Below are 144,179 nucleotides of genomic sequence, written 5' to 3' on the forward strand. Positions count from 1 at the left end.
CTGACAGTGGTAGACACTCTCTAAATCTTACTTTTCTAAAGAAGCACCCAGTCAACAACAGCAATGTCCTTTCAATAGCCATTATGAGAACAAGATCATCACAATGATTTCCCCGTACTTAGTCGTCTACCTTTTGTAATTATTTTTTTCTTCAAACTCTTTAACAGCCGTTTTGTTTTTCCAGTTCAGAAAGTTTGTGAACTCCAAATAATTAATCAGACCATCTTTATCCAAATCACAACAGTCAAATAATGAATCCAGGAGCTCATCATCTAGATTCAAATTAAGCTGAAAACAGGACTTTTGTAGGTTGTCCTTGTCTATCATTCCGTCACGATTCTATTATAAATAAAACAAAACAGTTGCTACAACAGCCATTATAAAATGGCTCCACCAAAAGGAAAACGTACACATTCGTGTTTACATATATATATATATAAATACAGCACCAGACACATCATTTCAGAAGAGCAAATCTGCTGAATACAGAAAGAAACCCTTAGTAATTTAGAAATTAAGTGTCAAAAAATAATTTTCAACTTAATACAATGATTTGAGAGTAAAAGAGTATGACAGAGTATTATGACAAGATAACAATCTGATCATAAATGTTGAGGCAAAGCAAAGATTTCTTTTGAAAGTAGGGCATCAATCATTCCTTATACATTACAATTTATGTTGCATATGAAATGTCAATTACAAGCTTTCTTCCAGAGAGAAAAAATTATCTGAAATTCTGCTGCTTGGAGACTCAGTCAAAAAGTACAGCTTGGAAGAAAATATGAACATAATCCCTTCAACTGTTTTTCTTTTAAGAAGAAATACCAAATTTTGAAGAGCAAAAAATGCTAAGGTTATTCCTGCTCACATGTCCCTTGCTTGCTGCTAACATGGATATACCCGGAAGGCTGGAAATACTGTTGTGTTTAATTCCATAGCATATCGTAGATTGAATATAGGATAACTATTAAACGACCTTTTCTTTATGGTCTTCATCTATATTTGCCTTCCCATGCTTGTGTTTCTTCATGTCTGTATCTCCATAGCACAGATTGCTGTGTCACGCATTCCTTTACATTTATACTTCTTCAAAGCACTAACCCTATCATAATGCTTGAATGCTTCTGGTCAAAATTCTCATAGTTAGCTTTCTTCAAACTCTGCCAAACTTTAGTCAAAAGACTTCTCCCTTTGTCTTTACCATGGAGGATGTCACATGGAACCCCATGGTGAAGAAGTTCAGCAACTCCTATAAAAATGAATACTTCCTTGATTAGTTGTGCATATACAGAAAATGGACATTTTTCAAAAGGAACATTTCAGTTTCAGGATGCTGATTTTAAGCACTGCTAAACATCTGATACATTTCATTAAAAGATCAAACAGTCCACATGATGATTTCTCTACTCATATGCAGTAAATATCAAAGCTTTTGAAATATCTTAATATAGCTTCACAAATCCATCCACTGATTCCAAAAGCTTCTGACAGCAGTAAGAGTTACTCAATGTCCAAATAGTTGAGATCAAAAGAACATGTATAATTGATCTATCACTTCCAGTCTGTTGTATTGGATCTTACAAGAAACAATGTGAAAGTCAATGTAATATTTCAGATAACTATATACCATTTATTTCTATACAATCTACTGTTTTTGTGTTCTTCTTCCCATTTTCTACATATCCTAAGTTTATTACTATTTTTAAACACTTTGGCACACTGAGCTACAGTTCTCATCCGAGTTCCCGAGCACCAAGATCACTTTCTGGAGTAGAAGTACATTCAGAGTCCAATAAATATTAGTAGCTCATCTAATCCCCTTCTAACAGAAACGTATAAGCATTATTTTCTATTTGTTAATAATGAATTTTTTTTGTTCAGTTCTTCTGCTGTTCCTTATAGGACAGGCATACCTGCACACTTTAAATATTTAACTTTATTACACTACACAGTAAAGTGTGTATGAATGCTTATGCAGAATTTGAATAAGCCTTCTCTGGTATTGACTTATTAAATAACTTTGAGCCACTTACCTTTTTTGCTGCCTATCTATTCACTGTGTTCCCTAGTTATGAAACATAATGTTAAAACACCATCAATCCCAATATCAATTATTTGAGTTGACTAACTTGCAAAGTTTTGCCACAATGATAAGATCTTTTTAATTTTAATTTCCACTTTCTGTCTCTCTGTTACCTTCAAAAATGTGTCCTTATTTACTGCTAGTTATTTTTTCTCTTTTTATATAAGTGCAGGAAAAATCATTGAGAAGAAAGACACATCACTGTTTTAAATAACCATTTTAACTTTGCCACTTAGATGTCAATATGAGTTTTCTGCTGTTTCTCTATTTCTGACATTCATTTTTTTTTCCCCACTAGCAACTTCACCTCAAATTTTCCCTCCAAAACTTTACTATCACTGTTAAATTTCTATACCTTGCCTCCAAGATTTTAGGAAAATTTTATATTATACAACCAACAGTAATTAATTCAGCATAGTTTCAACATGATAATATTTTATTCTGCCCCTGAACTTACCATATATATATGGACAGAGTGACACTCCAAATGTATGGTCTGGGGGGACATTCTTAGTTTCTTCTATACTGTCAATAAGCACATTTCTTTGTTAATTTTCAAGTAGTTTAATAGCTAAAATAAACCCTGTGCTATTATTAAAAAAATAATTGGATCATCTGTTATGTAATAAGGGATGATACACATAGTTCACCTGAAATTTGTTTATCAGTACTTTGCTTTGAAGTTGCTATTCTGGAAAAGCATCCCATTATAAACCTGTTTGGAACATTTGCAGTTTGTAATATAACAGAACAATGTAAACATTTACCTTTTGAACATTGGTACTCATTAAAAGGAAAAACATTCTATGCTTTTCTATTTTTTTTTCCTAAGATGACAGAAATGAGTGAGAAAAGCCCTTGTAACTTACTAGTAAAATTATAGGAATATTTAGGACAAACCAGATCTTCAATTGAAATAATGTCTCCAATAAACTACTTTTGGCTAAAGTGGAATCACATCTCCACTTTTTCACATGCAATTTCATGTCTACCAAAACCAGAAACCAAGCCAAAATCCATCTGGAAAACTTGGCCCAGTTTTATTTACCAGAAAATTAAGACAATGTTGGCGACATTAAAGATCTGCTTGTCTATTAATTGGAAAAAGATGCAATATATTCATAGAATCATAGAACCGTTAGGGTTGGAAAGGACCTTAAGATCATCTAGTTCCAACCCCCCTGCCATGGGCAGGGACACCTTACGCTAAGTCATATCACCCAAGGCCTCGTCCAACCTGGTCTTGAACACTGCCAGGGATGGAGAATTCACAACCTCCCTGGGCAACCCATTCCAGTGCCTCACCACCCTAACAGGAAACAATTTCCTCCTTACATCCAATATAAACTTCCCCTGTTTAAGTTGTAACCCATTACCCCTTGTCCTGTCACTACAGTCCCTAATGAAGAGTCCCTCTCCAGCATCCCTATAGGCCCCCTTCAGATACCAAAAGGCTGCTATGAGGTCTCCACGCAGCCTTCTCTTCTCCAGGCTGAACAGCCCCAACTTTCTCAGCCTGTCTTCATATGGGAGGTGCTCCAGTCCTCTGATCATCCTGGTGGCCCTCCTCTGGACTTGTTCCAACAGTTCCATATCCTTTTTATGTTGATGACACCAGAACTGCTCACAATACTCCAGGTGAGGTCTCACAAGAGCAGAGTAGAGGGGCAGGATCACCTCCTTTGACCTGCTGGTCACCCTCCTTTTGATGCAGCCCAGGATACCGTTGGCTTTCTGGGCTGCAAGCACACGCTGCCAGCTCATGTTCATTTTCTCATCAACCAACACCCCCAAGTCTTTTTCCGCAGGGCTGCTTTGAATCTCTTCTTTGCCCAACGTGTAGCTGTGCCTGGGATTGCTCCGACCTAGGTGCAGGACCTTGCACTTGGCATGGTTAAACTTCATGAGGTTGGCATCAGCCCACCTCACAAGTGTGTCAAGGTCCCTCTGGATGGCATTCCTTTCCTCCAGCGTACCAACCGAACCACACAGCTTGGTGTCATCGGCAAACTTGCTGAGGGCGCACTCAATCCACTGTCCATGTCAGCGACAAAGATGTTAAACAAGACCTGTCCCAACACCGATCCCTGAGGGACACCACTCGTTAATGGTCTCCAGCTGGACATTGAGCCATTGATCACAACTCTTTGAGTGCGGCCATCTAGCCAGTTCTTTATTCACTGAGTGGTCCATCCATCAAATTGATGTCTCTCCAATTTAGAGACAAGGATGTCATGTGGGACAGTGTTGAACGCTTTACACAAGTCCAGGCAGATGACATCAACTGCCCTACCCCTGTCCATCAGTTCTGTAGCCCCATCATAGAAGTCCACCAAATTGGTCAGGCAGGATTTCCCCTTAATGAAGTATATTCATTTTATCTCTATGTTTAATAATTAAAACTGTCACATGAATCAGAAATCTCCATCAAAATTGAAAACAGAATCAGTGCTTTGTTCTAAAATACAAGACGAACACACACAAAAAAAACCCAACAAAACCACACAGAGATAGATGCACTGTGTGCTCTTTTTATCTTCATGTTACACATAGGATGTGGATGGTGAAAAATTCACTAAATAAAATTATGTTAGCTTGTACCTGTCTTGTAATATTAGTGCTGTGTTTAAGCCTGCACTGCAACACATATTCCCTGACTGACCATACGCCCTCACGTTGCTCTTACTCCCGGTCTACTTCACGTTATGCTGGGACACAGTGAAGTGGAGAGGAGAAACTGGCTGACATTTGTGTTCACTCCTTACCAGGTACCATTGGCATGTCCTCCAGAGTCACTTAAGCCTGTGATCTTGAGCTTAAAATTAAATTTTGCTACAAAGTCAGTAATGTTGGTTGTGAGTCTTCAAGTATGATTTTGCAGAAATCTAGAGCAACTGCAAAGACAGTTTTGTATATGTTCAGGAACTCTAGATTTGTGGCACAGCTGGATACTGACCACACAGTACCATAGGACTACTGTAGCCTTTCATAAGCACTGTTCTATAAAACTAAAAAGCTGTTCCTGATTACCTGAGGTTTTATGAGGCATTGCAATGATATGACTGAGATTGAGATATGATGCTAGATAACAACACAAGTTAGTTCCATGTCCTTTTCCAAGGAAGTAATAAAGTAAGAATATAGGTGATGTAACAAAGATGACCAAAAGTAGTGTAAGAGTAAGCAAAATGGTCAAGTAGATGAAATATTTCAGTTCTTTCAAACCTTCCTAACTACAAAAGACAGGGGAAATAAAGTGTGCTTGTAATTTGTAACATGTAAATTTGATCAATTCAGATACAGACCATTTCAACAGTAAGATACCACCACATAGACACAATACAGACCTCATTAGTAACTTGACAACTTATCAGCCTAATAAGGACAAGCAGAAAGTCCCTTCTTGCAACTGAGTGGTGCAGTGGAAGTACTGATAGCACAGTGATCATTTTTAACCAAGACAGAAAGAGATACTGGTGACTTGGCAAACATGAGTGAATTTTCTTCTCAGTTTTGCTTACGTATGGACTTTTTCAAGTTGAGGTTAAAATTTTTTCTCGGAAATCATGACTTTGTTTTGATATGATTTTTTTCTGCTGTCTTCCTACAAATTATAACACTAACTCTCATAAGTATTTGTTTAACAATACTCAACAATTTTTCAACAATATTAAAAATATTATATGTTAGAATGAAACAGCAACACCTTTGCAAGACAAACACAAATCTAGTAACTGGAAAATCTTCTAATTTAAAATCAAAAGTGTCTTTATGTAATGCTAAAGAAATAAAGTGTAATACTATGGTAGAACTGTTTTGGACAAACTATTCTGAAAATCATTCCTTGCGATGTCTATTCGGTTCAATATAGTTATGAACAGGATTCTGAGATGTAAAATTATCTTCAAACATGAAGACTCACTCTTCTTGAGAGCTCAAGCCACAATTTAACTAGTTAACTCATTGCAACTTACAATTCTGGAGCAGACTGCCAATTTAAGGATTTGGATACATATCGCCTGTCCTTAAAGTGAGGGTTTTTTATTCCATAAACAAAAGACTTGCTGAAGTTTGGAGACCCATACTTCCTATTTATTGCTTCTCCTGTGGAAAAAGAAAGCATTTCAACCTGTATTTCTGGGAAGAAAAATGTACTAAGTCTCTTCATTCTTAAGAACAATAAAGAATAGAAACAATAAAGAAACACAAGCAAATAACTAATTAACAATTCTGTTCAATGAAAGATAAGTAATTTGCATTCCTCATGTTTATTAAGTAGTTATGAATAATCTCACTGCTACAAGTGAAGATAAAAAGCAAAATAAAAAGCAAAAACTGCTTCAGTGGTAAAACAGTTGGATGTACTTTTATTTCTGAATGAAGGCAAGCTCAACAGAATTAATGAAAAAATACCAGGTAGCCTAAGTAGCAAGGGTCATGAAAACAAATCATTCTGATAATGTCCATAGCTGAGCAGAGATATGTACTGTTTAATTTATGATTTGTTAAAAAAAAAAAAAATGCTAAAAGGAAACAAAGTGGTTTTGAGGTGTTGCTCTTTCACATATATTCTTGCTATGTTGACTTCAATGGAAAATTTGCCACTGACTTCACTGTAAACAAGACACTACCTACTTGTTTACAAACAACAAACAAGAGTAACCACTCCTGAGCAGACTACTTCACACAGGTACAGCCCCCAGAGGCTGAAGCAGTGGACACACAGCCCACTCGAAGGGCAGAAAAAGAAGCCATGGGACAGACTCACAGGAAGGTGCTATAGCCTGAGGAATCTGCATTCCAGAGAGCCAGCCAGCAGCCTGAAATTCCTTGTAATCAGAGCTTGATGCTGAGCTCCCCATCGAAAAGTCTAGCTGCCCTGAAATTCTGTTTGCATCCTGACAAGGGAGGAACCAGAGGTGAAAGTACTGGAATGGGCTGTGGCTTTAAATCTGACATTGCTCTCAGTGGCATAAACAATGCCAAACCCAGAAAGCAACCAGGGCATCTATGAGTTTCTAGTTTCCTGGAAATACTTTGTTTTTCAAATAGCACCCAAAAGAAATCAGGTTTCCAACTCCTTCATTAAGTTCCTATACTGTCTAATGCACTCACTACAAAGTGATCTACATTTACAGAAACAGGTCATGCTCTCTCAGTTGCATGTATTTTCTTCACATCATTACTTTTAAAAAGAATTAATATTATATTAATACAGTAGTAAGTAGCAATAGTTTACATCTCAAAAATAGCAGTATGTGTTGAACACACAAAGAGGAAAAATTACCTTTATTTATATTAGAACTTTTTTTATCAGCTTTTGAACTTACCCACATAATAATCATCGTGTGACACAATGTACAGATCATGTCCTTCTCCAGCTTCTTTATCCACTTCCTCAAAAGTTTTTGGTGGATTTAGAAGCTCTCCACCTGATACATCTGGAAAGTAAGGAATAAATATATGGCTGGGGAAGGTAAGGGAGGTGGGTGTTTTGTCTGGTTTGCTCTTAAACACGATATTGTTATAGAATATGCTAATACTGTGGAAGAATGATACTCCTTACCACATTTTTAGTCAATCTATAGGAATCTTACATCATAATGACATGAGACTAGGGAAAAAAATAAAAATCACAGAAACTGAGAAGAACATAACTGTTGCAAGAGAGCTACATGGTCAACATTTGCTCCGATCTATAGAAGAAAGATTTACAGGTCAAGGTAGTATCTTTTACTAGACCTATTAAAATAGTTGGGAAGGTAAGTTGTCAGCTACCTAAACAGTTCCCCAGGTAAATCTCCAAAGACAGATCTGGAAAACAGCCAAAAGCCCCACTAGTTACCAAAGGTTCTCAGTTGCTTTTTTCTTTATTACAACTGAAAAGCACGAATACATTTTTATTCCTACCAATAACTGCTATAAAAAAAAAAAGCTTTTCTATTAAGCTGGAATTGTTGGAAGCATAGAATACATGCTATATATTAAAATGCAGATTATCTTGTATTTAGAAGAAAATTGTTTTAACACTGAATTTTCCTACCTTGGATGGTATTTGTTCCAAAAATAGTACTAAGTATATCTAAGTCCTTAGGTAACATAGCATCATGTGATTTGCCCAAGGGTGCTCTACGATTACGTAAGTAGATTGCTTCTAATTTGTCTTGTATTTCATGTTGAAAACTTGTTTTAGGAAGTGGATTTATCAATGAAGCTGCCTAAAGATATCATGAACAACATAAGAAGCAGAAAAAACAGCAAAATTCAATCATTCACACGTGAACATGGCTACCCCCTCATATACACACAAACAAAAGTTTGATCATAAGTGTTCTAATGAAATCTTACATGATTATACTGACATTTTACCTACTGAGTTGTAAAACAAAAATGAATTTTGAAAGACCAATAATAACAACCAAGACACCAATTCTTTCTCCAGTTAATACTTAATTAATAATGCAAAGTGAAACAGTATTTAACAGACAGTACAAGCTAAACAAATGAATCCATTGTAAAGCTTCTGAGAAGGGACACCAAATACTAGATTTTTCTTCATCTTGGTTATGCCTAGTAAATGTCCTACTCAACATCCTCTGGTATCAGGACTTGCGTGTTTGAACCTGAAGACTTCTTTTTTGAGACTTGAACTTTGTCGAAACTTCTTCATTTGTAAAACTGAAAACAATTCATTCACAAGCCCAGCAGATGAAATCATAGAATCATAGAATAGTTAGGGTTGGAAAGGACCTTAAGATCATCTAGTTCCAACCCCCCTGCCGTGGGCAGGGACACCTTACGCTAAGTCATATCACCCAAGGCCTCGTCCAACCTGGTCTTGAACACTGCCAGGGATGGAGCATCCACAGCCTCCCTGGGCAACCCATTCCAGTGCCTCACCACCCTAACAGGAAACAATTTCCTCTTTACATCCAATCTAAACTTCCCCTGTTTAAGTTGTAACCCGTTACCCCTTGTCCTGTCACTACAGTCCCTAATGAAGAGTCCCTCTCCAGCATCCCTATAGCCCCCCTTCAGATACTGGAAGGCTGCTATGAGGTCTCCATGCAGCCTTCTCTTCTCCAGGCTGAACAGCCCCAACTTTCTCAGCCTGTCTTCATACGGAAGGTGCTCCAGTCCTCTGATCATCCTCGTGGCCCTTCTCTGGACTTGTTCCAACAGTTCCATGTCCTTTTTATGTTGAGGAAACCAGAATTGCACACAATACTCCAGGTGAGGTCTCACAAAAGCAGAGTAGAGGGGCAGGATCACCTCCTTCGACCTGCTGGTCACCCTCCTTTTGATGCAGCCCAGGATACCGTTGGCTTTCTGGGCTGCAAGCGCACACTGCCAGCTCATGTTCATTTTCTCATCAACCAACACCCCCTTCTCTGCAGGCCTGCTCTGAATCTCTTCTCTGTTCAACCTGTAGCTGTGCCTGGGATTGCTCTGACCCAGGTGTAGGACCTTGCACTTGGCACGGTTAAACTTCATGAGGTTGGCATCAGCCCACCTCACAAGCTTGTCAAGGTCCCTCTGGATACCATTCCTTTCCTCCAGCATATCAACCAAACCACACAGCTTGGTGTCATTGGGAAACTCGCTGAGGGCACACTCAATCCCACTGTCCATGTCAGCGACAAAGATGTTGAACAAGACCGGTCCCAACACCGATCCCTGAGGGACACCACTCGTTAATGGTCTCCAGCTGGACATTGAGCCATTGATCACAACTCTTTGAGTGCAGCCATCCAGCCAGTTCTTTATCCACCGAGTGGTCCATCTGTCAAATTGATGTCTCTCCAATTTAGAGACAAGGATGTCGTGTGGGACAGTGTCGAACGCTTTACACAAGTCCGGGCAGATGACATCTACTGCCCTACCCCTGTCCATCAGTTCTGTAGCCCCATCATAGAAGGCCACCAAATTGGTCAGGCAGGATTTCCCCTTAGTGAAGCCATGCTGGCTGTCACCAAGCACCTTGTTGTTTTTCATGTGCCTTAGCATGCCTTCCAGGAGAATCTGCTCCAAGTTTTTGCCAGGCACAGAGGTGAGACTGCCTGGTCTGTAATTCCCCAGGTCATCCATTTTCCTCTTCTTGAAAATGGGGGTTATATTTCCCTTTTTCCAGTCATCAGGAACTTCACCTGACTGCCATGATTTCTCAAATATGATGGCCAGCGGCTTCGCAACTTCATTTGCCAGCTCCTTCAGGACCCACAGATGGATTTCATCAGGTCCCATGGACTTGTGCACTTTCAGATTTTTAAGATGGTCTCGAATCAGTTCCTCTCCTACAGTGGGCGCAAGGTCTTCATTCTCACAGTCCCTGCATCTGCCTTCCAAGACCTGGGTGGTTTGGTCAGAGCCTTTGCCAGTGAAGACTGAGGCAAAGAAGTCATTCAGAACCTCAGCCTTCTCCAAATCCTGTGTAGCCAGTTCTCCTGAGAGCTTCCTGAGGGGGCCTACATTCTCCCTAGTCTGTTTTTTATTTGCTGTGTGCTTGTAGAATCCCTTCCTGTTATCTTTAATACCTCTAGCCAAGTTTAATTCTAACTGGGCCTTAGCTTTCCTAACCTGGTCCCTAGCTTCCCGGACAACATCCCTGTACTCTTTCCATGCCACCTGTCCTTGCTTCCTCTTTTTTCGTTTGAATTTTCCTCAGGAGCTCCTTATTCATCCAAGGAGGTCTCCTGGCCCTCCTGCTGCACTTCCTTCTGGTTGGGATGCAGCACTTCTGAGCTTGTAGCAGGTGATCCTTGAATATCAACCAACAGTCTTGGGCCCCTCTGCCCTCTAGGGCTGTATCCCATGGAACCTTCCTAAGCAGGTTCCTGAAGAGGCCAAAGTCTGCTCTTTTGAAGTCCAGGGCAGTGAGCTTGCTGCACGCTCTTCTCACTGTCCTGAGGATCTCAAATTCGAGCATCTCATGATCGCTGCATCCAAGGCTGCCCTGGAGAGTCGCATTTCCAAAGAGCCCTTCCCTGTTGGTGAGCACGAGGTCAAGCATGGCACCTCTCCTTGCCGGCTCCTCTATTACTTGCAGAAGGATGTTGCCTTCCACACAATCGAGGAACCTCCTGGATTGCTTGTGCTGGGCCGTACCGTCCTTCCAACAGATGTCAGGGTGGTTGAAGTCCCCCATGAGAACAAGAGCCTGTGAGAGTGAGGCTTTTCCTATCTGTCTATGGAGTGCTTTATCCGCAAGTTCTCCTTGATCAGGCGGTCTGTAACAGATCCCCACAGTAATGTCTCCCATAGCTATATTCCCTTTAACCCTGACCCCCAAACCCTATGTGGACTGCCCACCTGTCCCCAGACAGAGTTCCATATCATAACAGTGTATTTTACTAACACAACTGTTATTTTCAGAGATTTTAACAATAATTATGTGATTAAAATCACCAATGACATCTTCAGTTGATTACAGATTACAAAAATAATTTCTGAAGAATACACACAAAATGGTCTGACATATACAAAACTTTTAACTACAAAATTAGTTTCAACCCAAACATAAGAAAAAATACATAGTACTTACACTGAACCATAATCATATTCTGAGCAGTTCTCTTGCCAAGAGCTCAACAGGTTTTACCTCTGCAATCAGTAAAGAAGAAAGCAGCAAAATTTGTGGGTAGAAGACTGTTCACTAACTTAGATGTTGAAATTAATGAATAATTCAGTAGTCATTGCAAAGCTGTCCCTGGTAGAAGTCACTGAACTTGAAGTGGTTTCCTATTTCAATCGTGCTAATTAAACCCTATTAATTGACCTCAGAATTCAGATAGTATCATAGAATCATAGAATAGTTAGGGTTGGAAAGGACCTTAAGATAATCCACAATAACAATGAAACACTGCAGTGTAAATCCCTCAACTATGTACCTATATCCCTGACTATGAAGAAATCAGTTGCTCTTATTAAGGGCATTCCTAAGCTGTCTATTCTTAAACAATAGTAAAAAAGTCACATTCTTACAGTGTGTGAAGGAGGTGACTCTACGCCATGTTTCAAGTGAGATGCAATGTCAGGATCATCTGCTCTGTCACAGAATATTCTTTCAACACCAGGAACTGGATTTGTTGTATTTTGAAACTTTTGCAAGGTAGGTGGAGTAATGGTCTATATATAAAGCAAAGTGAAAACAATATTACACCAGATATTCACAGTATATTAAAGAGAATGCACTGCAGCCATTTTAGTTTGATTTCACCAAGGTAAGAAGAAAATATGAGGATGTTTTAGGGCTGTAACACATGCAGATGTTCCTACAGATGCTGATCTTCCGATCATATGGTCAACATAGTCCAGCCGAAATTTTATCCAACCAGCAACAGAAGTGAGAGTTGCTAAGTTTCAACTATCAGGTTCCATTTTTAAGAAGGATAACCACTTCTTCATGTGTATTTCATGAAGCTTCATTTATATTGCATTTAATAACTTCAGAAACTTTAAACCTCATTTCACCATCAATGAAGCAATTTCAAAAATTATTTTAACCACACATTTAAAGGGAGAGCTATTATTCAAGGGATCCGTTTGTGTCTCAATGTCCTCTAACTCTTCAGAGGCATGTGGGAAGAACAATTCTGAGTGGCATCTTTGTAAAGAAGGACCTTCATCAGAAGTAATAACAATTCCTAATAATAATCATTATAATTGTGTTACTAAAGAAAAACTGTCTGAACCAATTCTACTTAGTCCCATCTAAGAAAGCATAATGAATTTTGTAAAACATGCAGAGTGAGAAAGAACTGCCAGAAGTGTTTGACATCCTGCCAGCTATTTTCTATGATCCCATGTGACAAAAACTAACATTGGAAAAAAAATAGTAGTTCCTAAGGAGAACGGATATTAAAAAAAAAAACAGTTTCACACGATCTCTAATGGGAAATCGTTACTAAAGTTCCACAAGGAGCATCTGAAAAACCAACTCGCTCTGGGTAAAATCTCGGTCAGGCACCTCACAGCCGTATCGCCAGTGAAAAGCAACTTTCCAGTCTAAACAACACAATCAAAAAATGAGGCATAACTAGGCAAATGGGGATCTGACACCTTGCACAAGATGTTGACCAGCTATCCCCCTTTTGATAAAAGGGAAAAAAAAGGAGCTACATGCATTGGGGAGGTAGGAGAAGAAGGAGATCTCAGGGAAAGGAGCCTGCCTGCCCCACATCCTCCAGCTTCTTCCCTCAGGCCACGGCGAGACCCCGGGCCCAGAAACGCGCAGAGAGCAGGCAGCCGGCTCCGCGGCAACGGCGGGACCCGTTCGGCGAAAGCTCTCACTGCCGACAGCTCGGGAAACCAGTCGGTGAACTTCCCCTCGTAGACGGTCCGAAGCTGCCCCTCCATGGCGACAAGAGACCTTGGAGGCCATTTGCCCCGCTCGCTTAGTAACGGGCGGCGAGCGGCGCCACCGCGCCCCCTGCAGGCAACGGAGGCGAGAGTCCCCCCCCGGGGCGGGCGCCCCCTCCCGGCCTTGCCGTCATCTCTATCGAAGCCCCTTGAGAAAGCATGTAAAGAAATTGCATTCAGGCTATTTTTTTAACCCTCATGATATAAGAAAGTAACTAGGATGCAACTGCCGCGATAGTATTTTTCTTAGGGCAATTAATTAAAGTCCTTGACAATCTACCAGCTTTCAGACACGTGGCTTGGTTTTGATTTGGGTTGAACGAAAGAAAGGTCTTACAAGGTCAGAAGTCTGACCAAACTAAATCTTTATTAATTATTCTAATAAAAAATGCAGCTCCTTTCACAAATGTTGTCACATGCATTAAGATATTAATAAAATATTTCACAGAGACTGTTGCTCTAAAGAAAACCGAGACTCCCATCAACATGACAGCACAAAGGTGGGTGACAGAAGCCTGTAAGCACTACTCACGTATTAGGACAACTGAATGCTCTTACCGTTTGTGTTCAATGCCTCAGCACATCATATAACTAAAGCACTGTGTCTTTTAGAAACAGATGTGCATTATTTCGGAAAAGCAGCATAGGTAAGACTAAACAAGTTTCACCCTGTTTAAAAGCCCCTAAACTCTTACAAAGACTTTTCCTTTCAGGTGACATTTAGTAACCTTGCCCCTTCTATCCAGCAAAACATCTAAATTTAATCACATCCTGCTGCATTCTCTATACCCCTATGATGGCAAAACCAATTTTAGATAAACATACAGAATTTAACCGTAATTAATTAACAAACATTACCAGCTGCTGCCATTTTATTCTCAATCTAACATTTGTTTGATAAGGATTTAAAATGAAGGAAATTAAATTAAAACTGAATTCTCAGGACCCTTTCCTACAAATGGAAGATGAGAGGCTGGGGCAGCAACTGCTCTCTGATAACTGGGCCACTAGGCACTAAGGGTACCTGACGACGTGTTCTGGCTGTCAGGGGCACTAGCAGCACACATCAGTAGTATGATCAGCTAGCTTCTAGTATGCGTGAACATAGCTTCATGCTCTTCAAGTAACAGCTGTTATCATCAGCTATTATTTAGCTGTGGCCATGCCGGTGCCCTTCTTCAAAACTAGGTGTGCTTTTCTGCTGTAGACATGGCTGTACTTTCCCGCTAATAGAGAACATCCACAACCAGTTGGGAAGTAAAGATGTTCCTGTACATTCTTAACATGTTCAGTTCATTTCATATTTCAACCATATTTATTGTTAAAGTTTAGACTGCTCCTGCCAAATAAAGCAGTAACTGTTGGCATTTAATAAACAAAATAAAATGATGGGTTATGTCTTCCCTTGTGAACCATTCCTCTGTCAGGTGCAACATCTAGTAAAGGCTAAATTGAGATTTGAACAGAAATCAGGGATGAATTTGATCTTGTTGAGAGAAGTAACTAGGTAAGGATAAAGCTATTGAAATGAGGGAACTATTTATACAGAGGAAAAGCAAAGTATAGTATTGTGAAAATTACATGGTAATAGCAGGGCACAGGAAACTGGGGCCTGAATTTTTAGTCTATCTACCTGTGTCTTGCCTTTTTTTTTTTTTTTTGTACAATCTGATACTTATTTTTACTTTTTTTTTCCCCAGTAGGTGGCCACAGTTGCTGACTGAATGAAATCTACTCGGCCCCTATGGAGTGAGTGGGTTGTGTCAAAGGCAGAAAAATAGGACCTGACCATGTAAAAAGAATGCCTATTGCAGAAACAAGTAGAGCAGAAGTTCTCAGTCCTCTCTGGTTTACCCCTCTGTGTTTTTTTCGGCAGAAATGTGGATCCCTATAAATCAGACTGAAACCTAGTAAAAACATACATGCTTCTCTTATCTTTCGCACATCTTTTGGAAGCGAACCCTAAACCCCCTCAGATCAAAAACCTGCTCTTAGAAATGCTCTTGTTTGCTAGCCTCTTTGTGGAACAGGGAGATGCCTCACTGACTGCTTTCCACAGGAGATGTATCCAGGTGCCAGAAAAAGCAGGAAAACATTTTTACCTACAGGAGCTGCTTCTATTACAAATTACTATAGCAGGGTGGATACTGTAGAAAACTAGCTAGTAAAAGGTAAATAATGAAAACAAACAACAAAAAATCCACACACCAAAATCTATTATTAGGCTGTAAAAACTGCATCAGTATTTTCAACCTATAGCAGGGAAAAAAAAAATAAAATTCTTAAACATGTTAATATTGAAGCCACAGAAATGAAACTAAAATAGTAGTGGATGAATTTGAAAATAATTTCCCTTCATATAAATTGTATTAAAAGTAGACAGGATTAAGCCTGGTCAGGCTAAATTCATTCTCAACACATTATGGGTGGATGCAGAGTATGATAAAGAGTAGTATAAGTTAAGAGTTTCTTACCTCTCTTTTCTAGGTGTTTTCCTAAAGTCCACAGTGCAAATACAAAATGTGAACTCCAAGTTCCATGTAGATATATCCAAGAAGGAGATGTACCTTCTCCCTATAGTTGTGCTCATTTTAGGAATTAATGCCATATTCATTCTTTCTTAGATTGAAAGCTAGTTGGTGTACAAGAATAATATTTGTAGGATAAGAAGGATTTATAAATTTTAAAGATAAATTGAAGATTAACAAAAAAAATACTCCATTTTAGAAAAGAAAAAAGATTAAAACTTTCTTGACTTGAGCATGAATTTTGTATCTCCTACAATAAAAAACTCAATCAAACAAACAAAAAAAAAACAAACACACACCTCTATAGAAATCTGTTTTGGAAAATAGTCAATAAAATATTCCCTTCTACAGCAGTAGTTGTCATTTGAAAGTTACCATTATTTGCTGGCATCCAGTTCCCCAAATACAGGGCCGCCTTCTGCCTTGTTCAGGCTAAAACTGAGGAATGGAAACTGCCTAAACCCCTTCATTTTACTTTCTTTATGAAGTACAAAGACCCCATGTTCTGCAACACAGTTCTCATTTTGAACATGGTGCTGGCATAGACGGCAGACAAAAGCACTATATTTAAAAATTTCTTGAGGTATCTGAAGGCATAAAACTCAATGTAAAAGGCTGCAAATGCTGTGAAACTCTTGAAGGATGTTAGCCATGCTGATAAACTTTGCTGTTGTTATTATCTGGTTACTTTCATGGTTTTTATTCCTGTTGTGGTTTAAACTCATTTTATTGGTAGAAATAAGCTGCACATTATATGCTATGATATGACCAAACCAATAGATGCACACGCACAATGCACACAAGCAGAAATAGAAGACAGATGGGGAAAAAAAGATACTATAGCAGATGGGCACATGAAAAGTAAAAAAAAAAAAAAAAAAAGGGGGGGAGAAGTTCAAACAGAATGAAGAGGTTCTGTGTTCTGTGTCGCCTCTAAAATCTATTTCTATTTGTTATTACATCTATGGAGTCAGATTTAAACACAAGAAGACTGAGCAGAGCATGTTATTAAACTCTGCAGAGAAATGCTGAAATAGATAGAAACCCATGAAATTATGAACCACTAACAAAATTTTTTTTGTTAACATCATCCAACACAGTTTCTACCTTTGGTATTTGACTTATGACCCAAAATGACATAAAATAAGAAAACATGATCACTGGTAGGGCTATCCAGTTGATTTCAAAATTTTTCTTTCAAACAGCTATTTCTCCAGACTACAACAAAAGAGACTCATCTTCATTGCTAACATTCACAGAGACCTGTAAAGACCAAATACAGTAACTGGAACTTGGTGATTTGATTACTGCCACACACTCACCTACCTCTATTTCATACATTCACAGAATCTTTGGTGTTTGCTCACACTCTATGTCAGTGTCAACTAGCAATGAACAATTTTGGAGTTTCTCAGAGCTGGAGAGACATAATATAGCTCTGTGTTGTGGTCAGGGAGTTAGCTAGCCAGTAGGACCCTCATGCATGAACACACTTTCTAGCAGCACACCAGCATCATAGCTGTGGTGCTGTGCATTTCACCACATTATCCAAAACATGGACCCCTATATACTTAACAGACAAAAGGCACGAGATTTGCATTCATGCTAGCAGGTTCAGCAAAATGGCCTGCAACGTACCCTAAATCTGCTAAATCCTAATTCTGCTGACAGGAATTTGAAAAGGAAAACCTCTCTCTAATCTCTCATGTGAAAGCAACACATTCTTTATCATTTTTGCTCTCTTTTCATTAGTGCAACTGTATCATGTAATTCCTGTAACAAAAATTCTGTTCATCCTTGAATTTCTTAATCTGAAAGACTATCCTGATTTTAGAAAGTATTTGTGTTAGAAATACAGAATATCTGATCCCTCATATATAATGTTACAGTTCTTCTTTTTGGAACATCACTTGATGGTTTTGTATTTTCTTTCACTCTTCCTGTGCAAACTGAGCATGTGGTTTCACATTACACCTAACCAAAGCTTGCTACAGGTGGTTCTTGGCTCTTTGTCTTCTCTGAACTCATACTCCTTTACTGTCATCTGCACTAGATCTAGACAGCCAGCAGCCAAAGATGAGTTGGTTCAGCCAGTGGAGCCACCATGAAACTATGTCTTTCAGTGAATAATTACTGCATGACATCAGGGGTTGATCCAACCCACCCTGCAGCTGTAAGGTATCACAATTTACTCAGGAGGTGTAAGCTTGCAGATGGAAAAGGGAACGAACTAGGATCATACCTTCCATGAATGGCTCTACATCTGAGTAGATTGAAATATAAAATGCCATGTATGACATGAGCATTTATCTCTAAATTAAAGTTCAAGACATTCTAAAGATTCAATGTAATTTTTTTTTTTTTTTAATCCAAAACTGTTCATGTATGCACTGGACCTGGCTGAATCAGAGTTAATTTTCTTCACAGCAGCCTGTATGGTGCTCTGGTTCGGATTTGTGACTAAAACAGTGTGGATAACAAAGCAATACTTCAGCTGCTACTGAACAGTGCTTGCACAGGGTCAAGGCTTTCTCTTCTTCCCCACTTCATCATCATCTCCAGCCAGGGAGGGTGGCCAAGAAAGTTAGGAGGGGACCACAGACAGAGCAGCTGACCCTAACTGATCAAACAGCTACCCTGTATAGTGTAACATCATGCTTAGCAATAAAAACTGGAGGTAGAGGAAGAAGGAGCTAGCTTCCAAGATGCCTACTGCTTGAAGGCTTGTGAGACATCGGTCTGCTTGTGGGACATGAGTGGGTGATTTTCCTGCTTCCTCTTTCCTTTATCTTTTAAACTGCCTTTATCTTGACTCACAAGTTTTCTTGCTTTTGTTCTTCCTAATCCATCCTGTCCCTCTGCAGGGAAGTGAGCGAGCAAGTGAGCAGCTGCCAGGTTGGCTGGGCGCTGGCTGGTGCTTGAATGTACATTCATAATGTATATAATAAAGAATATCTGCCTATCTGGATTCTGATGTTTTGCTCAGCAAATACTGCTGAACATGCTGAAACCAGCCAGAGGGTTATAGCAAATGAGGAGTGTATTAGGTCAAGGTTACCTGATTTAAACGGAAACTCTTACAAATATTCTTAAAGGCAGTCTTTACTGTAAGCTTTAGCAAATCCTCAGCTCAGAAAACTTGCATACTTTCAAACACGTTTCTCTGGAGCTATACTGGCTTGTCAGAGTCTTTTTCACTTTGTTATGTATCTGCCTTATAAAGATTAACTATTACTTAATAGTAGAATGGTGAAATTATTACTCTGAGACAAACCTGCTACCAACAGAAACGTACATGGAAAAGAAAAAGAATATTCTGGTTTTATTTCATTCACTTCAGTAATTTTTAAAAATTTTGATATAGCTGTACTAGGGAAGGGAAAAAAAGATCAAAAAACCCCAAACACTGAAAATGCAAAAGCAAACAGATATGAGATTTAATGATCTCCCTATCACACAACAAGTTCATAGGCTATAATATTTTCAAGTAGTGAGATTTTTGCAAAGCAGCACTAAAAGCAGAGGTTACTTTTAAAAAGGCTGTGACATGACTGATTTAACCTTTATTTCTGTTCTCAGCATATTTCTAAAGTGGCAGCAACAGCAGAAGATAAATGTGCATTGGCAAGAGAACTGACTAGACAACTAACACTGAAGACATTTTACGAATGAATGGCATAATGAGCCTCACCTCTGGTGTAACACTGGCCGCAGGCTCTCTGTATCTTAATTTTTCCTTCAATTAAATACATGTGGTTGAACTAAAGCATATTTTGAGGATATAGCAACATCAAATCTTGATTCAGTATTTCCAGTAATGGAGCATCTAAACTATCTTCATTACATTCTACCAATGATTAAAAAACATTACTGATAGATTTATTAAATGCCTTAACATCTTGGTTTGTTCCTTCAAATGCCAAGTATTAAACCTTGTTGAATCTGCTAGACTGAAGAAACACTTATGACTATTTTATACACTCTGTGACCAAGTGACCCTTCTCACAAGGTCAGCAGCTCTTCCCATCTTCCACCATGAGGCAAGTCTGCCAGTCTTCTAACCAATTTTATGATTTTCTGACAATTTATCCTCAATTTTTTCAGCATTCTCCCTCAGTTACTGACATAGGAGACCTGGGATTACAAAAGCCTCACAAAATACACCAGTAATACAGAAAATGGATGATGTTATGTCCAACAATCTCTAAAGCAATGCATGTTATTTAATAACTGCATGTATTAAGTTGGGTTGTTTGTATCCACCTACCAATCAAGATTTGTTCTGTGTTACCAACCTGTTCTCTTGGACTGATTACTGGGAGACTGCTGAAACCTGTTTAAGGCTATATCAGTGGCTGCTCACTCTCTTAAAAAGTTTGGTAAATTCCCAACTATAATTCAGATTTCCCTGTGCAGTTCCCTCTTTAAACTCATTTGACTAATAGCTTTGGAAACCAATTCTCAAAGCATTAAACCAGGCCCTTTCTGCCCGTGTTATACCTGGCACCCCAGTATCCCCTCAGGCTGCACTGCACCCGCAGTCCCTGCAGGATGGACATGGAAGGTGCTCCCGTGGAGAGGTGCAGCAGGGTACAGGACACACGTCGGACGAAGTTCCCACCCTGCTGTCGGGGTATCCTTATAGTGACTTACGCGCTCCTTCGGGCCTTACCCAGCCACAAAACAGAGGCCGAGAACCCAGGGCCGGGGGCAGACACGAAGACAACCGTCCCGCACTGCTGCCTCAGGAGGCGGCAGCACCTACCCAGGCCCCGCAGGCAGGCCGCACCATCTGGGGGGCATCCAGCTCCCCGCAACCGCGTGTTGCCATGGTAACGGCCGCGCCCTGGGGGGGGGGGGGGGGGGGGGGGACGGGGACGACAAAAGGAGGAGGAAAAGGTGGGAAAAGGTAGTCACGTGACGGGCAGGCGAACCGGAAGCGCATGCAGCGTGCGGGCCGTGACGTGGCGCCGGCGGCGGAAGTGCGTGTGTGTTTTGGTCGGGGCCGAGGCGGTGGCGGAAGTGGTGGCGGGCTGGGTGAGGCACGGCTGCGCCCCCGCCCCTCGCCCCCACCCGAGGAGCCACCTCCCCTCTTCCCCCTCTTCCGCCCATCCTGCCCCAGCTCCCCGCTACCCACGACAGACGGACGGACGGACGGAGAGACGTCGCTGCTCGTCGCCTGCTCCCCCGGCTCCCCCTCCTTCCCTCGCCCCACGCACGGCCGCCGTGGCTCGGCCAGGTGAGGAGGAGACGGCGACGGTGGCGGCTGGCGGGGGTCGTGGGCTGCGCTTGTGGGGCGGTGTGGCCCTGGCGATGGAGGGGGAGGAGGGGGCGTCTGTTGTTCGGGTTCCTGCCGGCTGCCGCCTCTCTGGTTCCCGCCGCCGGGCCCTGCGGGAGCTGTGGTACGGGCTGCCGGGGTGGGCAGCCCGGCGTGCGGGAAGGAGACTGGTCTTTCCCTTCCCGTCTCAAAATGGCGCCCCCGACTTTCCCACTTCCCCTTATTCCTGTGCCTGGAAGGGAGCCGCGGGGGAAGGGAGGTTGTGGTGGCGGGGCTTGGAGGGGCTGGGCCCGGGGCCGCGGCAAGAAGAGGGGAGCGGGGATCCTCCCCTGCGTGCGGTCTCTGCTGCAGTCAATTCTTAACTGACTGGGCCTAGCTACAGGGGCAGGGTTGTTCCTTTGGAGTCGCTTATGAGATATGGGAGGTAGGGTGGTAGGTTCCTCGCTTTCCCTTTTACTTGCGGCTGGAAGAGGAATGGTGAATAAGGTGGAAAGTAAAATACTGGGGCAACATGTCTCCATCCGGGGGATCACGGCAGGCCTAGTAAACTGGGTATGCCCTGCATAATTGTTGCTACCCACAAAGCTAGTATATAGTGAAGGAACAAACCTATGCTGCCTTATGGAGAGCTAAGTTGTTTAAGAACTATAAAAATGTTCCAAACGACAGGGCCATGAAAGGCTGTTCTGTCAGCATTTTCAATTTATTTTTTCTCCCTCATTACCTTATGTCTCTTTTCAGAGTCTGGGGATGGAAAAGAGGCTGAACAACTAATTAAGCAGCTGAAATTATTCAGCTTCTTTCACATAACATTCAGACAAGTGGAAAGCATGGTGTCTTTATTTTTTCCATTTTGGGAGTGACTTTTCAGAATTGCAGGCAGGCTAGATTGCATGTGTAGTAAGAAATATTAGGAGAAAAGTAGATGTTGGCTGAAGTCAGGTGGCTAGAGACAATGATAGTAGTCATCATTACTTACATGATAAACCAGTTTATCTAAAGTAATTGGTGCTATACATCATCCATATGAGTTTATGAGATGGTTGTCATCTTTAATGGGAAGGCTATGATTTTTTTGGAGTGACTGTGTTGATTTGTTTGTTTGACTGTCTCATTATGTTTCAATATAAACTGTTTTACATGTGACAAGCATTTGATAGTTGTACATATCACTGTCTTGAACACTTCAGTGAGAGGCCACAGTGATTCTGCCCAATCTGGAATAGAATGACAAAAATGCTGGTTAGTAGGAATGCCTAAAAATTAAGGGGGTTTTGATGCTGCTTTTTAAAACATTCAAGATAGCCCCGTATAAACAAATTTGAAGTAGATGATGGTTGCAGCTTCAGCGTTGTATGATCTGTCTCTGTTCATGAAGTGTGAAAAAGTTTATTAGGAATCACTAAACTAGTAACTGTGTTTGTGGTAAGAACCACTGTCATTTGCTCTAAAATATAAAAGTGATGGAATGTTCCGGTTTTAAATTTATCATGATACTTTGTTGTGGTGTTGGTATTTGGTAATGCAGTTAATCACATTCATTGCAGAAACAGTATGAACTGTCTTACTCTTTTCAGTAGGTTGGCTTTTGTCACTAGTGTTATTTTGATACTTCTGTGTTAGCTGTTTTGTAGTTTCAAGTAGGCATTGATCTGAACACTTACGTGACTGAACTATGCTATTAAATTGGGAGTTTGTAGGTATTGGCTAATTTTGTGCACTGACTCAAACATAATAAAATGTGTGGTGATTATTAAAATACATATGACTCTTCTTTCATAAATAAAACTTATTAACAGAGACTGTTTAGGATCATATAAATTTCTCTCCTAGACTGAGAATACCCAGTATCTGGTAAATTACTTGGTAGAATTAACTTTCCTACTATAGTGCTCCAGACTTCATTGTTCTGGCATTTCAGCATGGAGTTACTGTGCCTTTGGGGGATACTCACAACAAGAATGAAAGTTCCTACTTCTTAGGACCTAATATATTTGTAGTGGCCAAGACTGCAAAGTGGGCCTTATCTTTTTAAGGTATGATGGAGTTCTTCCATTACACTCCATAAAAGTAAGAAAATCTCCCTCATTTGTATACATATGTAGCCATCCGTCTAAGACACTTTCATAATATTTTCCTCAGCAGTATTTGATATAAGTAATTCCCTTAAATATCTTCCTTAAGAGCTTGATTCAAGTCATAGCTGTGTACTTGCTTTTGTGTAGATGAATGAAAATGCCTTATCTAGGTTTTATTTCTTCACGTGTTCCAAACACATTGATTACAAAAGTTTGCTTAGTATACAAAAATGGGGGTGGGTAGTGGGTCTTTTCCTGAAGATTTTCACCAAAAGTAAGGGTAAAAATATGTATGGCTACTAAGACCTTTAAGAAAATGTTCATAATTGTCTTGAAAGAGATTTGTCAGAAAAGACTTGAGTTTGCAGTGTATGTGTCCATGTAGGGTACTGAATGTGGTGTTCCTTTCTTCTGTGATGCTTTTTTTTATGGTTCTCAAAGTTAGTGTTTTACAAGTGGTTTAAGTAGTGGGAGAATGAATGTGACCTGAGGCTTGGAGTGGTATGTGGGGTTTGTAGTGTTGAAATCTACTTTTAAATTCTTGTGAGGCAGTATATTCAGCACAGAAATGTGAAAAGAACAGGCCAAAACCATTCCGTAATGGCTGTGTCGAACTGTAGTAGTGCTTCTCTTCAGATTAATATTTTCCTTATTTTTTGTGTTTGTATGCTGCCATGTTGTGAACTTAATGAAGAGTTTCAATATCATCTGAAACTTCAAAATATGATGATTTCTATGTACACTGATACGAAGTGTTAGTGACTTTTTTAATATATCAAAGTCATCTGGATATGCTTTACAGGTTTTCAGTCTTGCTTTTTTTTTATAAGTCTGAGCTGTTAAAAAGTGTGTGCTACAGCTGTCGTAGGCTTTATTACTAAGTTATTAGATACATTGATGTGATTATTGAATGAATGATGTTGCAGTACGTTTCTGGGACTTGCTGGCCTTCCTCTCAGGTAGTGTGATCTCTATGAGCTTGGCAGCTGGTTATTTTTTACATGGCATCTGAGTGTCTGAAATGATTTCTGGGGAGGGAGAAATGGTGTTACAAGGGTGTAAACTTTCAAGTTCTGGTAACTACAGCTTCTGTAGCTTGGGGATCTGTAAAAATTGATTTAGGTATTTTTCTTGACACCTTCTTTCAGCTTTGGGTTCTGAAGGAGTTTTGCAAGGGTAGTAATTACTGTTGTGTATGCAATATAAATCTAAATAACTAAAAGCTGTAAATGGCTAGTTGAAACAAATAGATATGTGAGTTAAATCAGTCTTGGCTATTCTTCTGTCATACCTTCTTTTGCTTTCAATATGGGAGTAGCAAAAAAACGTATAGTCGTATCAAGTAACGACTGTAGTGGGTTGATTTCCTCGCTGTATGTCATCTAGTAATCACTTGCTCCAAAGAGTACTAACTCTCATGGTCACTGGATATATCCTTATGTCTATTAATGTTGCAGAGTCTGGAAAAACATGGGATGAATTAAGATTAAAGGGGTTTTAATTTCAGGGTTATCCAAGCACACTAGAATGCTACAGCAAACATGTGTTTAACTTTAAAACAGAAACAACTTGTCTTCATTACTTCTCCAAAGGAAAAAATAAACAAATGTCTAACAGTGTTTGCAGCTACCTATATTTTGGCCATGCCTTGCTGCTTTCTCTCTTGTAGTAACAGTAGGGAGAGATCAACTGTTGTCACTGGTCTGTTTTTATCCAAATTGCTCCACAACTTCTGAAGCGTATTTCAGCAGCACATGGAGAGTGGGGGGAAGAGTCTTGCCTGAGAACCAGCACACCAGCTGGGCATTAATTGTTTTATGCTGTAAGGATGAAAGGTCTGGTATTTTAAAAATAATTAGATCCATTCCTGTATTCTAAAAGACTCAGCCAAAATTTAGCGAGTAAGAATTTTAGTATGCAGTTATCGTGGTACTTAAAAATAATGGTGGTGGGATATGGAGGGGCTTTTTTTTTTCCTTCATAGAAATGTTCTTTCACTGTGGTACATTTTCACATGCTTGTAAAAACACGCATCTAAAATTTGATATTTATTAGATCATGTGGTGCAAGTAAAATCTAAAATCTGGTGATTTAAGGATATTATAATAGTCAAACAGAACACAAATTTGGGACACACAGGATACAAGATTGGAATATCCTACCTGGAAGATGCTAAATTTTTTTTGAGAGGCGTGGGCAAAGAAGCTATCTGAGAAAATAGGCATGTCTTTAAGATGCTGAAAATGTTTTTTTCCAAGATCTATATTCAAGTTCTCTTTACAATGAGAAATAAAATAGCTGTTATGTTAGAGAATAAATAAGGGTAAGATTTCTTATTTACTGCATGGGAATTAGTTTGTAAGGGAGTATCTTAGTAGAAGATGGGGTTCTGCTAGAGTGGTAGAAGCACTCTTCAGAAGCGAAGATGCTTCGGACTTGGGCTGACTTTACAAAGGGGAGAGTTAAGAAGGAGAGTGAAGGCTTAGTATCTGAGCTGGGTGCATAGGAAACTGGAATGCTCAAGTGCCTGATGCATGTGCTGAGTGGCTTAAAATGAGAAGATGGCTAAAGACCACTGCTTGGTTTAAAATGTGGTTGCTTTATCCTAAAGAAGAAAGAGCAAGAAGTCATTTGAAAGTAGCAGGTTTGCTTACCTTTTTGCAACATATGTTTAAAGCCATTTTCTGCATTAAGAGAATGTGCTTTAAACTAACTTGCTTGCATCCTAGATGCTAGAAAACCTGTATCCCCATGAAGTGTGCACAATTGAAGTAAATAAGCAACTGGAGTAGGACAAAGTTATAGGCTGAGTTTGTTTTTTCATTTGTGGTTGGTTCTTGGGATAGGTTTTTTGTGTGTGTGCGTGTCTTGGGTTGGTGGGTTGTTGTTTTTTTGTTTTGGAAGGGGAGTTTTTTGGTTTTGTGATTATTTGTCTTATTTTTTTTTCCAGAAACACAGAACCAGATGTTTCTCTTACTGTGAGCTGAGAGACCATCACTTAGGTGTATTTCCTGTAGGCTCACTTGGAATTTTGGTTTGGGAACTGTGAGGGAAGAGAACATAGAAAATTATTATGCCAGTTTTTCATACAGCAATACCTACCTGCAAAAAGATTGATTTTTCTAACACTAAATGTGTAAAAGCATAAATAAATAGAAATAAAAGTTCAGAAGTGATACCAACAGTGACTAAAGGCTTCCCTATTCATAGGAATACATATTGTGACTTTTTTTTTAAGGAGTGTGAAAAAGGGGTAGGCAGACTAAGAAATACACTGTTTGTACTTGTTCTTAAAAAGATCTCTGTTGTGACTAGTGATCTGCTAGGACATGTGTTAGTATTGGAAATAGCAGTTTAACATCAAATAGTTCTGGTGGCTTGCACGAAGTGATCTAGAGTTTTTATTGGTGAAGACAGTCCATTTTTGTACATAAGGAATGCTTTGTATTTTTGCTTCGCAAAGTACAGTTGTTAACTAGAAAAGGTGCTAATGATTTGTATGTCAAGATCATCTGTAATTTAAGGAAATTTCATTTAATAGAATAGATTTGAGAAAGTATACTTGCAAACAACTTCATGTGGTTGATGATGAGTTTTCCCAGTTTGCTACATTTTCTAGCATCCCTTAGTGGTGCTGACTTCAGAATATTAGCAAAATTATAGAAAAATACTCTTTTTTTAGAATTTGATATTTTACCAGTAATGTGAAAGCCTGAATCTATGTTGTCTTATACTTCAGTCTTGATATGCTAAGAAATAAGAGACTGAAGTCTTCCAAAAGGAAACATAATTGGATTTTAATGCCCTCACTTAAAGCTTTAATGGGAAGACAAATTATTGAGGAAGGTAGCTGGTTCATTTGTCATAGATGTAGCCTATAGCTGTCAACAATGAGTAGCTGTACTCTGGACTACTGACTTTGGTAGATATTAGGACAATTTTTATGTAACCATGTTGCATTAGCAAATTGGATTTTTCTTACTTGATTTGTAAATATGATACCACCCGCTGTTTTTCCACAAACAGGTTATTCCTGGCAGAAGCATCACTGAGATCTGAATCCTGGAACTTGCTTTCAAGACCTTGAAACAAAGGACTTTCTAATTTGGGCATGGCTAATCGAGGAGCAACAAGACCCAATGGGCCAAATGCTGGAAATAAAATTTGCCAGTTCAAGCTAGTACTTTTAGGAGAGTCTGCAGTTGGCAAATCAAGTTTGGTGCTTCGTTTTGTAAAAGGACAGTTTCATGAGTTTCAAGAAAGTACGATTGGAGGTGAGAAATTTATCCTTTTAATTTGTTTCGTGTTGAGTTTATTTCATCATCGCTTTGGATAACCTTGAATGTAATGGCACTTCTAGAATGGGTAGTTGACAGCAGACCAAACCTGAGAGACCTGAGCCCCTTGTCTTTCATTGAGAACTATAACTTTCTAAGCTCAAAGTTGTATGCATAGTTTTAAACATTGGGCTTGATGGTACCATTAGTTGTGGATGGATGTGTGGCTATTTTGATTGTGCTGTCTGCTTAATGCATGAAATAACTGCTTAATACAAGTTAAGAACTTAGTTTCGGGGTGGGGGGAACCAACCCACAAACCTCGCCCCCCCCAAAAAAAAAAAAACAACAAAAAATACCAATACAGAAAACCCAAATCACTGCTCTGCTGTATCTTCCAAAAAGGTTGTGTTAACTGTGCATTCTGTCTTTGCTTTTGATTTGGGAGAACTTGCTACATTTCTGGATACACCTAACTTTGTTAGTAATCATAGATTTAATGTGCTGGTTTTAAACTTCTTGACTTGAAAAAAAAAGGTTCTGGCTACTAGAATAAAAAAAAATTAATAATTAAAAAAAATCTGTTTAACTGTCGGCAGATTTTATTTCCTCACTCCCAGCAGATTTCTTCTGCTATATTTGATGTTGAAGATGTTTGTGCTTTGAGCTGTATTCCTCCTTGGATAAATTTACTTATCCTAAAACTACCTAATGGCATACAGACTTTATTGATAAATATTCTCTAGTAGTGCCTGTTGCTGCTTGCATGAATCAGTCTGTTTCATAATATTTATGTGAAGCCCTTTCGGTGGCCTGTATGTTTCATTACTCATGAGCAGTCGTGGAAATGTAAAAAAAAAAATATACAAAGCTTGCAAGAATAAATACAAGATGAACTTCACTGCATCTTCTTTTTTTTTTTTTAACCTATTTTTAGCTGTTATGTGTATTTATTTTGCGTATCTGTCAGCTTAAATGGGGAACCCCTTTTTTTTCCTCCTTTAGCAGTCTTACTGGTACACACTTCTGGCTTTTTGCATTTTACAGTGGCTTTAGATAAGAGTTAGAGTGAAAGGTTTCATTATTTCATACAGCTATGTGGTAATATGGAGATCATTCTCAAAGATCTATAATGAATTAGCTTCCCAATATCAACACGGTTTTTAGTTGAAAAACATCTGTTAAAACTAAGTGAAATTGAACAAATTGTTCAATTTCAACAGGCTTCAATTTATTTAACCTCCTTTTTGTTTGTTCTTGTTTCAGTTCAGGTAAAACTAGGGATAATTCAAACACTGTTGCACACTTTAAAATTATGCAAAGATTAAACAAGAGCTTAAGTTCAACTTGAGATATATAGAGTTTAGTGCAATCTCTTTATTAACTTGTGCCTCTTCTATATAAAATAAAAACAAGGAAATACTGCATAATACAGCTGAGAGATATTAAATGGAGCAATGTTGGGATTCAGAAAAAGTTTGTTATAACGAAAGCTGTTGAACTCTGTAGCTTGTAGTTGCCTACGGCATAATTTTCTTTGTATACAGAAGGGCCTTTTAACAAAGAGAGGCTTATGTGCATTGTGCGTCTGAATAAAAACATCTGAAAGAGAGGGCAGTTAAAGGCAGACATGCTTGATGATGGTGGTGTGGTTTTGCCACTTCAGACAGTGTAGTAATGCTTAGTTGCTTAAGACAAAAGTATGGCTAGTAAGGATAGGCTTTCAGATAGTTAACACAGCTGATTGTCAATTTACTATGGCCTTGCAAGACAGAAGAAAGTTACTTTGTTTGCAGAAATTAACTGGCATTTTATGGTGGTTGAAATGTTCCTTTCAGCAAAAACACAAAGATGTCATAGAATAAACCCCTTGTTTTTATTTTCTTCTTGTGTACATCTCATCATTTGTGGAGCACTGGTACGTTCTTCTGTTGGAAAGAATGTCTGTAAGACAGATTCCACTTGTTAAACATCTTGACTGTGCCTTGGAGAAATAGAATATTGAGCTGGTTCTCAAGAGGAAGCCCTTAGTCATATGGTGGTTTGTCTTTATTTTGGATCTGGGCTGCTTAAGGAGCTACCAAGAGTAGCCTGTTTTACCAGTGCTTGGATATTGGTCATTTAGAGAGATTTATGATGATTTAACATTGGAACATCAAAGCCTTTACCTTCTCCAACCTGCCTATTCATCTGTGGTGGATGCTTATACTCCTCAAGCAGGAACACCTGACCACTTACAGCTAGTCAGCCTCTGTATGTGAGGTACAGTGTCCTTTATAAAGCAAGATTGACTTGCTTTTGGTTTACTGTAACAAGTTGAGTTGAAAGTTGCAGCAGTTTTTGAATGACTCATAAGCTATGATGCCTTGGAGTATGTGGAACAGGGTAACATCCCAGGTATGCAAGGGTTATGGGTCAGTGCCTCTTTAGACGTTTGATTTAAATCGGCCACAATTTGTCATTATGCTTAGTGATGACAGTTCCTAACTCAGCCAGGCAGGGGCCTTGGCATCTCATCAAGCCAAGGTCTGGAATTTGTGGAAGGAGCAAGAGCAAATCAGTCCACAGTATTTCACTAAATGTCTGTCATGACTGGAAAAATCACTCCAAGCATTTATGCTGGATTGCTCAAACTTTAATCTAAATTTTTGGAATTGTTTAATTTTCTGCTGTGTATGTACTATAACTGGGCAAGCAACATGACTATAAAGCAGGTAATCAAGACAGCTTGTCAGATAACTGTCATGCTTGTGTGCTTATTTTTAAACTTCAAAAGCTAAAGTAGAACAGACGGCTGAGTTAAAGGGTTAAGAGAACCCAGTAGAAGGAGATTCTTTCAGGTTTTTTCTTAGATTCTGCCTTAGTTTTGTAATACGGGTTTCTATATTGTGTGGGTACCCACCTTCATATTTCTCACACGTCCTTTAATCTGAATGGAAGATCTTTACTAGGAGTAACTGTTTGAAGACTTGGAATAAGTTGTCGGTTTCTGTAATTAGACCATTACTTATGGTAATGCATTCAGTTGTAGTGGCGATGCATGCATATTTGCCTCAAACTGTAGGCTGTCAAAATGATGCTTAAATTCCTGAGATCATTTGCAAAGTCAAAAATATGGCTGCTTTAAGAACAAGAACTTTTGAGAAGTGATTTTTTTTTTTTTCTCTTCCATACCCATTAGCTAAACTGGAGTTGTCAGGAGCTAAAAATCAAGGCTTTGAGATACTATTCAAGTAATGTAAATGTGTAGAACTGTAAATATCTGAACAGGTAGATTATAGCACGATGGGATGCTGTTACTGGTACTCTGCATAGTCTGTTGAAGTAGGATGAAATGTATGTAGAATACTTAAAGGAAGACTCGTGATTACTCTGATTCACTATTCTAAAAAAAACCCAAACCAATTGTTCCCAATTACCGCTTTCTTATGTCTTTAATTTGTGGAAAGACTGGTTGTTTAAATAACTGTTCTGTGTTCATCAGCTGCAGTCTATCAGCTAATGCTCACTTGAAACCTGCTGTGTTTTGATAATAGGCTTGAATTAAGGAAATCACTTGCATTGCTGAACATAATTTTGTATGAATATAGAGATATAAGTAGACTTCTGGTTTCAGCACCTCTGTCTTTTTTGTAGCTGCTTTTCTAACCCAGACTGTATGTCTCGACGATACAACAGTAAAATTTGAAATTTGGGATACAGCTGGGCAAGAGCGGTACCACAGTTTAGCACCCATGTACTACAGAGGAGCACAAGCAGCTATAGTGGTATACGACATAACAAATGAGGTAAGTACTCCCTCATGTGTGAGGGAGGCACAAAGGGGATTTGGAAGTTAGCAGTCTTGCACTGATCTTTCCTTAATTTTTCTTGCTGACTTCTGTGAATCAGTTTTGTCTGATTTTGTCTGTAATTTAATAGAATTGGTTCGATTGGAAGGGACCTTTAAAGGATATCTTGTCCAGTCCACCAGCCGTGGGCAGGGGTATCTCTCAGTAGATCAGGTTGTTCATTTCATATTGGACTATGTGATGCTAAATTGTGTAGATCAGATAGTTTCACTTTTTTTGGTAAAATGAGATTTCGAAACTTTCAAAAACCCCATAAGCCCTGTTCAGTAATGAACAGTGCTCAGTAGTGAGAAACTATTTTGAGACCCTTTCATAACCTTGATTCTTGTAGAGAAGAAATTAAAATTCCCATTTTCTTTCTTAACCACTTCTCTTTCTTTACTCTGCCTCCATAAAGATCTTTCTATCTTTACTTACTTTTTCAGCATTATCCCAGCTAAGCACACTTGAGGACTAAAGTAGGAATGTTTTGTTTAAACAGCTCAGTTGGCAAGTTGCAGTGTCCCTTTGGACAAAGGTAGCAGCTTTGCATTGACTTTTGGTTTGAAGTATAGATAAGAGATAGGGATAATAAGTGAGTACAAAAGCGTGGTAACACTGAGTTGCATCATTTTGCAATCATTAACAGGAGTCCTTTGCCAGAGCGAAAAATTGGGTCAAAGAACTTCAGCGACAAGCAAGTCCTAATATTGTAATAGCTTTAGCAGGAAACAAAGCTGATCTAGCTAACAAAAGAGCTGTGGATTTCCAGGTATGTACATAACTTCTGTTTATATAATAGCATTTTGTTGGAATAGAAAATAAACAAACCTAGGAGGAGCTTATATGCATAGCCTAGCTAGCTGTATAGAGGTCATGCTGTTAAATATAAATGTCAACTGAGACTAATTAGATTTTACATGCTACTGAAAAATCTATTTCTATACAAGTAATATGAAGCAATAGACTTTTTGAATAATTAAACTTGAAGAATAACTCATCTATTTGCATATCTTTAATGCTGATTGAAATTCTGTTCTTTGTGACCTCTTCCTATCTTCTACCTGAAATTACCAGTAACTAGATTTTCAATGGATGAGACAGCGGTAAACTCTCAGTGCAAACTGTTCTTGCTGACTTGTCAGCTGGGGAATTTTGATTATTATATGATACAAAGCTGATTTAATTTGCTTAACCTTCTTAGGCTATACAGTTGAAACAGTGTTCAAGATTTGTGCTTTTCATAGCATTTTTTTTTTTTAGTTTAGTGGATATATCTGTGCTTTCACATTTTATCTTCTGGGAAGTTTAAGCAAGTCATCAGAACATAACTTTCCAAGCATATAAAGCTTGCTGCTGGTGCTTCCAGCCCATTCATGATTCATTGAATTTGAAGTAAGATCATATTTATTACTTAGTTTATTCTCTTACAGTTTTAATCTGGTTTTGGTGTCACTGTATGAGATACTGCTATGTATAGTAATGAATTTTTTTGTAACTATAGGAGCTGAACTATGAAAGTTAGCAGTGCTCTAGGTATCTTTCTGCCAGAATTCAACAACTGTTATTTAATTTTATACTTCCGTGTCAATTTTTAGCACAAAGCTGTGTGATAGAAGACCTTTGTTTTGCAAAAAATTTGTGGTATTTAACAAATATCATACATACATAAAGTCAAATACATTCTCACAAATAATTACCAAAGTAGAAATACCTTTTACTATTTTTTGTACAATTACAAGAATAATATTTTTAACTACTCAGTTTTTTGTTAATGTAGCTTTATGGGCTCCTCAGGCTTGACAGTAATTTCTCTTTGCAAAGCACAGTTTAGATTTCTAGGTATTTGTTAGTGTGTTATTTCAGGTACAGTTACGTAGATCTTGGCAGATGTCACTTAAATGAATGCATATATAATGCTATAGATTTTTTTTCATCATAGGCATTCTACAGTTTAGCTTTTTTCAGCGCTCTTATTGAATGCAAAGGCAGTTACGTAACCATAAGAAGCTGGAGATTCTCAGCTGAATTGGCGAACAGGAAGTGGCAAAAATAGGAAACTATAAACTGTGTTTCAGATCAAATTCAGACTGAAAAGTATTTACAAGATATTTAATACTGCTTGTTTGTTTGATAGTTGTGCATTTCTGTCAGGATAATGAAACAGTTCTGATCCATCTGCCTCAGTGGTTGAAAGATTCAGGATAATTCACAAACTGCCTTCTCTCCCACATGATGATAAACTTTCTGGCATTTGATGGCACTTTCCAGAGCTTATTTGCTCTTTCTATCACAGCTAGTGTTCTGCATCAGGATTGTCTTTTTAATAAGTATATTTTTATTATTTAATTTTGCCTGAGATTTTTTCATCTGGATATTTTTAAGATGAGTAAGGATTTTTAAGATTGGATTTCTAAATGTTGAGCTGCTTGATGGAATTGTAACTTTCATAACTGATGAATAATGCATTGCCACACAAGTGTTTCAACAAACTTTCTTTAAAAATGGTATAGAAATTGTTCCTTAGTAGCAATAAAAGTACAATGTGTAATGACTGTGTGATTATTTTCTTCTTAATGAAGTAAGGCATTCTTATTCTCACTTTCAGGAAGCACAGGCTTACGCAGATGACAACAGCTTATTGTTCATGGAGACATCTGCCAAAACATCTATGAACGTAAATGAAATATTCATGGCAATTGGTGAGTTTATGAACAATCTGTGGATTAAAGGGAATTGTTTTCATGCTTTTTATACCATCACAATATTCCTAACCCAAGGTCTTTGTTTCTCACCCAAATTACTTCTGGCACTGAAGTTTCCTTAGGCCCTTTCATATCCTTTTTGATGTTTAGAAGTGTGAACATCTTCAACTTAGTTGAAGTACTGTTGCACAGCTCTTTTGTGAAGCACAAAACCACTTGGATTGGCTGAGATAGGTTACTTCTGAATTCTGTCAGCAAGTTCTATATACCTATTTTGATTTCATTATGAAAACTTGTACTGCTTCAAGTTCAAAGCTAAATCAAGCTTTAGTTGTTGTATACAGAAGCCACCTTTCCCATGGTATAGGTAAGCTGTGTAAAGCTATTTGGTTTTTTTAATTGTAAGATGTACTTGGCATTTGTTCAATTAATGTAAGAATATAAGTGAAAGTGTATAAATGTGCGCCTTTGATACGCTGTTTGCAGCAGATTCCACATGGCTTGGGATGGGTACAGAGTCTAGAATAATGTATCTTTTATGAGACAGTGGTAATTGAAGCTGGAAACATTTCAAAATGAGAGAATGATAATGGACTTTTTTTAAAAAAAAAAGTCAAGTATTCATTTTGGTCTAAACAAAATATTTGCAAAATATACTTTTGTGTTAAAATTTTGTTTGAATTCCAAATGCAGCTACCTGAAATCCAGAAGTTGTACCAAAGACAATAATGTGTGCTTAAATTTGATGTCCGAGTAAAGGACACTGCATATGAAAATTGAAGTTACTAGTATACTTATAGCGCTAACATAATCTTAGGGATTTCTGTAAAGATGCTAACATGTCATAGTAAGTATAAATTGTCAAGAAATTATGTGTATTCCATTGAAAGACATGAAATTGGAATTTACTGCTAATAATTTTTTCTAAGTGGAGGAAAAAGAAAGCATACATTTTTAGGCTTGTCACCAACCTATTTAATAATATTCTTAATCACAGTAATGGCTCTGCTACCAGGGAATAGCAATATGTAGAGTTAAATAACCTTATTAAATCTGTCCTGTATTTTGCACCACTATGACCTCTGTATTCTACTTCTTTCAGCATTGATCTCAAAATTAAATCTTTTTAAAGAGCACTTATCTTCTACTTTCCAGGGCAGTAAAGCAGAAGGTAATTTGTGGTGTTGGTTCAAACTTCCAGCAGATACAAATTAAATTATTGCTTTAGCAACACTTTATAACAAGTACTTCATATTAACTATAAATACTGGGGGGGAGAAGACATACCTGTGTGAGTGGAAAGTATATTTTTCTCATAAGGGCTCAAGATAGGCCTGCTCAATTACATTGTTCTGGTGAAATTTTAAAATGAAGCTCTTTAAGGGTGCACTTTGCATCTTGGTTTGTTTTTTTTAAAAAAAAACGCAGTAAAATTAATCCCTAAAATCTGATTATTTTTTTGTATTTGTTGTATCAGCAGTAATTCTTACCTCCCCATATTTTAATGAAGTATGCAAAGTAAATTTGAGAAAGCAATACCTAATTAGTGCCTGGGTCTTTTGTCTGCAAGGTTAGTTGTCCATGTGAGTATTCTTTCACATCAGTGGGTGAAATTCAGATTGTCAGTGCATCAGAACAAGATCTGTGCAGTAGTGGGCCCCAAAAGAAAATCTAATTGAGGATATAAGTATTGCATGAAACTTGGAATTGCCTTTTGAAAACATGGATGCAGTTCTCAGGACCATGTGTAAATATGATCTTCAAAAACGGGAGAAAAATGAAAAAGAACATGGATAGAATGGAGGGATACATGCTACAGTTGCTTATAAATAGCCCTCTTTAGAACTCATTCATAACTTAATTAATCTTAATTTACAGTTCTAGAATCAAAAAAGACAGTGCTATGATGGCATTTTTCTACTGGTGCTTTGTCCCTTTCTACTGTCAGCAGCTTAGTATCACTTGAACTCTTGGGGTCTGTCACAAAATTGTAGAACAGCCCTAAGTGTGTACTGTGTTGGTTATCTGGCTGTTACACTTGAGTTTTATTCCTTTTAGGAAAAGGTGTTCTTTAACAAGCTGGCCAAAGAAATTTGGAGTTGAAGCATGCAGCCAGGCTGTAGATCAGGCATGGTTGTTGGGTCTCAGTAGCATGGATGAGACAGCCCCATGGAAGTCCTTTATGTGGAACTTAGAAATTCTCTGGTGGAGAGAAAGCTAGGAAGAGCTACTGCTCAGAAGGGTAACGTTTGTCACCCTATTTTTCGTGTCAGGACTGAGGGGGGTATCCTGGAGCTACAAGGGCAACAAAGAAATTATCAGTCAATTGACTCGTAAGAGCTGAAGAAAAGACAGCTTGAAAAAGGCAGAGACTTGATCTAGTGCTGAGGGCCATTTTAAATGCAAATATTTATTCTGGCTAGAGAGTTGGGCAGTAGCTTGACCCATTTCTGTCTGTCTGCATTTTGTGCATTTTTAGTCTTGTATCTTTAGCACTAGTGTCCTGATCTTAAAGACTGTGTAGGTGGATTCCCACAAGAGCCATCGTTTACTGGCATAGCATACCTGAACAGATACACTTTACTGCTCAAGTTACTAATGCATTTCACTTGAAAATCATATATAAGGTAGTTAATCATTAAGAAGGTGTCATCTATCCTTACCAATACAGTGAATCAAACAAGATTTCATAGTGATTATATTGATATGGTTATAGAGTAATAAAGTGTTGACTGTGTATTCAGGTGACTTAATCCAATTTTAACTCTCCTTGTTTTGTTGATTTCATAGCAAAAAAACTGCCCAAGAGTGAACCACAGAATGCAGGAACCAATTCTGCCAGAGGAAGAGGAGTAGACCTTACTGAACCCACGCAACAGCCCAAGAGTCAATGTTGTAGTAACTAAAACATCAATTGCTTTAAACTGTTCTGAATATTCTTCTGCTTCCTAACTGTTAATAACCATGGAATTGGAGTGCTTAACCTGGCCCAGTACAGCTTCCAAACAGCGAAGAGACTTACGGTAATAGTCAAGTTCATGATACAGGGTTTTCTTTTGACCTAAATTTTTAACATGCATGTATCCACCACTGGCTGTAACGTTTCAGCAGCAGAGGAGAGAAGGAAGTGGAATAAACTTCCTTCAGTTGAAAGGTTTTAAAAATCACTTAGGGGTGTAGAAGAACTACTCTCCGTGGACCTGATTAGCCAGTTCCTTTAGCCTCAATACTGATTACTGTTATAACAAACAGAATTGGGACTTTTCATAATTCTGAATTGTGCTTTAAAACCTTTTTAGAAACAGAGTTTAAAAATTACTTAAACTTATTCACAGTATTCATGCAACCAGTTGTTTCTGCAGGTATCCACTGTTCAGTTATACATTCCATAGTTTAATAATTTAATTACAAATAATACTTGCATTAACAATTTTAAGAACCCTATGCTTGCAGGAAAGTGGAGTTTTAGTTGGTACACTGTATGTAAATTATATCAGTCCAGTTAGTTATCTAAAGGAATTAGCGATAAATCAAGTTTAACTTCATTTCTAATCTATTCAGAGGGTACAGACCAGTCAATTCAACTTTGACTTAGGAATTTTTTTTATTTTTTTTTTTTTTTCCCTCTACAAACTGTTAAGAGCTCTTCAATTAAAACCACAACAAACTTGGTGTCTGTGACTTCTTTCTTGGTTTTGATCCCTTGGTCAAACCTTGATTTCTTGGTTTTGGCTATTACAGTTTATTTTTCCCCTAAGGAAAAAAATAGTGCACTAATGATTATGTACATCCAGCTTGATTTTAAATTTGGATATTAATGTACTGTAAATAGGTACTCTGCATTGTAGTCTACATTTGTTTAATACTTTCTGTAATATTTAAGAGTTGCTTAAAGGTATACAGAATGTACAGTTACTTAAAGCTAACTTTTTTCCTCTCTAATCAAAGGGGGTTCTAAGTTCTTCCTTTATGGCTAGAACAGTAATAAATGATGCTCCTGTATCTGTAACATAAGTACTGCTGTCTGTCAGTAATGAACTTTGCAACTTTGTTTTCCAAAGTACATTTTATTTTGATCTGTCCAGTATATTGCACTAATTCTTTTAGTTATTTTCATTATATGAAATCTACCAAGTGTGTCAGAAGAGATGAATTAGTCTATTTAAATGTTGAACTGATAGCAGAAGCTTACTTGTGCAGATTTTAAATTTGCAGTAATCTGGGTTTAGCAAGGAAAATGGCAGTTCACCAGTGTTTAGTTTTATATTGAGGTGCTCAGGTTTGAATAAAATGGTTTAAAAAAAGAGGTTTTTGATTATTGTTTCTTACTGAGAATTTCAGAAGGTTTTATTGCATTTGCACAGTTCCAGACGAGGTGTCTGATTTACTATGTGGGTCAGCATTTAAGATGATTGCAAGTAAATTCATGACACAGATAAATAAAAGCTTGTATACCTATATATACTGTGGCAATCCAGTTATCCTATGATTATTTTTTAAGTGCTGAGGTAATTGGGTATCTTATCACACCCATTTAGAACTACCATCAAAATAGTAATATACATTGAACCTGCAGCTACTCCACTCTTTACCAGTTGGTCACTAACGTAGCTTCCTGCATTGTCATAGAGTGTCTCAGAGGTGCCTCTTCCTGCAGTTTGTGATTCGCAATTAGGCAGGTGTGTGTTTGTGTCCTCTTCAAACTGCGGTGGTGGTCTAGAACCCACTGATGATACGGTCATTAGCAGCTTTGGCCTTGCAGGTTTGTCACAAAATGTCTTGGAGTCCATTTTTTCTGCCAGTTGTGGACCTGAGTCATAATTAGATAGGTGTGCTTTTGTATCCCTGGGGAGCTGGTTGATGTCTTTAGACCCTATTGCCAGTATGTTCTCTCGCAGCTGTTTATGGGTGCAACTTTGAGCTGTTGCACAAAAAGCATTGGTGTCTGTTTCTTGCTCTGCAGCCTGTGACTGTGGCTAAAAACTGTTACATAGATGAACTTCTCTGTCCTCAAACTGTTTCAGTTCTTCAGAACTACTTTGTGCTCTAGAATCTGGCTGGTTTATATCTCTGTTCCATGAATTTACTTCATTCTTACTGAAAAGAGACAGTTCTGGATCAGGTTGTCTTTTTCGTTTTTTTTGGTGGTCATCAGTTTCCTAAGAAATTTCACTTTGCAAATAGTTCCTTCTAAAATGTGAGTGTGTGCTTTCAAAATACTATGGCTGAATGAACTAATCGAGAGTTTTGGATTCAAAGCTGTATATAGCAGTGTAAAATTTTTAGTACCTGAAAATAATTTGGACATCGTGTAGAATTTACAGTTTACTAACATGATGCCTTAAGCCTTTTCCCCAGTTAAGGGACACAAAGGAGCAAGAGTTCTCATGGTCATAAGAAGCCAAGGACTAACTTCTTTCCTTTAGTAGGGATAGGTACTTTAGCTTTCCATCGACACTGTTGAAATCTGCAGGATGAGAATGAAAAGTCTTAGAAACTGTATTGCTGCAGGTGACTAGTCTTGTCAAACTTCAGTGCAGAGCATAAAGGAAAGCAGCTCTGAAACAAAGTGCTGTATTGTTTGACATCCTCTATGACTATGCTGGGAGATCATTTTTGCTTTAGAGGAGGTTACTGATCTGCTCCCATGTGTTGGCATAAGGACAAAAGTGATGTCTTACAGGAGGAACTTGAGTGGGATGGCAGATTTCCAGACACTAAGCTGGCTTCAGTGTGTTCATTTATATTGTATTTTAATACCATCTGGCTAGACTAGGGCACAGATCTCTTGAAAAATATTTATAAGTAGGCACTGCTTATACAGTAGTTATATTTCTTGGGCAGTATTGGCATTGTCTTATGTACGAGAATGCTAAATGTAGTCTGCGAAGGCAGATTTCTCTGGGAGGTAATTGAGAATATCAAAATGGAGAACACACCTTTTTCAGTAATTATAGAGTGTAGATGCCTTAAGTTATACTATGTGAATGTTTCCTTGTGCTTACTCTCTCTTTCCTCTGATTTTGTTTGTGGAGAGCTAGGAGAGTGTCTAAAATTTCCTTTGAACCCTTGGAGTAAGACCACCAGCTATAAACCTGACAAAGGGCATAATATAACCCATGTGGAACAATTTCTATAAGGAAGAGTAAAATCTAAATACTTTTGGATGCAAGTCTCTTTTCTGCAAACCAGAGACAGGGCAAAAGAATTGACAAAACTTAGCTGACCTGTCAATGTGGAACTAAATGAAGAAGACAAAGTTGGCCAATGCCACCATCTCCTGCTCTGCCTATCTGACCATTCTTTTCAGTTGCTTACCCGGTGCTGAAGGAACACAGTTATACTTCTGTAAAAAAAACATTCCTGAGGGGTGGGAAAATGGAGCTTGATGTTGTATAATTTTTCTTTGATGTAATAACAGTTGGAAAATTAAGTGTATTAGATCAAATAAATGTGTATTAGCAGTGGTTCAAAAATGTGGACTTTAATCATAAAATGTTTAAAGTATCTCTTACCAACTGCAAGCCTTAACTCATTAGCAGAGATTGAGTTTATGATATCTTTTATTGCAACCAGCATAAAAACTTTATCTGGGAGGGAAGGAGGGAAGCTGGTAACTAGAACCAGAAAACTCTGGGTGAATTCTTTACCAATTTTTCTTACCTTTATCTTGCCTTTCAAGCTCATTGTAATAAAAGCAGGTTGCTTTCCCAATAAGATGAAAACATGCATCTGAAAACATTCCCACTTTTTATATGACAATATTATATTCCATTAAAGGTGTGACTGCATATCCTGAAAGAGTACCTGAGCTAGTGCTAAACCACCAGTTTTGGTACCTGTAGCGAAGTTCAGGTAGCTGCAAAATTGGTTGGTTGAGGTAGAAAAAGAATTATCATAGCAACAAGCACTGGGACAAGAGAGAGTAAGGGGGAGCGGGGACAAACCAGTTAGGTGGTTCAGGGTCAGTGCACATTCAAGCTGGTTTCTAGTGTTTCTCACACCGGCAGAGGGTTGCATGTTATTGTTATTAAAATACACTTTCTTCTGGAATAAGTTTTTCCAAATATGGAATATGATTATTTTTTGCCTCATGAAAAAAATGAAGCCTCTCAAATGGTTTTCACTTTCCCCACTGATTTTTGACCCTCTTAATTTCAGTCAAATTCATATGAAGAAATGTGAAGAAGTCTTTCAGGTTTTGTGAATGCACTCATCTGAGAAGGGAGTGCCCTGCTGCAGTATTAGCACGCTCCTTAATAACGCTTGGGGGGATGTGATAGAAAAGTATTACAGTGCTGGGCATGTGTTTCAGCAGAGACTGGAAGATGCTACAGAATGTAACTACAGTTAAAATACAAAATCATTTGAAACTATTCACCAGCTTTTAATATATATATAAATACATATATATTCTGTATAAACTATATAAATATATTTATTAATATATTATATAGAATATTAATATATATAAAACATATTCTGCTTCTATACTCCTTTATGGAATAGCAAGCATTTTGCTTGTAATCTTACAGCTGTCTAATGTACACAAGATAACTGGTAACAAAAATCACCAAATGGGAAGATACAATGACTAGGGTTGCTAAGAATTGCAAGAGCTTTATCTACTGTTGCCTGCAGCAGGGCTGGGTGGAGAAGCAGTATCAGTGTTTCTGATTGTAATTAATAACTGATTTTCCACACTATAGAAGGGCAAAGCAGAGTTGTACGTCTCATGGAAATAGGTCTTTGTTGAGAACAGTAAATAATAACCAATTCCTGTTTCAGAAATTGGCAATTGAGAACATCCCCACAGATCATGCTTCCAGTTTGCTGGTAGCAAAATGTAGTGGCACTTAGTCTCATGAAATAAATGAATAAACATAATATTTTAAGCATGTTTCATTGACACAAGAGATTTATCAGATCTAAAATAATCTGATTTCTGATAACTGTCTTTCATGTTAGTAAATTGACTTTACTGCTAAACTCATTTACTGAGGCTACTCATCTAATAAGCTTAAAACTTATTGTCTGATACCAATATCAGTTGCAAGGGAATTTGTCATGTCTCCTTCACGTTGTCAAGTTAAAGCATTTGCTCCTTTTTATCTCCAGCTATCTACTGCCAGCAAATCTCGGTCTTATTTTTTCTCCTGTTATTTGGTGGAGGAAAAAAAATCCTGGTGTGGAACGTACATATCTTCCAGCTATGGGCCATAAACCCGCAACACCTTTGGCTGTCCTGGCTAATGGGCTGTGTGTTGTTTTCGAAGTGTCTTCTTTCTTTTTCCTCAGTGCCATCTGTCTCTTTGCTGGGGATTCCTTCTGCCAAGCAGGTAACTGCTGAACAGCCACTACAGGGAACTTTGGAAACCTCATTCGTTCCCAGCGGTAAAAGCCTATGCATTCTCCAGAAGGGCTTGGCATACGCTTTGTGGATCCATTCGTAAGTATGGGTCTCGTCGTTGCCTGGTTTATCAGAGAAAAATCTCTTTCTCTCTGTAAGCTGCCCTGATCAGTGTGGCACAAGAATCTAGAACTTGCCGTTTATCCTTTCATAGGAGGAAGCCACTGGTGAAAGCTGGTCTAGAAATAAAAGTTGAAGCTTTGCTGCAACTGTTTGCAGCTGCCACACCATGAAAGCCATCAACTAACCCCCCAAAACATCTGACCTATTTCCATAATTGTCAAGCACAACAAACCTGTCTTCCTTGTCTCCCTGTCATGCGGAGTTTCTGTCTTAGCAAATTGATAATGCATTTATTAAAGAATTATTTATTTTCGTAAAAGTACTAGGATTGTTAATACTAGCAAGATCACAATATGATGTGGGAGTGTGGTTATCCGTAAAGAATTCAAATGAATAATCTTCTGCTTAATGTGTCTCAATATTTAGGAATCTGGATCAATTTTGAAACTAGTTCGTGTCTCTAAGCCAAAAGATTTTTGTTGTCAGTCTTCGAGGGTTATCAAAGCCTAGTAAAATTAGGGCTTTGTAGGTTCTTTTATGATAAAGAAGGTGGTATCGGATGTATAGTTTGCTGATATGGAGAGCAAGAAACCTAAATGTGCTTGGAATCTATAATTCTCATATATAATTGTGACCTTCTCCAGGTCATCTTCCTCATCTCCACAGAGTTCAAAATCAGGTGGGTTTGTTTTGTCCTGAGATTTTTACTCCTTTGTTATTCTATAGAGGAGTTGAATATGTGAAGAGTTCTCATATTTTCACATTTTGAATATTTTATTATTGGGTCATACTATGCTACCTAAGCTTTTTCTCACTCTTATAAAGTCTGAATTACATCATTGCATACTAATGCATATGTAGTCAAGAAACTGGGAAATGTGAGATTATAAAAAAAATAGTAACTAACAACTATGTTAAAAATCAGTAAATTCAGGAAGTGAAAATTTTGGAAATACGAAGTTCACAACAATTTAGATTATTCTTGTACCTAATAAAGTTTCAGTCATTTCCTCCTTGTGATTCAGTACATACCCCTATGCATTCACACTTAGAACTGTGAATACAATATAATTCCTCATCACCTTTTGTGTGTCTACTTACCACTTTCCAGACACGGTAAAGGGTAAACCCTGCCTGGGAGGGAAAAAAAAAAAAAAAAAATATTCAAGATTAAGATTAAAAAAAAAAAAGTACCAATTTTGCATGGAAAATATGAGATGGGGCCAGAAGCATTGGTATATCTCTTTAATCAAATCACACTCTGATTCCCATTGGTTTTAGTGGTGAGCTTTTTAGGAGTCAGAAAAAAACCCTGTTTTACACCATTGTATTTAGACACACAGATAAATTACATTTATGTGGACAATTTTCTATTGTTTTTCTTGCTTGCAAGAGATAGATTTCTCAATGTTCATGTTCGTTTAATGTAGGGTGGATTTTGAATGTGTCAGTTTCTCAATCAAGAAAGCATAATGAAGAACAAAAGTATTATCAAATGGGCCAAGTGTTTGACCTTTTTAGGTCTGTGGGAAACACCCCTGCTCCTTGAACTGTGAGACCTGCGAGTAGCAGCATGCTCCCTCTGTGTTCTCCAGCCATCAGGATGGAAGGAGAGACATGCTTTACAGCACAGCTCACTGAAGAGCAGTGCAGTTGAAAACATGGAATCAAGGCCAGATACTGCCAGGGCCATCATAGGGTCTCCTCAATGCAAACCTCTCTTCCCCTTCTGCAGCCAAAGCTAGTATCCTCCACCTGTTCCCATGCACCTCCTTCCTCCTGCTTTAGCTCCTTGCTCCAGTTTCCCTTTCCTCCCCAGCTCAGCCTCTCCTCGCTTTAATTCCTCGATGCTGTGCTACTGTTCTTGGGTCTGGCACCCGGTGCTACAAAGCCAAGAGTCAGAACTACAGAGCAAGTCCTGGCAAGGCACTCTCTGACAGGCCTGCCGGTGCAGAGGGGGCTGCCTGCATTTAGCACCTACAAGCTGGCATGTCTCCGCTCAGCACTGGGAAACTGATGCTGCTTTTTAACTATGCTCTGGTTTGGATACATTTACAATGATAAAAGGTGCACTACTGATGCCGTCTCAGCCAGATCTCCAAGCCCTAGCTGAAAACATGTCGTTCTTGGAGAGATTCTCTATAGAATAGCTATTAGCATTTTGGTTTAATACATACAAAACAACATATTTTCTAATAATAGAAACAGCTAAAACATACTGCCTGGCATTTTTACAAGTTATTCTGCTTCAGGCTCAGAAAATTTCTGTGTGAGCAGTTAATATCTGCAGAGTTATAAGTTACAGAAAACGTGAGGCACTCCTATTTGTAGACAGCACTGATAATTCTACCTGTAGTTTGAAATGGAGAAGAAACCTTGTAAACATCAATGTTGCTAAGGCAGCAGATGAAATTGATTGATAGTTTGAATTGCTGCTCTGTCCTATAATATGATGTACAGCTAAACCTTAACAGCTGCTTGCACAACATCCTCTTCCCCCTAGATCATCAGCACATGACACGCGTACAGGCACTATAATGACAGAAAATCCTGACGCCGTATGAGAAGCTCGGCTTGCTAGCCAATACATCATCTCTCTACTGAGTGTGAAAATACATTGTTTTTATTTAAGTTCACTATGTTTATTTCAGTGTTTAGTATTTATGTGCCTATGGATGAGAAATATCAGACAAAAATGCATATATTATAGGTTTTTATCATACTGTGTCTTCAGAGATTTCTGACTTCAGATTAATCTTTAACTGCTGTTAATCCAGCACCAGAGCAAATGGTAGTGGTTTAGCAGCAGTACTATCCCACAGCCACATTGCAAGAGTAGCCTTTGGTAATTTCATCCTGCTTCAAACTCACCCTTTTTCTGGGGCTCTCTCTTTACACTCGATACTTAAAGTAACTATTTTGCAACTGTTTTCTGTTACAGGGTTTCGTCTGGGAAGTGTATTTTCTTCTGTTCATCAGCTGTGGATTATGAGCATTTGGGTTTGAATGCACGCTCTTTTTATCCGTGATGACAATTGTTTCACAAAATTCTGCCAAAGACAAAGCCCCAGCCTCCTCCAGCCCCAATTAATGTGTCTTAAAGAACAGGCTGCCTCCAATCAATTATAATTATAGATCAATTATAAATTTTTAAGAAGAAAATCTCTTCTGCAGAGGATACCTACTGCAGTATTAGCAGAGTCACTTAAAACCCCCTTATGATGCTGTAACATGCCTTGTCCTTGCAGAGCTGAGCTGGCAGGTGGCTGCAGCTCTCAAATCCGCTGTAGGACCAGTTTATGGGAAAGTTCATACCTCCACAAGAGGTGAGCATGGGTCTCTTCTAGAAATGCTGCACCACTTCAACGGGGCAAGGTAAGGTGGTACATGATTTAAAAAACAGCAAAAATATGTTTGCATAGGTCCCTTCTTTATTCTACATAGTTTGAGAATGGGAGATGGCACGAATGTTTTCACTGTTGTCATTGTGATGGTGCATTCAGGCCTGAGAATAGTTAGGACTAATACACACATTAAAATCTGGGAAAGTGTTTTTTTTTTCAGTCAGCCTTTTACCTATTAACCCATTTTAAACCCTCCTTGGATTAGAGGCAGGAAATTGAAACTTTCAATAAAATGTTAGTTGATTTCAGTAAACTTAATCCTTTACACTCGCATACCTTATAGATGTTTATATCTCTTAAGTGGGTGTAAGTGCTCACAAATCACAATTTCACAGCACCAAAACAGTCCTACTTACTTACAAGGTGTAAATAACCAGGATAATATACATAATAATTAATGTAGAAGAACAAGATATACTACAACTCTTCATTGCAATCATTTTGCTTACATTTATTAAAAGGGCAGCCCTGATACTAATTTTTTATAGTATGTACACGTTGTTATATTAATCACTGAAAGCCTTGTAAAAAATAAAACATTTCCCTTGTTAATTTCTTACGAAGCAGAAGGATTGTTCTGTATTTCCTTCTCTCCTTGCATTTCCCTCATAAGAAACAGATAAGAGACTTGCAAGCTTTTCGCTGTCAGGTTAGAGGATACAGTGAGATAATGACAGCAGAATACATGAAGCTAAAGCTCTCTCAGCCTCAGAGAGCTAAGAAAATTCAGCTTTCTAGCTCACTGCAGTTTCTCTGTGCCTATTTAGGGAGCCAAAACCCAACACTGTGTAATGTTCTGAGCTGAAAATAGAAGCAGATCAAAAAAATTAGAAGATGTAGAAGAATAGGGAGCGAACCACAGTTTGAGACTGCGTATGTTTTCAAGGAGGGATACATCATATTTACTCTTTGTGTCACAACAAAGAGCCTCTTGGTAAGTTCTTTGTCCTGCTCCTAGGAAAGGGAGGCTGCTCTGCCTCTGCTGTACACTGCCCTGTCTGTAAAAGGGGCAAAGCATGATGCTGCAGACCACGGGCTCATATGGCAGAGGATACCATCACTCCAGTAAGCCTTTTGCAGTTTGACACTACATTCTCGTTTTTTAATTAGCAAAGGTGCCACTGAGCTTTGAGGATGCAGGGTCTGATTTGTATCCAAACAGAAGAGTCCCTTATGCAGTCATTTATCTTCCTCTGACACGTTGTTTCTGTCTCCACCCAGAGCATGCTTCTTCCTCACTTACAGTTGTCACAGTCAGCACTTAACTTACACAGTCTCTCATCCTGAGCTCCTTCCTCTGTGAGATCTGGTATTATTATTGCTTATTATTTGCTACATACTTGTGGTCTCAGAAAATGATGGCTGTTACCGCTGAAACCAGCACAGGGAAGATGCCTGCCCACCTTCGGGTGACAGGAGGCAAAGAAGGGCTGTGCCATGTAAAATGGAGGTCACAGTCTCCCTGAGCTTCTCATCACAATGTTATCAGCTAATACATATGAACAGCCCTCACTGCTCAAATTCTTGCTGAATGAACATTGACTTCTTTGCTTGTCTTTCCCCTCTTCCCTGCTTTACCTCATGCCTCAGTCAGCACTTCCCTCTAGGTTCTCCCCTTTCCCATGTGCCTGTGATGCCACAAGACAGCTTCATTGTCTCCATGTGTTCATCCCTGCTTCTCTTCCCCTGATTTCCTTCCTCTCTCACACAGTTAGCACCTCCTCTGCAAAACTGTTTGAGAATGCATCACTCCTGCTTACCGAAACCATGGCAGTGACTCTTGGCATAGCCGGGACTGCTTCCCTGAGCCGCACTGTGCCTGATGCCACCAGCCCCTGCCAAGCAGGCGCCATTTGCCGTGGTGCAGCTTGACAGTGCCCTGCAGTATGCCCTGTTTTACATGCTCACCTTTGGCCAGAGCAGCAAACAGCTAATATGTGAAACCCCTTACACAGCCTTCCTTAAGCTCATAATAAGATCTCTGAAAAACTCTTCACCTGAAAACCCAAATTCATTTGCTAGCCCAGCAGCCATGCTCTACACCTTCCACCAGTTCAGCAGAGCTGGCCCTCTCATCCTCCAAAACCAGCTGCAGAAGGAACAAGACATCTCCCAAGTGACTCAACTTAGGTGTGCATAGTAGCCTACTTACTGTATCCCCAGAAGCACTGCCACAGCTTCAAGGAAGTCTTGTTATGAAAGGTGTGGGAAGAGATAAAGATGAACCTGGTGAGTCACAGGAGCATGCTGGGGGCAGAGCCTGCCTTCAGGACTTGGGAACACTCCCACCTCTAAGACCTGGTAATAGGCAAGAAAGAAGGAAGCAATTAATAATTAAAATAATTGTGGAATAAATTAGGATAATTAGTATCCTTATTTATCTTCCTAAGTGTTGTCCAAAACTGGAATCTTGACATTCCAGGCCCACCAGTTTTGTGTCATTCTATGAAGTGGAAGCATTCCCTCATTAGATGAGTTATAATCTGTGGCACTGTCTGCCTGGGCAAAGGCGCAGCTCCTCAGTTGGAAGGATGCATTGAACTGGGAAATGGGGGGAGCAAAGCAACGGCAAAAACATTTGGCACTCCAGATATTTTGCACCCCTGCCCAGTAGATGGGTCTGTCTTGGTGGGCCAGAGGTGCCAGTTCATAACCCACTGAGCCCATACATAGGGCAGACAGGCTGTGAAGCACTGAGCCTGCTGGGCTTGGCATGGGAGAGGAGGTACATGAGGTTTTGGGATCCACAAAGAGAAAGCTGTGGCAGAAGATGGGTAAAGATAACATAACTGTGCCTCCTGCACTCTCCTCCCAGAGACACACTAACCCCACAAGCCCACATCTGGGGTTGCTGCTGTGCTCCTGAATTTCCTCTGCTTTTTCCAGTCACACCACAGTTACAGTTGGCCTAAATGAAGGGTTTTAACCTGTTTAGTCCTGCAGCTTAGCCACGTGGTTAGTAGTCTTGCATGCAGTTGTGTCTCTAGTTCTTAGGACTCCCAGGTGCTCTCCCACACCAGTATGGGGAGGGCCCAGGATTAGCTTGCACAGTCAGATGTGCTTAGGCCAGTGTAACTTCATCTTACAGAAATGTAAGGTATTTCCTATGCAGAGTTTTATTGCCTAAACCAGTGTCATATCAAGGGTGCCCAATCAGCAGCTATTTGGGTGCAGGTAGCAGAAAGGAAGACACCCCTTCCCTCCCACTCCTGCCAGCTGAACCTGTGCCAGTCACCCAGGGATCTATGAGGCTGCCAGCACCAACCAACCTGCCCTACACTGGCATGGGGTGGCTGGCAAAACCCCCAAAGCACAGCCAAAGTACACTAATGGGGTCCACAGAATTGCAGGGATCTCTGCCATGTGTTAAGTAACAGGAAACAGAGAAAAAGATGTTAGAGAAATAATGTGGGGAGGCAGAAGAGAGAAAAAGTAAGGGCAAAATAGGTAGTACATCCCATGTTTGCATGAAGCAATCTAGAGCTCTCACTACCACAAAACAACACAGTATATGCCTACATAGTGATTTCAGATGGCTAAAGAACTTTAACAGGCAGCTTCTGAACTTGGCATACACAGTTCACATTGTACTGGCAAAGGCAGTAAATTCTCTATGCTGCATGAGCCCAGCCTTTAGTTTTCTCACTCGGTTTGTGTTAAATCACAACTCTGACTACTGTCAGGAAGAGCATCCTCTGGGTAAGAAGTGAATAAAAACTGCCAAGTGCTCCATCACTAACGAGAAGTTTGTGTTACAAAAACAGCCATGAGCGTTGCAATGACATTTTCTCCATTATTTTTCCTGCGTGTTTTCCTTTAAAAATTACCCAACTTTTAGGAGTTAAAAAACCTCCTCTGCGAGGTTCCCTGCAGTAGACAAAGCTTAGTGGTGGGAAGGCCTGCCATCTGCATTATTAAAGTCACATGTAAGCACCATGGGAAGCTGACAAGATGCTGGAGACAGCATAATGAACTAAACTTTTGTACTGTTCATACTTCCAGTGATTCATAAAATATTGATAGCAGTCCTGAGCGTGTGGTGGCCAAGAGGGAGGCCACTTCACCCACAAGGAATGTGCTAATGAAAGGACACAATAGGATTTTATGCTCTGAGAAATTCCCCGGAGGGAAAATAGCTCCGCTTTTCACATTTGCATTGAATGGTAAGAATAAAAACAGGTGGGAGAGCAGGAAGAAAGTCCCATCTTGAACAAAAGAGAGGGACAGAGGGCTTCAAGTAGGCTGGGAGATGGAGATGAGGAGTAAAAAGGTAGGCTCCTAGAGCTCAGCCATGGGCTGGGTGGTCTATCTAAACATTCAGCATAAGGCTGCTATTAGTTGACTCATTCTTTATGAGACCGAGATAGGCCCCAAAACCCCTAAATGACAACTAGGCAACAACCAGGCATCAGGCACACCCTAAACTGCATTTTAATTTCCTCTTTTGTGACATCAAGAATGCAGCCACCTCCTTTGCTGGAATAGCACACACTCTTCTGCATTTAAGCCTGTTCAGTGTTAGCAGTGAATTCAGGGAGAGCAGCAAACACGAGATGCGTTTCTCCTGGGAGCAGTGAGCAGGGACCTCCTTGGGGCTACCAGCAGAACGACAGCGATCTGGGGAGAATCACACGGACTGGCATTCATGTTTCATCCCACTCCAGGCTTGCTTAATTCAATCCAGATGAGCAGTTTTCCTGAGGACACCCAGCCACTCACCTGAGACTGCGAGCGGAGCCGTAGAGGCAGGCAGCTCGTCTCACTCAGCTTCCACCATTGGTTCCAGAGTCAGTTCCACTTGTGCAAACCCACTGACATGCCCCCAAGGGCAGGAACTGAGCAACGTGGTGAGGGGTTTTCAGACAGCACATGGAGTTTGAGTCTAATTCAATATCTTCATAGTGCATGTTTAACATAAGCACTGGAGTGATTCTGTTGTGCTCAGAGTTACACACACATTGCAAGTAGAAAATTAACATGTACTTGCTTGTAAATTCAGTCAACAGAAAAAGCCAACCTGGATATATGAAATTGAGAATGTCATCTATACACTCAGCCATCAAACACTAAATTCTTCATTTTTTCCTAACTTAGTGTAACCTGTTACAGCCAAATTACATTTACTGAAGCTACCACCAGTCAACACAGCCCAGGTTATAGTCCCATCCAGCTGGCAACTGATCTTTTCCTTCCTTATTCATTTATGTTATTACTGAATGTAATATCTTACCTGTCACTGGAACAATTTAAGACAAAGTCAAGCTTTTTTCTTGTATCTTTATTATTTTAACAATGCATTTGCACACAGAATGAAAGTGATAATTTAAATAAGACTTAAAAAAGACAAAGACTTACCTATTTGAGCTGAAGAGTGATTTCTTTCTAAGCCACTTCCAGTAAGCAGTAGTTCTGCATGTGTAGTGAATTCCGTGTTTATAAATGTTACTATAGTAACTGTATCCCCAGCCATAGGCTGGTACTTACTGTTCTGGTTACCTAGTGAGCAGCAAGGTAAAAAGGGGATGAAAAAGAAACACAGTATTGCAGGACAGCTTTGCTCTTGAGGAGTCAAGAAAGGACTGCAGTAAAAGTATTTTTAATACGTATACTAGCTGGTGTCTTACAGTATGGAATAGGGCAATGTTTTTCCCACTAGACCCTCACAAACACCATGAAATGTAAACAAATATTCGGGTATTTAACCAAAGTATCTACTTTATGACAACTTCTCTTTGATTTTACTTACATGGAAGCAAAAGCTTCTTAGACTTTTAAGGACCCTGAAGAATAAGGTGAAAGGATAAGGCTGTTTACCTAGGCTGTAATGCCATGAACACCCTGCGTGCAGCTTCAGGCATAAATGCACACTGAGTGGTCTTAGCAAAGCATCAGGGGAGTTACACATCTGTGTGAAAACAGCAGTCGTATTTTCACAGTTGAAGCTAGTAATTCATTTGTGGGCAGCCTTAATGGTGGGTTAATTATCACTAGTTTGCTATTTAAAGGAGAAGCTGGCGCTGTCTTTTAATAAAAAGAAAAAGAAAAAGAAAAAATAAATCCCACACTTCGGGATGTAAAGGCTACAGCTCCCAGAAAAACTGCCTGTGTTCAGGCACGGATATTAAGTGGTCCACAGGAGGCAATACTTTGCTCCAGATGCACTCTTCACTTGTAACATTTGCTACCGAGGAAGCGCAGTGGGAAAGCTGAAAGTGAAGCTAAGCAAGAGCAGTTTCCTTTTCAAGCCGGAGAAGAAAGCCTAACCCTAACTGGCAAGAAATATGCAAGCGAAGAGGTTCTTAAGCGGCTGTTGCATACATCGCTAATCTGTTATTTGAAAATACGATTTAGGCACTCTAAAAAATAGTTAAACCCCCTATAATTCTCTCTCAAATTTACGACGAACTGGAGGGTTTGTTTCCCTTTATTTTCCGCGACGCTCGGGGCCGACGCCGCCGAGGGCAGCCTTCCCTCCACCTTAACAGTCTGTCTTAAAGCCCCGGGGATGGCAGCAGCCATTTTATGGGTCGCTGTCACGGCTGCTGCGAAGCCCGAAGCCAGCCCCGGCCTCCCCCCAGGGGCAGGTCCCAACCTCCCCCATCTCCCCCCCCCCCCCCCCCCCCCGTCAACCCCCTGTTGATTTTAAAACCTCAGCCAAAAAACACCAAACTACCAAGCCCAGATCCCCTTCTCATTAAAATACTACAGCGTTTATTCCACACACACCCCCCCCCCCTCCATCTATGCCAGCTCAATGAATAATCTGATGCTTGAAAACATCCCCAGGAGCTGAGAAAGGTGATGGAAGAGGGAGACCACGAGGAAAATGTTTTCTCCCTCTCTCCTCCACTCCAAATACTACTCCTAACTTCACACGAGTCTGGAGTCTTCGTTTCGTTTCCCATGCAAGGTGGCAAGGCCCTGGGTGTTCACACGCTGTGATTCCTTAAGGAATAATATTGCTACTCCAGGTTTACACATCAAAGAGCCGCAGATCCCAGGCAAACACGCCCAGCCTCAATCGTGACCTCCTAAACCGTGATGCCGCAGTACACAATTGTCATTTGCGGTTTCTCGCAGCTCGACCACGGGTTTTACATACGTGCAACGGAGCGTAACTGCCTCAAAACCAAAGCACTGTGCATAGCGTGCAGTTTCTGTGGCGGGATCACTTAATTTTGTCTTTCAATTAAAAGGTAATCCCTTTGCGACAACTTAAGTTGACCTGCTGTTAACACCTGTCCGTGAACAAATAAAACCCCCAAAGCAAAACAAACAAACAAGAAACAAGCCCCAAAACCATGATGAGAGGAGCTGGGCGAGAGCATTTGAAACTGACTGATGTTTATATATTGGATTAGAAGCCAGCTGCGCGAAAAACACACCATTTAAAGGCGGCTGCAAAGCACGCAGTGCGGAGGTGCAATGGTTAATTCAAACAAAGTAATGTCACTACAAGGGGGGGACCGAGGTTGGGCAGCCTCGCGGGCTCACCGGGCCTCAGGAGCGCCGCCTGTGCCGCCTCTTTCCAGGGCGACTTTGCCCGCAGCCCCCTGGGGCTGCCCTGTACCGGCCGCCGCTTACGAGTGCCACCGACATCCGCTCCTCCGCGGGGCGCAGGGCATCGCCCGCCACCGCGCAGCTCCCGCGCAGGGACGCGCGCAGCACCGGGTGCCGCCCCCCCCCCCCCCCCCCCCTCCCGGCGGGGCAGGAGCCGCCTGCGGAGCGGCGTGTCCCTCCTCCCGCCCCTCTCCCTCCCCCCCGCGGGGAGCAGCCGGCGGCGGCGCGGCGGAGGGGAGGGTCTAGGGCCGGGCGCTCCGCACCGCGCCGGCCGGCCGGACCGGCGGCTGCCGGCGCGCCGCGGGCATGGCGGAGCCTGGCGGCGCCGGGGCCGGAGCGGCGGGCGCCGGCGGCGGGCCGCAGCAGGGCTCCCCGGCCGCCGGAGGGGTGGCCGCCGGGGGGCCGGCCCGCAGCGCAGCAGAGAGCCCCGGGGGACCTGGCTCGGCGCGCACCGCCGGGAAGAAAGCGCAGCTGCGCGCCGCGCCGCGGGCTAAGAAGCTGGAGAAGCTGGGTGTCTACTCCGCTTGCAAGGTACCCGGCCGCGGGCGCCCACCCGCCCAAGGAGGGTGGGGATTGACGGGAGGGAGGGGAAGGAGGAAGGAAGGCGGTGGGGAAGGGCTGTGCCGGGCGGGGGAGGTGGCCCGGCTGCAGCCCTGCGCTCCCCGCGGAAGTGGCGGTGCCGGTGGATCCGTCGGCCGACGGCCGCAAAAATAAACCCCGAGCGCAGGGAACGCGGGTCCGCAGGCAGCGCCGCCCTCCCCCTGCCCGAGTCGGGCGGAGCGGAGGTGCCCGTCCCCGGCGTCCGTCTGTCCGCCCGTCCTTCCGCGGAGGCAGCGGCGAGCGGGGCGGCTCCCGGTGCCGGCGGTGAGCGCTGCGTTAGCAGCTGCCCGCCGCGTAAACATCCCGGCGGGGAGCGGGGACAGCCGTTGGGGTCTGTCCCGGCCTCGGAAGAGGAAGGAGCCGCCGGTTGGTCGGGGGAGCAGCGGCTGCCTCGCTGTTGACACCGCCAGAGCCTTTGCTCCGGGCTGGCACCGTCGCCAGCTGCTTTGGCAGAAGAGCGAAGGGGCGCGGCCTCCGGCTTTGGGAAAGTTGTGTCCCCGCCGGTCACGTAGCGCTGTCCCAGTGTCCGGGCGACCAGCGGGCATCACAGTCCACCTGCGCCCTGCCCCGGCGGGATCGCTCCTCCAGCGCCTGCCCTCGTACTCGGGAGAGCTGCCCTGGGCTTCCCTCCACCAGCGCTTTCCCCGCGGTTCTGTTCTCGGTGGGAGAAGTGGGACTTGCCTGCTTGTTGGAGGTAAGGGGGGGCTTGGTCAGAGCTGCTGGCCTCGGAGGTCTCTGACAGCACGGCTGTGCGTGCACATGCGGCATGCAGAGCAGGCCCAATGTGCTCTCTCTCAGCTTTGGCCGCGCTGCTGCTGTTAGGGCAATTCCTGGATGCACAGTGGGCCTGACGTGTTCAAGTTGGCAGTGCTGATGTCAGATCCCTTACTAATGCTTGCAGCATTGAAAATAGCTGATTGTGAGAAATGTGCATTTCATTTTCTCTGTTCTCTTACTGATGGCAAATCATAGAATCGCAGGATGGTTCGGGTTGGAAGGAACCTTAAAGATCATTTATTTCCAGCCCACTGTCATGGGCAGGGACACCTTGCACTAGACCAGTTTGCTCCAAGCTCCGTCCAGCCTGGCCTTGAACATTTCCATGGATGGGACAGTCACAGATTCTCTGGGCAACCTGTGCCAGTGTCTGAGTACCTTCACAATAAATAACTTCTTCCTAGTATCTAATATAGATCTACCCTCCTGCAGTTTAAATCCATTCCCCTTTGTCTTACCACTACATGCCCTCGTAAAAAGTGCCTCTCCAGATTCCTTGTAGGCCCCCTTTAGAAGGCTGCTGTAAGGTCTCCCTGGAGCCTTCTGTTCTCCAGGGTGAATAACAAATTTGTTGTTAAGCAACAAATGTTAAGTGAAAGGCAAAACTAAATGCTAATGTACATGAGGAAGCATCACAGTACAGCTCTATAGTCCTGCCTGGTGGTGCAAGGAGCTTTAACTGTGCTGAAGGCATGGTGCAATGCTGTCATGTGAGGGCAAATTGAGGAAGCCACATACATGTCAATTTTTTGGCTGTTGCCAAATGTGGAGGCAACTCTGCTTCAGCTTTGGTGCATACATGCACGTTGAAATATTACACTGGTGTCAGCAAGTTAAAAGAGCAGCTGGTGTACTTGAAACTGGTGGCTGTGTGGCGTAGGTGGAAGCTTTCCCAGTGCCTAGTCCCCTTTGCACCCCCATTTTTTATTGTTGCCAAGGCTTGCTGTTAAATGAAGCTGTCTGTCAGGAGTATGTTTGTGTGAATTGCTTTTTTTCTTCCCTGGTCAGTTCTCTTCCTGGTGTACCTCCAGATGATCTTTGTGAGGGCAAAAGCCTTCTCCTGAGGAGTGTTGCCCCAAAGGGTGGTGTTGTCCGCAAGGTGATAGCTTGTACTGCTGATGCTCTGCTGGGGTATCCTTGCTGGCCCTCTTCTGTAGGAAGTCCAGGGTGCATGCCCCATTGATGCTCTAGTGACAAATGGAGCAGGACCTGTGGCTGGGGATATCCCAGAACCTTTTCCTCCAGCCAGGATCTAGGCACAGCCACAGCTCTGAACACTGCTCTGTGTGCAGATTAAAGTGGAAAACCAACCTTTGCTATTTCATTTCTCTTCAGTAATTATCTGGCACATGGCTTGTTCAGATCTCAAAACAGAAGCAAGTAGACAGAGGGGAAGCTCCTTGTAAACTAATCAAGTGGCTGGTCCTGTGGGATAAAGGAGGAAGGATGGCGCGGGATGGGAGAATGTGTTATTTTTATTCCTGAACATCTGGCAGGTGCTCCAAAGAGACACTGCTTGGCTGGTAACATCAGTGATTTGCAAGAAACTGTAGCGGCGTGGAGTGTAACTTCAGACTTTTCGTTACTACGGGTTGCAACTTCTCTCCCATTTGTTTTGGGTTTCTGTGTGTGAGTGCAAAAGAATGCGAAAAGGCAAACGCCATCTCCGAAGGGGATGTCCGTGTCCATTCGTGTAGTGGCTGTATGTGAATCTTGTATAAATATACACAGAGCTGTACGAGTTGGAGTGCACAAAATATGTAATGGCACAAAGCATCCCGCAGTGTTGATCATCTTCTCCCACATGAATTTGTCACAGAATTCAGCACACAGAGATGCTGGCAGTAGCAGAGGCAGGGAGCCTGTGTTTGCTGGGGATGAAGAGCAGCAACACTAGAAGATGGAGAGGCTGCTGGTGGTGTAGAAGTGAGTGTCACAGGTGACAGCAGAAATGCTGAGCAGAAGAGGGTGGAAGACACTGCTCTGGGGTAGGTAGGGTGCTCAGTCCCCAGGAGGGACCTCGTGGACCTTCCTCAGTAATCCCTTTTCTTCATGGGAAATGCAGTCGAAGACTGCTGGCAAAGACGTATTCAGTGTGTGTGTATTCTGAGCAGAACAAAAATGAAGTTAAGGAAGCTGCTCTCCAGCCTAGAGAAATGTGGGGTTTGTTTCTTTTTCCTGGTAAAGAATTGGAGGCTTGTAGCTGTTGAGCTGCTCCACTTGTGTAAGAGAAAAGGTTGGGGTGGAAAGAAGGTAACAGGCTCTTCTGTGTAAGACAAATCTTCCTAAGCATCCAAGTTTGGGGAGAGTAAGATATATGTTAGGAGTTGGCACATTTCTCACAACATCACAGTAATGCTGTATGTTGTGCAGGTTTTGTATTTGGCATTTGCTGTATCTGTGCATGTATGAATGGCTATATACATCATTTTGGTTTCATCCAGTGTGAAATTGAGCATTAGGCATGCAAGCTTGCAGCACTTTTTTATATAAAAGCAACACTATGTGACTTGCACACATAAATATTTTTAATGAAGATGTAGGAGGAAGTCTCAGCTTTTTCTTTCCCCTATTGGTTTACAGTATGTGCAAATACAACTCCCTCCAGTCTCACTGGGAGTTTTTCTTATGAACAAATTGATATATGTACTATTAGTATACTAAGTTTTCTGTAAAATTGGTCATTTCTCAGTATATATCTTACAGTAATGTCTAGATGCTTATAAGTACTGTAGGCTAAGGCATTTGGGAATAAGACCTCCTTGAAGAAAGACTGTGCTTTAGATAAACAAAATGGACAGAGTGGGAAGGGTTATGGTGAGATGACTTGGCCAAGGCCCTATGGCAGATTAGTGAGTGGCAGAGGCTGCAGTAAACTCTAGAAGCACTTTTCCCCACTTCTCATCCTAGAGTGACCTCTGTGGAGTTTTCCTGATTCTACACAAATAGGAGTTCACAGGGTAAATAATTAAATATTTGTATTTACCTGGCTTTCGTAAGACAGATTAAGAGGAGGCAGACTTGGCTGTTACTGCTGGGCTCTGTATAGTGTGAGTACAGATCCTTGAATCTAAACTTGAAATGTATTAAAGTTGTTTTCTGCAGAAGTGCAGAAGAAGACATACACGACATCTAAAGCATCATCATATTGGGGTGAATCTGTTTTATAATGTCACAGGCCCAATTAAAGCATCTTCCTTTAAATTAAATAGGAAATCTTCCGTTACCTTTACAAGGTGGGAATTGGGCTGCTATTATTAATAAAAGCTTTATATGGTAGCCTAAGTGAAACTGGAAAATACAGGGAATAAGATACTTGGATTGATCAATAAAGAGCATGTCCTTAAAGCTGAACATTGAACTGATTATGGGCCACCTGATACATGAGTGGCTCGCCAAGCAGTGTCTAACTGTCTGGTTGCTGGGTACTGGACATATGAGTAAGAAAAAAATATGCCTTTTAAATTCATCCATGTTATTTGTTATAGTTTGTGTGACGTGCTTTGTTAAAAGCATCAATTTGAGATTCTTGCTTGCAGGAAAAAACTTGCATGGCTCTTGGGAAGAAAAATATTTTTTCTAGAATAATTATGCTTGCTGGAAATAGAAAGGTTTCTAATGTTGTGTATGTATAATCTGTTTGGTCTGCTTTGCATCTCATCTCGGTCATGAAACAGGGCAACCTGTATGATTTTGAGTTGGAAAGAGAGCCCAGCATAACAGTCGTTTTGAAAGTCAGTTTTAAAACTGCTGGTGTCTTCTACTTTGTAATTAAGTTAGCTTGAAGTTTGCATATTCACTACCTGAAAAGGGAGGAATGTTTTAGTCCATAAGTTACTGTAACATTCCTCATTTATTTATTGAGATACCTGAACCCCCCTTAAAACCAGTGCAATGTTGTAACTTTTTAAGGTGCATCCTTTTTAAATTAAAATGCTAACAATATATGTTAAAATGTGCTGGTTTGTTTTTTTTTCCACTGTTTATTTTTGACCTGCTATCAGTATATTCAGTATTTGAAAGGAAACGGTAACTTTAGTTTGTCCAGAGTTTCAGTTTTCACTGCCCAGAGATATCGGATAGTATGATTTCCCACTTTGTAACCTAACATGGAAGGGGTCAAAAAAAAGATTGAAACTTTATTGTACAATGCAAAATGTGCATAATTTTGGCACATTGGAGGGGGACAACAATGTTTAATTGTGTTTTATAACGCTGCACTCATCCAATTTTATTAAAAACTGCCGGTGAAGATGCAGTGTTGGTGATCCCTGGGCCTGCAAAGATGACAGTCATTACTTTGCAGGCTTCAATAAGGCAGAAGTCCCCAGCTTTCTCCAGCAGCTTTATCAAAACTATGCAGATGTCCCAGAAAACAGGGCTCCAAGGACTGGATGTGATAGTTCAAATGCTTCTTTTCCTTCCTCCCCTCAAAACTGTTTTGATCTTAAATTAAGTTTTTGAGGAGGTGAAGTCATACTTTATTTTGTAATGAAAAGCAGGTGAGTGGCACTTAAAAAAAGGAAGAAAGAAAGGGAAAAGCTGAAGATAGTCAACGAAAGGATTGAATGAACAAAACGCCATGGAAGCCTTAAAACAACTCAGCAATTTAAGCCACTGAGGAATGCACATTGCGTATTCACTGCAAAATACTTGCACTGTCAACATCTACAATGAAAGCTCAGTTCTAAAGAGGACCTTTTCGGGTTGTGTTTCCCCTTGGTTAACATTTATGCTGCTTCTGGTGTTTTATGGAGAGATTAACAAAAAAAAGCCACCCTAGTAGCTGTTTGAGAAAGGTCTCTGGAATAATTTGAACAATACAAATTAACAGCTGCTTCAAAAAGATCTGGTGAGGAAATACTACTGATGGCAGAAAAAATCTGCTGTTGAGCACGCTGTTTTTATTCTTCTGTGGGTGGGTTGATATTTATTTTTGGCAGTTTTACTGAGCTGCTATCATGATTCATACATCTGTTTGTTTGCATCTTTGCTGTTAATTATTGTGTGACACTAAAGTTTGTGTACTTACTCACTGTTTATGGCTTTTAGGCTTGATAGTAAATACCGTGTGGTGAGCTTCTGTGAAATACTGCTTCCACTTGGAGAAATACTTCTCAAAAAGCATAAGCCTAGTTTGAGGGGTTTGGATGTTTTTGGATGTGTTTCATTTGGTATGATTTAAGGCAATTAATAAAAAGCATGGTATTTGTCAGTAACTTACAGCGTTGAATGTTTGTCTGAACAGTTGCGTGGGACGGATCAAATCTTGCTTCCCTAACATAATATTCAATCAGTTTTTATTTGAGAACTTCTTTACAATTGTCTTTGGAATTTTATTTGGTAGTAATCTCATTTTCTGACATTTTTTTAGTGTGGCAGTTACTTTATCTTTGTTTTAACTGCAGAAACTTTCATGACAAAGAAACAGTTGCCTGTCCCACAAGGCAGATGTGGATAGCTTGTTTGGCATAGGTTTTGTTTAATTCAAGTTGCTCATTGAAAATGAGGTTTCACATCATCTCACAGATGTCCAAAGTTCCTGTTATCAGGGCAGTCCTTGGTTCACAGGTATCACTCAATCACTGGTCTCCCTTTCTAGTCATTAAACTTTAAAAGATGATGTAGGTCTGGGTAACAAACAAAAGTAAAACTGACACTCCATGCCTGTAAAATTGTAAGAGGTGGTTTCTGCTGTAAAATAACATTGGGCCTTTTTCTCTTCCCTGCCAATCATATTACTCGTAGAAAGCATTATTACATTTTATGAGACTTAAAAAAATCCCAAGCCTGTTTTAATCTTGCCCCATTTCACACTGAAGCCTCCCTGATGCCACATTATAAATACATGTGGTGGCAGACAGTCTGCACCCACACAGTGAGTTTGGAGAGCCAGGGGGTTCAGGCAATGTAGGTTGTCCCATTTCCAGCTCAAGTATGTGGAACTGCTTTTGCTGGGCACTTGGAGGTGGATTTCTGAGTCATCTCTGGCTGCTGAAAATGCCAGTCGCATCCCTTAGTACCTGTTAGACCACCCTGGGTGTGGGCAGAAGCTATGACACCAGGGGCCAGGAGCCCAGCTGGATAAATACTTAAACATTAGAGATGGCAAAAACCTCATGCGGTGCTTAGCAAAGTGCAGGCAGCAGTTTTCTTGGTGCTCAGGTTGCTGAATATTAAAATTAGTTTGGAAGAACAATTTGCCATCAATCAACAAAGCTGTCAGTCTTAGTAGCTGTCAAGCTGTGATCCTTTCTGTTTCTTCTGGGCGCTTCTTCCTTAGGTAAGGTGGGATTTGGAAACATAAAAGGAAAATGAGATAGGTTCCTGAAATAGATTGCGATAAGTATATTCAAAATTGGTTTTGAAAAATTACACATTAGTGCTGGATATATTAGCATCACATTTTTTCCTGCTAAGGTTGTTTCGGTCATAAATATTATGCAGCCATTGGCATACTTTCCTCACTGAGGTCTTGGCAGTGCAAATTCATGAGTATCTTGTGACAGCCCAGTGCACAGATACCTGAACAGTAGAAAAGCATGCTTTTCTTCTAGTTAGATGTTCAAATAGGAGCATGAATGATGTTAGAAGTACTTTACCAACAAAACAACTAAGGTTTTTTGCATATGCCGAAAATCCCCTCCTATAAAGCTCCTCTTTGGGTAACTAGAATTGGTACTTCCAACTTCTGAATAATTTGAAACACGATTACCAAAGTCACAACCTCTCCCTTCATGACCACCCCTTTTACCTGCAGTCTCTTTGTGGTGTTTCATACTTAGTGAGTGTAAATAAACTTCTCAGAGTACGCATCAAGTTGCATTGGTAGCGCGACTCTCTTGGGCATCTGTTGCTTTTGTATCCAAGCCTTGCCTCAGAGAGCATCCTCCGATAGTGCAGTTATTATTTACTTATTTCAGTATTTAGTTAGCCCTGCTTGGCTTGTCATAGGCTTGGTTTCAGTTGCGTGATTCCTTGTTGCCAGTATAGTTGAGGTAGTGATAAATGTGTTACCTGTTTGTGTTTAAATCATTAGAACTGTCCTGGTGGCAGGAGCTGTACATGTTGGTATATCAGTAAATGTTTGGATACTTCTTTCACTAGTGAGGGCTTCTGTAAAGGAATTAGCCAGAATTTGTGTATGTATTTTTCTGAGCTTACTAGAACAATGTTAATCTCTCTGTTTGGAGTACTATTTCTAATTATTTCTAGAAGATAAATCCTAGCTGTGTGGTAGGTAAAAAAGGAAGAACAAACCCACGACTATAATAAAACACCCCAACCCCCCTACCAAAACAAAACAAAACCCCCCAACTTGTAGTTAATGTTAGTTTTTATTGCCCTTGAAATGCAATTTCAGGAAGTGTCTGTGTTTTGCAGTGTTGATCGATACCCCTTTGCTTTGATTTCAGGCTGAGGAATCCTGTAAATGCAATGGGTGGAAGAACCCCAACCCACCTCCCACACCGCCCCGGGCAGAGCTGCAGCAGGCGGTGGTGAGCCTCGCAGAGCCCTGCCGCAGCTGCAGCCATGCGCTTGGTAAGCTTTGGCCTAGCTCCTGCAGTCCATGTGCCTGTACCCAGGAATCTCTGCTCTGCTCTGCTCTTGTGAGATAAAAGTCAAGATGTCATGGCAACACCTAGAGATGGGGGTCATGGTTGGGTGTAAATGTCCATAACATAGATTAAAATACCCTAAAATGAGTTTTGAAGAAAGTGAACTAAGGTACAACTTCTAACAATGCATACATTCTGAAATGCAAAAGCACTGTTAAGCTACCCATAACAGTTCTAATACTTCTTGTAACATACACATTAACCTCACATAGAATCATAGAATAGTTAGGGTTGGAAAGGACCACATGGTTTTATCTGTCAGCAGCCTTAGTCACAACATGAATGACTCTCTCCTGTAGGCTGTATTATGTTTTCTTAGTACAGAATAAACTGTAAAATACTCTTGAACATTGCTAAAGCAGGTACTCTCACCTACAGAACGAACTGAGCCTATTCACGGAAAAGAATGCTGGGGTTGCACATCTTAGCATTTTCTAAGTGGCTGTGCAGACAGCTTGCATATCTTGGAAGCAACTGCTCAAAATCCACTGTCAAATACTGTTGTGGGTTTGTTTGGTTCTTTTCAGAATAATAATAAATAATGATTTACCCACAAAGCCTGAAAAAGACTGGTGAATCATTGTATTGTTTTTTTAAGAATTTGTGCATCCAAAATAAAAACTGATCACCTTTTCTGTATATATTAACAAATATTGAATAAAATCTGAGCTAAAATAATATTCAGAATTAATTGAAAAGCAGTGGTTGCTGTTTAATTTTTGTTGATGTCCAAAACTTAGGACAGTGAAATAAGAAAAAGGAAATCTAAAACCTTCACAATGGATCATTTATTTGTCTGTCTTTGAAAATGCATGGTTTAGAGCGAGGTGTCCCTGCCCATGGCAGGGGGGTTGGAACTAGATGATCTTAAGGCCCTTTCCAACCCTAACTGTTCGATGATTCCATTTTGTGTAGGATTTTTTAAATTGGGATTTATTTCTATTTTCCCCCCTCTTTTCATTTTATGCTCTAACTACATCTGATCTATTTCTGGGCTTTTCAGCAGATTCCTTTCCTTTCTTGGTATCCCCATCCTCTGAGTGTACTTGCAGGAAATTAACAAACACATAGTGTGACAGAAAGTTTGGTGGCTTTAGCCGAGTTAGTTTTAAACTTTCATCATAGAGCTTCTCTGTGCTGCATTGGTTATGCAGTTAGGGTAGCTTGTGTTACCTTTTATTTGTGGCCTTTGAAGAAAGGGGTCTTTGTTTTTTCACCCAAAGTTTATGAGATGTTGTGTCTGTCAGTTCCCAGTTCTTCAGCAGAATTTGTGGATGCTGTGTATTTTGTAGAAAAACTCAGTGCTTCCAAAGTCTGAGGCTGGTTTTGGTCTATTAAGAAATCTTAAATCTTTAGCTAGGGAACCAGGGAAAATCAGTGCTATAAAACCAGCACCATCACATGTACCTTATGGAACAAACTGTATTTATTTTTTATTGCTGGTTTTAGAAAAGGTAATATTTCTTATTCTTTTGACTTCAGCTAATAAGAATGATGTTTCCTTTGAAATAACTGAAACGAATTGCTGTGTACTTCTTCACTTTACTGGCAGAAATATGTCTTTCAGCAGTGTTTTCCATGATAATTTTCCTATTCATCTCCTCTAAATTAGCATGTTCTTGCTGAATGCCTTTAAAACCTGAGTGACCACAAGGTGTGTAGGCTTCAGATTATCATCTGCACTGCATTTTCTCTTCCTCGGAGAGCCATTGAAATGGTGATGTAGAAATTCCTGTCTGGTTAAAGCCATACCTGATGTAAAATATAGGATGTTTGGGAATTTTTCCTGGTTTGTTTTTTTTGTTTGTTTGTTTGTTTGTTTTTTTTTAATTTAGTATTTTCTTCTGAAGGCAATCCTAGGCATCAGTCTTGTTTAAGACATCCCTTTTTGGGTGTATGGTTCAATCTTCAAGCAGTGCAGTTTTTGGTGCGTAAAGTTGTTTGGTGGTGCGTATTAGCTTATAGAGCTTATTTCTATCTACATGCCTATGATTTGTATTCATTTTGTATTCTTTTCTTGTATTTTGCCTACTTACATATGACTTGTATTCTGCTATTTGTGGTTCAGCCCCATGGCTTGGCTCAGTACTGAGTTTTTAATGAATATTTCTTTTATTTGGGCAGTGTATTGCATCACTACCATAAAGTGGTGACTGACTTGGGTTTCAGGAGAATTCGGTGTACACCCACGTCAAGAACACGTTATGTAGTCAGAGGCTCTTTTCTCTTTCATATTTGATTGGTTTGGTGCAGTTGCCTGCTGGTAAACATTTTCAGTCTTGATTCACTTCTAAAACTAGTTAATTAATGTGTTAGTACATTATATACACAGTCTTCCTTTTTTTTTTCCCCAGCACTGTCTTCTGTTCTTGCTATGCACTTTTATGTAGCGTATTTGAGTATTTCTTGGTTTGCCTGTCCTATATAAATCACTAGTGGTTTTATGTACACACTGATTTTGAGGTAGACTGTGGACACTTTTCTCATTAATTCATTTTCTCACTGCTCCTCAATTGTACACTAAAGGACTTGCTTATTGAAGTTGCACAACTAAAATAATTAACAGGTCTTCTTATCATTGCATTGGCCTTACTCTTTCTGCTTGCTTTCTTTTTCTGCATACTGTAGCAACCTATACTTGTGATTTTTTTTGTTGTTGTTGTTGTTTTTGTTTTATTTGTTGTTGTTTTTTTTTGTGTTTGCTGCACAACAGCAGCTGAAGAAGGTTGTACTGGTTGGGCAATGCAGATGGATGGGACTGTGTAATGCTAGTCAAAAGTAATGCAGTGTTTAATGTTAGTGTACAAAAGCTTTGATTTAGTAAAAGGTTTGCTAATGGCCACAAGAATTTGGGAAAGGGCTGTGAGCATATGAAGAAAGATAGTTTGTTGGGCTGATGTAGCAACATTGGTGACTCTACAGTAAATGGTAACAGGTAGTAAATGCATGCTGGTAATAATTACGTTGCTTTTAGATTCACCTTGTGGGTAATAAGTCTGTAATAAAATGTTTAAATACAGCCAGTAAGTAGTCAAGGTAACTTTCAGTATTGTTATGGAAACTGTGTGGAAATGGCTTCTTATGCTGATGTTTTATTCATTTGTTAGTCAAGTGCAAGGTTTCTTTGGTATGTTATCAATTTCTAATGCAGTGCTCATCTAGAAGGGAATTTATTACTTTTGCAAGATCAGAACAGACAGCTGGGGATATTAAACCTTCATATCTGGCTCAAGGACAGAAACAAAATGGTTTTATTCTGCCCAGGATGCTGAATATTTGTCCTTAAAGAAAGATCATGATGCCTCCTCCCGGCCCCCTTTCAGCATATGCTCAGAACTTAAGACACTATAAATGTTCGTTTAAGTGGAAACAGTTGCTGTCATCTTTTTAATGTTCTGAGCTACGATGTCGTTTTTACTTGAAGCTGAACAAATTTATTAAATTTTAAATGTTTTGGCAGGTGTCATACCAACCTTCCCCAAAACATATTTGTCAGGTGGCCAATAAATAGGATTGTTTTCAAGTCATGCTATTACTCCCTGCTTCCTCCCTCACTAAGGAATCAGATTTGCTTTGAAAATTGCTTACCATTCCTAATCACACTGGCATATCTAAGTTTATATAATAATTATCTAAGAAGTAAATGTTGGTTAAATTTATAGAAAAACTTACATGGCCAACCTTTTAAGTAATTTTCCTTTTCTTTTAAAGGGTATTTTCTTGTCCTTTCAGATGAAATGATGTGCATAACCACGTACATTGGCCTGGAGTCAGAGAAGGTCATTGCTTTTTGTAATGCAAATATCCTCTTTCTGGGAATTGACTTCTTGGGGCTTTTTGCCTTCTCTTTTCCTGGAGCCAGTTGTTCAAACCAGCTTGAAATGAATGTCCTGCTTCACTTGTAGAAACCTCAAGATTTTGAAAATAACAGATGTGGATCTGTATTTACCTTTGGAGATGATAAAAGGGAGTTAGTCAATTGGAAATGATGATACATTAAAAGATGCTTTTTTAAAAAAAAAACTTCTGAATAAATGAGCACATGCAGTCTGTGAAAGCTTGTTAGTATAGTGTGCACAAAGTGTAGTTTGACTTTACATGATATGAAAGTAAGAGACTTAGCCAATAATGTCCACTTTAAAACAAAACTGTATTTATGGGGCTGATTTTTGTTTGGTTTGGTTTTTTAATCTTCACAGGTGCTGCTCAACACCTAGATTATGTAGTTTATGGGAATTATGGATTTATTATATTTAGTCAAGAAACCTTGTCTCAAAAGCATAGTACCTGGACAAAAATGTGTGTGGTTATTTATATATTGCAACGTAGTTATATGAGCCAGGTTTTTGTGGTCAGTTTTAAGTGTTAACTGACACTGTGATTCCTACCAGCTGTCCTTCTGCTGTGGGAATTGCCACCACTGGACTACCTTTACAAATTGCTCCGATGTGATACATATTTCAGTTACCTCTTAGAAGATGTTCAGCTAAGTAGGTTATTACAGGATCAGTGCCTTTGCCATTATAGCTTAGTTTGAGATATCCTAGGGAATACTTGTGCTATTGGTTCTGTCAGCAGGCTTTTTACAGGTTTGGACTTCTATTTTGTTTAGCTGCTCATGTTTCACACCTGGAGAATGTGTCTGAGGAAGAAATGAATAGGCTCCTGGGGATTGTATTGGATGTAGAGTATCTGTTCACCTGTGTCCACAAAGAAGAAGATGCAGACACCAAGCAAGTTTATTTCTACCTGTTCAAAGTAAGCTGAACTCGTGTAGTACGATCTCAGGTTTTTCTCTCTGTCATACATAAGTCAATGTCACTGCCCCTCATGTGTACATTGACTTTATCTGGTGAGACTTTCTCTCCAGTGTGATACTCTAGTGGCTAACTGTGGGTGGGATGTTCTGGTACTTGCAGTGTACCATGTACTGCTGCAAAAGTCATCCATATGGTTGAGGATCTGACCCTGAGTCCCATCTATAAACTGCGCAACCTGCAAGTGTTCTTCACCTCTTCACTTGCACATTGGGAAAAATCAGTTGTCATAAATGCTAACCTAGCTGCCTGCATTCACTCAGAGAAGCCCCTTACACACATTTCTAAGAAGCTGAATTCACAATGAAGTTTATTAGCTATAAATTTAGATGACTAGACAAGCTGATATGTAGCCAGAAGGTCTTCAGCACTGTATGCAGTGTGTTGTGCACCTCTGGCTTCCATTGACTCCCATATATGCAAATGTCCTAATGTTTAAAAATTTGTTTATTTTCAACAGCTTCTGAGGAAGTGCATTTTACAGATGGGAAAACCTGTAGTAGAAGGATCTTTGGAGAGTCCCCCATTTGAGAAACCCAGCATTGAACAGGTAAACAGTCAAAACATGGGTTTGGTTGTGTGTTGCTTTATTTTATTTAATTTTTTTTTGGGGGAGGGGGTTTTGTTTTTTCTTTTTGTTTTTTTAAACATAGACACTGGTTTTGAAAATATGGCATTGTAGGTAGTGTGCACATGATTCTGTATATTACTTTGTATATGATAAAGAGGGGGACTGTAGGAGACTGCTGCTGCTGCTTCTCCTTTAATGTTGGTACAATATTTACATTATTTGACTTTTCTCATTCATCTTATACTTTAATGAAACTGACATTTTTTGTGGTTTTAGAGAATAAATTTAAAATACTGCTTTCATATATGCTAGTTCTAATCTTTGTTTGTTTCAAGTGATGAAAAATGCTGTTGAAGTTTTGAAATCCAATATTAAAATGACACTTGTTTTCTGTAAATCAATGAAATTGTTACAATCCAATTCAGTGAGATCATAGCCTTCTCTTTCAAAGACTAGACAATAAAAAACACAGCAAACAAAGAATAACTGAGGCCTTTGTAACTCTCAGTGGATGGAGAACATATGACAAATTCAGGTTTGGTTAAACAAGCTCCTGAGAATGCACTTTTAGCACAGAAGTGGGCCATTAGTTCCAGACAGACTATGCAGAGGCTCACATACCTCACTGAAACAGGAGCTCAGTGTTTTCCCATAAGTGGATGAATGGATGCTGTATTGTTAAACAGGGTATTTTAAATGTGAAGTCTGTTATGTGCAATAATTATTTCTTTGCAACTCTCACTTCTTATAATTTAGGAAAATCAAAACACTTCATTGCTGAATTTCTGGGGCATCTTCACCTTAAGTTCTTCTTTCGTTTGAGTATGAACAAAGAATAAATTTGTGTAATCTTCATACACTCCTAGTAATTAAAATATACTATTAAACAGTTGTACTACGTAATTTTTCATCATATTCTACATACAGTTCAATTTGCATAAGAAAGTAAAGCATAGCGATAAAACAGTAGTTCTTTTTACATGTATTTTGCAATAACTTTCCCTTGAAATAGACTGATATTTTCAATTCTGTTTCTAGCAGTTCAGCAACTCAGTCACACAGAATCTTCTGATAAGCAGCAGTATTGTAATAAATTTATAATGTGTGTATATATATATTGTGGCACTTCACACATTTTTACTATCTTCTGTAGTTTTTTTTAAAGTAGACAGCATACAAAGTGCAATGAGGGGACAAACTTGTGAAATACTGGCACCTTTTGAAGAAATAATATGATGGGTAGTCACAACTTTAACTAGAAATCCACAAGCCCTAGTTGGCTACTGAAAAGTAGCTGGAGAGGTTAGTAGTTTATACTTGATTTACAGAGGAAATAAATCATGCAGCATGGTTATCAGCAAAAATGGCAGGTAGAAGAAAGCCTACCAGATCTTTCTCTGTTCACTGACGAAGTTTTTTACTTTGAGAAGTAAGGAAGAATAAAGAATTTTTCTTCTCACCCTTTAAGTCAGCTGCTGGAAGTGGATATAATAAAACATCTGGATGTACCTTCTGTTGTTTTACAGGGGAACCCGCTTGTGGTGGTTACAAAAATAGCTGAACAAGAGGTTCATGTTTTCTTCTATTTGTTTTCTTTCCCATGTAATGCAAGTTCAGGGTTAATAAAGAGAAAGTAAAGAATGTTTGAGGACACTTCCGCGAAAATTACGGCTAAGTAATGAAACATAATTTTCTTCTGTTTTAAGGGTGTGAATAATTTTGTGCAGTACAAATTTAGCCACTTACCCTCAAAGGAAAGGCAAACAATAGTGGAACTGGCGAAAATGTTTCTGAACCGCATTAACTACTGGCATCTGGAGACACCTTCTCAGCGAAGACTAAGATCACCCAATGATGATATTGCAGGGTATAAAGTGAATTATACCAGGTAATGGTGCTCTTGCTTGTTACAAGTTTTGCTTACAAATATGTCACATATACATTTCAGGAATACACCAGTACCCATATGCCATAGGTGCACCTTCTGAATGTTTGCAGTTATGGAGTTTGTATGAAAACCTAAGGATTTTAGTGAAGATATATCAGAGTTTCACATGCATCATTGTGTTCCAAGGAGTATGCTTCATCAGCCAAAAACAGGGAGTGGAGGTTGTAAACATCTGTATCTGGCAGTGCTTTTGCATGTCCTGCATTTGCAGAGTTGCTCTCAAGACTTCTTAAGATATGAGCCTCATGTAAGATAAAATTCAGACAATTTGTTATTCAACTTAATTAAAAACAAACAAAAAAAGGTAACATGAAGCATTGTAAAGCATCACAGTTTGAAGCCAAATCATGGAAGATTTAAAAAATTAAAATGATTTTGTAAGTGCTTGAATACTAAATGAGGAGTAAGTTCCATAAAGCTACAGGTTTTGTTATGACCTTTTAATATGTTGTCCCAATTCAAGGGAATAACTTAGTCCCTGGAGGAAGAAGAGCTAGGATAAAAAGCTGGGTCTCAGTTTTGCTTTTCTCATAACAATAGCGCAATGCCTTTTTTAGTTAGCACAGCAACAATAAAGTTAAGGTTGCCAATATAGGCAACAGTTAACATGATGCCCGTGAGCACAGGTAGCAGTTAGCAAAGGTCTTTATCAGCATGCCTATTCTCAGGAATGGCCAGGGATACCTTTCCTAGCTGAGGATGAGCACTGCCTTCTGCCTGCTTCCCTGGTGGCCATTCCTCTGACAAACCTCAGCTCCTTGAAGGAGAATTGCAGATCCTGTTACGAGTTGAGACTGTGGCTGGTGGTACAGCAGACTGCATTGTGTGTCCAACTGAAATGCTCTCAGATGACCTGTCACCTCAAATAACTATCTGGTGTAAAGTAGTGTTTTCTGATAATCATGGGTCTCCTAAGACCATTTTTGGTGGGTCTTTGACCTCCATTTGTTTATGGTTGGAGTCAACTTTTATTAGGAATCAATGGCTAGCATTGGCTCTGGCTGGTGACTTTTGTTAATCATTTTGTCAGCTGTGGTTTCTCAAACCTTCCTGCCTGCAGTCTCTAAGGTTCCCCGTGTCTCAAAGCATCACCTCTTTCCAGCTGATCTAACCTGTCATTGTGAGCTTTTCCCCTCTGCAGTGTTCAAGACACTGCTCAGGGTGCTGGGTGCACCTTGTGACTTGTTTCATTTGAATGACTGTCTTAATTTGAAAACCGAGTGATTTGCATGAATCTATATCAGAGTTTCACACTTAACCCTTGTGTTTTGAGAGGTGTGCTTTTATCAGTCAAAACCAGGGAGTAAAGGTCTGCAAACAACAGTATCTCACAACTCTTTTGCAACTTTTGTGTTTGCAAAGATTAGGTCTGCCAGCAACAGTATCTCACAACTCTTTTGCAACTTTTGTGTTTCTAAAGATTAAGACACAAGAGTTTGGAAGAGCATTTTGAGACAGGCTGTACTTTGGGTCCAGATGAGAAAACTCATGCAGGATCCAGCACAGTCTGCATCCATTTAATAGCATTTTCTTTTCATTGTTGGAACTTTCATAACGGTTGCGGTCTGATTCTGCTACCATTGACTGTTCGCTTACATGCAGGTATCAAAATCTGTGTAAAATTAACAGATATCATGACCCACATAGTCAGTACCATGATACCTTTTCCAAGAAGAGTAACATGACATGCTCTATTTTGTATGTACGTAATGCAAAACTCATTAGGGAGGGAGTTACTGTAACTTAAAGAATATCAAGTCAGGGTGTAATGGGCAGAAGCCGGCTGGTTCAAGACCTCGGTGAGAGTCCAGTCAGACTGGGATGGAGCTAATTAAAAGTGTCACCCTTTTGCATCTATGTGGGGAAATGTAGAAGATTAAAGAGGAGAAAACGGGCCAGCGTAAGGGTCTTTGGAGTTGCAGGCAGGAGAAATGGCAGGCTGAATGTGAAGAGAATACCTGCCATCAACATGAATTTTAGTGATCTGTGATTAATGTCTGGAGCAAGAGCGCTTTGTGGAAACTAGATTGCAGAGAAAAAGAATATATGGAGAGTTAAAAGTACTTGGCTGTCATTTCTTTAAAAAACTGGGCAATATAAGTGCTGCTTAACTCTGCCCAGACTTGATGTGGAACAGATTTATATGGTCATATAGCTCTCGGCTGCATTATAAATGATGTGGGTAGTGGTTTTATTGCATTAATTCATATGTTAGATGGTGATAATTACCTGGCTTTTTTTCTCTTTGCAGGTGGCTTTGTTATTGCAATGTCCCTCAGTTCTGTGACAGTCTACCTCGGTATGAAACCACCCAGGTTTTTGGTAGGACATTGCTTCGCTCTGTTTTTACTGTAATGAGACGGCAGCTGCTGGAGCAGGCCAGGCAGGAAAAAGACAAGCTTCCTCAAGAGAAACGAACTCTAATCCTCACCCATTTTCCAAAGTAAGTGGTTTCAACGTGCCTGCACTCAAGGTTAAGTAGTAGTACGCAAATTTGGCATGGAAATGGAAAAACTACCTGCAGCTTAAAATAGTTTCTCCTTTTATTCAGTAACAAGTAGATACTGCAGCTTTCTTTTCTGTCGTAACTTGAACTAGCATATTTTATGTACACAGCTGCTTGTTTTGCTTTGTCCTAGAGCTTTACTTTATAAGAAGGATCATTCATCTTGCTGGGGGATTGTGCATATTGCCTATTAACAGGTGCTGTTGGTCACTTACTTGTTTTTCCTATAGTTCTTGGAAGCAACATAGGTCCAGATCTCCAGAATGCTTCTGCTTTTGTGATGGAGCAGTAAAAATGGAGTGTTGTACTGGAGTTTATATACAGCTAAGAATTTAAGTCAACATGGTAATAGGGAACAAGTAGTAACCCTGCCCATAGAAAAGATGTGCTCATTTGACAGAGAGTAGTCAGTATTACTACATTAGTGAATCCTACGTTACCACATTAGTGAATCCTAAAGAATTTCATATTGACTACCTGTTCCAGTACTGGAAGATGGATGATGATCTCTCACAATTAAGTGCCAATATTACATATTGGGCTATATGGGAGAATGAATTATCTCAAAACATGCTTAACTTTGATAGTCCTTAATTTCAAACATTTTACTGCTGGTTAAGAGTAGTGGTGGTGGTGAGACAGATGCATTCAATGTATGCTTCCTGGAAATAGTGCTTCACTTAAAAAAAATCTCCATTTTGTGAAGGTGGCTCAGCTCTCTATCCCATATTTTAAAAGTCTGTGCCTCCTAATGACAAAGGAACTGAACCTACAGGAGAGTTGGTGGCAGTGATGCTATGCAAGCTACTGTCTGGGGCTAGAGTTGGGTTAGTGCTCAGGGGAGTGAAAGCTGTGAACTTTCCAAAGCTGAGTAAAGGCAGGATTTTTTTGCTCCTACTATTATTAATAGTGCCTTTTACCACTTTGAAGAATATAAACTGTCTCTGGGGTAGACTGCTATTGATACAGGAATGTTTATGTATATTTGGGAATAGGGTCATGATCTGGTCCTGAAACAGGTATAAAAAAGGATTTAACAATGCATTGATACATGAAGCAGATTTGCGGAGGAAGGAGGTGTGCATGTGCCCCTGTGTTTCCACTGCCATTTACACCTTAGATAAGTAATTTGAAAAGCAGTATTATTCATTGCCATTCCTTTTAGTATTCTGCTGGGGGGGGGGAAGAAAGACAAGCACTGTTTGCTGATGATCTGTGGGAAATGGGAATAATGTTTTAAGTCTTTTATGGGCTGCACTTGTCTGAAGCATTTGTGTCTCTGCTGGTGTTAAACAGTGAACCCTGTGGAGTAGCTGCAGCTTGGAGCACAGAGTCGATGCCTGCTATCAGTACTGGGCTCCTGGCTGTTCTGGCAGCTCCTTCCTGGGCAAAGGGAGCACCCACAGCTTATGTGTGTGTGTGTACCTAGGAAATAGTCACCAAGCAGTCTGAGCACAGAGCCTCTGTGCTGCCTGTAAATATAGCCTTGGCTGAAGTTTAATGAGTGCTTCTGCTCCGTCACAGCTGGTCAAGTAGCTGTTACAAACTTTTTAGCTGTTATCAGCTGTATAGATAGCAGCAAACACTGCACATTGCTGTGCTTAGATATAAATGTCCTATATATCAAATACACGAGTATGACTTGATCCTGAAAATCCTTATCCTGTTCAGGAAGTCTTACTCAACAGTCTGTTGGCTTCACCTGTATAGTTTCTATACATATAGATGACTCTAGAGAGTAAAAATGTGCCATATCAAATTCTGCTTTCTGCAACATAGGATAAGGAGCTATCTTGCTTCTCAGAGGGAGCTGATGTATTAGCCCTGGAAAGGCGAGCGTGCTGGATAGTCTTATCTGTGGAATTTCTCTCACATAGAATAATACTGGAAGAGGTTTAAATAACAGTTTCTCTAAGTATACCAAAGTAAGATTAAAAATACTGTTATGCAAGAGCAAATATGCAATTAAATGTTACAATAGGACATTTAAAGAAATGAAAATATCTTAAGAGTATTGTTAATAACTAACTCTGGCATTTTATAAATCTGTAAGAGGCAGAAAGCAAGTGCATCAGCAAAACACTGGTTTATCAAAATAGACATTGTTTCTTATCATTGTATAACATGAGTACCTTGACATCTGTCAATTCATAGCTTTCTTATTAGTATGCAGTTTTGTTCTGTAAAAGTAGTTTGTAACTGTTTCTTTCTGCATTTGTGAATTAGATAAATATTGCTTATAATCAAATTTTCATAGGTGAAAGCTCTCTGCTGAAGTAGGGTTCTTAAAGTCTAGTCTGCCTTGTGATTTTGTGTGTGTTTGTTGTTTTAAAAAAATTTATTGGCCAACAGCATTTTCTTACTGAATCAGTAAATACTTTTAAATTTAAAAAAGTTGTAAATGCTTATTCTGAAAATGGACCTGTTTTGAATCCTTCTGTTATTATTTCACCTGGTTTTGTGCCTAGGTTTCTGTCAATGCTGGAAGAAGAAGTGTACAGCCAGAATTCTCCCATTTGGGATCAGGATTTCATGGTGTCTAGGTCCCGAACTGGCCAGCTGGGAATCCAAACAGGTAATTTGCATTTAGTGCTGTGTTAGGGAGAATCTGAATGTAAAGTTAAACCTGTACAAGTGAAGAATTCTAAGGAATGAGACTTAGATACACAGATTTATAAATAGCAGCCTATACTGAAGTCAGTCTGTCTCTAGTAAGAACAGGTGCCTGACTGTCTGGTACTTTCTCACATGAAGATCCCATTTTGATGATGAAATCCAGCTAACTAAAGGTGCCAGTGGAGCAGGCTGAGTGCAGAGGTAAATCATTTGAGTATTCAAGTGGCACAAGTGCACTCAGTGTGGGAGAGTGAGAATGGCCAGTGCCAGTGGGTAAATGGCTGCAGTGGAGTGGGTCACATGCTGGACAGTGGTCCCCTCACGTGAGGACCATGCCAGTCCACTGACTCTGTAGCAGAAGAGACATAGGGACCTAGCAGTAGGGAAGTAGGGACCTTCCACATCAGGTGTCCCATTGCCTGTGCACACAGGCCTTTGATTTTCTTCAGGGTTTTTTAATAGCTTTTCCTTGCTTTATTTCTTATCCATGTGCCTCATCCGCTATTCTGCAGCACTGTTCTTCAGTTGTGGTACTGAGGTGTAAGTCATCCCTAAAATTGCAGGGAGGCATTGATGATCATCTTATTTCACTTTCCCTTCTCTTCTTACTTCCTTCTCAGAAGTTATTAAAATCCATTTATACAGCTCAGGGGTTGGCTTTATTTTCAAGTATTTAATTCAATATTTTATGACAATTCACTGTTTTGAAACAACTGTTGACTATCAGTCAACAGAATCATCATGTCAGCACTTCATCTGAATTCATCTGATAGTGAGTTTGTTAAAGTAGTAGGGAAATTCCACTGTGACAGATACAGGCTTTTTTTTTGTGAGAAATTCCTGATCTTCACCAGGGACTGGTGAATTATGCCTTAGGCACAAGTTCACTGCAGCTCTAAAAATCATGTTGCCCTCCGAGTTCATTCTATCATATACATTTCTGCAATAGTTCGTTTTAATGTGCATCTTTCAAGCATTGGATTCTTGGCACGAACATGGCACAAAAAGAGCTGTTGCTGCTGATGACACCAGGATAAAGGCAAGGAGAAAGACTGCAGGTGTCCTGCCTGTCTGCCAAAAATCCTGACACAAATTAAAACCAGAATGATTTGGGATGAGAGTTGGGTTTTCTTTTTTTAATATCTGAGAGCCAGATGTTAGTCTGTGGCATTTTAAAACAATAGTTTCATCCTCTTAACTAGTGCAACAGCTTCTCTCTTTATTGAGTTTGATTTGTCCAACTCCTCTTTGAACACTGTTAAAGTGGACAGCTGAAGCTGAGCGATGAGATTTTGCTTCTCAATAGGCCTTTACAAAAAGCCTTTTCATGAAGCTCAATGCCAGCAGGCTAGGCAGGTACCTGAAGGAAGTTTTTCTTAGCTTGTGCTCAGCACTGCAGAATAATAAAGCCTGATATTTGCAATCTCTCTCTTCCAACAATAATACAGTCTCATTATGTAGAAGTTTAGAAAATATATTGAGATAAATCTTTAATGTCTCTGCAAACTGTGGTATTGCTCTGTGGCACAGTGTTAGCTGCAGCTTCTGAGGTGGTGGGTGTAAAGTTGGGTCCATCATTATGAAAGTCCTTCAGAATGACAATGGGCTCCATGCGTATGTAGGCACCTAATGGATTCCATGTCCTGATTTTTTTTATGCTTGTCTTTTATGCTATTGCAGTTATCAGTCCTCCTCCTGTTGCAAGATCTGTTTTGTACAGTGCAAGTCCTTCATCTCTGGAACAACCCAACAGTGGAAATATGAGTCCTGCTTGCAAAGTTTCTTCTGCACTTGACCCAAACCTAGGTAATGAAGAAGGAGACTTCCTTTTTGGCTTCTGTCAGTATTATCAGTAGTTGCAGTACATTGGACCATTACCTTCACTCTGCAATAGAGATCATGAGGTGCTTTTGCTAAAAGATGTGTACACACAGACTTTTTCTCAACTGTGGTAATATTTAAGTAGCAGAAATGGCAATTGTATTTGCAAAAAAAAAAGTTTAAGATGAGGAAAGGTCTGCTGGTGTCAGAGGTTGTTGAAAAACACTCTGCTTGGAGTACACATATTAAGAGCCATGAAAAAAGATTTCATTTAAATAAAGGCAGAGGAGAAGGAGCCATTGCATTGTTTCTGTTTTAATCTTTCAAGGGTATTGAAATTGCGTACATTTGAACAAAGAAGAGAAACACACCAACCAGGTTAAATTTAAAACCTGAATGAGGTCAGGGTAAAAAAAAAAAAAAAAAGAAAAAAATCTAGAAGTTTTGGGGAAAACAAGTTGTTCAATGCATAAATTTTCCTAATAAGTCCTTTTTCAAACACCTCAGGATTAATGAGCCTGTCGAGAGAGTTTGTAGGTCAGAGAGATGATTACGAGCTTATGTAAAGTAAGTCCCCAAGGAAGTAGAAAAAGCTAAATGAATTCTTAGCCTTCTAGCTACAGAGGAACTTAACGTGGCTCCTGAAAAGCAGTTTTCTTTGAAGGACAAATTGGGAAATGGTCTTTAAAGTGGGAATGAGTGCAAGATTTCTTTTTTAATAACAGATCAGCAAAATGAGTAATAAGTAGTCACTAGAAATATTTTTTTTTGAGAGTTTAAAAGAAATATGAAACTAAAAAGCTAATAATTAAGTTGTACAGCTGACTTGTCACTGGAATTGCCCTTGGCACTAGAGAATTGAAACACCACAGATGCAAAACGAGTTTCAAAAGGGGTTCCAAGAGACTTCAGGAAACTGTCAATGTTAAGTCTCCTGTTTCAGAGAATTAGAAGAAACAACAATATACTGATTAAGAATAGAATGAATAAATGTGTGAGCAATGTGATAAATGGAAATTCAGTGTGCCTTTTGTAGAACTTTTGAATTGTACATATCTGTGAAGGAACTGGTGGAACTGAAGGAAAGGGTTTTGTGTGCCTAGATTTACAGAGAACTTTTGACAGATTGCTTCAAAAAATTCTGTTTTAAAACAAGAAACTGATCTCTTGGGAAATAAGAAGGAAGGTCTGTTCACATCTGAGTAACTGTTTAAGAAGTAAGAAATAAAAGGAATCAAAGTTTCCACATAAAATGGAGGTTAACAGTAAAATTCTACTGTTAAGAAAGCAGTTATATTGCTTGAAAGCCTGAAAAGGGGAATGAATGAACATTTGATCCCCATATATTTAGAGTACTATAACTGTGGTAAAAAAATGTATACCGTATGTGTAAAATAAATGGGCATAGTGGGCCCTAAACTACCCAGTTGTTTCAGAAAGAGAATCTTAAAAAACCAAAACAAGACAGAAATAAAACCAAACTAACTTATCTAAAGTGCTGGTCGCAAACGCAAATTCTGCATTCTGGCTCTTTTTCTTTAGGGAAAAAAATGCAGGAACAAGTTAACTATGGACTGATATTCCTGTTTGTATGCTTTCCTAGTATTTGGCAGTTTGCTGCTTGGGTAAATCCTGAGCTAGCAGCTGGCTCTGTCAGTATTATTGTAACTTTACTACTCTTTGGAAGACTTCTCTTTCGTGCATTTAATTAGTTGCTTTTGCTGTATTACAGGTCAGTCCACAGTTAGTAAGGCAGTTAATAATTAATATGGTATATTTTGATTTGGAAACTTTACATGGATTTTCTAAGTTAAGTATGTATGATGTGTCAGACTGTACATGCTGCTCGGTTTACAAAAAAGGTGAAAGAAATCTATAATGGACACTTACTTCCAGTAAATCCCAATCTAGAAGTATGCACTATAATTTGTGTATTGTGCACTCACCTTCCAAGACAGCAACACAGAGGTACACTGCAGAGTATGTTGAAGTAAAATAGGAAAAACAATTTCACTGTAAACTACAGAGGTGTAGGAGGAGAGGTGTATTAATCTTGCTTCATGCTAATATCCTAGTGCAAAGACAAAATTGTAGCAGTGATAAGCATTGTTCAGTTTTCATTTATTTCTCTTTCTCCCTTTCTGTAGTAATTAAAAAACCCCAAACTTGGCATATAAACTAAAGAATATAATGAAAGTGCTAGACTTTATAGTACTAGTCTGTGACAGTTTGGTTGTTTCTAATTTGTCCTGGTTTTGTTTTATAGGAGAAAAGAGAAAAAATAATGAACCCTATTCTCTGGAGGATTCCAAAAGACCAAGGGTTGTGGGAGATATTCCTATTGAGTTAATCAATGAAGTAATGTCAACAATTACAGATCCTGCAGCAATGCTTGGGCCAGAGGTGAGAGAAATATGTAGACTTGGTGTTGCAAATGGTCAGTTTGCAAATGGTTCAGTTTTAATAAATATTCCACATGGATAGATTATGACAAACTGAAGTCCACAAAACTGACCATGCTGCCAATAAGAAAAACAGAAACCTTGAAAGAGTGTGATTAGGCAAGCCAAAAATATTGATGAAATGCATCATTAACATGAGAATAGTTCTGCTTTGCTTTTTTTAATGCATTGTACGTTGTTTGCAAAGCGAGTTGGAAGCTACTGATAGTAAAAAAGTAGAGCCCAGCTTATTCTGCAAGGTACTTTTGTTACAGAACTGTTCCAGAGAATGCTTTTTATTGTTAATTGTGGGTGTAGCTCATAAGGCAAGGTACACGGGCTTCAAATACTGCAGCAGAATGAAAGATCCAAAGTCAAAACCTCTGTCTAGTGCAGAAGGGCTGATTCTAAACAGTTATTTGCTCTGTCTTCCACAGTTGCTCTTTTTTTTTCCTGCTGGAGTAGAAAACCAAACAGAATTGCAGAATTGTGCCATGCACAGAATTGCACTTTTTTTTTCTTGGCTGGCTTTTCCTCTTTCTGTTCCCTTTGCCAGGCTATGTTTTGCCAGCAGCTCTTGTTTGCCAAGGATTAGCTAGTGACTGCTGAAGATTTGGAACCACCTACATTTCTTACTCAAACTATATACTGTGACTGATGGCTCTGCATATTACAAATGCTGTGCCGGTCTGGCTGTTGGGGCTGGCAGTGACTAGAAACACAGCAGCCAAACTTTGCTCTAAAAAGCAAACAGTATGTGCATGCAAAAATGTTTTGGCATTGTAAAATGATCTTGGAAAAAAAAGTTAAATAAATTGTCTGTATTACTTTGATCTCCATTCAGATATATGGATGTAACTACTAGATATGTAACAGCAAAATGAGTAGGAATTAAAATGTTCTTTTTAGGCTCTTATGATAGTGGCATAGATAGTGGAAAACACTACTAAAATGAAAATACATGATTTTGCCTGTTAAAATCTGGGATTTGCAGTATGTGTAGGCAAGCTGGCTAGACTAAAGTGGACTTAGTGACATAGGCTTCAACTGGATTGGTGCGGATCCTTGGGAGATTTTGGAACTTGGGTCATAATCATGGCTGTTGTTAATCTTTACAAAAGAAGTTTGAATAGCCTTTTTACGCTGTAGTATAGATGTATATCCAGCTTATCTGATCGTGTCACTTCTGCTAAAAAAAAAGTAATCATTGGCAATTCTATTTTTATAAAAAGGTGGCTTGGAAAAAAAGAGGGGATTTCACTTGTTTGTTCATCAAGGCTGTTCTGTCAGAGGATGTGAATTCTCCAAAACATCATTTTATTTCTCTGTTGTGTGGTACAGACCAACTTCCTCTCAGCGCACTCAGCCCGGGATGAGGCAGCAAGGCTAGAGGAGCGCAGGGGGGTGATTGAATTCCACGTGGTTGGCAACTCCTTGAACCAGAAGCCCAACAAGAAGATCATGATGTGGCTGGTTGGTTTGCAGAATGTGTTCTCCCATCAGCTGCCTCGAATGCCGAAGGAGTATATCACGCGCTTGGTCTTTGATCCGTGAGTACTGCTGGAGGGTGGTTTGGTGGGTGAAACAGAAAGCCTGATGCTGGTTGGAGGTAGCAGTGTAAGAAAGGACCAGCCAAGGTGGCATGGAGGGCAGCTGTGCCTGTACTACTCTTTTCCAATTTCAAGCCCCTATAAATCCTAGGCAATCTAACTGGATTGTGCCCAACTACTACCTTGGTGGCTGTATTAATGACAAGTGGCTTCTTGTTGTGGGACTATGGTGGGTTGACCCTGGCTGGATGCCAGGCACCAGAGGTGCTCTATCACTGCCCCTTTTCAGGTGGAGAGGGAAGAGAAAATACAACAAATGGCTAATGGGTCAGTTGAAGGATAGGGAGATCACTTCCCGGTTACTGTCATGGGCAAAACAGACTCAAGTTGGGGAAAATTAATTTAATTAATTACCAACCAAATCAGATTAGGGTAATGAGAAAATAAAACCGAAATCTTAAAACACCTTCCCCCACCACCACCCTGCCCTTCTTCTTGGGCTGAACTTTACCTCTCTCCCAGCAGTGCGGGGGTATGGGGGTCGTGGTGAGTTCATCTCTCAATGATGTCTCTGCTGCTTCTTCCTCCTCCTCAGAGGCCTCCTCACACTCTTTCCCTGCTCCAGTGTGGGGTCCCTCCCCCAGGAGATGGGCAGGACTGTGGGACCCTCCCACAGGCTGCAGTCCCTCAGGAGCAGACTGCTCCAGTGTGGCTTCCCTGCGGGATCACAAGTCCTGCCAGCAAACCTGCTCCAGCACAGGCTTCTCTTTCCAAGGGGCCACAAGTCCTGCCAGGAGCCTGCTCCAGCACGGGCTGCCCGCAGGGTCACAGCCTCCTTCGGGAGTCCCCTTGCTCTGGCATGGGGTTCTCCAGGGGCTGCAAGTGGAGATCTGCTCCTCATAGACCTCCAATGGCTGCAGGGGCACAGCTGCCTCACCGTGGTCTGCTCCATGGGCTGCTCCATGGCCTGCAAGGGGAATTTCTTCTCCAGTGCCTGGAGCACCTCCTCTCTCTCCTTCCTCACTGACTTTGGTGTCTGTAGAGCTGTTCTTTTACTTGGTCTCACTCCTCTCTCTGGCTGCAATTGTTCCTGTGCAGTAAATTCCCCCCCTTCTTAACTATGTTATCCTAGAGGTGCTACCACTGCTGCTGATGGGCTCAGCCTTAGTGAGGCCGTCTTGGAGCAGACTGGCACTGGCTCTGTCAGACACAGGGGAAGCTTCTAGCAGCTTCTCACAGAAGCCACTCCTTTAACCCCCCCACTACCAAAACCTTGCCATGCAAACCCAATGCAGGGCTGTGGGCCTGTGGGGAAGGCTCCTACTTGTCTTGTACTTTCAAATGTTAGGACTGAAAGTCAGAAAGTAATTACAGTGCTTATTGGTGGTTTCCAGGCTCAAACTAACCTCCTGGCTGCTCCATCCCCTGTGGAGATTGTGAGCCAAATGTCAGCAGGCTGAAGTTTTTCAATGAGAACTTGTGGAATTTATGAAGAACAGCAGCATTTGAGTCAGCATGGGAGAAATCACTCCTCACCAGAGCATGCTGCTTTTCTCTTTATCAGTGCAAGTTTCCCGTTTTGCTTTGGGTGCAACTGATACACCACAGGCACGAGACACATTGGCTTTAGGAGCATCCAGAGGTTGTACATTGTCCTCCACCTATCCTAGTGTACTGACTGAATTGTGCCTCAGCTGCTCAAGTGTCAAGGAAGGCTCTCCTCAGAAGTGTCCACTTTTCCACCATTGTGTTTCCCGCAGAGTCTGCTTCCTTTTGATCAGTTTGTTCTCCCCAAATTTCTGCCTCTGAACAATCCATGCCTGATAATAGCCTAGGGGTTTGCTGTACTCACCGCAGCACTTCCCAGTGGAGGATGCCTGTTGGTTCATTGTGTGTCAGCAGAGACCTTGAGGAGCAATGACTGAGCTGATTGCAGCCAAATACGCAGTCTGGTTTGTGGAAGAGCCTTTCTCCACCACAGACTGTATCAACCTTTGTGCTCAGTACTATCACAGCAGTGGTTATAAAAACATTTCTGGATCCATTTACTCTGCTTTTAGGCTCACATTCCCTTGGCAATACTCTCTTGGTGCCAGTAAACACTGCTGCTGCTGGGTCTGTGCTGTTCCTGAAGTACAAACTGCCCAGTACTGGGGATTGTTGGAAAGGACTTCAGTCTCCAGGTACAGGAGTCTGATCCTGGATCCTTCTCCCTGATTCTTCAGAGGGAAATAGCACCGATCCATACTCTTTTACCTCTCCTATGTGGGGTTAAGCGCGGCTTGGTTGTGAGGGAGAGGCAGCATGATGATGTTGTCTGACTTTAGTTGCCCTTGCAGCACTATGATCTCAAGCAGAGGCTACTGATTGAAGCCACCATGTTCCCTTGTAACTGAACATCAAAGCAAAATTCTGAAATAGTGGTGTTAAGTCATGGCCTTCTCCCCTATTTCCTGTTGGGAAAGACTCTCCTAATAGGCTGAGAGGAACTGCTGGTAGTTTAAGTGTTGTATAAAAAACTGTCTGGAGAACAGTCTGTGTTTGAGAAAAAGGTATGGATATTGCTACAACTAGAAAATGTCTTCCTTTATGTGCCTGAGGCAAACAGTCAACCCAGAGGAAGCAAAGCACATTGACTGGACAGAGTATCCCAGCATTTGCTGTGAATCTCCAAGAGCACACACTGGAGACCTGCTCTAAGTAGCGGGTGCACACAAACCTGTGTCAAGTGTGAGACACTGGAATCCAACAGCTCTCTTCCCAAATTCCTTTCAGCTATTACCTTTTATCACCTTTTGATATTTTTACTTCCGAAATGACCATCCTTATTGAATCTTGCTGCTTAAATAACTCAAACACGAGTAAACAAAATGAAAAGTTCAAGGTAATGAATTACTCCTGTAATTCTACAGATATGAAGTACCAAAATAAGTGCAAAAAAAAAAAGTATATAAGAATGTATAAAGTCTCCTTCAACATATAAAATATGGCTAATGTTCAGACTACTTTTTTTGGCAGGGGCTCATTTTTGTCACCAACCTTTTCCCCCAGAAAGATACCTTCTGTAATTTATTGTATTGTTTATACAGTTTATATGATACCATGTATTGAATAACCTAGATAGCAGGTGCAGGGTAAATCTTTCCAGACCTTGAGGATTACACTAAAATTCTTAATCCTTGACACAAGAGTTCAGATTGCACCATGTTATGTATTTCCTGGCAGTCAATGTAAGTGCAACAGAAATGGATATTTATTATGATCTTGATTCCACTGGGAGTAGGTGATTAGAAATAAATATAATTTCTTGATTCATCAGCTGCATCTGAAACTGATAGCATAGCTATAGAGAGTGCACAAAAGGAAACAGCAATCCCTTAGAAAGGACTTACTGTCCCGTAACTCCATTAATTTCTAATTTAGTCAGGGCAAAATCATCCTGAGAAATGTATAATGATGAACTGTCAGCAATATATTCAATGAAAGCAATACAACTCTTATTTATTGAGCATTACCCTAGCATCCAGGAGTACTTGACAAGGCCAGGACCTTGCAGCATGAATGATGAATTTTATGATAAATTCACAGCATGATGTTAAAATAGCAACTCTTCTGTAGATACAAGCAGCGGACTTAGGAGAGGCATATACAATTGCATTAGCATCATGGAAAGGAGTGAAACAAGTTTGTGAAAAAAAACCCAAACAGAATTCAAAATCAAAAAGAGGGTAATAGCACTTTATGTATTATGTACATGAATTAAAGTGACTGTTATTTTTGTCAGGAAGCACAAGACCCTTGCATTAATAAAAGATGGTCGTGTTATTGGTGGTATCTGCTTTCGGATGTTCCCTTCTCAAGGATTTACAGAGATTGTTTTCTGTGCTGTGACTTCCAATGAGCAAGTCAAGGTAAAAATAATTCTCTACTAGAGTTCATGAAATGCATTTGAGTCACATACACTACTGCATATGCTTCTAATTTTGTTAGTTACGTTGAATATGTTAATGTGTTGCCAAAGAGAAATGGAGTTTGAAAGGTAGTAATTCTGAATATTATACACCAAACCTAAACAAATGTGCATTTAGAATCATTACATCATAATAGGATTACTTGTAATTAATTGGATAAAATCTCTGTCAACACCAGTTCCTGGCCAGTCGTCTCCCATTCTTGGACTATTCACTCCTCTGTCTCCTGCAATTGCCTTTGTAGTATAGCACCTCATCGTAGACTGAATTAAGTATTGCTTGTGTATGACAATAAGTTGTGTTCAGTCACTTTGGAGCATTAGGTGACTTCAATGAAAATGAGAAATATCAAAAACATTATAGTTTTGCATCTGAATATAAGCATATGGTCTATTGTATTCATTCTTTTTGAGTTAACTTCACAAAATGTTCTCTGAGTGTTGAGAATTGGCGACTGTGCCGAAAGAATAGAAAGCACTTTGAATACGGGAGATTCCCCCTGCTTTCCAAGGGGGGATTACGGGAAGATCCGACTATGACCGTTTGATTCAGGAGTTTGCCTTTAGATGGCGCTCTAGCTTCATGTTTTTCGGTTGAAACTCTTCTGAGAAGTGGGTTAATTGGGGTTTGTAGCAGTTAACATGCAAAAATTTTGTGAAGGGAAGAGCTCTGGGTGCGTAAGGGTTACAGTGGGATTGAAAGCCTGTGCCAACTATTAGTATTTGTGTTATGTTTAATTTTAGTCAGCTCTGGTGTTAAGAGACGAATGGTCTCCCGCACTTAGCGGTGGCCTGTCATAAAAGTACCCAAAGTGTCTTAGCAAATGCAGACAATAATGGAGTATGCTTACTAGATTTATTCTAAGCTTGACTAATTCATAAAAGGTGGTTTTGTTCTACTAAAACAACCAACTGCACTACTCAAGTTAGGCTGCCAAAGATGTGTTGTGATTCTTTAGGAAGAATATGATCAAGCAAATAAATCTGACCCACCAGAGTGCCTCCTGGCTTGCATATGCATGCATAATGTTCACTTTATTCTGTTACCATCTGTGTGCCTCGCTGTATCATTGACTATTTCTGAAAATTTACCTTCCCACATTCCTGAGTAGGGTGACCCCTACCAACAGGTAACTGAGAAAAACTAAATATTCACACATAGCTAAACTGCCTGCTCTTGGCAAAAATAAATTTCTGTTTTGATTCAAGTCGAGGTTTGAATAAGGAATATGGGTAATTCTGTTTTGCTTTATATGTGATACCTAAAAGTTGGACTGGTTTTGGGGTAGTTTGATGCCATGTTACAAAGTTATTTTAAATTTTACTATACATGGCTTAGTTTCCTTTTAGGAATGTTAGACCTTGGCAAGTGTTAGAATCAAGAAATCCTTTGAAAGTTACAAAAAATAATAGTTCAGCCGCACTTTTGAAATAATTGTCATCATAATTTTTGTTCCTAGATTAGTAGAATTTCAAAGAAAATGTGTCACTACTAAATTGTTTGTATTGAACTTCAGCACTTACCTAACTTGCTGCTTTAGCTGGCTATTTCCATGTTTGGAGCTATTAAATTACAAATTCAATCAGAAGTATATACTTTGTAATGTATTTTTCTGGCTTAAGTACATAAGTAAAAATGTCCCCAGTTTGCAAGACCAAAACCAATTCCATGTATATTTCTGTAAGTGTCCAGTTAGTCTCTGTGATGTTAAAACTGGAATATATGCAGGAACAACACATTATTATGGGCTTTCCTGTCTATTTTACATTTCTTCATCTCACAGCAGAAAGGAAAGACTATAACTTACTTGGAAATGTGAATAAGTGGAACCTTTTGATTACTTTGAGGTTGAATAAAAATGGAAATTATTCCTGTGTGCAGTCAGAAGCCATAGCTATTATTTGACTGTGGACTCAATAATTTTATGCTGCTTATTATGGTGATAACTGTTCTACTATTCCCTTTTACGTGCTATGGTAAGTTCAGATTGTAAGTCCTTTGAGGCAGTTTCTGCTACAGGTGCACAGAACACAGCAAATCAGAGATGGGTGCCCCTAGAAGGAGTAATTTTGGTATTTGCTGCTTTGCAGTTTTGAAACATTATGGCTAAGAAAGGATGCCCTATTACAGTATATGGAGTTTTGTTATTGATGAAATATGTGACTGTTAATAGTTGATACTAGCTTAAAAGGAAAAAAATAATGTGTGCAACTTGAATTACAACTCCTAAATTATGTGCTTCTTTAAATCCATAGTTTTTGCTCTCCTTCAGATTAAAAGTGAATCAGACATTGGAAGCTGTTATATTTTATGTTCCCTGTTGGGTCATAAAGGTACCCTTACAAGGCTGAAACCAGTTTGATTTTGAGTACACCTCACCAAGTTACTTATGAGAAAATCTTTAAAACAGGATCTAGAGGAAAAATGGCTTTTTGAAAAACAGTCTGTCATAACCCTTGGTCCGCAGTTTCTAATATGTGCAATCCCCAGAGACTTTGTAATGGCTTTTTTTCCTCGCACATTTCACACAGGGTTATGGGACTCACCTAATGAACCATCTGAAGGAGTACCACATCAAACACAACATTCTCAACTTTCTCACATATGCAGATGAATATGCTATCGGCTACTTCAAAAAACAAGTAAGTCAGTGTAAGAAATTGCTTGGTGCAAAAAGTTAACATCTAGCAATGATAAACTAGATGTGATAAACTAGTTGGATATAGTGCATTGTGCAATTTTATGTGTTTTTTTTTAATCTACAATACGTGCTTTGTGTTCATCTTGGGTAATGATATTGTCTTATAATGTATTTTATTTTGATGGACTCATCGGAGTATAGGTGTGCAGTGTAGCCTATGATTTGTTCAGTCCAAAATCCGGTTGAATATGGGTTAGCTTCTTTATTCATTCAGTTCCTTCACTCATTTTATAAGAAGTGTAAAGAAGGACTGGACATACCTGCAGCAGACTAGAACTTACCTGACCTGTGCTCACTGCCACTCCTGATTTGAAGCATGAGGTCCAAGTTAAGGAAAGATTGTGATGTCTAATCTGTCAAATAGACTTGATATATTAAGTAGGTGTCAACTATCTGATCAGACGGTAGAGTGAAGGTAGAGGTCAGGCTATTCTAGGAGATGTACAATAGGACTAGAAGCAATGGACACAAGTTGGATCACAGTGAATGGCAACTAGATAGAAGGAGTTTTTTTTTGGTTTTTTTTTTCCTCCTCTCCGTCCTGTCTTAAGGGTGGTCAGATACTGGAAAATGTTGCCCAGAAGGTTGTGGAACCTCTGTCCTTGGCAGTCTTAAAGACTGGATAAGGCTTTGGGCAACCAGATCTAATGAGACCTGCTCTGAGCAGGGATGGAATTAGATGACCTCCTTAAGTCCCTTCGAGCTTCAGGTGTTCTATACTTCTGTATATAAAACTGTTACAATTCACTCTACACACTGACAAGAATGGAAGCTGGGCTTGTGACACAGCAACCAGATATGTGCACAGACCCTTTCCATGTCTGAAATGTCCCTTCCCAAATGTGGAGGTGCTGAGTCTCCATGTAAGTCTGAAGCCTTTGATGGTAATTTGTGAGGCAGAAGTCCTTAGTTTTACTGAGGTTTCATAGGTAGCACTGTAACAGAAGAATAAAATGCAGCCAAAGTGAGACTCCTACACTGCTCTTTATTGTCATGGTTAATTCTTTTGTGGGTTTGTTTTTTAATGAACTTTTGAACTGTATAAAGACTGTAGCATAACTTTGGAACTTTTAATGGGATTTATTATCTTATTTTTTAACTTGAAATATAAAAATGAAAAAATCACTTTTTTTCAAGCTTTAAAATTACTATCCTCTCATCGACTTCAACAGCAACTTTTCTTGCCTAATGACTACAGGACTGGCAGTAGCAAATTTTTTTAAAAATCAGGAACTTTGTCCACAGTAAAGATCTTTTCCTCCCTATCTTTATCTTCTCTATTCCCTTCTTTTTTTATACATATAAGCAATTAAGTATTCTTGGATTGAGTGACTCCTATGAGAAGGTGTTTGCAACACTATGACCAGTGGTCTGTAACTCTTTCCATTGTATTGTCTGTATTTTAACATTATCATGAATTTGGTTCTAAATCATCACAGCATTTCAGGTTAAAACAAATGTAAAAGAAAAATGGCATCATGACAGCTTGATGGGACTTTTTTTATTTTTAATCTTTATTTCTTCTTCAGGGTTTCTCCAAAGATATCAAAGTACCAAAAGCAAAATATGTTGGCTACATCAAAGATTATGAGGGTGCCACATTAATGGGATGTGAATTAAATCCAAGGATCCCCTACACGGAATTTTCTGTCATCATTAAAAAGCAAAAAGAGGTAAAAGGTTAAATGAAACACTGAACACTATATTCAGATGTTTCGAAACAATTCAGTCAGTGCCAGGTTAGCTCTTGTCTTTTCTTTGGTGATTAAAACATTGGAATGTATACTTGTATTAGTTAGAATAAAACTTTCATCTAAGTCCCAGTGCAGTAATTTTGCAGAAGCAATAAATTCTACCTTACTAACTTTATGCCAACAGAAATGTTGAAAAGTACTGGTATTTTGAGTATTTCATAGCTAAATTCTGTCATAGGTAACTAAGCAACATGTTGTGAGACTGAGTTGTTCTGCAGCTTTGACAATTGCTTTTCTTCCTCCCTCTCCTACTGACTGTAATGTTAATTAGAGTGACTTTTGAACACTTGGAGTGTTTGTACTGCATGTCTTGTATTTTACTTGAAAGAAAGAGGATTTTCTTTTTCCTGCCACTGTTTTAATATACAAATGAAGGGTGACCTGTCTTAAATTGCAGGCTGTCCCTTTTTGGAATTTATGTGAGATATTCTTTATTTATTCCGTAAGGCAGTTTATTATCAAAATAACTAAGATGTTACCAGTTTTGTTTAAATACCTTCCTTTTAAAGGGCTTTTAAAGAGGTACAAATGACAAAGATAATTTTTTCTTTCAAGGTTAGTCAAATCTCATTACTTTTTGTTAAAATGAGTCTTTATTGAACAGTCATTTTCCTTCCAGTAGAACTATTTAGCCCATGCTTGCAGAAAGAAAAGCAATATCTGAGTGCTGTACTTTTAGTTTGCAACTTTTCTTAACTTCACTCACTGGGAAAGTTTTTATATGTCCATACAACTTAGATGGCAATTTTTTCCCTTTTATTTCTGCGTGATTGGGTTACTCTGCTTGTTTGGCTGCTAAGACCATGTCACCCAGCACTGGGTACTGCTCACAGGACACCATTTGTGAGTTTGTACTGCCTGATTTATAATTCATTTATATAATTTATAATTCATCAGTCACTATGAAAAAGATGAAAAATCCTTCTATGCAAAGCTTTGTGACCTGCTGACTTGTGAGTAGTTGGTGTTGAACAGCTTGTTTTAATTTGAAAGAGCCACTAGTTCCTAAATTATATGAAGAGCTGAAGGTGTGTTTAACAATCAGTTTGAAAGTGTTTTGATGTTACACTGGAATATGGCCATGGTGGTGGTGTATGCTGTATTTCTCTTAACATTTGTAAACTCTACTGAAAATCTGGTTTTTTTTTTCCTCTTTGAGAGAAAATGCTATCTGTGTATATAAAAATATGCCAAATATGTCCATTATTTCCAATGTCTCAAACTGTGATGGTCTGAACAGCTGCACGTTTGTTTACTCCTGGTTATGAAGTAAGTAATTTTGAAAGTGACATATTCAGGGCACACAAAGCTTAGGTAATCGTCTAAGTGTGTATCAAGAGCACCACAGCAACTCACTTAGAATTGAGGTAATGAGATTGTGAAGCAGAACAGAGTGTACCCTAGAACTGGAAAAGCTTTTCCTGGCATTTACAAGCAGAGCAGGATTTCAGTTCCAAGATGTGGCATCATTCTGACTTCCTCAAGAGAAGATCTTCAGTAAGAGTATCTCTGACTGGTACCTAAGAAATTCCAGCAGTTACATAGTGACTTCGAAATGAACAGGTATCTCTAAAATTTTGGAATAGGAGCATATTATGTGCATTGAAATATGTGCCTCGAAATTTCTGACCAGCTGCACAAAGCAGTTCAGAAGTACTAGCTGTTAGAATTAGAGACAGTTCTCAAACCTTTCCCAGGAAATCTCCTTCCATACCTCTGCTGCCACCTTCCCAGGAGCTGTGCAGCTTGTGATAGATATATCAAGCAATGACTCCTGTTCTTCCAGATTTGTGCCTAAAAAGGCAGCTGAGAGACTTGGTAGCCTCGTCTGCGGAGTCAATGTTTGGCCAGGTAGCTCACCCCTGTTACCAGGTTCAGTGGATCTATAAGGACCATAAGACTAGGAAGCGAGAGTGTTTCCGTTTGTCACAGCTTTTCATTAATCCTTTGGGTTACTTTTGAGCAAAGCAATTATTTTCTGTTTTCTCTGCTGCTTTATTACAGATCATTAAAAAGCTCATAGAAAGGAAACAAGCTCAGATACGAAAAGTTTATCCTGGCCTTTCTTGCTTCAAAGATGGAGTACGGCAGATTCCCATAGAAAGCATTCCTGGAATTAGTATGTATCAATCTCTTTTAATGTAGAACAGAAGCAGAACAGCCCAAGAAAGGTCCAAGACTAGAAATACTAATGTAGTCATGTATTTCTTTTTGATTAAAATGTAATTGCTTTGGTCTGCTGATTTGATTTCTCCAGAGATTGTTCTGTTTCCATTACAATTGCTGTCTTTGAGATTTCCTCTGGGCATCCCAGGTGGATCCACTTCTATGTAGATGTGTGTAATTTTATTTATATGTGATTCTTCTTTGATTTGTATCACAGAGTAGTCAGCAGTTTTCCTCTGGTACCACTGTTATGCACTACATTCCTGTATAAGAATGAGTTTTATGCTAAACATGGACTTACACAACAAAACAGAATTAAAACAAGTATCATCTTTTGGAGGATTTTTCTCAACTGTGCTTTTCTGCAATGTATTCTCTGTCCCTAGGGAGTCAAATTGGATAACTTCGATGTTGTTAATCTTTACTGAGTTTGTGGTAAAATATGTATTGAGTTATTGAAAAAGGATGTGTTTCATGTAAGAATATTTTAGAATCTTCCCAGCAGTCTGGAGGAAGAGGCATGTAGGAAATTGAATGGGGCTGCAGGCTAGATGGTTGTGTCATTTATTAGGAGTAGCTTTTAGTAAAACAAACCCATTTTACTGCAGCAGTGCTGAAATGGCTTATCTTTTTAGAGCTGCAGTAACTCAGTTAATGTTTTGACTTACTGTAGTTCCCATGTAATGTCTCATGTTGTTGGTGTGCAGGAGAGACTGGCTGGAAACCAAGTGGAAAAGAAAGAGGGTAAGTGCTGCACAAAGTAAAATGATGAAGCAGTTTGGAGATTCTTTTGAAAAAAATGTCTTTAAATAATGTCAATTGATATTTCCTTTGATCCACTGAAAACCAGATAAATAATCCACATGGGATGAGTTCTTAAGTGCTTTTTTTTGTGTTTTGTTTTGTTTGGAGTTGCTTTTAGGTAGGATGGACATCATAGGAATGAAGAGATCCAAACTAATCTTTCTGTATTCGTATTTTCTTTCAAGTAAGGAGGCCAAGGATCCAGATCAACTCTACAGCACATTAAAAACCATCCTGCAGCAGGTGAAGGTGAGTGCTAGTTCTAGTTTACCTTCTGTAAAGATTTTAAAATCATTTACAATATAGAGTTTCCATATTAGATACCTTACTTTTTTCTTTACCAAAGAGCCACCAAAGCGCTTGGCCCTTCATGGAACCTGTGAAGAGAACTGAAGCTCCTGGATATTATGAAGTTATAAGGTTTCCCATGGGTAATGACATTAACATTTTTTAAGTATAGAGTTTAAATATCTTTATGGCTAGAGACATAGCAGATAAAATGTAATCTGATTGTTTTATATTGAGATATATATTACTTGCAGCTGAATAGCTTTCAGCTCTGAAGTGCCAAGAGTACAATGCTGTGGTTTGAAATTTATGACTGCTTTGTGCCCTTTGTAGCTATATATATAGTATATACATGTGAAATCTTAGTATGGCCCAGAGAGCTTTTAAACAGCGCAGTCAGCTAGAAACTTTTGGGACTGAGCTAGCTTATGTGAGTTGTAGAAATATGTTCTTGTGTGTGGTAACTGGTCATTGCAGATCCTGCTGGTATGTTAAAGGCAAACTTTCAGAAACACCTGAGCATTTGAATTGCTTTGAAATACAGATTTAAGCCTTCTAAATCACATAGAGAAAACCTGTTCAGAAGTACCAGGATTTTCTTATTAAGTTTTAACAGTTTGCTTCAATTTAAATTTAGGAAAATGCTTCATGCAACTGATTGTAAGATAACTTTTACATTCGTATTTTAGATCTGCCAAAGTTGGACAAGGTGGTTTGTCTACTTATTTATTGTTACTTGTAAATCATGCAGCTGTTGTTTATACAGGATTACTTGCAAAGGGAAGTACACAACTGCTAATAACATTTTTCTTCTCTTTTGATTGCTGGGTCATATAATTTCAGTGATGATTCTGTGCTGTTGTAAACAGACGGTTTGATTTGTTTTGCAGCAGATTTAAAGCTGAATCCTGCTACTCCTTCATTGTTTATGCAGTACTCACCTCCATCTTGCTAATTACAGTTTCTGTACCTTTTAATGTTAGAGAATGAAATAAAAGTTCATTGCAGGCTACTGTCGGTCAGTTTCTTGGAGAATGAAAGTGTTTGTTCATGTTGCTTTGCTCCTACTCTGTGTTTACTAATTTGGCTTAATGATATTTTTAAATTCAACTTACTCTTTCCAAATAGCAAATATATGTGTACTTTATAAAACAGCAGCTGGTTTCCTGTATCTCTGACACAAATGTATTTTCTACCAATGAAAAACAGAATACTGACACCCTCCCGTGGTAGAGTTTTCTCTGTCTCCTTTTCTGAGCAGAAGCTAAATCTAGAGATCTAGATGGCTGTTTAATCTGAACAGTGGTTACAAAGAACTTTCTGCCTGGATTGGCAAACCCTAAATAGTAATGCTTCCTGTCCTTTCCTAGTTCAAATGTATTACAGGGGAAACAGCAGCTCTCAGTTTAGGACTAAGCTGGAGCCATTGGTTTAGTTTTTGCCTTGTGTTTTTCAGCTAAGCAACCCAGCACAACTAAACCACTTCTTGATTCATGGGCAACTGCTTTCTGTCTGCTCTCACTGCCAGCATGCTGATTCTGCACAAAACCTGCCCAGACATGATTTCAATTAAGAAAATAATCATTGTTTTTTATTATGCTATCATATACAATATGCATTTGTCTTCATGTTTGCATACAGACTAAACTGTACAATATTTGAGAGGTATGGCTGTAGGGTTTTCTGGCTACTGTCTAAGGTCAGTTCTCACGTATAAATAATTTTCCCCCTGTTTTAAGTGCTCTTTCAGCTGCTTGTTTTCAGGAAACACTGTTTGGGTGTTTTGGGGTTTTTTAAGGTTTTTTCCCACCTGCTGAGTGACAGGTGGAGCCAAACTTTCACTGGAGTTAGAGAACAGCTTAGCTGACCAGCCAGGCAATGTTTGCTTTAGGGTGAGCTGAACAGCTTTCTCACTTGGGTGCTATAATTAGACTATGGATATCTAGTTTAAGTGTAGGCACCTGAATTTCAGACTCAATGGGAACTGAATGAGCCTTTGCTTTTGCAAAGTACTGTGCAACACCAGTGAATGGCAAGTTATGTAACATTGAAAGAGGTATCTGAGAGCATCTATCAAACTTTTCTTAAATAACCCACTCTTCTTAGTTTGACAGGGTTTTTCTCTATTCTACCAAAGTTAAAACTCCTTTAAAATAAAACCAAACCAAGCAAAATAAATCCCTCAAAATCAAACCAAACCAAAAATACCTGCAACCACATTTTTAAATCTTCATTTTTAAGACTTAAGTCCTTGCGTTGGAAGTCTTTGGTCTCTGCTCTCCTTGCAATACTTGTTGTCAGTAAGTTGTCTTCATTTCAGCTGTTTCTATTCTATACAGCCTCACAAAGGTGCTGCTGAAGCCTGGCTCAAGCATTGCAAAAAAAATAGAGCCTCTGAGGTGAGAAAAGCCAAGGCATCCAGCACACCTCCCACTACTTCTATTCCTGTACTCCCGCCTAGAACACTTGTGATGTTGCAAAACTTTTAAATGCCTCATGAGAGTTACTAGGAAGGCAGCCGTGTGGAGAACACTGAGGTGGCTTTATGTATTTTCTGGACGACTGATTTTAGTATAAAGGAAAACATTTCTTAAAGAATGTTCTGTGAATAAAAGTGTTGTACAATGCTTTGTGTTGAAAGCAAGGAGGGATATCTCTCGCATGACTCTTAACAAGGGATACATAACTATAAAGTTTGCAGGTGTAATTAAAATGTATGTAGAGCATGGATCAGATTTAATCTTTTCTCATAGCTGCAAGTAGTGCTTGTAGTACAGACAGATGTCTCATCTCTGCTGTGTTCACACAGAAGTGAGAGGTTTACATTAACATACATGTTTTGTGATGTTTGAATTCTTTGCTTATAAACTCTTAAGGCCTCCTCCAGCAAAGCTGGAGCAGTTAGAGGAGAGTTAGGGACTCCTAACACACACTGAAAACTTAGAGACACAAAAAATGATGCTTTAATCTTTTAAAGAAATAAATAAACTCTACACAGAATCATTCTTACAGTGAAATGATGCTTAGTTTGAGGGGCTCAGCTGCTGTTGAAGCTAAAAAAAAGGGACCGTGCCTTAGATGAAGGCAATTAGAAATTCCACATCCTAGCTTTGCCAGTTCATGTTAAACAGCAAAGCAGTCTAAAGGGATATTGCATACCAAAAGTATTTGAGTCAAATGCTGTTAATCTATTTTTCTTCTGTACAGATCTCAAAACAATGAGTGAGCGACTCAAGAATAGGTACTACGTGTCTAAGAAATTATTCATGGCTGACTTGCAGCGAGTCTTTACAAATTGCAGAGAGTACAACCCCCCTGAGAGCGAATACTACAAATGTGCCAATATACTGGAGAAATTCTTCTACACAAAAATTAAAGAAGCTGGATTAATTGACAAGTGACACTGTCTTTTCTACAACCACATAGTGTGCCTACTTTATGGGCAGGGGAAGCTGTTCTATATCTGCGTTGTGGGACTCAAAGGTTTCAAGAAACTTCTGTTTAATACTTAGCACTTTTAAAAACCATCTTAGTTTTGCAAACATGTATTATAACGAAATTACGAAATTATTTTATTAAAATGCTTTATAATGTATTTAATTACAGAAAATTTCTTTTGTGTGTCGATTACTGTATGTTCATAATAAGTTTATCAGTGACAGCCTCTGAAACCCCACAAAACATGTGGGAAATTGCACATGTTTGGGAATATGAAGAAAATTCCCAGACAACAGATGTTATAGCTTACCTAATGCAGTACCTATTTGATAAAGTTTTTTGGTTTTTTCAGTAAAAAAAGAAAATAGGGAAAACAACAGTTTGGGGGGCTCTGAAACACTTGTTTCTTTATAGAATCTTTTTATAAGATATTATTTTTTAAAAGAAAAAGCTGGTTGAGAAGCTGTGAGAGAAGAAGAGCCAGTTTTGGAAAAGGACTTCCTGTAAGCTTTGATAGATGCAAGTTTTTCTATTAATTTGGGATTTTGATAAACATTTTACCTGTAAATTGTAATCTCATAACCACTATTAAAAACAAACAAAAAAATCTGGCTAGGTGTGTAATGTCATAGTGACTTGGCTTATGCAGGACATAAGTATCCAAAAGAACTTCAGAGAATCCAATTCGCATGTGCTAGTCAATGTCAGTTGCCTTAGTGGAGTTAAGATTTTGCTGCACTTCATGACCCACCCTATTTACTGCTCTTCACTGATAAATTCTTTGGGTTATTTAGCAGAGATAAGACTATTGAAAGAAGTCAACATATGACAGCTTCTAGCTCATATACTTGGCTCTGTGGTAAACTGGATTTTCTACCAGGCTGTATTGTAAATGCTTATTAAACGTGATTATTTAGACCCAGGAACATATTAACATTTTACAACTCATGTTAGTATATCTTCAAAATAAGCACTTACATATATACTTTGCTGCTTACACTACATTTAAGAGGTACACCTAACTTCCTACTGGAGATCAGTACAGGCCAAAAAGCTGTCACTTGACATTTTCTAATTAGAGTTTGTAACTGTAAATTATAATTGCTTTTGTGAAAAACAGATCCAACTTTTGTTCTTGCTGTTTTATATTTACAGACGTTACACTGGTAAAATTCAATAGTTGTAAGACTGAATAAAACCCAGTCCTATGCTGTGTCAAAGAATATATTCCTGCAAAATGCCTGTGCAATGTTAAATCACAACTTGATTCTGAAAATAGATGTCAGGAGCAGCCTGGAAGTAGTAAATGTGGTACACAAGGTATTCAGAATGTTAACACTAGATTTACCATAGTGTTTTGTATGAGATTAGTCTGACCTGCATTTGGATCTATAACAAAGGTACAGTGAGCATTGTTTTTCTTTTAATAGCCAGTACTGAATGCTGTAATCCTGTTTTGTAGATAGGGCCTACAGATGCACCTGTTAAGCTTGGTATCCTGTGAACTTTTGTTATTTTCAGAGTAGATTTTCTTATTGTCTTTCAATCAGATTGTCTCTTCTATATTGAAACATTTGTTTTCTAATTTAAGAATTAATATTTTCATAGATACTGTGCAATAAAGTTACATTAGGATATGTGGTTTTGCAAATGCTTTAAGCTGATGAACTTTACATTTGTAAAATTAATATATTGTACTGGTACAGAATAGTTTTAAATTATATATGTACAAACCCCTACTTATTTTGGTCTTTTTTCATTACTTAGTTCTGGCACTGCAACTATACATACTGTTAAGCAGAGCTGAGACTTCAGCATGGAGAGCTGTGCCTACTCCAGCTAGCATTCCCATCTCTCTGCTAACTCAGCGAGGTGTTGTTACTCCTATCTCCTCAATATCTCAAACAACTCTTTGAGCTGTTCAGGACTTGATTTTTAACCTCAACATGTGCTCGTGCTGTTTTCTCATGTTTGTCTACTAGAGTCCTTCCTTTATTTACAAACCAGTTTACAGGGGAGCACACTGCAGGCTATGAGGAGTACTTACGTATGTTCACCATGTTACTCAGATGGTACACTTCTTTTGCATATCCTGAACAAACAAACAAACAAACAAACCTGTATGTGTCTAACACCTAGCAGACAATTAGACCATATTAAGATTTATTTCCTCCCCCATCCACTAAAATTTAGTCCTGTGCCACATCATGTAAAAGTGTACACTTTTCAGAGGGTAGCAAACAGTGGTCTGAAGAGGCTTAGACATTTTTCTGGAGCCTTCTAAGAAGCAGTTCAGACTATTCAAGACTTCGCCGGCAGCTGCAATGGAACTGCAATTCTTCAAGCTTAATTCAAAAATAAACCCCTAAGCCAGATGTACCTCACCACTGCATGAGGCTGCTCTGCTGTAGCTGTTATAAATTCAGTTGCTGGAAGTAAACAGCACCTAAAGCTAAACGACAGCCCAAGTTCCTGTAGTACTAAGAAGTATGGTAACACCCAGAGCTAGAATTTTAGGATGCAAATGGAAGGTTAAGTTTCAATTTCAACATCTAAGGGCTGGTATTGTGAACAAGTATTTTGCAAGCACCCCGTAGCTGAAGCTTTTGTTATGAAGTCCCGTAAAACCAATTTACACTCAACCAAAGTAGAGCACTGTTCACCGACCTTCACTGATGACCAGATAGGGACAAAGTTAGTAACTCTTTTAAACAGCAGTACCAAGCAACCCTAAATTGTTACTTAAGAGAGCTCCCGCTACGTAATCGGATTTCAACTGACAAAGCTTATGGGGAAGGAGCGCGCTAGTTTGCAGCATGCCTGTGCTATACAGTGCTATGTTTGAAGCAAATACAGAAATTGCTAGAATACCAGCCATCGCAGATGTGTTTACAATGACCAAAACATTTATTAGAAACTTCAATATGAAACTACAACCATTACAAGAAGAGCTGTACAAATATTGTTATAAACATACACAAAAAAAAAAAACAACGAAAACCAACAAACAACAAAAACCCCAAACCCCAAAACACTAAACCATTTGATCTTAAGTGTCCAAACAAGCAGGGTATAAGTTACAAAATTATAACATAAGAGTTATAAATTTACATTAGAAAATGCCTTCTCGCAAAAGGGTTTGAATGGAATCACCTTAGTTACAAAGGTAGCCTTGTGTCTTCTAGATCATGAAAGTCACTGGATTGAAACCAGCCCCCCCTTAATTTTATATCCTTAGCATTAAGACACATAGAAATAATGGCATATTTATGAAAAATATTGTGCAACAATAATTTCCTGGATATTTCCTTTCTTCATGGAACCAGCATGGTTTTGCTGTTGTGACTGGAAATATCAATGACGGCCAACAAATTTCTCACTGTATTTTGACAAGAGATGTTTTCCTAAGAGAAGGGCGCTTGGCGTTATTTTTCTGCTTGAAAACTGGAGAAGTCAGGAAATTTGTGTCTGTGAATGGATCCCCTCTTCTAAGTTTCCTAAAAAAAAAAGAAAAAGAAAAAATTGAGTTTTGTTCCAAACATCACTTAACACTCATGAACTATTTCATCTTACTAACATCAGACCTCTCTTTGAATGTTTTCTTAAGAATTTCTTTCTAATATTTAGACTCCCCCCTCAAATCCTCCATTTGATGGAATGTTATGAACTTTATATCAAGCTGGAAAGTAAGACACCTACCCTGCAATACTTGGTTCTTTATAGCACACAGTAACAGTACAGTTTCGCTTGCGTTTTGGAGATCGTGGTCCTTCACCTTCTGGGACAACAGCTGCATTCCCAGTGCTGGCGAGCAGTGAAGTGGTATTGGTAACATCACAAAGATGACCATGAGATGGCTCTGAAGGCTGCCCTGGGATGAAATTAGGCACACTTACAACAATTCAGGCAAGCTAGCTTAAAAGAGAACATCAGTGAATACACTAGATGTGAAGCAACTTTCAGCTGTAACTATTATCTTCACATTGTACTTAAAAATACGTAAGAGGATCAACAAATTCAGGATTTTAGTTTGGAAAAATAAGTTAACGCTAGGCAGTGCCCAGCCAAAGTGTGATTTGTTGTTCCACTTATTTTATATTTTGCTCTCCTCCTTTGTCCTCAGCTTTAGTACATCATTAAGCACATCTAAAATACAGTATTGATTATTGTTGACCTGGCTTATACAAGACATGTCTTTGATTCCAATCTGCCGAGGAAATAAAAAGCTAAATAATTAATCTAGTGATTTCTGTAACATTAATCTGTTGGTATTTATTTAAAAAAAAAAAAATCCAAAATAAAAAAAGTCTAAATCCCTTACAGAATGTTATCTCTCAAGAAAACAAAACCAATTATAGAACACTTTCTATACTTACGAATAGACTTGTCACTTGACTTACTGCTTTCAGTCTCTTTTTCATTACGGAGTTTCTGCTCATGTTGTGCCAAACATCTTTTAGACCTTGGCCTTGCACGTACTGGTGATATACCTATCTTGTCCACTGAACTTCTCCTTCTTTTTGATTTACCCTTGTAAGGCTCATAGAGGCTGTCATCTGAATCTTCTTCAATATCACTTGACTCGATGATATAGGTTTTCGATAAGTCATTTTCGTCATCCACACCAGTATCTGTGTCATTCACACCAGTATCTGTGTCATTCAACTTATTTTGTCGAAAAGGTGTAAGATGGACACTCTCTTCCAAATGAAAGTCATAAGCATCACTGAAGCCACCCAAGAAATCCAACTTTTTCTTGGAAGTCCCTTTACCCTGTCTTTGTTTTGGTGTTCGTCTGGAAGTTTTAGGTTTTTCCAGTTTTGCCTTCTCTTGCTTCTCTTTCCTAACTTGAGAGTCTTCTCTGTTTTTACACTCATGTCGTTTAAGATCAGAATTATTGTTTAAGTGGGACTGTGCAGTTTCAGAATCTGTCCTCAACACCAGCTCTGAACCTACCTCATTTTCATTCAACTGAGAAATACCTAAATTTCCGTTTTCTATACTACACATCTTTAGACTTTCCTCAAGTCTAACTTCATCCAGTTCAGAAAGCTTTTTTGTTGAAGCAGGCGATACTGAATGGTTCAATACACCAGTATAATGTTTGTTGTAATTTCTCAACTTCAAGGAGCAATTCCTAATAGACCCATCTTTTGGTAAGAGATTACCAAGTCCATCCTCTCTGCTTGAAGAAGTATTTTCCAGCTCTGATTCTATGACGTCCAGATTAAAATCAGACGTTTGTCCTTACAATTGAAGAGAAAGGGTCATGTTAAAGCTAAAGAGTAGCAACCTGTTAAGGTTTTGTGCAAGTTCTGAACATGTCAGATATTAAGACTATTCTTAGAATTTTCCCCATAGATATGTACAAACCAATCAAGGAAGTTCTGTTTAATACAGCTTCCAGACAGGAAGCAGTTAAGTATACTATGTTAGGATTTTCCTCTAAACTGTTCCATTTGGAAAGGTTATCTATGGGTCATTTATTTTCTGTTTTGCTTTGTTAACAGTTGTTGATTTCGTAAATGACACTAAATGACTAAAGATGACTTTACTCTGTTGAACTGTTTGGTAGATAATGAAACTATATTGCAGGTATATAGAAGACAAAACATTTTCAATTCTCCCCGCCCATTTTACTAGGCATCTTCATTCAAAAAGTTGCCAACATTAATACCTAACCTAATCTTCCACTTATGATAATAAGTGGAAAAATACTTGACAGTTACTTCAAAAGCATTAATTACTTTTTAAACTTACACATTTTTTTCCCCTGATTCAGAATACAGCAGTGTCTGGTACTTTGATATAGTTACCTTTGTCTGGAACTATTTTGTTTGAGGAAACGGCGTTGTCAGATTCCTCACAGGTCTCTGACACAGAGTGAGTGAGCTCATTTTTATGGCCGTCAGCCTCCATCCCACTTGGAAGTACTTGATCATCCCCATCAGCACACTGTAGATGTTTTCTAGAGAAAATACCAAAAGGTAATATTTACCAAATAGCAGTGTATTTTATCACAACACAACTACTTCATTGCATTGGATTTCTTCCCTTTTTTCCAGTCAGAAAATTAAGCTTACTGATATAAGATACTTACACTGAATGTATTGGCCCTGCGACACTGGAACTGTTTTCAAGAACTGAAGAAAGCACTCTCCCATTCTGTCAACAAAATAAATCTTAATGTGACTAAAGAGATGAAAAAAGCTTGCATGATACACAAGTTTTAGACAACAGCCAGGTTACCCACAGAAGGTCCAAAGAGGCCCTTGACTGCTTCTCTTTCTGGCTGTGTGAACACAAAGTACTGCGTGATCTCACATAGTCCCTGCAAGTCAACACATTCATCACCAGCCTAATCATACAGACAGTGGACAGAGGAAAGAACTGTAAGGATAGTACAGGGAACAAGACATAAACCCATAGAAAAACAGGATGCCCCATCTACCATGTAGCAGAGCCACAGTCCCACTAACATCTACTACATATACCCACGTTGTGGACCACATGTCATACTGGGAGCTGTGGGAGCAATTGTACCTCCAAACTAGGCTTAAGTCTCAAAAATTATGAGCATCTATGTTGGAAGTAATAAGGGGGAAGAATTAAGATAAATCCTGCCCCTCTAGAGCAGAAGGTACTTACTACACCTGTGGAACACAGATTCTTTGCTGGGCCAAGGAGATCAATTGAGTCCAGTAAATTCTGAGAAACTCTTGAAATTATCTTATTCAAGGCTTGCAGTTGATTCTAACAAACAAAAGAAGGAAAATAATGCTGTTATTGTCATACTCTAGTATCAACTACCAATGAAAGAACTTACCAGCATTACGAGCTGACTAAATTAGTGCAGATTTTGATGTTCAGCTTCACTAAATCACAAAGATATTATTAAAAAAATACCTCAACAAGTCCTTGTGCTTGCTTGAGCCTAAGATGTCTTTGCAATTGAAACATCTGAAACTTCAGATCTTGATAATCTTTTTTTAAATGTAGGATGGTATCCTGGGCATCCATCAGTTTCAGCTTTTCTTCTTGCAAAGCCTGAGCTAGGGCTTTGTTGTTTGCTTGAAGGCTCTTAATTTTCTTGGAGTTGTTGGCTACAACACAAGAGCAAATATTTCAACTTAATTTTTAAAAAGAAAATAAAAACGTGAAAACTATTAAGACATCAAGCGTCTTACTTGCTATTTTGGCCTTTACAGTGCAGATCTGGCTAATTTTATCCAACCTCATCCATTTCTGATTTTTCCTCTCTTTCATTCGTTCTTTTATATCATCCAGAGTGTCTTTGACAGGCTTTTTCAAGTGTTCAGCCATCTTCTCCTTTAAAAATATGAAGGGTGAAGAACTCATGAAGCTGGTGACACTCAACGCTACCCAATGCCAAAAGAAAAGGAACTGAGAAACAAGAGTAAAGCTCATAGAACGGCTTGGGTTGGAAAGGACCTCAAGATCATCCAGCTCCAACCGCCTGCCACGGGCGGGGACACCTCCCACTAGACCAGGTTGCTCCAAGCCCCGTCCAGCCTGGCTTTAAACATTGCCAGGGATGGGGCAGCCACAACCGCCTTGGACAGCCTGTTCTAGTACCTCACCACCCTCACAGTAAAGAGTTTCTTAGTGATGTTTTTAAGTTGCACATATACACGCGTTAGACACCCACAAGCGTTAAAAACCACACAGACAAGACCACTTTCAAAACACTTCCTTGCAGCACGGCTACTGCCATTACGCCGGTTATCCGACTTGCAAACCGCTCGGTGCCCGCTGCGCTGTCCAGGCCGCGGGCTCTAAACGCTCGCCCTGGGGCGGCACGACGGGTAGTGAAGGGTGAAGAACGTTCCCAAGGGGCCGGCAGTGGGCCGTGATTCCTCTAACACTGTGGGCAGACCCTCCCCGATGACACACCGTACCTCCTCAGAAAAGCGCATCCACGCCAGCCACGTCCCTCGCACGGCCGCGGCTGCCCGAGCCCCGGGCGGCAGCGATACCGCCGCAGCGGCAGCCGGCTCCGCCCCGGTGCCCACCGCAGAGCCCCGGCTCTCCTCAGCAACAACCGCACACCGGCGCGCTCGGCTTCGGAGCGCCGGAAGCAGCAGAACACCCCTGACCTCGGTCAGACAGTTGACTCTCCACCACCGTTCCAAACCGCCCGCCGCTCCCTCCCATTGGTCCGACGTCACGCCCTCCCATTGGTCCGACGTGACGCCTTACGCACAGCACGGCCGCCGCGTTCATCCGCGCCTTGCTCGTAACCCCGCCCGTTGGAGGCTTCCGCTGCGCCCGGCTTGAGGCGGCAGCGGGGGTTGGGTTTTGCCGGTGGTAGTAGTCATGGCGCTGCCACCGGCCGCCCTGCGACCTGCAGGGACCTCCGCTGGGGAACGGCTCGGGGCTGATGCGCCTCATGGGCCCTGCCGTGGCTTATCCCCGGCAGGACCCGCGTCCTGCGTTCACCTGGACTACCTCAGCTGCCACAGTGGGAAGACACAGAGCAGAACAATGGCAGCAAAACTAGGAGATGAGTCGTTAACTTTCAGTGTAGCAGCAAGATGAGACTTTCCTACTCCTTCTGGACCGTGCTGCTTGTGAGCTGCGCTTCTGCTGTTGCAACTTGAAGTGAAAATAATACAAGAGCTGTAGAGATACTTTAAGACACTTGTTTTATGAAGGAAACTCTTCTCAGATGTTACCAATAAGAAGATGGCAGCTGTTGCTCTGCCAGGTTTATGGGTGGCCAGGCCATGAGGGAAGTCAAGGCTTGAGGCTGGCGTTTGCCTCTCTACGTGGTTTTCTTGGGTTATGTATCTTTTGTAACAACTGTAACTGATTAGCATATGCTAATATCTATGCATATTGACTATGGAGTATTGAGCTTTGATTAAACACTGCTTTATGATGAAACAATCAGCTAAGAAGTATCTTACTAAATAGGAGAATAAATGTTGTGCTTGTATCTGAGAAATTAGTGTTTTGTAGCTACTATGTTTTTTTTTTTCCTAACATCTACTCCTGCCTGGTTTGTTTTTATTCATTACAGCTTGGATGTGATTTGGCAAGCTGTTCTCTCTCAAAGAATTCTCATAGATCATGAGAGAAACTGTAATCCACAGTAAGTATGCAGTTAGTTATCCTTTCCTAATCCTTGGAAGGTTATTTATTTTTTGCTTTTCCAGCTCAGAACAGCTGGCCTCATCTGTGTAGTCATGTAGCTTTTTCAGTAGTGTAAATAAATGTAATTTAATCTTACTTCGTTGATAGATATTAATGAAGTTGGAGTTGCTTTTCCACTGTCAGTGAATAAATTGCCCTGCAAACACAGTTCCTTGTGCAGTGTGGCGACTCCTTTTTGAGATAAGAGATCATGTCAGAAAGAACCACAAACACATTTGATCCTCTTACTCAGTAGTGTCACACAAAACCAGAGCAACACAATTTTAGTTTCTCTTTATATCTTAAAACCTTACAGGACTGGGGGCTGGGTGGGGAGGGGGAAAGAAGAAGAAAAAGAAGAAAGTGTTTGATACTGAAAATCACATACCCAGTAAAAATCATTGTACAGTAAACCTTGTGACCAGTTCCTTCAGGCTTCACACTGTTATATAGGCAATAATGGGGTACTATCCTCCACTCAGCAGCTAACAGCCTCATCTGGGCCCTTGCAAACAGCTCTCTCTAAACATTAGTTGAAATTATCTCACTGGACTCAACTTCTGGGGGTATATTTTTGTAGGGGGTTGTTTTTGTTTTTGTTTTTTTTTTTTTTGGTTGGTTGGTCTGTGTATTTTTATTTATCTGTTTATTTATTTTCACAGGTATTCTAACCAAAGGTAATACCTTTCCCCACAAACTTTGCCTCACTTAAAGCTAGAGGTGTTTCACATTTGGCCAAGTAGCAATTGGTAGTTTCCAGCAATGCTGGTAAGGTCTTTTAGCCATTACTCATTCATTTGCTTGACACAAGCACATTGATTGTGATTAAATGAGCCATGCTTTGATTGAGAAAGAATGCTTTCCTCATTGCTAGCTAAGTGTTGCTCTTAATTACTTTTTTTTCCCCCTGAGTATAGCTATATGAAGACTAAAAAAACCCTCTTCACTTTTTTTCTTTCTATTGTATTTAATGTTACCCATGAATTTTGTTACACCTTTTTCAGAAACTTTGGGATCTTTCTGCAGAAAATATTTTGTCTTTTAATGTTGAATTTTGTTATCCCAATAATAACATTTTTACTGTTACCAAGCTGTGCTCATTTCTGCATTATTCTCACCTCAAGACAGTTGTGTTTTTATTAAATTATTTGCAGGTTACACCCTCTGTATTATTTTAATTACCTGTACTGTGGAATTCCTAGCAGTGAATTTTGCTAGCTCCACTGGCTCCTTGCTGTAAGCAATTTCACGTTTTCCTCTGTGAAGATTGATGCAGTGATTGATGCCAGGGATGCTTTAGATGGTTAATTTATTTCTAGCAAGCGTACTCATGTGGCAAACCAGCTGCTACTGTGACTGGAGATGGAGCATTAAAAGATTTGCTCTCATCTTGGGTTTACTGGTTTACATTACAAGGAAAGGGTTGCTTCGTCTAATTACAGCAAATTACAGGAATTGGAGCTGTGATTGTGGGAGCATTTGAGATACTTCTTGTCAAAGTTCAAGTCCGAGTGTGATGTTACATGCTTATGTCCAATGCATTCTTTAGTGGTTGATGTAAAGAGCTTAAATTTGGGAAGTTGTTGTTTTTCCCAAATAAATAAGATACCAGATATGCAGTCTCTCATGGAATGTTAATTAGTTGCTTTTACTGCTACCAATATCAAAGTCTTAAATGGAATTTTAGCTTCTTTAGGGGATGCTTATGAGAAGTATTGATAATCCAGTCCATGCTGGAAAATATTTTTAAAGCTCCTACTGGTTTCAGTGACAGGTTAAATTTGCATGGCGGCTCTATAAGGACAGATGATTAGACTCAATAATCATCTACTTTGAGTATCTGTCACTCATTTTTTGGTGACAGAAGAGCAGCCATGATACAATGAGCAATGGCAAGTTTTTGTTGATGCAGGCAGCTGGATGACCTCAAGATACCCAACTTAAATGTCCTACCCATCTTCTCTGCTGCCCCATGTCCAGCCCTCCATCAGGCAAACATGGTGATGATGTGTACACCTCTGGTTTTAACCATAAGAGTAGCTCACTTAGGTTAGGGTAGTAGATAAGACTCATATTTCACTACCTCTGTCAAAACAAGATACAGAGGTGGAAACCACAATATATGCATTCTGTGAGGACAAAAGAGGGTAAGAGTATACAATATATTGTTACATTAATACTGTAATTAATACTTAGAGGACACCCTTAAAAGCAGCTCTTGCACACTACCAGAATTTCCTTTCTTTAGCTGCTTAGCAGTGCACAAGACTGTCATGCTTTCTGTTACCTTTGGAGTTAAGTCAACCTTCTTCTGATTTCTTGTGACTTGCACACTTAGGCTACCTTGCAGTACTTTTCTCCTTGATCATCAAATGGTTCATTTGTGAACTGCCTTCAAACTGTTCAGTTCTAATCTGTTTTGAGCAGGACATGGGTATCTTGGAAGGGTCATATGAGGTGTCTTAAGAATATTTGGTATGTGGGAGCTGTGGGACTGTAAGATGCTGATGCACCCACACTGCTTCCCTGAAAGCAGTAAAGTAGCACATTTTTTGAAGAAGCTGGCACAGGCTTCCGTCAGCAAAATGGTCTTGTACTAACTTGACCAAGTTTGGCTGAAGAATCCTGCAGAAATAATGAGCTGAAAAGATTTTGACAGGTAGACAATTGGTATTTGCCCTTCAGTAAGGTTAAAAAGAATTGTGAGCATCATCTGGCAGTCATTATTTTTATGTATGTCCATATGTGCTGATTCTTTAACGTTTCAGAAAAATTTGTCAAATTAGACCAGTAAACTGCTAAAGTTCAGACCACTTCTATTTTAGAATATGTTACTAGTAGTGTATTCTCTATTCTAAGTTATCCGTAGCTAATTCCTAATTTCAATTTTTATATTTTTCTTTCTCAGAAATACTTTTTCTATTCAAAACTGAAACCACATAGGTAAGAGGAAAACAGGCATGAGTTAATTGAAGCATGAGACCACAAGTGTTTCATTAAGCTAAAGTTAATAAGCTGTAAATCAGCATACCTACATTAATTGTATCTGTGTCATTTTGATGTACATATATATTGTAAAATGTTTTCAATTATTAATCAGTTTTATATAAGTAAGGAGGTGAAAGATTAATAAGTATCTTGATTGTTCATGAGAGAGATTCCAGAGAGGAGAATATATGCAGTGATTATTACGTGGGTCAGATACAGCTATCCGTTTCACTATAGACATAATTTATTATAAGTACTATGATAAATACTTGTCCCAAGTTGTCACAAAATCTTTGGTTTCAGTGCCAGGGAAATTCCCAAATCTCAGAAGGGTGTCTTAATCCCATGGCAATATTGCAACAATATAAGTACCAATCTGAAAATTTGAAACTGCATGAGTACAATGGGCAAAGAAGGAATCACGAGTCAATAAAGATTATATCAATATTTAACATTTTCTCAATGTATCCACTGACTATCTTCATTTCATTATACCTTCTGTGTCAGTTGATTAAAACCTAGACTTTCTACAATATGCAGCAGTTCTCAAGCATGCAGTCAGAAGCAACCTTCAGCCTGCTGAATTTTCTACCCCCAAAACTCATGGGGGGTCTCCCTGAAGTGAGACTGATCATTGGTTCTGGTTTCCAAGTGGCTTTAAAGTTTGTTTAACTGTTGAATGGAATATTTACTGACAAAATTAGGGTTTTTTTTTGCTTATAGCGTTTGTGTAAATGTGTGGCTTTCCACCAGTTATTACCCATCTTTTCCTGATGAATAAATAGCTCAGAGACATACCAGTAGAATAGTGGCTTTAGAGACAAAGGCAAAAATATGTTCTCTCTGCACAGTGGATTTTGATGATACTAGGATGATGATGATACTATTTGACATAATGGAAAGAAATTCATGGATACAAGAGGATATTCTTAGTGTAGCTTTTATTAATGCTAAAACATCTCTCATAATCTGAAAAGTTAATATTAACCATATAATGATATTTGCAGAAACCTTGGATCCTGATGGAACAGAGTGCCACCAGCTTCCTGCTCTTACATACCTTCTCCCTATAGGTACTCTGATGTTAGTGGAGAGGGGCTTGGTTTATATGGGCAAACCTGGGATCAGAACTGATCTCTTTTCTTTTATCTTTCTCTTTAAACTCAGCTATTCTATATGTACACATTAAATACAAGTATTTATTTGAGGCCTTATAGCAGTAGATAATGTACAAGCGTTCCTGGCTCTTAAAGCTGTTGGTAAACCATGATGAAAAATAGAAGACAGAAAAAGATAAAACCAGCATTCTGCATGTACATTGGCTAGACCACAATGGCATTGGGCAGAAAAAATGTCTAGGCAACCAGCTCTGCCTTTAGATCAGAATGTTTGGTTAAGGAGGATTTTTATGAAGTGTGGAAAAGCAATTTTCCTTCCTGCTGGGACTGTATCTCTGCAGTCAGCTCTCAGAGGTTTGGGTCATGGGTGAGTGACTTTCAAAGAGCTAATCATTGTTCATAGGTAGAAGACATAGATACAGATTGACACTTTGTTCTCTCACAACAGGCCCTGCACAAGCATTTTTTAGTGACTTCAGTCCACCACAGAGACAATGGAGAAAAGATAGGGTATAATTTATAACCAGGGATATATGAAGAAGCAAACATCATTACTCAGTAGTAATCCATTTGGTTCTGCTCTAGGTATGCTGCCCATATTAAAATAAGTAGGCTCATTTTATTATTCACGCACTTTGTGGGAAATCTGGGTAAAATGAGACAGAAAGCAGAGGCAAAAGGAGAGTGGTGAATGCTGTAACAAAGAGATGCACCTCAGCCATCCTTCAGTTCTTCTGTTGATAACCTATCTCAGGTTGCTAAGGCTGTTGTTTCTTTGTAAGAAGTGAGGGACTTCACTATCTCATGAGGATAAACAAAAGTAATAACTATATGGCCAAAATGACATTATAACATTTGACATTAAAATGGCTTTTAAGGGTTGGGGTTGTTTTGTTTCTATAGCTTAGCCTGCCACTAACATTTTGGTGTTTATTTGAACAGTTGAAGCAAATCTGTTACCAGCAATAGCTGTAAGTGGCATGTCAGTGGTAAAGAGATACGGAAAGACTACTGAACTGCTGCTGCTGTGAACTTCAAACATGACAAGATTTTTAACTGGCAGAAAAGAACAGTGGCAGAATTCTCTAGGCTTTGTTATCTTTGCACTTTTCTCTGCTTGTGCTTCTCTGTATCACTACCTTTTATCATTCCCTTACGTTGCAACTGTATTATAGTGTCCAGTGTTACAGCTATTCAATCCCACAATTTCATCTAGTTTTCTGTCCTGTCAGAATACTTTTCCTCAGTTTTATTGGAGAAATCAGAATAAAAAGATAACTATTTTGGTGTTTTATATTTATGTGCAGAGACAATAGGTGTGGTAAGAACTAGAGATTGTATGAAGGGCAGAAACAGTATGTTGAAAAAGACTGTTTTAGTGGATGTTCTGTGGTTCTTTTAGTTTATTTTGTTTCATTCAAGTATTTAAAAGTTTAAGAACATTTGAAAAATGAGATACTGTGACCAAATTTCCTTCAATCTTAACAATATTAAGTCAATAGAAATAGACCATTTCTCCAGATTCCAAGGATGGCTTTTCCCACTAATTGATACTTAAATCCATAAATCATACAAAGCCTGTAACTCCCACAAAATAATGTCCCAGAATGCTAAGGACAGAATCTAAGCTAAAATCTGGCCCTAAGAAGCACCTCAATATATTCTTTAAAAGGAATCAGTTCAGATTGAAAGGTGATTTTCGCTGTTGTTTTATTCACACCCCTCTGTCCTTCCTCAGAATAACAGCAGGATCTAACTAGGACACAGCAGCTTCTATTGGTCTGTAAGGTTGTCTGTTCCCTCCTGTGACAAGATGCAGAGTGGAGTACAGCTTTGATGTGGAAATGCCTCAGACTTTCATCATATAATGAGCTCCCCCAAAAGACCAGTAAAAACTAAAAAGAAGTCATACTTAATTTAAATAGAAAATTGCATTTCTACTTTGTTATATAAAGAAGGTTTAAGGCAATTTAAGGTGACAGAAATGAGGTTTATGCACTGTTCTCTTCTTGCCCACCATCAGTTTGCAAGCAGAACCTGGATTTCAGCTGCTGAGTGCTCACAATTTCTTTGTTGTCCTGTTTGGGAAGTTCTTTTCAGTCTTTCTAGAGCCATGCTGTTCTTTGTTGTGAATCTCCTGTCTATTCCTTCTTGTGGGCCCTCTGACCTTCTCTTCCTTGAGCATGTTGAGTTACTGCCCGTTGTCATGAGAGGACTTCCTCCTCATCCAGTCATTTTGAAGGAACAGAACATGTAACTGAGAACACATGATAAAACAAATACTGTCTGTGTTATTGTAAAGCCCCTATAGCTAGGGACAGTGGCAGGGAGAACTATAATGTCAAAGAGATTTCAGTTTCTAATAGTTTGTATGCCCCGTGTGTGTGTACACGTGCATATCTATATGCATGGGTTTATGATACTTTCCAGTAGCTGCTGACCCATTTTATTGGTTTCTTTGCTAATAATTAATTGAAGTAGAAGTATGAGCTAGCAAAAGGCAGCTTGCTTAGCCTTTCTGTAGCGTTCCTGACCAAAAATAACAAAACTGCAAGTAATAATGATGATAAAGTAAATCCTATTGCTTATGCTGAAATTTACAGCTGACTAACAGTGATATTTGAAACGTACCAGCTGCCTCATGGTAGTTTCATGTTTCAGCAGATCTGCTTTTTCATACCCCTATGAGCTTGAAAAAGCTCAGCTGAGGATCTTTTAGTGAGTTCACAAAGCTGGTGCAGGCAGCATCCAAAGCAATAACAGTTTCACTGACTGGCTTTGCATGGTGTCTTCCTGGCCTTCAGCCTCCTCACCCTAGAGTGCTTTGAAAAACTTTCCTTTCAGAATATGCTATTCAAAAAAGTATTGCAAAAAACGTATTACAGTGACCTTCCTTATGCCTGTGGTTTCCATCCACTTTGTTTTGAGCCTTCCAAAGCATTTTCTTTCAGACCTTCTCTTAAAGACTGCATAGTAAGTTCATTCACACATGTTCCTTATATTCCAGCAGATTTTCTCATTGTCTACCTACACAGCATCTGTGGAATACATTTGAGGGAAATAATTTTCTCTCCTGCTTCCCTTCTACTGTACTGCAATTATTCTCATAGGTATTACTGTTGATATCACTAATAATATGATTACTTTTGTAAGACAAAATTTCAGCATTATCCAGGAGAAGTGGGGCAAATAAGTTCTTTAGAGAGCTTCAGTATTTTTGCTCACCATCTACAGGACAACAAAAGGATCTATTTAAAGTGCATAAATTACTGAAGTCCAAAGCTCTACAGTAAAATCCCAATGTTACCAAATTAGTTTAATATTCAGTACCTTTTTGTGTTATCTTAAACCCAGGTGTAGACTGGCAATCACAGCAGTTGTCACTTGGTGGAGCCAGATTACTCTGCAAATTGAATGTGCTTTGCAAATAGTTTGCATAAAAAGTCTCTAAGGCAGGATTTATAAATAGTACATTGGAGAAAGATAATTAAAAAAAAAAAGTGGGATTTCAATAAATCCGTGGAGGAATTCAAAGTTTTATAGCTTTGCTTTTAATTACTGTAGCACAAGAGAAGTAAAGGACTTGCTACTTGCTGGCCAAAGCAAAGGCTATCTCCTTTTGCTGGAATAAAACAGGTAGGTATATTTGGTAATGTACATACAAACCTGCAAGGATGAAATAAAGCCATAGCTGTGACTCTTGGTACAATTTAAAGAAATCCAGGTTGTTAATGCTAAAGCTTAGTAACACCTTACACACTGTATTTTTTATATATATATATATATATATATTACTGCTAATATTTTCAATTTATGTCATTTTTGTAGCTCTCTTTTAAAGATTCTTCATAAAATTGGGAAGGGCATCAAATTTATTTCTGGTGTAGAGAATAGAGAACTCTTAGAGGAAAAAAAGGAGAGGATACCAAATGTACATACCTTCTTTATACTCTGTAGAGTGCAGAGAACTCTCAGCAACTTTTTCTTGCAGTTTGCTTCTTTTCTATCCATATGCATAAGAAACTATTTAAAGAAATGTCAACAGTAGAAGCACCTACTCATTCTACAGTGTGTTTATTGTGCGCACTGTAACAAAGAACTCGGGGAATTTAGGTCTCTCTGCCATTCTTATACCCAGTGATCAGAAGTTACTCATGGGAGCATGTATATTTTCTGGCTTTTTTTTTCTTTTCATTTTTTGTCCTCATTATTTAGTATTTATTTGGATGGAATTCCTCAGAGACAGATGGATAAGGATAGATACTTTTGAGGAGTTGTTCTGACTAGCATACGAATTAAGTTAAACTCTCAATGTATTCTTTAGACTTGTCAGATCTCATTTACTGGGAATAGACTCTGTCATTTGTACTCCAGCCGCATATTTTATTTCATAATATACTGAGAACATGACTCTTTCCTATTTGGTGACTCTGTGTGCCAGAAGAAGCCAGTTGTCCCAATCAGCCAGCTGTTGACAGATATATCTGGCAACTGGGGTTATAGGGTAGAGAAGCCACAACATGGGTAGAGAGGAATTAAAGATTAGCCAGGTAGAGTGGTTTGTGCTTTAGAAAACAAATTAGAAGACAAAATCCCCAGCAACATAATGGCATCACAGTCCCACATGTTGTGTGTCTTCACTTACAGCTCTCTCATGTACATTTGGAAGTGCATCTCCTTCTATGACCCACTGAGTCAGATGACAGTTGAAATTTTCAAATCCTTGAGATACTGGCAAACCTGGCACAGAGTCTTGTATCAGCCCCTCATATCCTAGTACGAAAAAGTGGAAAAAACCAAGAAATTCTGGTGTTATAGCTTTCTGGATTTTACATACAAGATCGTATTAGGGCCATTATTCAAAACTACTAAGATTTTCTAAAGAATTACATTTCATCAAAAATTTCTGTGTAGAACCTATTCTTTCCCAGTGAAGGAAAACATACATCATGAAAACAGCCACATTTCTGGAACAATTTATAACTATGGGCAGCAACAAGGCCTACATCTTACGTAGAGTTAAAAACTACAGTATTATTCCCCTGCAAGAGAGAAAAAAAAATAAAAAGAGAGTGTATTAAACCTGCATGTAAATAACAGGTCACAGTTTACGGAAACACGACAATGAAATTACTGGGGAAAAAGAACAAAATTCAAATAGAAGAAAATATGTGAAATGCAGAAATTACTTTCTCACCTACAGAAGTGCAGGAGGGGCTTTGTTAATGCTATGATGGAATAGGGGCAGTGTGAACATGGAGCATTGATTTTATATACCTAGCATAGCTGGAAAGAGCCATTATGGTGGCTTCTTTCTGGATTATTGTCAGAACTTCTATTCGGATAAAATGATGCTAAGGGTTAAGTTTCTAAATGTTTTTCCAGATAATGAAGGCTGTGGAGGTTTGGGGGATTTTTTTTGTTTATTTTGGTTTTAACTGGCTAGCTTTACTGCTTTTTTGTGCTTTTGCTAGCACCCTGCCAAATTGCATTTGGTTTCACCCCTTTTCCTTCGTATAAGTAGTACTTATGTCAGGTCACGCAGAATGTTTGACCTGCATGAGCAGGGAAGACAATTTTTCAGTGTCTTTCTTTTGCGATTTTCTGCTTTCCCTCTGTGATGCCATTTGAACAGCTGCATCCAACTCTGACAACAGGGGAGAGAAGTTCTCAGCTGAAGGGTTTTAAAAGTTCATTAGTTTAATTTATTCTGCCTCTCCAAAGGAGATTTGTATTGTCGTTGGAATAGTAGCTCTTGTTCCCCTTCTCACCAGGTTGAATTGGAGATTTACAAATAAAATCCCTAACTTAACGCATCTTCTAAGTGGTATGCCTAGTTTCCTTCCTTTTGTATAAGCTACTTCATTTTATGTCCTCTTATTTCTATTCAGTTTATTACTTTTATCTTTTTTACTATTCTTTTTGTGGTTTTGTATCATCAGAAAATTTCACTTCTTTCTGAATGCATCTTCATCCAGGTTAAAAGGGAGAGACAGTCAATCAGTCAGTAAATCCCTGCTCTCTGAAAACAGTCAGCACCAGCTGTAGCTCAATTAAACTCAACCCTTGAATAGTTCACAAGAGAACCCACACTTGTATGCATACACATTAATCAAATAAACTCATTTTCATCTGTAGTTGTATTCCAAATTTTCAGTTAATAGCTTGGACAGTAAGGAGTGGGCTGGAGATATGTGATGGAAGTAGCCGATAATTAAACCTTCCAGCATAATCTTCAAATTTATGGTGTCCTGACATGCACACTAAACAAGGTATGTTGAAGGAACCTAAAATACAAGGGGTTTGCATGCTTATATGTTGATGAGCACTTTTGCTGAGTAGTACAAGCAACTTGGCTGTTGAGAGTTGCTTGACATGTTCCTAGTTTGAAAATTTAGCTTTTGCATTTTTTATCATGGTGAATGGAACAGCATGTAGAAAGAAGGCCATTTATGTGTATATTCTTAAGTCACTTTTATAGACGTTGCAAATAAAGTTATATTTATGCTATTGAGACTAAAGATCCACAAAATGTCTGCTTGCATTTCTTAATTCTACGCATATTAAGCGTAATTCCTAAGGTGTGGTGATTTCTTATTCCATAATTAGGACAACTTGTATGTAACAATATGTGCTTAAGCCCCTTCATGTTAATGATACAATGAAGTGCTGCCCTGATCATGGGACTGTATTATATGGGCAACAGACCCCTACTAACGAGCTCTTTAGTGAAAACAGTCTGTGGAGAATACAGGCCATGTCAGGCTGTATTCTAGCTTTATGGTCATGTTAATTAATCTGTCCTGAGCAGATTTCAGACAAGGTCAGGCTGGCCGTGCTGATTGCTATTTAGAACCTGTTCCAAAAGAAGCATTATTGCCACTGGTGGGGAACATTTTCCTGAAATTACTTTTGTCATAAAGTGACTAGTTGTCAAACTGAAGTATATTTAGCCTAGTTTGGGACATCTGTTTTGACCCCATGCCTAAGAAAGATAAAGATCGACAAACAAACGTAGTCCCAAACCATAACAATCAAGTTCATAAACTCTACTGTGATCAAGTCATGGCTGCGGTAAAATGTTTGAGTATTTATACATGGCATATATAAGTAACAGCTCCAACTGTAGGGAGTAAAATCCTTCCCAACACATGCCATGATATGTTAGAAAAAGGCTCAGCTTTACATCCCTTGTTTAGACCAGGTTGTACAACACGTTGAACTTGATCAGGGAGTGCCAGGGAAAGCATGCTTTCTCTCTGTGAAAACCTTCAAGTAGTTTTGGTTTTACACCAACATGGAATGAAAAATACTTAAAATCTGGAATTACACTGGATGAGAAAATACTTCTTGCATGGCTGTAGTCAAAATACCTTGTTCTCTGCAGTGGTGGGGAACATTTTTGGTGATAGACTAGCATAGACAGCTGGGAAAATGTTTCGCTTGTCACAGGCCATCAGCAATGATCCTCCCTCAGGCTGACAGCAATGATGTGCACAGATCACTTCCCACACCCTCTGCAGTAACTGAGTTAGATTGCTTGAAATGAAATCAAGTGTTCTTTCACCGTCTCTTTCACCTTGCACCCTAACATTGTCAGTTCCAAGTAGGGAAAGTCCTAACCTGGGAACCTGGAAAACTGAGACACCTCTTGGTAATTACAGCACCCTTCCTTCTTTTGCTTCATGGTCTGAGTGTACTGGCTCTAAGAGAGACACAGGAGTTTCCTCCAGAGCATACTTAAATCAGTGGGATCCTTTATGCTGGATTTTATGTCTATGGATCAAGTCCTAGCAGAACTTTGAAAAGAAAACCTTAGTGCTTTACAAATTATTATTCATTTAGTGATGAAAATATTTGCTATAGAATTGGTAAATAACAGGAAATCTTCTAACACTATCTTAAAATCTTTACCTCGCTGATACTTTGCTGTGTGCTCTTCCTAGCTCCAAAATATTTTTTATAGAGCATTATAGTAGTGCTCTAGGTTTGGAAACTAGGAGTGTATTCTTTCAGGCACTCTTAAGTATCTGCTTGCATTTGAAAGGCACAGAGAGTTCTGAACTCTGATTAAGGCATGATTTATGATATGAAAAGCTTGAACATTCTTTGATATAAGGGAATACTATACAGAATCATAGAATCATAGAATCCTAGAATCGTTAGGGTTGGAAAGGACCTTAAGATCATTAAGTTCCAACCCCCCCTGCCATGGGCAGGGACACCTTACTCTAAATCATATCACCCAAGGCCTCGTCCAACCTGGCCTTGAACACTGCCAGGGATGGAGCATTCACAACCTCCCTGGGAAACCCATTCCAGTGCCTCACCACCCTAACAGGAAAGAATTTCCTTCTTATATCCAATCTAAACTTCCCCTGTTTAAGTTTTAACCCGTTACCCCTTCTCCTATCACTATAGTCCCTAATGAAGAGTCCCTCCCCAGCATCCCTAAAGGCTCCCTCCAGATACTGGAAGGCTGCTATGAGGTCTCCATGCAGCCTTCTCTTCTCCAGGCTGAACAGCCCCAACTTTCTCAGCCTGTCTTCATACGGGAGGTGCTCCAGCCCCCTGATCATCCTCGTGGCCTCCTCTGGACTTATTCCAGCAGTTCCATGTCCTTTTTATGTTGAGGACACCAGGGTTCTAAAGCTGTAGCTCCAGTTCTGAAACTTGAATAGATATATACCTCATTTTTATTCAATTTAGGTTTAAACAGAAGCTTTGAAAACAGTACAGGGTGGCACTGCTTGGAGGTGGCAGTGAAATAACTTGTGGATATTTAGAAGTGCTCAATAAAGCATAAATTACAACAAGGAGCGGAAGACAGGAAAAACTCAGATGCCTACAAATAACTGAATGTTTCCCTAGGGCATAAACATTAATGGATTTAATTAGATTATAATTGCTCATGGAAGCGTAGTCTTGCACAAGATAAAAATACCTGACATTGCATTTGCAACTAGGCAACTGCATCAGAAGCACTAGGAGGTCTGAGGTTAAACACAAATTATTTACTAAATATAAGGAATCTGGGTGTGCAGTATATTCTCTGTTCTCAGGATGTACACATGTATTTGTAAGATGGGAACACTGCTTCATATATTTGGCACTGAGCTGTAGCTGCTGGAGTAGAGAACTGAGTTAAAAAAGGATAGCAGATGGAAATGTATGTTTAACTGAGGATCATCAGGGCCCTATGTTTGTCTTCTATTTTCATCTTTACACTTGTGAAAAGACCTCAGTGAAGATATTTAGAATATCCAATCCTTGTGTTGAGCGGGGATCTATATACCCACCCAATATTTACAGCTGCACAAATTAAAATCCTGATTTAGATACACTAATTGCATTTCAGCTAAAACAATCCTGTCATATTCCAGGAGGTTCAATACAGGAGGTTGTCAGGCATGGGTACTACATGGCCACATGATGAGTATGTCCTTACTCCAGTGTTGGGATCCATATGTTGCTGGTTGATATACCAGTGCAGCAGAGCACAACCAGCATTTGCCCGTACTGGAAGCCTCCTGGTTGCCAGCTTGTAAAAGTCACAGCAGGGATGTAAAGGTGATTTTAAAAAAGTGAGCTCATTCTCAGTATGGGAACTGGCAATTTGGCTAATTGACAGGGCAAACTAAGTGTGAAGCTTTAACCCTAAGCAGCAGTCTTGCTGAAACGTTGCGTCTCAAGGAATCTTTGTTCTCTTCGCTGCGCCATGGCACAACCACACCAAAAAGAGAGAAGAGCATCTCCTTTGCTCTTAACTTACAGCCAAATGATCAAGTTTCCTCGAAAAGTAAAGGTAAAAAAAGTGAGGTAAAGGAAAATTGGGCCTTGCTCTCTCTTCACCCTGTTTGAATGTACTAGCCACTAAGCAGTTACTGGGAGAACAGGGCAATAAGAGAAACACTTTACATTGGAGAGGCAGCTGCTGCATGTTGGTGCAAAATCCTGTACAAATCAGAGAATCGCGGCTAAACCAAGTCACGCAGGAAAGATATGTCAGGTGTCCTATGTCTAGTTATGGCAGATGGATCTTCTGTCCAGTAATGTCTGCTCTGCTAGAAGGATTCTGCTAGAGGCAGGAGGATTCACCATTGATTGCATCTGTTCACAGTATTAACAAGATGGAATATTTTTTGTACTGATTTTCACAGAAAGTAGTTACTTCCTTGTAACTACTGAGTTAACTTCCTTGTAACTAACTTCCTTGACGTGATGACTTCAAAATTATGCAAAAGTATCAAAATGGTTAAAATAATAAACCTCTCATTTATTTGTTTACATCAGTGTTAAGAACATCCAGGAAAAGAATAAAAATATCATAAAACCCTAATACTGGAACTGACTTTAAATTGTCTGAAACATAGCCTGAGGTAGTAAGCATTTTCTCACTGAGAAATATTTCATGATTGACTAACAGCACGGTATTAGCTCTGTAGCACACAGACTCAAATCACTACCGAGATCGACTATTGCGTGAATTGTTGCAAAAGCATTTGGACACTGTTCATGGGAGACACCTGTGGTCAGATTCAGTAGACCTGTGAAAAAACCTGTATGGAAAGGTCACTGAGCATTGCATAGAATGTAAATGTGAAGCTGTGAAACTTGGATATTTAGCACAGCTGAAAACATGCAACTCCAATAAACAAAGGCAATATAAAGGAATAAATGTAGGTGATAATGGACCACTGGAGGCACTGATCCCATGATGTTGATTCCAGTTACCTGATAGTTATTTAAATGTAATTCTAAATGTTATTTTAGAATTACATGTAATGCTAAATACTATTTTAGGGTGGTATATTTTATTTTGTTGGTTTTTAGTTTTTGTTTGTTTGCTTGTTTGGTTGGGTTGCATTTTTTTTTGGAGGGGGGGTAGGTCTTTAAAAGCAACAGGATTATTTCTCAGGGAAGATCCTTACCTTTCATATTGTTTCCCAGATAAAGTTAGTGACAGTGACCAAGAGGTCTCAGGAGTAGTGTTTTCATGTGTTTTCAACAATGATAAACACTGCTATAATTAATTTACTTCTGCAAGTCTTTGACCTTGCTGCTATGGCAAATACTGTGTTTCAAACAATTGTTAACAACATTAGTTACTCATAATGAGAACACTACTGACTACTACTACACAGATGCTTTACCTTTCTAACATAAAGCTGTAGCTTGCTAGTGGTGAAATGAAAGATAGGTCAGGTGAAAATACTAAAAGTTAAATTCTGAGATTTTTATTTAATTTTTATGAAATTTTTTCTCCCTTTAAATCTAGATGGATCAAGCTTTCAGCAGAGAGATCAGTTAGGAAATGAGGAGAGAAGGATGGTCTTTAGCTCAATACTCTCCACTGATATGCATTTTAGGTAGTGTTATTTCCTTAAAGTATTATAGGTCTTTTAATCTTTCATATGCTCTGCACCATGGCTCTTTTAATCTGTTTCATCTAAATATTTTTACCCTACTTTAGTTTTTATACTTTTTTTACCATTTTAACCTATATCTGCCATAACTCCTGATTTTACCTCTGCAGCCTTCAAATAAAATATAACCAAGAGGACAGGCACTGTCACACATTTAATGATAACCCACATACATGATATCTTACTTGCCTTTGCTCTCAATTTTATCTTCAAAGATGAAAGCTCTTAAAGCAGGATTTGTCTCCTTGCATTTGATTCCATAGAATCCCAAGGAATTTTTGTCTCCTGTGTTGTATGAGCAAATGTCAGTATACTGGGGAAGGGTCCAAAAGCTCAGACTTCCTCTCCTTTTCTCCATAATCAGTGACTCACAAGCTTGGTGATTCGTATGTAACAAAGTCCTGTTGATTACACAGCCCTTCTTCCTCCTTCCCCATTAAGATTGGGGCTGTCCCTATTCCTGACACATAACTTTGTTGTTTTAGCCACTATATTCTTTCTGTATATTGGATGCAAGATAACAGTTTAAATAACAGAAAAAATAGTACATGAAGATTCACACTGTGCAGAAAAGTGAGTGCAAGTACTGACTGAGTTTATACTAGAGGATGAACATATTCCTGGAAATATCTTAGAATCATAGGTCTTGATTCTTTAACATTGTATCAATGTTATTTATTGGTTTTGGTGGGGTTTTTTTTTGGTTTTGTTTTGTTTTTTAGAAAAAGTACCCCAAAATGTGATACAGCCACACTTTTCTCATATGCTAAAACAGACTTCTCCAAGGAGCATTACTGGTAATTGATTAGCTCTAAACTCAAGCAGCATTAACTCATCCCTTATTTCAGGGAAAATTTAAACAAATGTGTGACTTTAAATGCTCATAAGTTTACAATTACTGAACCATTTTTCATTAGCCATGAGTAATTTTTCCTTCCTCTGCAAGGATTTATAAAACAACCTGGAATGACGTGTGGAGAATTACCCATTTTTAAGATTTCCATGCTTGAAAATTTCAATCAGGGCATATGGCAAAAGTGCCGTTTATTTTTCATGCTGGCTTAACTCAAGTGACTGAACTGATTTTACTCATGCTTTCCAAAGTAATTCAGCACTGGGCTGAGAACAGTCACAGGAATTTTTGGCTTGATAGATGTTGCATGAGAAAGTTAGGAGCTGCTGATGCTGAGCAGCGGCTGGAATTCTTTAATGACAGCAGTCACTACCAGTTGGATCCCGAAGAAGCTCGTGTTGCACACACAAGTGAGCAATAGTGGAGGATTCCAGTGGAAAATTAATAGACCGACAAATAGTTTTTGTGCTTGATGAACTGTAATTGCATAGGAAGCCCAAATGCTAATGGTAAAACATAGCCTAACAAAAAAGATTTATGCTATGGTCATGAGGATCATTATTTGACTGTCTTCTCAAAGCAACAGTTATAACTGGGGAAAAAAAACCCTCCAACAATCCCTACCAAAAAAGGTAACAACAATGAAAAGCTCACCACTGCTCGTGTCCTCTTTTGCCTTTTGTCCCATCATGTAGTAAGCTACAAACAGAAAATTGCAACCACTAAAAGTAAAGCAAGTAAGATCTTAGGAGTTTCATTTCTAGACAGAATTCAGCCATACAACTCTACCTTGAAACAGTACACAGTCCCATACATCAGTATCTCAAGTTTTAAAAAGTATCTTGGTTTATCTGAGTTTAATGTCTGCTTTTGTTCTGTTCTTTATGGACTTTCACAGAGATATGGTGGTTATGATATGGATATGATGCCAAATCATATTTTTGGCATGCTCTGTGGAAAGTATGTCATACAACAGGAAACTAGGGATGTGTTGGCAGATCCCAGAAATAGCCAGAACGAAATTGTCAATCAACGTGCAGAGTGGTCCTGATCCCAAAGGCAGTGTCAGTGATAACTCAAGGCTTCTCATTATTGTAGACTGAACTTACTTTGTCACTTGAAGGCTGAATATAAGGCTAAGTTGCTTTTGCTACGGAAATGCCTGCTAGAGGAGGGAAAGCAGAGGAACAGACATGCTAGTTTAACTTGCTGGACCAAGCAGCAATAGTCTACATATCCCAAACTTTCTCTCAGAAAAGGTAATCAGCTTGGTTTTCCCAGTTCTTGGTATAAACAAAGTAGGTAGAGGATCATGGCTGTTTTGCAGCTTTCAATAACTGTCTGCTTTGCCAATGATCAGAGCCTGTCTCAGGCAGCAGGGGTGTGTTAACTAATCCCTGGGCTAATGAGTGATGTTTCTCAGCAGGCTGATCACCTCAGCTATAATACCACCTTGATGTGGTTATATTGTTTGTGGTCATCTGTTACTGAGATAATGATTTCTGTATCTCTGAGAACCTGGTGTTTCAGTTTATTAGAACAAGAGGTGGAGGTAAAGTTTCTGAGTCCAGCTACACCGTAGAGAAAAATAAAACAAAAAGGAAAAAGAATGGTAAGTGCTAACCTTCATATAAAGGCAAATAAATGAGATCTGACCACAAGGAAAAGTAGGCTCAGTTTTAAGAAGCTTGTTTAGAGCAGAGCACTTCAGACAGTGGGGCAAACAAAAGTCTGCAGGTGCCTTGAGGTGGAGCTCCTTCAATCCAAAAAAAAAAGGAAAAGTGTAGGATGCTACCTGTGAGTAAAGCACTGAGACTTCAAGGATTCACTCTAGAAAATCAGCTTAGCTTTTTGTGCTATTTCTATAGATAAGGCAAACAGTTGTGATTCAGACAGTTGTTGCTTGCTATTCCCTACTGCTTCTTCCTTTCTCTAGTTGATAAGTATTCAAAGCCTTGCTTTGTTCTTTCCTTTCTTTAAGAATAGTTAATTCAGTTTCACACCTTTTGTTTATACAAGAAATGAAGCAAAACTTTTGCTAGTTTGCACCACAGAAAATCTCCCTGAATTTCAAATAATGAACAAGTTCACTGAAAGCTGTTCACTTCTACTGAAACATAATTAGCAATGGAATAGCTAGCGCCAGTTATGAAAGTTCACCTTACCCCTAAATAGAGTGGAAACTTTATATTCTAAAGCCTTCTGGGTTCAGATATTTGCTATATTGCTGATACAGGTTAGAAGAGATTGAGAAGTGAGCAATATAGGTATATTGTTCTTTTTTGGTTATGGATTTTACTTCTATATCCTGTCTTTTTCTCTCCTTAGCCACCATAAATGTGCCAAAGTATATGAAGTGGTGTGTTTTTTCCTTTCCTGAGAACAGTGAAGTCTGCTTGAATGAATAAATGAATCAAAGGTAAATGAGCTCTGAATGTGAATAATGAGAAAAATCTCTCTATAACAAACCTTTTTATATGCCCATCAAGAGGACTGGAAACTTTTAAATGAGTTGCCTTTAAATGAATACAATGTATCAAAGAAATTTTAGCATCTACTTTATTCTTTAAAACATTTTAGTGCCTCATTAATAAATCTCAGATTAATCAGGTAGTTAAGTGTCCATCACCAAATAATGATAGATTGCAAGAAAATGCCTTTGGTACTAGTGAAGTGTCACCTGAATCCAGTTAGAAACTTGTGTGTTATTAAGGTTATGGGCAAGATAGAATTGCCAAAAAATCATGCTTTTATTAAATGCTGTTAATTTTTATTTTACAGAACTCTAGAAGTTTTTTAAATGGTTAATGTGAGTAAGGTTGGATGTCCAAAACAGTGCATTCCAACAGGTCCACATCCTTCTTATGCTGGGGGCGTCCAGAACTAAATTATGGTTTTTTTAATTATGGTAAATTGACGTACTAAATAGTCAATTGACTACCTGGGTAGTTTATTTTTTAGCGTGAGCTTTTTTTCTTTTTTGATCAATTTTTACTTTTATAACAGTTGCTCCACGATGTGATTCTGGAGTCACTGTCCTTGCTGCTGTAAGAGACAGGCCATAAATTAGAGGCAGCATGATAATGCCCATGGTTGATGCTTGAGGGGCTGTGGTCACAGCATAGTCTGAGAGTATAACAAATACGTGATTTCATATTGGTATAGATGGGTGATACCCATCTTGCTGTAAGGTTGAATATGATTTGGAACATGTGTAAGGAGACTGAGAAAGAGGCCTGGCTAGTCTGCTGTCTTCAGTGCTTGGTTACTCTGCTTACAAGTCAGGTTTTGAAAACTGTTTTAAGAGTCATTTTCTGTTAAATGACTTTTGCTCTTGTTTTCCTTGAAGACTTGCACCACTATCCATTTTAATAGACTTGATCAAATATTTAGTATTGATTGTATTGAGCAAGCAGTCTTATGATCTTTCTGCTGTGTTCCCATTCTGTTTACTGTTACTAGGACTGTGGCTCCTCTAGGGAGAAAAGCCCATGCAATAGCATTTGATAGTAACTGCCTCCAGATTCAGATCTTTGATGAAAAGCACTAAAAGCATTAAAGTATCTTTAATGTCTCCATTAGTTTGTGTCTTCTACTCTCCTGCCACAACATGGAGAGCAAAAGTGATTTTCTGAGGCCACTTTCTTCTCCTAGTTGCACGCTCTGCAGACAAACGGCTATCAGACAATCTGGCCTGAGCTGAAGATATTCCTTTACATGACAGAGAAAACTGATGTTTTTTTTTCTCATTTATTTGGGTGTTTTTTTGTGGGACTGGAACAAAGATGTGTAAATTAAGCATACGGTGGCATTCCAGAGACTGCAGATATATTGAACTTTTCTACTCAGACAAATACTGTACAAATATCATCAGCATAGTGGTTACTAAGATGCATGAAGATGAGTATGTGGTCTGTTTTACTAATAGCATCGAAATCGATCTTTTGTGCATCTTCTCACTGTTTTCAAATTCCAGGATAGGGATCTAGGGACTACTAATTGGCCTATTCCACAGAAATCTCTTAGGAAGACTCTGATGGCACTTGATATGCTCAGGACTTGTATAATTATATATATCTTAATTAGAGAGTGGCATACTTGCTCTCTCAAGAGGTGAGCAGCTTCCATTCTTCAGCTGTTTACCTACTTTTAAAGCAAAGTTTGAGCCTCTAGAGGATGTATGGAAGTACTGATCGTTCATATGTCTAAATGTTCTGGCAATTTGAGGACTAATTAAAGATAGGACCAGAGTAGGAAATTAAATGGTGCTTCCCCAGAGGCCTGGTCCAACCAGGGAGACTGCAATCCAGCAGGCAATGTGGTAGCAACGTAAGCCACCATCTTCTTGGCTAGGTACCATCACTGGTGAGCTTGCTCTGTACTTTGCAGTGATGGAGTGTGAGAGCTTTATGACTAGATGCTGTTCAGATGCATGAGGATGGAAATATGTCCCAGCTGATAAATCTTTCTCAGGAAGACCTTCACTGCCTTCTTCCCCACTTGACCTGTTGGATAACCTCATTGGGGTATTCACATGGCCCTCCCTCTAACCAAGAAACTTTTGAAATAAATCATAGAATTACAGAATCGGCTAGGTTGGAAATGACCTTTAAGATCATCAAGTCCAACCATTACCAGGACTGCCAAGTCCACCACTAAACCATGTCACTAAGATTCCATTGCTTCCCTGAGAAGCCTGTTCCAATGCCTGACTACCTTTTCAGTGAAGATATTTTTCCTAATATCCAGTCTAAACCTCCCCTGAGCTTGAGGTCATTACCTCTTGTCTTACTGCTTGTTAGCTGGGAGGAGTGACCAGCCACCTCCTTGCTCCATCCTAATTGATGAGTCAACTTGAAAAAATAAATAAATAAAAGAAGCATGTAAATTTGTGACAGGAGGGGAGAGAGAAGTGGGAATAGGAGCAGTCAAAACCTATTTTGATGCTTCCACAAGTTCTTTACTGGCCTGATGGCATCTGTCTGGACCTAACAGAGCATCTTTCCCATTGGAGTGGTCCAGCCACTGCACTCACAGGACAGGGTGCAAATAGTAAGGACATGTGTATGTGAACTTGTGGGGTGCTTTCTCAGCCATGTGGGAATTGCAGAGTGGCATGAGTATGCACAAAGCAAGAGCACCCACATTTCCAGCAAGGTGTGGTTGTGAATAGGGGAATCTGCACTCCCAGAAGAGGGTGGTGAGGGCTTGATACCCTTGAGCCCCGTGAGGGTGAGATGTGTGTGTGTAATGGTGAAGGCAGGGAGGGCTGTAACCCTTGGGATTAGTTACAGTGTGCTTCGAAATTTATAGGTATTTATTAACATTTTTGAAACTTCTAATATTGTGGCTTATGTGTTGTATTCCTGATATTGTTCCTGAATGTATAGTTTAATTGCCAGTTAATTACATCATAATTAAGTAACTGGACTGCTGTGTTCATGGTTTGATTTAAACTGTGTGAATTGAGCAATTTTTCCTTGTAACTTACTCTAAGAAGGAGTCCCTTGTGCAGCAGCAAGATGATTGCTCCTCAGTCACTGCCTTCAGCAGGCTGTTGCTAGCTTTGAGCAGGGAGTGTCTTAAAATGTTTGCTTTCTGAGGAAAAAGACAAACCCTGTTGCTGTCGCCCTGTGGTAGTTTTACATTTATGTGTGAATGGTGCATCCTTAAGTAAATACAAGGTATGCTGTACAAATAGTTGTTTGGGCTCTTTATGCAATCATGTTTTAGATTTTTAGTCTTCCAGATGTCTTCAGATATACTGGACTAGCAAAAAACCCAGTTTTTGAAAACAACAATCTTAGTTAAGCAGATTTAAAAAAAACAAGCCAAACAAACACCCCACCCCTGTCAGACTTCCCTATATGAAAGGACTTCCCTTAAAATAATGTGGACCAGAAAGGTCCAATTGATTAATATTACAGGATATGAAATGTGATTTTATTTCCCAGTTTATTTGTTGCTTTTGGACTTCTTTGCAGGCCATTAAAATTGTGTGTTTTTAAAAACTATTTTTTTTAACCTCTTGCAAAATCCCCTTCCACAATAAACAAGTGCAGGAAGTTAGTATTGCAAGTAGAGTGTGCTACAGGTTTGAGTGCAGATGAAGTACCTATACCCCTGCATAGTTACAAAATGGGAAAGAAGGAAGAATGTCGGTAATTGTCCCTAGCTGGTTGTGTGGTTTTCTCTTGGTATGCTCTCCAGGGTGATGCTTGGGTTTCAGGATGGTGTCTGGCAGAGCAATCAAATACACGGTTCATAACTGTAATAGCAGGTGAAGGACAGCTAATTAAAATAAGCCAGGCAGGCTGTGTGATAGTCTCTATTTTCAGGTCTAATATTAACAGGAGATGAATAGTCTAATTACATACTCCCTACTGTTCTCCCAAAATACTGTTTCATCCTACACAACAGTGTAGCTGCAGATACCTCCTTTTTAAAAGAGGTATTTGCAAATAATCTTCAGAAAAATGGTCTCTGGAGGAATCATTTCTTTGACATAAGAGTTTGGTTGTCAACTGATGAATTTATCCAAGTCCGTGTGCCTAACATGGGTAAGAGGCCTCACGGACTGAGAAGTGTATGAATGAAACGCTGATTTCTACTGGTATCAGCACTACCTGTGTGGAGTAGAATGGAATAGTTAGGGTTGGAAAGGACCTTAAGATCACCTGGTTCCATCTAGTAGGTAAAGCCTGAAAATATTTAAAAGTGAAAACCTGCATCATTGTGAATTTTTTTGTTCTGCTGAGTTTCAGCCAACTGGGTGATTGATCAACACGTACTTAATGTTTGCACTCCATTAAGTGCAGCAGTAGTCAGTGCTTTTGTCTCATGTATACCATGACATATCATTTGGTGGAAGTCTAATGTAACTCACTTCATGGCTCTTTTCTTTCCCTTTTTAAATTTCCAATGGAATTTCTAGTGAATAAATTAGTAAATTTATCATTTTCTCTATAATAGTGTCACATGGACAGATTGATGAAATAGCTCATTACAGTCAATGAAGTGAAATATGAGTTCCATCAGCACATTTTCATCAAACAGAGTTACAGAAATTAGTTTGCTGTTATCAGGGACTGTGGAATACAAAAATAAAATTAAGCAAGCTATTAGAGGGTAGATTTAGGGAGGGTCCCAATTGAGTTAGAGCACAACTGCCACTGTGAAAAACAGAGGACTGCTGTATGCTTAAATGAATTGTGACGCATCAGTATTAATTGTTAATTATGTACATTAGGGACAAAATTAAATTCAGAACCACCTGAGCGTACATGGCTACTGCACACTGCTCAACCACTCCACCAGGAAAGCACAAAAATCAAGTGCTTGCTGTTTTGCAATCACTATCAAAGTTAGAAACTGAGCTAACCTATCTTCAATATTGTTATTTCTGTGACCCCATAACAGAAGCAAAATTGATGGAAATCCTCTACCATTAAAATTACTCTTTCCCCCTGAGTACTTTCAAAAATAAGAACTGAGAGAGTCTGACTCTATTGCGCTCCGCCTGTGATAAATAAGTACTCAAACCATGCCCTTGCATAGAGGGGTGCAGCTCTCTCCTGTGAAACTGAGAAGCTGTTGACAGACAACAATTTGATTCTTTAAAAGCCATTTTTTATTTCAGCAACAGTCAATAATCTGTGTTCAAGAGTGATGTACTCAAGGCTTCTCATTCTTGAAATAGTACTCCCAATATTTAACCTTAGCCTTAGATCTTCAACTGACATTTAACATTTTGTTTTAATAAATTATTATTAGTCTTCATTTGCTGTGTGCAGAGGGAACTACTTCAGCTGTTTCCACTTATTCATGTTATTTTTGTATGTGCTCCCTTTCTAATTTTACTCCTTAACTAGATTGGGAATGAATTCTTAGTGTCTTGATAATGGTGTTACACAGACTAAACACTCCAGGCACCCAAATACCAATTTCATGTGACATTTTTTTGTAGGTATCATATGTGGTGAAGTTCTTATAGGAAAGTAGAGGAGGCAACCTAAATCCTGCCAGGCAGGAACTTGAAGGGATTATCGCAGTTAAGAAACCTTGGAGGCTGCCTGTCTTCTTGTTGAAATGAGAACTGTCTTGCTGTCATACTTATTTTCACTTGAAGGTTATTGTCCTAAGTAAATTTGGTTCCACAATCATGACTCAGTCTCTAATGAATTCTGATAGTCTAAACTGCCCACCCCATTTAGAAGTGTGCATGTGTAACATTCTCTCCTCCACTGAGTCATAGGACTTGCCTAATTTTGGAGACTAAAATTAAATTTAATTTTGGGATGGCATTTCCCAAAAGGGACATGAAGCTATAAATAATGGGAAGCTGTAACCAGTAAAAACTGGTTGCATTTTGATTTCTCTGTTATTTCCATTATGTAGTAGTTTCAGAGTGCAGAAACTCAGGCGGCTTTCTGGTTGGGGAATACTGTATCATCTGCCAGATTTACCAAAAGACTAAATTTACCCACAAATGTGGCATCACTTGCTTACAAATGTATGACGGTATTTTGTCATTTTCACATGGCATAGCTGCAGCCATTTCCGCAATCTTTCTTTCCATCCTAATGATGGACTAGAAAAACAAGAGAGGATACAGGAGATGTGATACCACTTGAGCTCTTCCCCCCGCCACCCTCCTCCGACATCAAAGGAAATGTTACTATCCATTTCAAAGAGGTCTGGTTTCATTTTGGAAGGAAAGTGTGGAAGGAGTCAAGATAGGGATTAAGGTATATAGTCTTTTGGCTTGGGTATAATACAGCAAGAGACCCAAATATTTCTATGTGGAAACTTTTTTCCATCCAATTTAGTGCTGATTTTTTAGAAACAGCTTAAGTAGGGAACTTGACAACAACATTTTAAAAGTCTGTTGCAAGCATACAGGTCTCGAAAACAGAGATCTGTTGTTTTTTTATTTCCCTGAGGTAAATATTATTAGTGTAGGAGGCAAGCCATAGGATTGGGCAGGAAGTGGAGGTAGGCTAGGCAGAGGAGAAATCTGTTCTGTTGTGTAGCAGTGTGACTGACACTTGGTAGGTATAGGTGAGTAACTGAGTCATTTTATTATCACAGTCATTACTTCTTCATAAACCTGTACCTGGCAATGTCAGAAGACTCTTCCACCCCAACTGTTGCTCTTACGTGTGCAAAAACACGTACATATGTGTTCACATTTGTAACTTACATGTAACATGAGATAAAGTCAGTGACTTTCTGTGAAAGGAGATATGTAAGGATGTATACTTAATGTATGTAAGCCAAATGCAATGTAGATTGAAAAGTTCTGAGAATATCATAATAGAATGGGTTGGGTTGGAAGAGACATTAAAGATCATCCAGTTCCAGTCCCCTGCCAGAGGCAGGGACACTTTCCGCTAGGCCAGGTTGCTCAAAGCCCCGTCCAACCTGGCCTTGAACACTGCCAGGGATGGGGCAGCCACAGCTTCTCCGGGCAACTTGTGCCAGTGCCTCAGCACCCTCACAGGGAATAATTTCTTCCTTATATTCCATCTAAATCTAGCTTTTTTCAGTTTAAGGCTATTCCCCCTTGCTCTGTGCCTACACGCCCTTGTAAAAAGTCCCTCCGTAGATTTCTTGTAGGCCACTTTTAGGCACTGGAAGGTCTAAGGTCTCCCTTCTCTTCTCCAGTCTGATCAAGCCCAGCTCTCTCAGCCTGTCTTCACAGGAGAGGTGCTCCAGCCCTCGGATCATCTTCATGGCCTCCTCTGGACAAATTCACGTTTTTCTCCCTATTAGAGCTGCTGATGTCATGGATCTGCGTTATAGTTCCCTGAAGGTTACTGTAATGAACAAATCTACATTCAGTTATTCAAAAGTGCTGGAATTCTGCCTGTACAATTTTCATTTCACTAACGGGCTGGACAGATTCTGATTTTTCTTAAACAGTTCGCTAATGAATCTTAACATCATGTTAACTGCTTTTATTACATTTCCCATACGTAAAGCCAAACATAAATTTTAAATGCAGGAAAATGAGAAAACAGAACAAATGCAAGTCAGGTTTTGTTCAAAATGTTCTGGTCTCATCATTGACTTCTTAATTTCAGTTTAAGTCAGTTTAACAGGTTTGCATTTCTGTCTACATGACTGACAAGATTAGGGGGGCACAGGGTAGCTCAGTTAGCTGAGCTCTGGCTAGTGAATTGTATGTGATCAGGCAGAAGCTCTGCTTCTCAATTGATGCACATCTTATGTTGCTACCTGCATCAAATTATAAAGTGCAGAAACACATAAGATCATATCTGTATTATTTTACATTTCCATTACATGGATATTAATGGCTTTGCAGACTTTTAACACAGGCCATTGGCCCCAAGTGGCTTGCTCTGTGTGTTGCAGCTTTGTACATTCTGCTCCATCACCCTTTTATTCCAGGTCAAACTCTCCACCAGGTCAGGGAAGCTTTAAGGAAGGATGCCTGGATTTAAATATTTCTCTTCAGTTTGCATAGCCTCAATTTACAATTTCATTTTCTTGTCTTTTCAGAACAACTGTTCCACTCTCCTCTATGACAGAAGATCTTTGACAACCTGTCAGTACACTGAAATTGCAGCAGACCTTCAGCCTTGATCCTGCAAACACTGCAGCCTGTGATTTGAGTTCAGGAAGAACTCTTTCGGATAAATTCACTTGCCTGCTGCAGCAATGTGCCAGGACATGGGGTAAGCTTTAGAAGCAAGTGCTTCCTCATGTATCAGCGTGTAAAGCACTCGTAAAACTGAAAAGTAACCTTTTAAAGAGCTGCAATACACTGTTTAAGTTTCACTGGCTTAATCCCTTGAGTATTAAGCAAACAGTTATGAACTGGGACTTGATAAGGAATCTCAACAAGCTGATGGTTAGGGTAAATGTTCCTGAAATTATAGCAGTAAAATTAGAATAATAAACCAAATCCAAACTGTTAAGTAGGCTGATTAAACAGTAAGAGCTCATTTTTTCCCTCTGCAATTCTAGTAAGTAAGTTATCTGATGCTGCATTTGTTTTAATGACATTCTTACATCTTTTGGGGCTATAAAAAGTTCTGTACATCATCCTGTCAGTGATAAGCTAAGGGCATGAAGCAGAGTCCTAAATGACCCTAGGATAAACTGAAGGAAGTCTAGATCTGCTCTACTGGTAAGGCAGGGCTTGGGGCTGGGATGGGAAGCCAGAGCCACTTCCTCTGCACCCTCTGCATCTGAGAAAAAGGGTGACCACAAGACTGTAGCAAAGGATAATTCAAATTGTGCATTCACTTGGGATGTTGCAGATTTCTCCCTTTGTAGGAGCTTGTCTGTCCCCATTGACTTGTAGAAAGCATATGCTATCTATTGATTAAATGAGGTGACTAGGACTATTGTGAATGCTTTTGTTGACTGACGTATAACCATGATTCCCATGGGGGCTTTAAAGGTTTGGAGACCCCAGTTGCTATTCTATTTTACCGTATCTGAGTAAAACTTAAAGGTTATTAAACCTGCCAACCACATACAGAAATCTCTGTGGAAGAACCCATCAGGTGTTTGTATTGTGCATGTTTAAAGCAAACCATGGTAATTTTGAGATGAGGAACCATCACAAAAACCAGGAGTCTGGTTTACAGCTATCGTGCATTTCCTGATATATTGTTTCAAGGCAATTATTTTGAAAATGTCTGTAAAATGGCTAATGTCTGGACTAGGTCTTGTACAGTTTGGGTTCTGTCCATATCAAAATAGAAGTTACATGCTGCTTGCGAAGGTCAGGACTATCTTTGGGTTTCCATGTCAGTACAGCTGGTCTCTGGACAGAATAACAGACTAAGCCCTCTTTGCCATCATTTTACGACATTTCTGCCTGACCTGATTCTAACTTTGATATCTAGCTTGACCTTCAGCTTTCTTTTTTATCCTAAATTTATGTGTTTTGAAATATACCTGTTTGCAGTTCTACCCATGTATCTCAATGCCAAAAGTGTTAATAAGATCTTCCATGCAAGATTATTGGAGACATTTACTACGATGTCCTTAAATCTCAGCTGTTCTCTAAATTATGAACGTTACATGGCTGTTCATCTTGTAGAAAGGATAATGTGACCCTGATGCTCAAATAGCTCTGTTTTTCCTCCTGTAATTTCAGAAACTAATTGCAATGTATTTTCTTTTAAATCCTCCTCGAACACTTGAATTGCTTTATTTATACACTTTTGTAACAATACGTTTAATAAATTAAACGTGTTAATTCAACAGCTTGTTTATTCAACCTGTTAATTTGATAGTGCAGTTGTTCAGAGAAAGAGCTTTGTCCAGGGAAATAGCCAAGGACTAATCCAGCGTCATGAATCGGACTCTTAATTATTTCCCGGGAGTGATGGCTGGAAAACAAACAAAACCAAACAACTAAAATACCCCCAACAACAAAACAAACCAACCAAAAAAAAACCAACAAACCAACATAAACAAACAAAAATCACCCACAAAAACCCCAGCTAACCAACCAAAGAAACCGGACACCCACCACCATCATTACCCCCTTCACCTTAACTGGTGCAGTAATGTTTGCTTACAGAAATTTTGCTATTGTTTCAGGCTTTCAAAGACATTAGAAACATATTTGACAAACACCAACCCTCAGAAATCATTGAGTAATGAGTATCTATTGAGCAGAGATGGTAAGAGTGAGGGAGAGGAATGTAAAAAAATATTAAGTGAATAAAAGATACATACTTCCTACCTGAAAAGCTATAAGGTGCACAAAAGGTATATTCTGTTTTCCTGAGGGTTAGGAAGACAACTGTTTGGGAAAACAGATGTGGTAAAATGTCCCAGTGGACCTATTAAGAACCTGCTGGATTTCATTAGCAGGCTTGGATCCTATGATCACAACTTCTTCAATATCTTTAAAACAAAACATCTTAAAAGAAGTGGCTTGAAACAAACTAGGTGAAACAGAAGTCAGCTGATTTCTGCATTACAGAAACAACTGATTCCTCCAGGAAAGCTCTACCTTTATGCCTGATATTATTCTGTCTTGTGAGCCCAGGGCACACACATGTGCCATTCTGGCAAGGAATCCCCTTGGCTTTGCTGAACTTTGCCTTCTGTTCTGGCAACCCTTAAGAATTTTGTTTTCCTAAAACCTGAAACCAGATAAACATTGTTGTCAGATTTGGTGTTTCCTTAAGAAAGGTCCTTGAACTTCTAAACAGTCAGGTTGGACTTTGGTACAGAGCAAAAAACCTAGATGTTTATATGCATGGTCTGCTGGTGGTTTTTCTTACAGATTAAGAGCTAGCAAATACCAGGTTACCACCAGAAGCAAAGTTAAAATCACATCAGGTCACTTGACATAAAGCTGCTCAATACAAAAATACACAGATCTGGAACTGTTCTTTTTAAGAACAGAATTATCTTATGACACTCTTCTGCATCTTCTGCTCTGTTTGCTTTGCACCAAATGTTACAGCTTTTAGTTAAGTGTCAGAAAGCATCAGGAAAGGTTGGATTAATTAAACAGAAGCTTTGATCTCTTGCTGTTTTCTCTGTTATGATGTTAAGTAGTCCTTTGGCATATGGTTCATTACTGGGTTTTGTAGATAAGGGCTTGTGTTCAAGACACTTGTGCTAAAATAGTTTTGCTCTTGTCAAGTGCATTAAGTGATTTGGAGGATTTAGAAAACATTTAGTTACTGTGCCCACAGCTATCCACAGCTTTGCTCAAGGTGCCATGAAGACCATTAGTGAGTGATAGTTCTTGCCTTAGCTCACAACAAAAGTGTGACTTAAGTTTCAGCTTTATTTTTAAAGGTGTCTGAAACATGTCAGTATACGCTACTGTGCTATACTTGAAAAAGAAACAGGTGAAAATAGTAGCATACAGTGATTTTTCTTTAAACATAACTTTATTCCACTGTTAAATACTTAAAACATGGAGTGATGGAAAAGCTTAGGCTGCAAAGGCCCTCTGGAGATGATGTGGTACAAGCTCCAGTTGAAAGCAGGGCATTGGACTTGGCTAACCAGGGCCCTGTCAAGCCAAATCTTGACTATTTCTGGCAAGGGAGATCCTGCCTCTTCTATGGACAACCTCTGCAATGTTTAGCTGTTCTCACATTAAAGAACTTAAGAAATTTCCTAGGTTCTGTGTGCTGCTTCTTGCTCTGTCACTGTGCTTCCTTCTGGAAAGAGTACCTCCACCTTCTCTATAACTAACTCTTAGGTACTGGAAGTCTAATTTATACTGGTACAGCTCTAGTCTAGTTTCAGCTGCTGGCTTTTTATGTTTTGTTTTAACATCTGGCATATTTTAATTTAATCTTAATAGAGCAGGCTATTAATGATTGCAATGCTCATTAAAACCAAACTATTTAATGGAGGGGAAAGTCATTATCCCCTTTGCTATGGGGATATTTCCATTATCCCCCCTTTTATGGGAATTATTAACTTCCTATGGCAGGAGTAAAAGCTCAGCTGAACAGAAAGTTGTGCTCCACTGTAACATCTGCTTTCCAGAAAGAAAAGTTTGTTGTAAGGCACCCTTACCTCCATCTCTGAACTTAAGCAAATTTTAGTTCAGATAAATTCTTCTTGCAGACAAAACAACATGACAACTGTCTCTGCCTTAGTGCTGCCCATGTCACTTTTCATTAGGAAATACATTGTGACTGACATAGATGATATGAAATGTCAAGTATGTCACTTCTCAAAAAGGTACCTTTTCTATTTAAATGCAGTGGAAGAAGCTGTGGCTTAAAACCAAAGCAGGTGGCATGGGTTTTGTTTTTCCTTCTCTCCTACCCCCAAAAGGTGACCTGGGAATATTTACTTCTAAATAGTTACAAAGGTTTCTATGAATGGCAAGCTATGCTTTCTATGAGTGGCTAGCTCCTTTAGTAGTGATCAGGAGCAGTCTTCCTAAGGGAGGCAGTTAGTAAGGGAACCTTCACTTGCATTTCTTGCTCTATGTAGATTTCAAATACCACTCTTCTGCTCTGAATGTAAAAATTCCTGCATTCCTAATACAACACTGCAGATTGTCTCTAATTCTCCAAGACCTCATTCCCATGGAGAAAACCACAAGAAAGCAATGGGACTGTGTATCTGCCTTCATTTCCCACTTTTCTCTCATCCCCACTCCTCCCATCATCAGGAATGCCTCCAATGCTTGGATATGATACATTACAGAGCCTTTATGCCTTACACTGAGATTCTTTGTATAAAACCTTGGACCAGTTCCAGCTGTGTAAGGATGCTCAGGGGGTGACGCTACTTGGTCTTACATGGTGTTGTACTCATAGTTTATAGTGTCAGATCCCAGTCCTGTCCAATTCACTTTTTACCCTTTTGGAGAATTGTGTCCTAGCCTTTAGGGTATATAACAAATAGATGATGTAAAAATAAGTTAAAATCATAGTTACAAAATACAAATGGAGGAAAGGATTTGAAGTAGTTCACAAGTAAGTTTTTTGTTTTTTTTTTTGTTGTTTTTTTTGTTTAATTATCTGGAAAATATATATTGGCTAAACAAGAACTCTGCTAGTGGTTGGCTGGCCTCTATATCCTTACCTATTTCACATACTAGACTTTGAAGCTTTACTGTCTTTGCAACTCCTTTCTTTCTTGTGCCTCCTACTTTCTGGATATTGTAATTTTCAGCAAGCATTTACTTGTCTCTTTTGCTCTTCCCTACATCCTCTGCACAGGGAATTTCTTATAGGTCAAACAACATAATGTATTGTGGTGCTTCAGCAAACCCAGCTGTGGCTCCATGTGTTCTATAGCTTAAATAAAACATGTAAGGCAAGTCCTTAGGTCATGAAGTGGAATATCTGCAATGAATCTTTACCCATCAGGGTTGTATCAGTCATGTATATAGTGTTACAGGCCCTGTAACAGCCAGCGTCTTTCAGCTAGTTGTACCCAGGAAGAGTAATAAAATGAAAAAATACGTAATTTTTACACTTCCTGCCACAGACACATAAATCTTTTAAGGGCCATAATGTAACATTTGCACAACCTAATGCATGGAGTAACTTCTAAAGTATGATAATTAAGGAGAAAAAAAAAAATCTTATTTTTCTTTTAACACGCGAATGAATGCTGTTGCTATCAACTTTACAGAGAGATGACAAATCTGCTCAGCAGTGGAGCAAAAAGACCCAGTGTTCTGTGCTGCAAGATCTTCGTTCTGCTTAAAGGCATTTTGTTAGAAGAGATTGTGGGATGAAGTGGGTGGCAGCGAAAAGGTTATTTAGGGAAAGGGGAGGAAAATGCAAGTAATTTACATTATGTCATGGAACAAGCTGTCTCTAAATCCCACGTTACAAACAGCTGTTTGTCAGCTAGAACAGTTCAGGAAATTAAATAGTGCTCATGCAATCAAATTCATCAACTTGCAATAACTGTTCACTAACCATGAGAAAAAAAAGAGGAAGATACTCAGTTGAAGAGAATTCCAGTAAATTTCTCAGTATTTTAAGATGTTGAATAGTTACATTTTTTTTGCAGTATATGTTCCTGACACCTTTGTAGCATGGATTGAAGAGTATTTTCATTGGTTGTCAGAATGCTCTTCGCAAAGGAAGAAATTACATATTTCCAACCTGCCCTACCTTCTGAATTATGAAGTATGACATGTCATTGTCTGACTAACAATACAAGCTGTACCCTATACATAACAGAAGTACAAATCCTATTTTTCATGAGCCTTTTCACTATGGAAAATAGATCATCCTAAATACTAGGATTAGGGTTCTGTAGACCTGGCGTTATCCTTGATTTTGTGCCTGACTTAGTCTTTACCTTTCAGCAAGTCATTTTTATTTCTCTGTGTTCAGTCTACAGTCAGGCTGTCTGGTCATCTCTTAATATAGTTCAAACCTGAGGCCATCTTCTGCTATTTGCAGAGGATCTAGCATGGTGTGCTCCTGATTTTTTTTTGGGTCATATACATTCTACAGCAACAATTATCATATATTATTATTTCTGGATCTGCCTTTGCTAGAAGGACAGGCGTTAGCTTAAGGCACGCATGTTAAGCTTTATATAAAACAGGGAGGGCCTTCTTCTGTAGATGTGAAAATAATTACACAATTATGTATGAAAGATGAGGAAGATACAGGGGAATGAATAAAGAAGGCAGGAGTTTGAGGGCAGAGATGTATGAGTTACTTTCTTTGACTTAACCAGTACCCATGCACCAGCTGAGCTTCAGTAGCAGGTTGTATGTATGCAGTTGGCATTGGAGAGGTAAATCCTTCTTTTGCTTCTTTAGGATTCTTTCTAACCATACAATGGAGTTGTATATGATCTCAAACCACCAAATCAATAAAAGTATTTAATGAAAGTTGGAACAACTAAGAAATATAAAGATATCCTCCTTTCTTTAGGTTAGGATTCAGAACTACAGACTCTAAAATTGAAACTGTGCTTTAAATTAATAACCTGTCCACCAGAAAAGTTTCTGGTAAGCTGTAGATTTAGTGCATGCTACAGTCAGCACATGGAAACATTTGCCCTATATTTATATGTTGAACAAGAGTGCCTTCAATGTCATGTCAGGAATAAAAATGGGGAAAAAATATTCTATAGAAGAATAAAAAAACAATTTTGGCCTGGAGTAGACAAAATTTCATATCAACCTAAAGAAAAATAATGCCCTTGTGGAAGGAGAATGGGAAACAGGAAGTATTTAGCAATTGATTTCTGACAATAGCTTCCATATATCCCACTTAAGGCAATATAAATTGTGCTTATATCTTTAGAATCTGGCCAGTAATAAACTGTAATTAATGCACCTTTTATGTCACATACAGGAAGGCAAGACTAATTCTTCACTTTGAAAACTGAGGCCCTACAGATAGACTGACCATCTGAAATTCAAGTCTCCTCACCATTCTGTTTTGCCCATCTTTTCCTCTAAGTTTTCTGGTTTATACCTTTTTTTTTTTTTTCTTTTAATGACTTGGGGTTTTAATTAGATTTTTAATCATATAAAATAGCATTGAAAAAGAGAAAAACAGGAAAAAAAGACGATGTATGAGAGAAATACTTATTTTTGAAAATTCCTAGAAAATATCATTTCTGGCTCAGCTGTGTGCACTTCGTGGCTGCATGTACTACATTCTCTACAGAAGTGTGTGTTGAATTTCTTAAAAAAAAAACCAACCCCCCCCCCCCCCCCCCAGCTTGCTATTTTCTGGTCGGGTATGCTGTTACGTTCCTGTCTGTATTAACACACTGCAAGAAAATTAACAGAGTTTCATATCACACAGTATCACAGTATGCTAGAGATTGGAAGGGACCTCGAAAGATCATCTAGTCCAATCCCCCTGCCAGAGCAGGAACACCTAGATAATGTTACACAGGAATGAGTCCAGGCGGGTTTTGAATGTCTCCAGGGAAGGAGACTCCACAACCTCCCTGGGCAGCCTGTTCCAGTGTTCCGTCACCCTCACTGAGAAGAAGTTTCTTCTCAAGTTTAAGTGGAACCTCTTGTGTTCCAGTTTGTACCCATTACCCCTTGTCCTATCATTGTTTGCCACCGAGTAGAGCCTGGCTCCATCCTCGTGACACTCCCCCTTTATATATTTATAGACACTGATAAGGTCACCCCTCAGTCTCCTCTTCTCCAAACTATAGAGACCCAGCTCCCTCAGTCTTTCCTCATAAGGGAGATGCTCCACTCCCTTAATCATCTTCGTTGCCCTGCGCTGGACTCTCTCCAGCAGGTCCCTGTCCTTCTTGAACTGAGGGGCCCAGAACTGGACACAATATTCCAGATGCGGTCTCACCAGGGCAGAGTAGAGGGGAAGGAGGACCTCTCTCGACCTACTAACCACCGCCCTTCTAATACACCCCAGGATGCCATTGGCCTTCTTAGCCACAAGGGCACAGTGTTGGCTCATGGTCATCCTGTCGTCCACTAGGACCCCCAGGTCCCTCTCCCCTACACTGCTCTCTAACAGGTCGTTCCCCAACCTATACTGGAACCTGGGGTTGTTCCTGCCCAGATGCAGGACTTTACACTTTCCCTTGTTATATTTCATCAAGTTATTCCCTGCCCAACTCTCCAGCCTGTCCAGGTCTCGCTGGATAGCAGCACAGCCTTCTGGCGTGTCAGCCACTCCTCCCAGCTTCATAGTTGATTCTGTTGAAGTGCATCTCCTTGTTATACAGTGAAATCCAACTACACACCATTCAGGGGACAATCATAGGCTCTTTAGGGTTGGAAGGGACCTCTGGAGATCATCCAATCCAACCCCCTGCCAAAGCAGGGACACCCAGAACAGGTTACGCAGAAACATGTCTAGGCAAGTTTGAACATCTCCAGAGAGGGAGACCCCACAACCCCCTTGGGCAGTCTGTTCCAGGGCTCTGACACCTTCAGTATAAAGAAGTTCTTCCTCAAGTTGAACAATGTTTTGGGGAAGAAACTCTCATGAGAGTAAATCTGTCAGGTGCTGTTAGTAGGTTAGATGCCCTTCAGTAACTGGGATGTCTTTAGGTAGAATCCTGATTTATTTTTTCTTTCATGTTATGTTTGGGTTTTGCTTTTGTTTTGTTTTGTTGTTTTTTCTTTTTCTGTTTTGTTTTCGGGATGGACAAAGACAAGAAACTGATTTGGTGATAAAGCTATTTTTCAATTCTGAGAGAATCCTAGCAGTTTATTCTAGTCTTTTGCCTGTGTTTGCAGCTGATATACATAAAACTGTAATGTGTAGGAAAATTTCTTTATCACCTGAGAGTTATTCAGAAGCTAAACAAATGGCAAATTTAATTTTGAGATACCTCACGATGTTTAACTTTGGAGTAGTTGATTTATTTTCTTTTACATGCTTGTTAATTTGGAATTAGTGTTAATCTCAAATATCACTGGTCTTGCTTTGAAATCAGATAAAGGCTCATAGAAGCAGTGTGAAATTGTGTTGTTGGTAACTTCTGTAAAAAAGAACATTCTAAATATTGTCCAGTTGAATATTAAAAATAATTTCTGGGTTAATTTTGGGCTCTACCAGAACTATCTTCTGTAGTTACCTTCTTTTTCAGTCAGGTTTTCCAGATAGCATCTGGGGCTCAACTGCTTCTTTCCTTTTCTCTTTTGGAATTTTTTTTTCATGACCTCACTTGAAGACTGACTGAGTAGGTGATGATCGTTAGGGCTGGAGTCCAGAAGTGTCTTTTCTGCGTTACTTTCCAAAAAGTGGTTTCTGATTAAAATGATGTGTGTGTTTTCACAGTATTTTTCGTGATGCCTCTGAGTTTCCAATGGAAATCATTTTACCAGACAATGTTTCATGCTAGAAGTAGGCTTGCAGATAGTTCTTCCAGTTAGAGAGTAATCAGCACTGTGAGGTAGCACTTACAGATTGTCCAAAGAGGTGACTTGAAGCGGGGGAGGGAGAGGTGTCACTAAGAGACATCTTGTGCCGATACCACATAGCAAATCTGTGAATGAGAGAGATTTATATCCAGTTTGGAGTTACTAGTTTCTACAATCCTTCCAAGATTAATTTCACACTTCATAATTTCTTGTGGAAGAGCTGTCCAGAAAAGGTTGAATCAATGCAGTGGGATAGGCTTTTAGGTTGAATAGGAATTCTGTTCTTATTCTGGGCTGAAATGAGCCAACAGCTGCCTTGATGTAGTCTTCCTGACTTCTACAGTGGTGTGTGGAACTCCCCATGAAATTAGATTGGGCTGAAGCAGGCCCTTACAGGGTTCTGTTTAGGAGGTTTGCACCTTCCCATCCTTTAAAAAATGGGCAGAAGTCCATCTTTTTAACTCCTGGCATTAACTGCTCAGTCATCACCTTATTTAAAAATAAAATGTCTGTTGAAAACCTCTGGTAGTACCTTGTACACTAACACAAGAAAAAAGTACTTTCAATAGTAAAACTGTCTGAAGACATCTACCTTCCTTTATTACTAGCTATGGCTACCATAATTTTGCCACGGTTTTACAGCTGTCACACTTGGCTAAGGCTGTGATTTTTCTTAGATTTATCATGGTGAAAGACTAGGAAATAGTTGGCAAATAGGAATGACACAATTACTGTGGTGTCTCTTGACCATATTCAACTTCTTCCAATGGCAGTCAGATACACAGGCTACTCCATATTTGCCTAGCTAGTAAAATAGGAAAGCAATAAGCATCCAGTGAAGACGACATGTTAAAGGCTTTAAACTTTTAGGACTGGCTGAAGAGAAGACACTTCCAAGGTTATAAGTGAAGGCAGATACTGAGCTTCTTCCCCAGTTTTTTATTTTGTATAATTTTTTTTCTTGTTGAATACCAGGGATAACCCTACAAAGCCCTGTGCAGTCATGCCGTGATCCCCAGGCTGGTTCTGTGCAATCTAGCTTATACCTGAGGCAATGTAGTGTTCTGCTCCAGCTAATTAACTCTGAGCTAGCTCATGTTTCTCAAAATAGCACTGCAAAGCATCTAACTTTACTTGGGAGGAAAAAGCTGGTAGACTGAAGGCCCATGGCCCCACTTTCCACTGTTCTTCTCCCATTAGCACCATCCAATTTACACACGTTTTCCTGGGCACCTAATGAGGTTGCAGCTACTCTGCCAGCTTTGCTCACTTGGAAAGGTTTGGGTAAGCACTATACAAACAGTGAGCTAGAGACAATTTGCAATGTAGATAGACACATACCATATGGATAGACAAAACAGATGGTGGATGAGGGAGGATGAGAGTTAGGAACAGAAGCATAGAACAGTGAACAGATTTCCTCCCAGTTGTCCTAGAGGCTAGTACAGGGTTAAAATAAGAGCCAAAATTCCTTGGCCTTGAGGCTGGGATCTTTCTTATCAGTGTTGTCTTAAGTCAGGGAAGTTGTTTTTTTTTTTGTTTGTTTGTTTTATTCTTATTCTCTTAATTCATCTGCTCACTTTGAGTTTAGTTTTTACCTTCCAGAGAATTTGAACTGGAGTTTGTCTTTATGACTGAACAGTTTAGAGATTTTCCAGTTGCAGTGGTTCTCATCAGGAAAGGTCAGGAGGAATGACATTTTTCATAGTCAGTCCTGTTTAAAACCTGGCTATGTTTCATGCATAACAACAGCAACAATTTGCATTTATATAGCACCTTTCATCCCTTAGGATCCCATAGCGCTTTATAAACCATATGTGGGAATAACTTCACTGAAATAACAATTAAAAATCCCTCTTTGAAGCCCCACAGCCTGTGGGATAGCTGAGGGGCAGCATACAGTTCCAGCACTGCTACACAGCCTGTAGAAAAAAGCATTGGGAAGGTACTGTTTTTTTGCTGGTAGGTGAAGGAGAAAATTTGGCTTGAATGGACTTCGAGAGGACACTAGCCCTACAAAAAGAGTTGTAATAAAATGTCAAGATCACTGGAAATCAGGGTTCTGTTTTGCATCTGCTTCTGTGGCATGACACCTCTGACAGTACAACATGTTATTGTACTGGCTCTGGGTGAACAGGTCCATGTACTTAACTGTTCCAGCTATCCAGAATCAGTATATATATTTGGGCTAGATGCTCAGTAGTAAACTATATCTGGTGATATTCCTGTCCACATATCAAGTGAACCTGTCTCTTCTGCAATCTGATAATCTTAGTGTGCAGGTTTTTGGTTACATAGTGCGTTCTCCCCCAAGAAAACCCCACGTCCAAACTTGTATAGTTTTATGTATTCTGTCTGC

At 39.4% G+C, this 144,179-nt stretch overlaps 5 protein-coding genes and 1 long non-coding RNA gene across 9 annotated transcripts in view; 2 read left to right on the forward strand and 4 right to left on the reverse strand.

The window, feature by feature from the left end:
* EFHB (EF-hand domain family member B) overlaps nucleotides 1-13,518 on the reverse strand; it is an 18,163-nt gene extending 4,645 nt beyond the window's left edge. The window contains 10 exon segments of the mRNA XM_061465102.1: nucleotides 131-339; nucleotides 1,102-1,127; nucleotides 1,130-1,249; nucleotides 2,541-2,626; nucleotides 6,058-6,187; nucleotides 7,414-7,524; nucleotides 8,127-8,301; nucleotides 12,065-12,208; nucleotides 13,025-13,087; nucleotides 13,373-13,518. Of these exon segments, the coding sequence (XP_061321086.1) occupies nucleotides 131-339; nucleotides 1,102-1,127; nucleotides 1,130-1,249; nucleotides 2,541-2,626; nucleotides 6,058-6,187; nucleotides 7,414-7,524; nucleotides 8,127-8,301; nucleotides 12,065-12,208; nucleotides 13,025-13,087; nucleotides 13,373-13,438 (1,130 nt within the window). The 5' untranslated portion in view covers nucleotides 13,439-13,518.
* Nucleotides 13,519-27,330: 13,812 nt separating this feature from the next.
* On the forward strand, nucleotides 27,331-40,613 carry RAB5A (RAB5A, member RAS oncogene family). The gene is made up of 5 exons (XM_061464923.1): nucleotides 27,331-27,599; nucleotides 31,239-31,390; nucleotides 32,082-32,204; nucleotides 34,041-34,134; nucleotides 36,928-40,613. The coding sequence occupies exons 1-5, from the start codon at nucleotides 27,437-27,439 to the stop codon at nucleotides 37,041-37,043; spliced, it is 648 nt and encodes a 215-aa protein (XP_061320907.1). The 5' UTR covers nucleotides 27,331-27,436; the 3' UTR covers nucleotides 37,044-40,613.
* Nucleotides 38,634-45,203, reverse strand: PP2D1 (protein phosphatase 2C like domain containing 1). Its single transcript, XM_061465103.1, is given in 14 exon segments — nucleotides 38,634-39,327; nucleotides 40,977-40,996; nucleotides 42,337-42,394; nucleotides 42,396-42,629; nucleotides 42,631-42,697; nucleotides 42,700-42,761; nucleotides 42,763-42,808; nucleotides 42,811-43,010; nucleotides 43,012-43,102; nucleotides 43,105-43,165; nucleotides 43,167-43,220; nucleotides 43,222-43,305; nucleotides 43,712-43,744; nucleotides 45,138-45,203. Coding segments are annotated over 14 exon segments (1,770 nt in total).
* A 1,372-nt stretch (nucleotides 45,204-46,575) lies between these two features.
* Nucleotides 46,576-48,631, reverse strand: LOC133275129 (uncharacterized). The gene is made up of 3 exons (XR_009745405.1): nucleotides 48,167-48,631; nucleotides 46,921-47,008; nucleotides 46,576-46,815 (listed from the first exon to the last, which is right to left on the reverse strand). It is a non-coding gene; the product is annotated as an uncharacterized LOC133275129 (long non-coding RNA).
* A 5,249-nt stretch (nucleotides 48,632-53,880) lies between these two features.
* KAT2B (lysine acetyltransferase 2B) lies at nucleotides 53,881-97,701 on the forward strand. Of its 3 annotated transcripts, XM_061464920.1 has the most exons (18): nucleotides 53,881-54,105; nucleotides 62,367-62,493; nucleotides 67,183-67,328; nucleotides 67,848-67,937; nucleotides 69,665-69,846; nucleotides 72,158-72,349; nucleotides 74,881-74,987; nucleotides 76,709-76,834; nucleotides 79,116-79,252; nucleotides 80,632-80,840; nucleotides 84,625-84,751; nucleotides 87,343-87,453; nucleotides 89,042-89,185; nucleotides 91,271-91,385; nucleotides 92,140-92,176; nucleotides 92,422-92,485; nucleotides 92,583-92,667; nucleotides 95,732-97,701. In XM_061464920.1, exons 1-18 carry the CDS (start codon nucleotides 53,881-53,883, stop codon nucleotides 95,923-95,925), a joined length of 2,418 nt encoding a protein of 805 aa, XP_061320904.1. In that variant the 3' UTR covers nucleotides 95,926-97,701. The 3 variants fall into 3 exon arrangements, with proteins under 3 accessions (XP_061320904.1, XP_061320905.1, XP_061320906.1); XM_061464921.1 differs by lacking the exon at nucleotides 62,367-62,493 and having other exon boundaries at nucleotides 54,020-54,105; XM_061464922.1 differs by lacking the exons at nucleotides 53,881-54,105; nucleotides 62,367-62,493 and adding an exon at nucleotides 66,661-66,679.
* A 1,620-nt stretch (nucleotides 97,702-99,321) lies between these two features.
* Nucleotides 99,322-104,015, reverse strand: SGO1 (shugoshin 1). 2 transcript variants are annotated; one of them, XM_061464915.1, is made up of 9 exons: nucleotides 103,882-104,015; nucleotides 103,150-103,291; nucleotides 102,869-103,065; nucleotides 102,611-102,715; nucleotides 102,063-102,127; nucleotides 101,779-101,930; nucleotides 100,339-101,208; nucleotides 99,662-99,833; nucleotides 99,322-99,459 (listed from the first exon to the last, which is right to left on the reverse strand). In XM_061464915.1, exons 1-9 carry the CDS (start codon nucleotides 103,897-103,899, stop codon nucleotides 99,339-99,341), a joined length of 1,842 nt encoding a protein of 613 aa, XP_061320899.1. In that variant the 5' UTR covers nucleotides 103,900-104,015; the 3' UTR covers nucleotides 99,322-99,338. The 2 variants fall into 2 exon arrangements, with proteins under 2 accessions (XP_061320899.1, XP_061320900.1); XM_061464916.1 differs by lacking the exon at nucleotides 103,882-104,015 and adding an exon at nucleotides 103,715-103,868.
* Nucleotides 104,016-144,179: the final 40,164 nt, after the last annotated feature.

The sequence above is a fragment of the Pezoporus flaviventris genome, unplaced genomic scaffold, assembly GCF_033815535.1.
Source record: "Pezoporus flaviventris isolate CSIRO_AGI_PZ_B2104156 unplaced genomic scaffold, CSIRO_AGI_Pfla_v1 ptg000037l, whole genome shotgun sequence".
Classification (NCBI taxonomy): domain Eukaryota; kingdom Metazoa; phylum Chordata; class Aves; order Psittaciformes; family Psittacidae; genus Pezoporus; species Pezoporus flaviventris.

Coding starts and splice junctions, on each gene's coding strand:
- RAB5A (XM_061464923.1), top strand. CDS start 27,437: ATGGCTAATCGAGGAGCAACAAGACCCAATGGGCCAAATGCTGGAAAT. Junction 31,391..32,081: donor TATACGACATAACAAATGAG/GTAAGTACTCCC, acceptor AATCATTAACAG/GAGTCCTTTGCCAGAGCGAA. Junction 34,135..36,927: donor TGAAATATTCATGGCAATTG/GTGAGTTTATGA, acceptor TTGATTTCATAG/CAAAAAAACTGCCCAAGAGT.
- SGO1 (XM_061464915.1), bottom strand. Junction 102,716..102,868: donor AAGCACAAGGACTTGTTGAG/GTATTTTTTTAA, acceptor TTTGTTTGTTAG/AATCAACTGCAAGCCTTGAA. Junction 102,128..102,610: donor ATCTGTGTTCCACAGGTGTA/GTAAGTACCTTC, acceptor TTTTGTTGACAG/AATGGGAGAGTGCTTTCTTC.
- KAT2B (XM_061464920.1), top strand. CDS start 53,881: ATGGCGGAGCCTGGCGGCGCCGGGGCCGGAGCGGCGGGCGCCGGCGGC. Junction 91,386..92,139: donor AGAAAGCATTCCTGGAATTA/GTATGTATCAAT, acceptor GTTGGTGTGCAG/GAGAGACTGGCTGGAAACCA. Junction 92,486..92,582: donor CCATCCTGCAGCAGGTGAAG/GTGAGTGCTAGT, acceptor TCTTTACCAAAG/AGCCACCAAAGCGCTTGGCC.